The sequence below is a fragment of the Sorex araneus genome, chromosome 2, assembly GCF_027595985.1.
Source record: "Sorex araneus isolate mSorAra2 chromosome 2, mSorAra2.pri, whole genome shotgun sequence".
Taxonomy (NCBI): domain Eukaryota; kingdom Metazoa; phylum Chordata; class Mammalia; order Eulipotyphla; family Soricidae; genus Sorex; species Sorex araneus.
Window position 1 is genome coordinate 225,965,655 of NC_073303.1, and position 143,830 is coordinate 226,109,484.

Genomic DNA, 143,830 nt, shown 5'->3' on the forward strand with positions numbered 1-143,830 from the left:
TAAATCCTGTGAGTGATGAGAGTGCCCAACACAGTGTCCCTGGAACTTCCTGGGTGACGGGAACAGCTTTTGTTTTCATGAGGCAACTCTCGGATGGGAACTGTTCACCCTTGATCCAAAACTGTACCTTCTGGTCCATGCCTGTCCTCTGGAAGGGAGCAGGGCTAGAAATCGAGCTACAAACAGATTAGGCCTTGATGACGAGGCCGTCATGAACCCCCGGTGGGACAGAGAGTGCAGCAGGGGGCACTCGGGGGCTGGTGTGGCTCTTGCCACGGGCAGGGCTCGGCTCTGGGACACCGGACCCCTCCAGATCTCACCTTGTACACTGCATTATCAAGACTGTGCCCTGAGCGCGCCCTCCAAGCATTATTTATTTGGTGCTCCCTTCTCTATCTCAGCTTCCTTTTCCCCCAGCATGCAGCGGGGGATGGAGGGGGGTGGCGGGAGGGATACTGGGGACATTGGTGGTGGAGAATGGGCACTGGTGGAGGGATGGGTACTTGATCATTGTGTGACTGAAACGTAATCACGAAAGTTCCTTATGTCTGTAACTATTTCACAGTGATTCATTAAAATTTTTTAAATTATTTTAAAAAAAGATTTAAAAAATGAGATTGTGCTCTTTCGAAGTCTCTCTAAAAACCTGGTCACCACAGTAAATTGTTTCCTTGGGTTCCCTGAGTCCCTCCAGTAAGGTATCAAACCTGGAGTGTATCTTGGGAATTTTGGTGCTGCAGCCAGTTGGAACACAACTTTTGGATCACTTTGGACCACACCAATGCAGCTGGCACCTGGGATGTCTATCGGGGACCGTGAAAGCCCATGCATCTGGTGCGTGAGCAGAGCAATGAGGGAAAGCTCCCTGTTCCCCCGCAGGTGACCACCACAAGAACAAGCGTCTGTCCTCCGAGACTGGGACCACACAGTACCGCTCCACACAGAAGGGCCAAGTTGCTTTCCGACAAACTGCTGGTCGAGGGGACGGCTCCCCTGGGATGGGAGAGGAGAAATTTCTAGAATTTGGGCAGTTAAAATTGATTTTTTTTTTCAAATTGAGGGGACGGGGAGCTGGGAACCTCCAGCTTGGGAGCACAGTTCCCAACAACAAGGTCACCCCAACAATTCGAACCTGGTCATGCCGGCCTGCTGCTCTCGTGCAGGGAGTGCCAGGGCGATGGATGGCAGTGACCAGGGGACCACACAGTGGCGGGGAAAGTCAGGCTCTGCAGCGCACGCCCCGGGCGCTCTCCCCTTGAGCTATCTCCGGGGCACCTGGAATGTAGATTCTAAATTTAGAATATATATTTAGGTTCTGGGCTACCCGAGGATGCTCAGGGCTTACTCCTGGCTCTGCACTCAGGGATCACTCCTGGCTGGGCTTGGGGAACAATATGGGGTGCCGGGGTTTGAATCCAGTTGGGTCATGTGCAAGGCACATGACCTACCTGCTTTACAATTGCTCTGACCCCTAGAATTTATATTTTCTGTAACACTGTAGCGCTGTCGTCCCATTGTCCATCCATTTGCTCGAGCGGGCACCAGTAACGTCTCCATTGTGAGACTTGTTACTGTTTTTTTGGCATATTGAATATGCCACGGGGAGCTTGCCAGGCTCTGCCATGTGGGCGGGATACTCTCGGTAGCTTGCCAGGCTCTCCGAGAGAGGCGGAGGAATTGAACCCAGGTTGGCTGCATGCAAGGCAAATGCCCTGCCCTCTATTTTCTAAACTTCAGAATCTTTTATAAGTTCAGAATCTTTTTTGAGTTCTCATCTCTCATGAAGCACATTTTCCATTTTTCTATGCTGTGTTCAAACAGTAGGGCACCCACTCTTTCTTTTCTCAAGGTTGGGGTATCCAGAGGAGGCCTAGGCCAGCAGCAATCAGAATTTACAATATGGGTGGGGTGGGGGTAAGTGGTGCTTCTTCTTACCACAGGGAAGGGGGAGGGGAGGGACACGGGGACAGTGGTGGAGGGAAGCAGACTCTGGTAGAGGGTACCGGAATATTTCATGTATGAGACACTATCATGAATGGTCTTGTAAACCGTGGTGCCTGAAATAAAATTCAAATTTAATTTTTAAAAAAGAGGAAGAAACGCATGCTTCTTCATAAAGGTTCTGTTCAGGTCCTGGTGAGTGATGAATAATTCTCCTGTCCTAGTGTGAGGAAGGGGTGCAGCCCGGTGGGAGCCTGACTCAGAGCTGCCAGATCCTGCTCGGACATCTCCGCTGTCTCTACTCAGTTGGAGCCAACAGGCCCAGACCATGAGCCCCTTCCCGAGAGACATCTGCTCAGTGCTTTGAGGGCAGCGGAGTCCCTTGCATCATGAGCCTCCAAACTGCCATGGTCTTTGAGCCAATTATTTCTACTCTGAAATCTCTAAAGAAAATATATGGGTCTGGAATGAAAGAACAGCGGTAGGGTGACCCCTGGTCCCCCTTGTGGTTCCCTGTGTCCACAAGAACTGATCCCTGAGTGCAGAGCCAGGAGTAAGCCCTGAGCATTGCCTGGTACGGCTCCAAAACCAATAGATAGATACATGTGACAGGCTCGAGCAACTTTATGCCCAAAAGTATTTGTCATTTGACTGACAAAAGAGTAGGAACCACACTGATGTGGAACAGTAGGACATTAAATAAGTTGACATATAATATTCTCCGGCAGGATGGTTTCCAGTTGTTAAAGTTTGCAGTGGCAGAAGAAAAATCCAGATTGAAATTGTGCACACGATTTTGATAACAGCAGAGAAAGATGCTCAGGAGAACGGCTGAGCGTTTCCTATCCTAAGTGGTTGACACAAAGTTGTGTGTCGACTCCCCTCCGGGTCTCCTTTCCTGTGGACACCCACCGTGCTCTCACCGTGCATCCACACCCTCAGAGCCTTCCCTCTCCTGCAGAGCAGATGGGACCAGAGAGATGGAGGGGTGAGGGGTGACTGTGTGACCGCTGTGGTATGTAAAGTGATTTGAGATGGCTCAACATTAGCGCTAAGTGAATCAGAGGGAGGCGCTTCAGGTGGGTGGGGACTGAGGGAGGGAGCTGGTCCCTGGGGAGGCAGCCAAGTGGCGGGGCAGGTGGGGGGGGGGGCGGAGGATAGCAGCCAAGAGAGGCCGAGGGCTACAGTGGACAGACACAGGGAGTCACAGCTCTCCCAAAGATGCACAAGACTTTGGAAGGCGCCCAGAGCCTCTGGACACAGAAGGGCTGCAGAGCCCCAGACTGAGGCGAGGTCCCCACTCAAGCCTGCTGGGATCCCCACCCCCTGCGGACTATGAGCTCGAGAATGTGTGTGTGTGTGGTTTAAGTCACTGCGGGTGGATTAGTTCCTTCCACCACAACAGAAAACAACAGTGTTTCTCTATGTCCCTTCATGGTTTCCTGGACCTCCTATCCGGCACCACACTATCCAAGAGCAATTTCTGCAGCTAGAGAGACATCCGGCTCAGGACCATCCTGTCCACGGCCTTTGCAGCCCCGGTGCTGGGGCTGTGGAAGCGGCTGCTGAGAGGAACTGACTCTCCCCCTCCCCCACTGCTCTTGCAGGCGTCTGGGCGTGGAGTGGGCACACATGCTTGCCGGGACTCATGCTGCAGCGGGGCGCTCGTGTGCCCTGAGCTGGCAAATGAGGTGGCAAACAACAGAGCTGCCAGGACCAAGTGTGGCGCTGGTGGGTGGCACCAGGGGTGGTGCGGGCAGCTTCATGCCAGGCAGGCGCTCTGTGCCACTGAGCCGTCCCAGGCCCCCTGAGGAACTGAACTTCTTTTTTTTTGGGGGGGTGGGGGGTCACACCCAGTGATGCACAGGGGTTACTCCTGGCTCTGCACTCAGGAATTACTCCTGGCGGTGCTCAGGGGACCGTATGGGATGCTGGGAATCGAACCCGGGTTGGCCGCGTGCAAGGCAAACGCCCTACCCACTGTGCTATCGCTCCAATCCCAGAACTGAACTTCTTTAATTGCATTTTAATCCAGTTTAAATAGTCCAATGTGACTCGTAGAGACAATACCGGACAACACAATTCTATCATTTCCTTTGATGATAAATTCTTTAAACCTGATCCATGAAACAAATTGCAGACAAACATCTCCTTTGATTTTTGTTTTGCTTTGGGGCCACACCTGTGTTGGTCAGGGTGCGACTCTGAGCTCTGGCTCTGCACTCAGGAATTACTCCTGTTGGTGCTCAGGAGACCACATGCGATGCTGGGGATTGAACCCGGGTCGGTCGCTTGCCAGGCAAATGCCCTCCCCACTGTACTATAGCCCCCACATGTCTCCTTTGAAATGAAAATGACCCATCCTGGACATGAGGCAGTGAAGGGCCGCAGGAACAGTACAGACTCAGGCCACTTCCTGAGAGGCCCCGTTCCAGATTGGAATGCAGAGAAGCTCGTGGCATGAGGAAGGCCCCAGCCCCGCACTCCCCTAGCCGTTGGCTTGGTGGAAATGGAGGTGGGCTGCTTTCTGGGGACATGGGTGCTCTCTGACGCAACTGGCCCCGGGCTTCAGGGCCCAGAGGATGCTCCCAGGGGCTCTCATTGGATTTGGTCCCCGCTCTGCGTTGTCCCAAGCAGGTCACTTTTCTATCCAGATGTGCCTTTTCTGACTGAGAACAGGGGACCTATGGCCTTGTTCCAGGTAGAGTCAGACTCTTCGGAGGCCCCTGGGAGTTGGTGGAAGAGGTCAGAATCTCTTCCAAGCGGGTCAGAAAGGGCATGTTTAATATTAGGAAATGATCTATTTTGTGATGACCATCATCCCAAAGGATTTAAAAAGTCACCTCTGGGGCTAGGAGGACAGCTGAGGCAAGGCCCTGTGTTCCCTCGCTGGCACCGGGTGCCCTAGCCTGGCACTGCCAACCTGGCACTGCCACATGTCACTCTGTGGCTCAGTCCAAGCACTGAACTGTCAGTGCGTGACTCCTACTTAAAAGACAGGAAAAAGAACAAAACCAAAAAAAAAAAAAAAACAACCCAGCGTCCTCTGGAGCTTCCTGGGTCGATCAGTGTGGTGAAAAGAGGGAAGAGTTTTGGAGTCAAGTCTGCCACCTAATAGCCGTGATCTTGGGGGAAATGACTTCAGTCTCTTAGCCTCTGCTTCTGTCAATAGACTGGGAATAACTCTGACATTCCACGGAGGCATCTAGCTGGGGCCTCTAATCTGGACTCTCTGGAATATTCCCCAAAGGAAACCCCATCTATCAGCTAGCTACAGTCTCCCCTTTCTATTCCCCAACTCCCTTCCTAGTTCCTGATCTCCTGCCCTGTCTTTCCCCCAAACCGTTCTCTCCAGTTTCTAACTGTGTCTGCATTTCAGAGGGAGCGCCCCATCCTGGCCTCAAGAGAGTATCCGCCCGTGGCTTTGCCTTTGTTCTGAGTCTGGAAGAGAAAGTGCAAGCTCAGTCTGGGGCCCTGAGTGAAATAAATGCTGCTTCTAATGCTTTGTGGATGAGCTTTTGGTTTTCCCCAGTCAGGCTGGGTTGAAATCCAGCAACAATTAGATCTACCAGACAGAGCTGCGAAAGTTTTATTTGAGACCCTGTTAAGTTCAACAGCAGCCGTATGCCGCATTGAATTGCATTCTCGGGCGAGGCTGAGAAGAGTGGGAGCTGGGAAGGCGGGGGCAGGTGAGGGCCTTGACAGGCAGGTACTGGGCAGGGGGTCACAGTGAGCGGACCCCGAGAAACCTGGATCTGGGGGGCAGGGGAAGAACAAGACCCCACCAGGGTCCCTGAGCCTTGACAGCCCTTGGCCCTGTCCTGGGAGGCTGAGATGGGGAAACCAAGTCAGAGCAGCAGCGGGCAGGAAGGCAGCACTGGTGCAGAGGAGCTCGCCCTGCCTCCTTCCCAGGCAGCTGTGTGAGCCCAGCTGAGTCCTTGGCCTGAGGATGGGAAAGGTGCGCTGCAAGGCCGGCCGTTCCCTCCACGAGCTCCTCTCCCATCCTTCTGGCTGGGATGAAGATTCTGGGGATCTGGCCCATGAGGTGCCTGCATCACCTGGCTAAGGCTCTCGTGCACCAACAGGGCAACCTCCCCCGGGCAAGGCATTTCCATGGCTCTACAGCAGCCACCCAGAACCACGTCTACACTGGAGGTGACCGTGATCGACCAGCTGTCACTAACCACATCAACAGACCAGACGCAGGCAGCCACAAGTGGCCTTGAAGGCCTGACTGCCCCTCACAGATTTCCCAGGAGCCAAGTAACCGTGGTAGCCCTCTGGTACGGCAACCACACACTGGATTCCAGACCCCAGCTTGTTGAGACCCTCCTCGATGTCTTTGGTCCTTTAGGTAGGGCTCTTTGGACACCCACCCACCCTTCCACCCCGCCAAACCATGGAACTGGGCTGGTTCCACCTCTGGGCCTGGTGCTGATTGTGCCAAGCAATCTAAACCTGAGCCTCACGTCTAAGGATGAAGGAATGAGCTCAGAGAAGGAAGCTGAAGCCAGTAAAAAACACTGAGGACAAGAGCTGTGGCCCCCGACATCCTCTCTTCAGGTCATGGGGTAAGCGTGCTTTGGGGGGTAGTAGTAGCCATTTTCCAAAGGGCCTGTTGTGTGGATGAGACCAAGCTTCCAGCACCATGTGCTAATTAGGTGCCCTATTGGTAGATCTGAAATCCAGCGGGTGTGCTCACCGCTGCAGGGTTGAGGAGTGAAGGCGCTATGGTTATTTGCTGACTCAGCATGACCAACCCAACGCACTCACCCCTTGAGATGGCTGCTCTGAGAAGACTGGACACGCGGCGCTCTCGAACATGAATGAGCCTGGGATAGGGAGAGGTCTAGGCTTGGTCTACCTCTGTCATCTCTCCCTGCCCATCATCAGGCAAATTATAACGTCCCCTATTTCCAAACCCATAAACAAGGAAGAGCTTGTTTATATAATGCTTGCTAGAAAGTAAGCATTTAGAAAACTTGGTCCAAGTATTTTAACAAAGTTAAAAACTGGAGAGAACGGTCTGGGGGAAGGACCAGGCAGGAGATCAGAACTAGAAAGGGGATTGGGGGAGAGAAGGGGGAAGATTCTGTAGCTAGCTGATTGATAGGGGGGTGCTGTGGAATGTTCCAGAGAGTCCTGATTAGAGGCCCCAGCTAGATGCCTCAGTGAAATGTCTGAGCCCTGTCACAGTTATTCCCAATCTATAGACAGAAGCGGAGGCTGAGAGACTTGTCATTTCCCCTGAGATCACAGCTATTAGGTGGCAGATTTGACTCCAAATGGCTTCCTAGTATCTGTATTATAAACTATAATGCCCAAAAGGAGGGAGGGAGGGAGGGAGAGACAGAGACAGAGACAGACAGACAGACAGACACACACCACACACACACACACAGAGAGAGAGAGAGAGAGAGAGAGAGAGAGAGAGAGAGAGAGAGAGAGAGAGAGAGAGAGAGGTGCCTGCCATAGATGCAGGCTGGAAGGGGATGGGTGGCAGGAGGGATATGGAGGATTTTGGTGGTGGGAAAGCTATCCTGGTGGAGGGAGGGATGGGTGTTGGTACATTGTATGACTGAAACCTGATCACAAAAGCTTTGTAACTGTATCTCATGGAAATTCAATAAAAAAATAAAATAAAATAAAGTGATGTTGGGGTTGGAGCAATAGCACAGCGGGTAGGATGTTTGCCTTGCACGTGGCCGACCCAGGTTCGATTCCCAGCATCCCATATGGTCCCCTGAGCACCGCCAGGAGTAAATCCTGAGTGCAGAGCCAGGAATAACCCCTGTGCATTGCCAGGTGTGACCCAAAAAAGAGAAAAAAAATAAAGTGATGTTAAAAAAAAGCACTTGGTCCAGTGTCCGACATATGCTGAGCACACCGTGTGTCTCCTTCTCTATTAGAAATGCTGGCCTACCTGTATTCCTTCTAGAACTTTTATGGTCTGTGGGCACACTCCGTAACACTGGCGCCAGGTGATTGGACAGTGGGGGAATTCATACTAAAGATCAGCCTTCCCCGTGGGTCCCGGGACTGACAGACAACTGCCACCTTGCAGTGAGTTCTTCCTTCGGCCCCCTGGAGGCGCCGTGGAACTTCAGCTGTGGAAATCCACTGGCGAAGGGCGCCTAGGAGCAGGCAGGAAAGGCGAATGAGGGTGGGCTGGCGCTGGCCAATCCAAAGTGCACTGTCTGCGCGTGTCCGAGGTGGCGGGGGAGGTAAGGAGGACAGTGAGGCCGGGCCAGAGGCTCACGCGTTCCTCAGTTGACTCTTGAGGTGGAATTACCAAGCATGCGGGGAGCAGGGGAAAGGTAGCACAGGATCTTCTCGCGCAGCTCACTGGGACTTGCCGAGCTGCGGCCCTCGTCCTCCTGCCTGGCCTCGCAGCAGACAACCTCATCCCACTCGCGCTTCTGTCCCCGCACCACTTGCTCCCTCCACTCGACTCAGACATCTGTTCCCACCCACTCCTTCGTCACCGCCCGCCCCGCGCCCAGCCTCCCCCTCAGCTCTGCTGTCTGCTCGCAGCAGCCTCCCTGTCCCCGTCAGAGCCACAGGCCGCAAGTCCACACTCCCACACCTGCAGCTTCGCTGGCGGGCGGCCACCTCGCCGCCCAGGCACCCGTCCAGCACGGGGCACTCACTGGCTCCCGACGAAGCCGCTTCTGGTCACGGGCCGCTTTAGCTCCAAGTACCTGGAATGGAGCCCGAAGCTCCCTCCTTGGGGAAGGAGTCGGTCCCGGCTCCATCGTCCGGAGCTCTGGCAAACGTTTGCTCTTTATTTCACATGACCGCTTTGCTCAGACGGGGGACAGTGTGACTTCACGCCACCTGAGCTTCCTCAGTTGAGCTTTTTGCTGTCTTCTCTCTCGTCTGCTGTCATCACTGTGCTGGATGTGGTCCAGGGCATCCGTCCCCTGAGCCTGGCCCCCTCTCCCGTGCCCCACATGTCCTATGTTTCCTCATCACCACAAGATGAACTTCCCCAGACATCACAGCGCCTAGATCTCCTTTTCGATAGTAGCTTGCAGCCTCTAGGTCCCTGGTGTTGGAGGTTTCAAGTTGCACATACAACTGCTTTCTTACCTGCACGCAAAGCAAACTCACTGTGACTAGAACGTGTCAGCCCTGGGACCTGGCCTGTACATACCCTCAGCCTCTTCTTTCTCCCCTCGAATTCTGCTTATCCTGGAGGGCTCCCTGACCCGTGAGGTGCTGAGAGCATCTCCTGCTTCCACAGGGTCCCAACCTTCACCCTGTGCCTTGGGCATGCTTTGCACATGCCAGCCTGTCTTTCTTGCAGGAACTTCAAGGTTCCTGTAAAACTTTGGAAAATGCTTATTCCCCCACACCTTTCCTAGGCAGGCACTCAAAAAATGGTTTCACTTCTCCAGAGCTGGAGAACAAGAACACGTGTTCTACTACTGTGTCACATTGCCCCAGCCAGTCAAAACTGAGATTTGAGGACAATGAGACAAGTCGACCTGCCAGGACTCCTATGTTTCTGCCTTAAATTCTTTGACCCTCCATGGGCTGTACTTTGGGATTCTGTCTGCAGAGCTTCTGAAGGGCATGCAGTCCTCCCTGTGAGAGCTGACCTCTGTCAGATCCAGCCGAACATTGTTCCCCAGAGCCGGAGGCAAGGATAGGCTGTGGGCTCTGAAGAATCTGTTAACAATAATTACATTCCCCAAATATTTGATCAGTGTTTGAGTCCTTCACAATGTCTTAAGGTGTTTCTTCTGGAGAAAACTTAGCAGCAGTTAATACTTTCTTTAGCCCTTTGTTAAAATTAAAAATCCATGTACCAGGAAGATGGGTCAAAGAGGAGAGCACATGCCCTACATGTCAAGGCTCTGCTCTCCTCCAACCCTTGGACACATGGCTGGGAAGGTCCTTCTCAAAAAAAGGGGGAAAAAAGGCACCTAGTGTTGGAGAAATGTGGAGAAAAACGAACTCTGGGACAGTGCTGGTGGGGTGTTAACTGAACAGTCTCTAGACAACTGTGCAATTACCTTAAAAAATAGGTCCAGGAGATGGCTCCCAGGCCAGGGGAACAGGCTTTGCCTGTGGGAATACAAGGCTTCACCCCCAGCATCGCATGGTCCCCAAGCAATAAGCTGGGAGTAGACACTAAGCACTAGCGGGAATGGCCCCAACCCCCCCCCCCCAAAGGGAAATTTCATGTGACCAAGTGATACCCTTCCTGAGGCATTTATCTGAAGGGTACGAAAGCACTGATCCCAAAAGATATTTATTTCTATGTTCACAGAAGCATTTTTCAGTGGCCTAGAACATAGAGTTGGGACTGGAGCAATAGCACAGCAGGTAGGACATTTGCCTTGCATGCAGCTGACCTGGGTTCGATTCCCAGCATCCCATATGGTCCCCTGAGCACCGCCAGGAGTAATTCCTGAGTGCAGAGCCAGGAGTAACCCCTGTGCACCGCTGGGTGTGACCCAAAAAGCAAACAACAACAACAACAAAAACATAGACTTAACCTACATGCCCAGCAACAGATGAGTGGATAAGGAAGCTGTGGGTATATAATTTATTTATATGTACATATACACAAACCATGTGTTTATACTTAATGGAATATTATGATGCCATTAAAAGGTGAATTGTGCTTTTGGGGATATAACAGAGTGTGAGGTGATTATGCTAATTGAAATAAGGGAGTGAGAGACAATTATCAATGGTTTACTCTTGTGTGGAATATGAAATACAAAAGCGAACTGGCAGGAAGCAAAACTTGCTCTTGGTGAAAACTGGTGGTTACAGAAGGAAAAGGCGGGTGGGTGGGAAGAAAGAGCGGAGGGGTGTTCAGTGGAGGGTCGGGGGAACATGATGGGAGCGCGAACGGCTACACCCATGCAGTGGTGGGTAAGCTAACTCCCTGAAATCTCATTGTTGCAAATGAATAATGTTAATGGAAATGGATGCACCTAGCTGTTATTTTTATAAGTTCTCTCTGGAACGTGGGATTATTCATTTTCTCAACTTCCATTTATTTACAAGTAATGTGAATGGTAGGTTCTCTGAGTTCACCTTTCTCTAATGCTTTTATTTTTCGGTACATCCTTATGATTTTCTGGCTACAGCAAGGGGGAGTGCTGCAGAAGCAAAAATCATGGTTAGGAAACCCTGAGGAGACAGCACGGAGGGGACACTGCAGACATGGATCCCCAACATACAAACTGGAGCTGCCCACCCCCGCCCCGGGCTCTGTTGTGTCAAGAATTCCTTTCATCTTGGGCCTTACGTTCTATCAGTGGGATGAACAGTGTGCCCATTCTGTGTGCTGTGAAGATCAAAAGAACCATTTGCAAAGTGCTTAGTCAGGCTGGCAGATGCTGGCCACAGTGGCAGTGATTCTTCAGGAAGGGCTTCCGTCCGTCCTGCACGGTCGGTCATGAGGTCGGTCATGAGGGGGATAGTGATTAAAGTGGCAGAGGGCATAGCTGCCTTGCCTTGTCTAATTCCGTTAGCTCTGGTCATGTATCTAAGAAGCAGGCAGTGGAGAGGTGGAGATACTAGAGAGACCAAGTCCGTGTTCCTGTGAGCTCAGAGGAGCTATTAAATCACAACCCTGAAGGAACTTCCCTTGACTGTTTGTTTCCCTTTGATTTGTTTGGAGTTTTTGGTTTGGGGGCCATACCTCGTGGTGTCCCACGGCTACCTGTCATGCGCTTCCCGATGTCTCTCTTGTCTCCAGGGACCTTGGGGAGCAAAGCATGTGCTCCAGTCATATATATAAAATGTATAACATATGTAGAGTGAGTTCACTGTCCAGAGAACCTACTAGTCACATCACTTGCAAACAAACAGAAGTTGAGAAAAACAAATAATCCCATGTTCCAGATATATAAAATATATAAAATGTATTTTTAACCACTCCATCTCACTTCTTCCAGTAGCCCAGGGATGGCTCCAAACTCAAAAGTCCCAGGCTTTTGCATTCCCAGCCTGGTCAGTGACTTACATTGTGGCCTGATTTGAGACATTGCCAATCTGGGGGATTTACTTGTGAAAATAAAGATAATGGAGTTGTGAACAAGGGGGCTGAAGCCAAAATCCGAGTGTGCCAGGCAGAACAGTGCAGAGCTGCGGCAGGCAAAGGGGGAGCGTTACACAGTTGCTGTTCCACCCTCCGACACCTCAGAACATCTGGGGTGCTGCAGTAGCTGGGAGGGAGGTGGGGAGCCCCTGCCGGAAACCACCCCCATGCCGAGGGTGGTGACTCCAGGAGCTCTGCCCTTGGGGGTCTCCAGCATGTGCACAACAAAGTGTGCAGCCCCCAGCAAACACAGCAGCGGGTGGGATGTGACGGAGTTCTGGGCGTGGGGCTCCCTGAGAAATGCCTTCCCCATTCAGAAAGATGAGCTAAACGCCCCCTCCTGCTTCTGCACTGTTACACGGGTGGGAGATGTGACGCCTGGAGCTTCCAGAGACACTTCTGAGCACTGAGGGGGAGCCAAGAAAGCGGCAGGGCCTGCGATCAGCGCGCCAGGGTGGGTGCTGTGGGCCAGGCGAGCAAGGAACCGCTTACCTGCAGGTTTCTGTTCCTGAGCTCTGCTCCCCATGTGCCAGGCCCACTTGGAGCACTTCTTGGGGGGGAGCATATCGGTGGTGCTCAAAGACTGTGCTTGGCTCTGTGCTCAGGAGAGATCCCTGGCGGTGCCCAGGGTCTTGGGGCGGTGCTGGGGTGGGACTCAGCTGCATGTGAAGGCCAGTGCCTTAACCCCCGTACTATCAGGCCCATCTGAAGGTACTTTTTATCCATACTGGAATCTTAGCCCCGAGGCCAGTCCTCTGTGAGAACCACGAACACTGGCCAGTCCCCTCCCCCGCCTGGCCCCGTTGAAACTGGCTCTACTCCTAAAACTAGTAATGGCCCCATCGACCACCTGCTATTCAATGCAGTAATAATAGGGACTGGATAGGTCAAAGGGCTAAGTTGCTTTGCATGAGGGAGAATTCACCCTGACAACAATCCCCCCCCCCCCCCCGCCCCTCATGATAAAAAAAAAAAAACTAAGCAAACAAAATAACTAAAAGATAAAAGAGGCCCTTGGGTTTAGAGTTCTCAGTCTACAAACTGCAGACCCGACTCACTGGTCTGACTCAGTAACTGCAGACACTGTGTTGCAGGCTTCCCAGTCACTCCACAGAGCCGCTGTGATCTCTCTGCCCTTGCGCCCCGCCCTGTTCTTACTACTCACATTCCACCGCTCCTGCTCCTTTTGCCTCCAACCCTCCCACAATGAATGAGTCTCTCAGACCTGTTTGGGGACTGCGGGAGGGGCAGGCCCCTGTCACAGCACATGCAGTGGACAACACTCCCTCTTTCACTCATCTTCATAATTCAAAGCTCTTCTGCACAGATTCTGGAGTTGATCAGCATGCACCTGGAATCTCGGTTCAGGCTCAGAGACCACGAGAGATGTGAAGAGTTTACACAGATTTTATTTTTCACCCGCTGAGCACAGGAAGGTCTGTGCAGGCATCACAGTCACCTCACCTGGTTCACAGACACAGACCGGGGTGGGGAGGGGGTCCTATTCCTACCAGAGTGCTAAGGGATCATCACGACGACACATTTGTTCTCAGTTCTATTTACACAGTGGGGTGTGGAGAGGGTTTATTTCTTACACTAAAAATATATACTTTGGAATCTCTAAAACAAAAATACCTCTATCTCTACATGAGACTACTAGAAAGAACATAGAAAACGAGGGGAATGTACCAGCACCGCAAGCTGCTCCTTCCTTGTGGGGAGGCTGCCCTGCGCGCCACCTTGTCTTAGGAGAGCAACCAGATCCCACCAGACAGACAGACACGGAAAAACAAGAGGGAGGCGTATCGTCTTGGAGTGAGTGTGGGAGAAGGGAGTGGGGAGGAGGATTTTGGCCTCTTTTGCAAAAGGAGTAATTGCACATTCAGTGTGGTACTTCGGTTTCCAACATTATTGCAAATATGAGCAACCTGCATGTTGGAGGAGACAGCAAAACCTGCTAAGAGACGCCCAAACGCGGCTGATTCCTTTTCACTCGCTCTCATTCTTGCTCTCATTCTCACTCTCTCATCTTTTTTCTCTCTCCTCTCTCTCTGTCACTCTCTTTTTTTCTCTCTCTCTCACTCTCTTTCTCTCTGTGTGTCTGGAATATTAATACCATGAGCTAAAAGAAAATTTTTTGTATTCTCCAATGCTGAGAGCTAAGTTTAAGAAAAATGCTATATTCCTTTTCTTTTTAGAACCAGAAACCATTCTATTCCTTTTGCGCACAGAATATCCTAAGAGAATCAAGCCTAAGGGATGAATAATTCCAATTTCTGAATTTTTCTACAGAAGAAGAAATGCACAGAATACTTCTTTTCTTCCTTTTATGCTTCAAACAGGGATATGACTTCTTTACACACCTTTTGGTTATGAAAACTAGCCTTCTTTCTGGTTGAGTCAACTGCCCATTCCTTATAATAAATGTTAGAAAGACCAAGAATATCAAGAGTCATAAAGACCAAATTTTACAGAACCATTTCTATTTTGTTTTGTAATGTCTGTTTTTTTTTTACAGTGAAATATGGGTGAATTTGAGGGTTTGGTAATCCTTAGACCTCACCTTAAATAAAGAAAAAAAATAGTAAAGCTCTCTTTCTGAGACACTCCAGACTACCCAACCCTCTGCCTCTTTCACCACCCCAGTTTTCAGGAACTTGAAAGGCTTGACAGAAAGGAGCAGAAAGAGTGTTTGAAAAAGTCAATTCAGGAGCCAGAGTGATAGTACAGTGTGGAAGGCATCTGCCTTGCATGCAACTGACATCCCATGGGTTTGATCCCCGGCATCCCATACGGTTTCCTGAGCACCACCAGGAGTAATTGCTGAGTGCAGGGCCAGGAGTAACCCCTAAGTATCACCAAGTGCGACCCAAAAGAAAAAAAAGAAAAGTCAATCCAGTAAAGGCAGGAAGAATACAAGTAATGTATCATTTGTTAGCTGAATTCATAGAAAGAATTTTTACCTTAGGGGAGACCAGACAGCTACAATCAAAAGAAAATCAAGATAGCTGAGAACATGCAATAGCAGGGTTCCTGAATGCGCTACCAGGACGTGGCTTGGAAACCTAAGAATGTCTTACCCACTCTACTAGCTCTCTGGGCCCCGGAAGGTGATTTTAAGACTGTAACTACTGATCTAAAATTTTTCTGATTTAATATTACTTTTATAGTAAATATTATTCATTAAATGTAGTCATGTCATTTCTAATTTAAAAAAAGAAAATGAAGAAAGACTATCAAAGGAGAAATAGCAAAAGAAGAAATTTAGAGCTGTTGATAGCAGAGAAAACATAGAGAATCGAATTTATGACACTAATTACAAGGGAAGCTAGGGGTCCTTGGAGTCAAGCCCTCTCCGATGAAACTAAATGTTGAAATTGACAGACACTTTCTCAGGGGGAATTACTGATTCCTTTTTAAAGAGAAAAATCTTGAGAGCTGGGTGAGTAGTAGATGAAGTAGAATTGGTAACTCTCTTTTTTGGATGACCTGAAATCAGAAACGTCATGAAGGTCACTATTGTCACAGCCTGCGATGCAAAGCAAGCCTAAAACTGAAAGTATGTCAGATTATTATCAAACATTTATGACTAACTAAAAAGTCAGCCATATCCCAGACAAAGAATAATAGCAACTATGCACACCATTTTCAGAAATTAAAGATTCATTACCTCTTCCTCCTCACAGGCAAAGCTTCTTTTGGGTGCACACCCTCGATGTTCAGGGGTTACTCCTGATTTTGCACTCATGAATGCTGGGGATTGAACCTGATTGGCTACATGCAAGGCAAGTTCCCTACCTGCTGTTCTATAGCCCTGGTCCCCTCACAGGCAAATTTTTATTATTTGGGAGGGAGGGGCTTCAAAAAATACTCAAAAGGCCCAGGGAAGCAGTGCTGCTTGGGCCCTGCATGCTGGGGACAACCTGGGCAGATCTGGCAGTGCTGGGTCTCCAGGTCTTACCTGGTGGGGTTCAGGGACCCCCAGGGCCTCAATCCCTGGGGGCCGTGTGGTGGGCGAATCAAATTGGGGTCAGCTGCGTGTAAGACATGCACTTTAACTCCTGTACTCTCTCTGGCCCTGTGAAGTTTGTGACTAAGCAGACAGAACTGTATATGTAAAGCCCAGGTCACCTAAAGTTCTATTATCAGAAAATCTGAATCATATACAGTCACAAATCATAGTTATTTTATGCCAAACACGTTTGACAATTCCATAGCATATAATTCTGATGGTCTTTGTCTTCTCTTTAGACCAACCTTGCCCTAAAGTCACGGAATAGGAGGTGCCAACTCCATTTCTCCTTTCCCTTAGACCCAAGATGCCACGCTCTTCCTTCTCTTTCTTTCTTGCCTGCTTTCTTGCTGTCTCTCTTTCTTTCTTTCCAGTGGGGGGCATATTCAACAATGCTCGGTACTTACTCTTGGCTCTGTGCTCACTCCTGGCACTGACACAGAAGCTATCTGCAGTGCCAGGGATCAAACACGGGTCAGTCCATGCAAGGCAAGAACCTCAACCTCTCTGGTCTGGCCCCAACTCTCATTTTCTTCAATCCCCAGTTTTTCCACCCTTCTCCCCTATGCTACTGGTCCCCATCAGAGCACAAGTCTGCCAAAAGCCAAACAACTGCAGAAATCTCTCCCCATCATCCAAGAGATGAGCTCTGATGGCCCAGCTAGACTTAGGCATAGAAATCACCTAATGACCTGCCTTGCTTGCCACTCCTAAATCAGTTTCTCCTATGTGCTAAGCATTGCCCTTTTCAACGAACTAACCTATGTCTCTCCTCATGTTCAGGAAGTCTCTGAGGGGAACTCCTACATGCAGTGTATGTGGTAGTGTGTGCGGTGTGATGCTGGTGATAGAACCCGGGACTGCACATATGAATCATAAGCCAAACCACTGAGTCCCTTCCCTAGCTTCCTGACCATGTTTTCTGGATGTCCCCAAAACTAGATGCACACAGTTCACTATTTGATAGCAGCAATGACACTCTCTGGCCACACTCTCCTTGACAAATACACACACGTGCTGCTGCTGCTTCACCCATCCAGGGTTTCTACCCCAAACGCTTGACTTTATTTCTCTGGCCACCAATCACAGACCTGGGCAAGGAAGTACCCAGGACTGGAGTTGAGAAGTTGGTGGGACTTGAGGAAGCAGAGTACCACTGAGATGTCAGAGAAGTGAAGTTGCTTGAGAAAAAGGCAAATGGCTTAAGTAGCCAAGTACAACCTTCCAAAGTAGCGAATATTCCTACACGGTGCAATCTGGGAAGGCCTGGCGAGTGCACGATTGGTTCTGAAACTGCACAACACAGGACTAACAAAGGAGGCTCCCTCAGCTCACGGAGCCCGGCACGCCGGCCGAGGCTCGGGCACCAGTGTTCTAGGATAGAGACCTTTCTCTCACGCTCGACGGCCTAACAGCTGTGATTAGACAATAAACTGAAATCTCTATACAGAAGTGGCAGGAAAAGATGAGAAGGGAAAATAAGATGGAGGAAGAGAAAAGGAAATATGTTCTCAGGGAACTACGAAGATGAAAAAGGAGAAAAACTCAGGGGAGCAGCCAGAGAGACAGGAGGTCAGCAAGAAAGTTTTCCCCAATGACAGGCTGCCTTTTGATTTTTATAAATTAGGTAGGTATATGGGTATAGTTTTTATATTTACCCTAAAATGATATAAGTGAAGCTCTGGTTCACTAAGATGTTAATGCCCATTTAGTTCAAAGAAGCAGGTCCAATCCAATGTGTACCATAAGAAAAGATCCTAGACAATCTAGTGAGTAGAAGTCAGACAAACCAGGAACAAAATCCACAGGTCAAAGGTACATCAATAACTATGTGAAAGTAGCGCGACCTCAGCTAGCAGGCATGGACATGGTTTTCCATGCTGCCTGTTTAGAGGAATTATCCTTTCTGGTGACTGGGTCCATCTCATATCATTGAAAATCATTTGTGCACTAAAATAAATATGGCTCTGAGAGATGGTGGGGGGGAAGAGGGAGGAATGGAGGGAGGAAAGAAATGCAGGATCCCTTAAACATCAAAGGTCTTTAGAATAATTCTAGAACACACTAATATGTTTGAATAGCATAAGGAATGAAAAATTCAACAAAGTGATACGGCCAAATCTTTTACTTTTTATGATTGGAAAAGCCTGCCAGGGGAACACTACATGTACAAAGACTCTTTTTGGGTAAAAACCTAATATGACAGGATTCCCGGGCAAAGGCGTGCTTGGTAGTCACATTCTGTGCACAAAGGAAGAAAAGGTTTATACATACTAGAGCCTTGATACTCGATACCCTTGATGTTTAGTGTAACAGAAAAAACAATATACTTTTAAGCTAAATATTAAAACAAATTTCACCACTTACAGTTCACTTTCCAGTGTGGTATTTTACATCTGAGAGCCAGAATATTTATCAACCAAAAGAAACCCATGATGATGAAGAAACCACATGGCTGAAGGTAGTTTTGGTCCATTGCGTTGATGGTGGTTCACTACTAAGGCAACTAAGTAGACATTACATAAGCACTTGGATCGCTCCAGGAATGGAATTAGAATGTGTCCTCAAGAGACAGCAGCAAGACACGGATGCTTTCACCACATGGTCAATAAAAACACCTTATCTCCCTTTTCACTCACAAACAACAATTATCAAACTCCCCCTTTAGGGGAAGGAAGATATCAGGAAGGAAGTCCTTTCTGATATCTAAAGAAATCCTTTATGTAATAATTCAAGCTCATTCTCTCACTCTCACCTCGGTGAAACTAAGATGATGTTCATCCCCACTATCATTACCTAGTTTCCCCTGAGCCTTTTCTTGTCTATGCTACACAAGTCCAGTGTCCCTCTTGGCCCATTCATCATCCAAGTTCTCACAGAGTTACACTGGCTGCTGCCAGGAAGTGACGAAGATGCATCTGGGGCAAGAGGCATCTTCCCAGCCGCAGATGCAGGCACTACTGATGCCCAGAAAGCCGGTCCTCCTTGTAGCGGACAGCCTCTGGGTCTGACCAGCATCCCCCAGAGTAGAGCATCAAACCAAGGCCCGGACAAGGACTGCCTTGGAGCCTGCAAATTCTAAACACCTCAAGAGTCTTCCCTTTTCTCTCTGCTCTCCCACGACTCCTCCTCATCCCCCTAAATATCATCTAGGAAGGGGGACCTTAGTGAAGGAAACCTCAGTGGCAGCACGGATCCAGATGACTTAGCCGGCCATCAAGGAGTTTCAGAGAAATGTCCGGAAATGGGAAGCTGGGTCATCCAGAGTGGCTGAAGAGAAAGTGACGGAAGAGGAAGGGAAGTGCCAAGAGGAGATGGCTTCCTGCTTCCACGTTCCCATCTGATGACTGGTTGCCGGCGCGGGGAGGCTGCACGCCTTCCCAGCACACCATGAGGAACAGAATGCTTCGGCATGGCTTTGACGCGACCAAGGACAGGGCCAGGCTTGGTCTTGCTTCTTCTCTGAGAATCACCATCTTGTCTGTAACATAGCTTCCCTGAGGCATATCTTATGGCCCAAATCTTCCATCCCAGCAAAGGCTTTTAATTGAAGAGACTGAATAAAAGTGTTACAATTAGACAAAAAGAGAACACATGATTCATTCCTGCTTTTAACACAATACTTTGAAGATGTCACCACAATTTGGATCTGACTATATTTTAAGTTCATTTACAAGTAGACTAGTTCTCAACTAAAAATAACCATCTGCGTTATACACTTCGACAGCTGCCTGGATTTTCCTCTGAAGGAAACAAGATTCTATATTTCACTCACATACAGCACAGATTAATTTTTTTAACCCATTAGATGAAGAAATAACCCACACTACCACCCACTGGTGGCTGTGGTAAGAGCACTTTTGATTTCTCCTCGGTGTATTCCCATTTCACTGCTGGGTCAACTGAGTGCTAGAGATAGTGGCTTGCCTGTAGACATGGAATTAATTAGTTGGCAGACCATGTCTCTTGCTTCCTGGCCTTCTGCTTTTTCTTTCTTTCCTTTTTGTTTGTTTTTAATCCCTGAGCATACCCAGCTTGCTCAGGGCTAACTCCTGGAGGTACTGAGGAGACTGTGGTGCCAGAGACTGAAATGGGGTCAGCTGCATGCAAGGCCTTACCCCGTGCTCTCTTTCTGGCCCTGCATTTTCTTTCTTTTAGGCAGAAAAGTTACTTTTATTTATCAGATCTAAAAGGTTTTTCTTTCAATTATCTAACTAAACTTAAATATATTTGGAGTAAATTATTCGAGAACTTTCGGTGTCTGGCCTGCACCTTACTGTACTCAAAGATGTCTCATGTCCCTGTTTCCCTCAGGTTTGATTAAGGCTTAAATGCTACTGGAAATGATACACAAATTTTAGTTTCTAAAAAAACAAAACAGTTACAATATTTCAAAACCTTTACTTGGCAATCATTTTCATTATGAACAAGTTAGATGAAAGTCCATCTCAATACTATTTTGTTATTGATATTCAAACAATTTCCAACTTGTGTGGTGGCAGGAACCATAATAACTGTGAAATCAGAACTACAAAAGGAATTTAGGGAAATAAATAAATAGACAGAGCAAATTGAAAACCTGAAACAGCTCCATCCTGACTCTGAAACTGAGTAAACGACTCTGAATAGCATCTTTGTTAAATTAGAACACATTTTTAATTTTCATAGGCTTGTATCTATTCTATGTTAGTAGTAGTCCTGGTAGCTTTACTTATCAAATTAAGTTTTATAACCAAGATATATCTTACTTTCAACATGATTCCCATTTTAATTTATAAATAAAAATCAGCAATTATGATTTTTTTTTACCTCTTTTCCTTTGTATTTCCAGAATTCATACTGAGAGTTTTCCAGACTGTGGTTTTAGGCATTTCATCAGATATATTAATCTCAGAGGGATCACATCTGAAATCAACACTTAGGACAATAAATTTCAGACACAAAAATAAAAAACATATATCAGTCTATAATAACAATAACTGCACCAAATGGTAAGTAATTAGGTTTGAGGGAGACCTTAACTAATAGAAATAATGATTTGAATTCAGAGAAATTGATGAATTCAAAGAAATTCAGAGAAACCTAATTCACAGAATTCAGAGAAGCCCACGAGGAATTAATTACTAAGCATTGGGCTGCTATAGAAGCCCTGCCTCACAACTACTTCCCGTGACATGACCTCCACCACAAAGCCAGAACATTCAGAAAATAGCCAAAACAGGAATCTCCTTGGTGTTTTGGGAGTTTTACCTGAAACTGTTGTTTTTTCCAGGACTACTGAGTAACTTCCTGCTCTCTAAGGGAAACTTGTCTCCCCCGAGTTCTAACATTTTTTCAGCCTCCTAGAAAAAAAAGAAGACATCATTTTATCTTACACCAAATAAAACCATGTATCTACACCCACCCATTTTTCTACCACAATGTTTTTGTCTTAAACTTACTGTATAAAAGCGTATAATTGTGTTCTCTCAGAGATTTATGTATATATAATATATAAAATATACACATGTTTACATATCATATAATAGAAATCTTTTATATAGTATATTATTATATATATTTGTATATAATTATGTAGGTATTTATGTATATATTATATATATGCATATTTATATATAATATAATCTATGCACATATAAATATATATGTATGTGTATATATATATATATATTTTGGGGAGGAATCACTCAGGACTTACTCCTGGCTCTATGCTCAGAAATCAGTCCTGGGAGGGCTTGGAGGACCATGTATGGCACTGGGGATCAAACCTGGATTGGCCATGTGCAGGGCAAAAGCTTTATCTGCTGTACTATCATTCTACTACCTGGGATATTTTAAAAAGAAAATCTGAATCTGAATAAGATTCCAGATCTAAACAGCAATTTACTGAAAATACAGGGGATGAAGGACATGCTAAATGTCACCAAGGGAAACATTTAGCATTTAAATGGTGGATAACTCCACAGGTCACTGTCCCAGTTTCTTTAGCAAGAAGAAGACAACTGGGGAAATATAAGTACTGATAGCCCTTTCCTACTTCTGTATATATATTAAACATATTTATTATAGACATATAAAACCAAAAATGTCAGGCCAGAGAGACAGTACAGTGCATAGGGCACTTACATTGCACATGGCTGACATGGGTTCAATCCCTGGCACCCCATATGATCCCCCCAGCACCACCCTGAGCACAGAGTCAGGAGTAAGGCCCATCAGGTGTGGCCAAAAAACAAAACAAACAAAACCAAACTGTCAGAAATTTAAGTCGAAGAGAAAAAGAACTCAGAAAAATATGCCATACACAAAATTGTACAATTATCATAGCAACATAAAAAGTAAGCTAGGGATTTAAAGAGAATGCTGGATGAATACTGATGTCACATTCTGGTACAAAATCTTTCCTGATTAAAAACCTTTTCCCATCAGGGTGGGAGAGAGCTCAATATGCAGGAACCCCAGGTTATATTCTTGGCACTACATGGTTCCGGAGCACGAGCCAAGAATAATGCTTAAGTACTGTGGATGTGGCCCCAAACAACAAAAAGAAAAAATTATCTTTTATCATAATTAATCATTTGTGTTTCTTTTTAATTGAACTATATCTATTTTCATTTCAATATTATTCATAACCTGAAAATTATTTGAATATGAGTAACTCAGCAACTCAGTAACTCACAATTTGCCTATTATCTTAAAATTTTATTCACAGAGCTTCTGGGTATCTGCAAGTTTCACACTTTATGTACCATTTTGTGTGCGTGTGCTGTGTTGGACTTAACCAAGAGACTCACACATGCAAAGGTCTATCTCTCTTTAAAGTTTTCTTCCACTGCTTTTGTGCTATATTTATAGTTATTAAATCTTATTTAATAATAGAAACCAAGACATATAGACATACAGACATATAGACACAGTTCAGTGGAACAGAAGCAGGAGGCCAGAGATAATACCAATTTTGCACATATGGTAAACTGATATTTGACAAGGGAGCCAGCAATATGTAATAAAGAAAAGATATTCTAATAAATGGTGTTGGAATATTAGATATTCACGCAGAAAATAATGGAAAGGAGGAACTGGGGATATTGTTCAAAGGTTGAACTATGAGTGTTTGTTTCTCATGTCTGAGACTTGAGTTCAATCCTGACAACGTTCCCCAACCTTTCCCTACAAAAAAGAAACTGGATCTCTATTTTAAACCATTCACAAAGATTCAAATTGAATTAAAAATTTAAGATTAAGATTTTAAAACTATAAAGCCCCTAAAAGTAAGCAAGCATGACATTGTGTTGACATTCGTCTACACAAAGATTCTGTGAATATGACAAATAAAGCATAACTAGCCAGCCACAGAGATATTGTAGGAGTAGGGCTCTTCCCTTTCTGACCTGGTTTGATCCTGGCACTGCATATGGTTCCCCAAACAATACTAAGAGTGATCCCTGAGCACTGAGCCAAGAGTAAGCCCCGAGTATTGCTGGGTGTGCCTCCATAACCCCAAAAAGGGTACAACTAAAAAACCAGTGAATAAAACTCTATCAAACTATTCTGCACAGCAAAAGGAATAACCAACAAAATCAACTAAAAGATCACCTGTAACATGGAGAAAATATTTGCAAATCATATATCTGATCAGGCATTAATATCTTAAATATATTTTTAAAAGATATAAAAATACCAAAAATTCAATAATCAAATTTAAAGAGAGGCAAGGTATCTTCTAAAGAAGGTATGTCATGGTCTGGAGATACATAATAAGCTACTCAATATTACTAATCATAAGGGAAACGGGAACCCAAATCATTATAAGTTATCACCTGAAACCTACTGAAATAGATGTTATCAAATGGTGCCAACAAAGATGTGGAAAAAAGGGAAGCTTGGACTGGAGAGATAGTCCAGGGAATAAGGTACTTGCCTTACATGTGGCTGACTTTAGTTTGATCTCTAGCACCACATATGTTTCCCTAAGCATCACCAGGAATGATCCCTGAGTACTGAGCAGAGAGTAAGCCCTTAGCACTGCCAAGTGTGACCCAGCCCTCTGCCACACCCCATAATAAAGGGAAGCTTGTGCACTGTTGAAGGGTAAGGAAAGTGGTAAAAACCAATTGGGAAACCAATACGGAAGTTTCTTAACAAATTGACAATATAAGTACCATATGATCTAACAATCTCATTACTGGTTATGTAATAAAGGAATAAAATCATTATCTCAAAATGGTAACATCAACCTCATGTTCAATGCAACATGATTTATAATAGCCAAGATAAACAACTTATTAGTCCATCAACAGATGAATGGATAAATAAAAGTAGTATGAATAGATAAGCTTATCATTTACAACAAAATGGACTAATTTGGAGGGCATTAGGTTAAGTGAAATAATTCAAAGACAGTGGGGTTGAAGTGACAGTATAGCAGATAGGGCATTTGCCTTGCATGTGGTCTATGTGGATTCAATCCCTAGATCCCATATAGTCCCCCAAGCCCTACCAGGAGTGATCCCTGAGTGCAGAGCCAGGAGTAACCCCTGATTATCGCCAGGTGTAGTCTCCCCCACCCAAAAAAGAGGACAAATACTATATTACTTATCTATGGAAATGAAAAACAAGCCCACAGAGGATAGTGATTGCCAGGGACAGGGAAGAAAGTGGAGCAAATGGATGAAGGTAGTCAAAGGGAATAAATGCAATTAACAAGAGTTAACATTTGTGGACAGTAGATACAAGGGCCAGGAAGATTGCTCCATAGCTGGAAGCCTGCCTCATGATGGGGGAGGGGGAAAGGCAGCTGGAATAGAGAAGGGATCACTAAGAAAATAATGGTTGGAGGAATCGGTTGGGATGGGAGATGTGTGCTAAAAGTAGATAAAGGAGCAAGCATGAAAGCATGATAACCTCTCAGTATCTGCGTTGCAAACCATAATGCCCAAAAGTAGAGAGTATGGGGAATATTGTCTGCATTGCATTCGGGGGGAAGGTGGAAAAGTGGGGGTAAACTGGGGATATTGGTGGTGGGGAATGTGCACTGGTGGAGGGATGGGTGTTTGATCATTGTGTGATTATAACTCAAACGTGAAAGCTTGTAACAATATCTCACGGTGATTAAATAAAATTTTAAAAAAAATTTTTTTAAAAGTTCAAAGTTCTAAGAATTTGGTGCTTAGTGTGGTGACTATACTTAACATTGCTGTATATTAAAAAGTTGCTAATAAGGGCTGGGTGGTAGTATAACAGCAGTGCCAGGCACACACTTGACCTGATTTGATTCCTAGCACCACATGGCCTCCCTGAGCAACACTGGGGCAGCTCAGGAAGCCCCTAGCACTGCCAGGAGAGTCTGGGTATCCCGAGCACTGCAATGTATGCAATGTCATTGTCACTGTCACCGTCATCCCGTTGCTCATTGATTTGCTCGAGCAGGCACCAGTAACGTCTCCATTGTGAGACTTGTTACTGTTTCTGGCATATCGAATACGCCACGGTAGCTTGCCAGGCTATGAGCAGCAATGTATCCTTGGGCCCTTGCACCAAACTGAAGGCGCAGTTGGCTGGGAATAGCAAGGGGGGCCTCTAAATTTCCTGAGCACTGCTTAATAGTTACTCTTGCCCAAAAGTTGCTAAGAGAAACACATGTAGTAACTACTTTAGGTGATGGATATATCAACCCTACTGTAATTAATCATTTCTCTGTGTATACATAGGAAATCATTATGTTTATGCCTTAAGCTTACACAATGTTATATGTCAATGGTAGCTTAATAAATGAAAATTTAGAAATAATGTAACATTAAAACAACATGATATTTGGGCTGGAGAGGTAGAATAGGAGGTAAAGCACTAACCTTGCATGTAACTAGAGCAGCTACAACCTTGGTTCAAATCCCAGCCCCTCAGCATAAAAGGGGTTACTCCCGAGCAAAGCATTAGGAATCGCCCGAGCCCAGCAGAGTGGCCGCCCCAAACTATGTTGATTTCAATAAATAATTAAATAAATTGAAGATATCAGGGAGGAAATTTTGTTCGTTTGTTTTTGGGTCATGCCTGGTGATGCTCAGGGGTTACTCCTGGCTCTGCACTCAGGAATCAACGCCCTACCCTCTGTACTATCACTCTAGCCTGAGAAGAAATTTTCTTAAATGCATGTCAAGGGCCACTATTTGGGGTACTGCATTTAAAGACACTTTATGGCTCATTCATTTCTTGGTCTGATATTTTCATTTTCCCACACAATCATCCTTTGCACATATAGGCCACTAATTGAGGGTCCAATGTGGATGGCAGATGCTAAATGATGAAGGAAATTTGAGCAAGGACAGAAAGTCCTAGGCAAGTTGTTTTTCAGTAAGGCCAGCTACAATTAGGTACATACACTCTCAGAAAAATAATAGGTCTCATATACTTTCAAATAACAAGGGTCCATGGTCACATTCTCAGTGTGAACCTGGAAACTAGACTATAGACAAAGAGGTTGGGGGGAGGGTCATCAAATCTGAAAATGAAAGACAGACAGGGACAAGACATTTTCAGTCCTTTCTTAGCTGAGAACATCTTTGGGATAATCTTCCTGGCACCCCTTTGGGATTCCAGACATGCTAACTTTTCATAAGAACTCTTTTAATGTTCTATAATTTGAGACTGCCCCAAAATGTACAGCTGGTACAAGAACTATGACCTCTTCCTCCTTAGCCTTCTTCTTGGCATCGTCCAACTTCTTCTTTTTGCTCTCAGGCATGAGATCATCTAACCAGCTCAGCTCTCGCTTAGTGAAACAGAAATCCATGACTTTCCTGACGAAAACCAAGGCCAAAACCTGAAAAAAAATAAAGAAAGTGAATTAAAGGTAGAAATTTTCTTCCTGGAATTCACATAGCACATTAGGCCCTTGCAAATCTCTAAAATCAAACTCAATGATGATAAGAGGGGACAGAGAGAGAGCACAGGGGTTAAGGCACGTGGGAGACATGGATTCTATCAGTGGCACCAGAGAGTCTCCGAAGCACCACTGATATGACCCAAAATCATCCCTCCAAAATTAGTTAAATAAATTGCTCTTGTTTTTTAAAAAATAACTTTAATAGTTCTTTTTTTTTATAGAGGGCCCTCCTTGGCACAGATACTGAGATAATGTGCTTATTCACCCACCATTATTATAACCCTACAACTTGAAGCACAATTAATTTCCTCATTGACAAAAACAAACACTTTGGGGTCACTAGTGTTGGGGGTTATGCACTTCCCTTGCATTTAGCTGATCCAGGTTGATCTCTGGCACCACATGTGGTCCCTCAAACACCACCAGGAGGTCAATCCTGCATACAGAGCCAGGAGCAACCCTGAGCCACCAGGTGTAACCAAAACACCCTCTCACCAGGGCCCAGAGAGACAGCACATCGGGTAGGGTGCTGGCCTTGCGTGTTCAATCCCCAGCACCCCACCTGGTCTCCCAGCACCACGAGGAGTGCTTCCTGAGTACAGAAACAGGAGCAAATGTTAAGAACAACCAGATAGAACCCCTAAGCCCCCAAATAAAATAATTTAAAATTGTGCCCCTCAAAAACAAACAAGAGGGGCTAGAGTGATAGCACAGTAGGTAGGGCATTTGCCTTGCACTCGGCCAACCCAGGTTCGATTCCCAGCATCCCATATGGTCCCCTGAGCACCACCAGGAGTAATTCCTGAGTGCAGAGCCAGGAGTAACCCCTGTGCATCGCTGGGTGTGACCAAAAAGCAAAAAAAACAAAAAAACAAACAAAAAAAAACACCAAGAAACTTTATTAGCAGATGGCCCTCAGGAAGAGCTGCCACTCCCTGGGAAGGAGCTGGCAAGAAGGGCAACAGGCAGCATGGAGAGGGAGGTCTCCATAGGAGCATAGCCACAGGACGAATGAAAGTCACTGGAGGGGCCACCTGAGCTTCATCAGGCCCTGTGGCTATACATTTCTCCACTAAATGATTCAAGGAAACCAAATGCAATGCCAGGGATCAAACCATGGCCTGCAATGTACAAGGCAAACGCTTTAACCCCTATACTATATCTTTGGCCCCTCACCACTAAATTCCTGTTTTATACCAGTGGCATGCATCCTAGCGGCTTTTGTTCTGTCCTCTGGCCTTCCCAGATACCCATTTTATAAATAAGAAAACTGAGGCCCAGGAGATAAGTTCTGATCTAATATCTGATAACTACTTTCCTCAATAGAAACAGGTCAGGATGTCTCAGCTACTTCTGGAGAGCCATTTCAGCTAAGGGAAACACTAGAATTGCAGAGTGACCTGCTGAGATCGACTAGTGTTTACCAGCTACATACGGTGCATGGACAAAGAATGAGGCAAACCAAACTTATCAGAATTTCCCCCAACCTCAATGACAATTTCCTCAGTAAATTATAATTACTAGTATCCCTTATAGGATACTATTGCTACATTTAGCAATTTGCTACTTTTAAACCACCCAACCCCTGAACAAGCAACCAAACACAGAACGCTAAATACAATCTTAGAAAACTGGGAAACACTTCAATCTTAGAAAATTGGGAAACACTTCAATCTTAGAAAATTGGGAATGTACATAATTAGATTAGGGGAAAAGAACCCCACTCCACTCCCCCCGTTTCCTCACTTCTTAAATATTACTCTAGTGACTTAGGTCCAAAAAGGTACCTAGGATGGTTTGAAGGTACCTAGGATGGCTACAGTGGGACCCCTGGGCACAGAACCAGGAGTAAGCCCTGTGCATTGCCAAGTGTGCACTCCCCCTCAAAAAAAGTACCTATATACATATCAAACACTACCCTCACTGCTCGCTCACTCGCTCACTCTCTCTGTTTCTCTCTTTCTGTGTGTGTGTGTGTGTGTGTGTGTGTGTGTGTGGTTTTAGAATCACACCCAGTGATGCTCAGGGGTTATATCTGGGCTCTTCCCTCGGGAACTACTCCTGGGACCATATGGGATTCTGGGGATCGAACCTGGGTTGGCAGAGTGCAAGGCAAGCATTTTACCTGCTGTGCTATCTCTCCAGCTCCTGTCTTCTCTCTCTTGAGTCTAAAACTCAGATAACTTTCAAAGAACCCATTGATTTCTCAGTGTTCTTAGAACACACAATAAGTCAGAGAGAGAATGAAACAGTGGCAGGGTCAAGTGGCAAAAATTTCATCATTACCCTAGTTTTCTTATTTTACTCATTTACCTTTACTATTTTGACTGGAAAGGCCATTCTGAAGTAAACTGCTCAGTTCCTGAATGGCAAATTAATTATAATAACAGCCCAAGCAGGAGTTTTAAATTTACAAAATCAACAGAGATAAAGGGAAGTATCACTCTTGTCCCATTGTTCATAGATTTGCTCAAGCGGACACCAGTAAATGTCTTCATTGTGAGACTTCTTACTGTTTTTGGCATATCCAATACGCCACGGGTAGCTTGCCAGGCTCTGCCGTTCGGGTGGGATACTCTCGATAGTTTGCCGGGCTCTCCGAGAGGGGCGGGGGAAATCTCAGGGGAGTATCTCACAGAAATCTGGCATCTTCTTAAGAGTCACTTGGAGGGGCTACATAACCCACTTGGGTTCTACCCCACCTAACAAACCAAAAGGTGCGGAGTTAGGACCTAGAAGTCTGCTGTTAACAAGCTCCTCTAAGCAGTGTGTGTGGCGTTGGGGATGGAACTCAGGGCCTCACCTTTACCCCTGAGTCCCTGGCAAGCTCCTCTAATGAATCCAGGGTACTTGGAAATTTGAGATTTACTATTTGTTCGTGGAAAATACAATGACACAAATCCTGAAGGGCAATGTGTTAGTCAGAAGATATCATCAGAGGAAGGGCCTGGAAGGCTCTTTACCAACTTTGTGCCTACTCCTTTTTTCCCTGTTTTTTTTTGGTTTTTGGGCTACACACTTGGTGGTGCTCGGGGTCATTCCCAGTTCTGTGCTCTGAAGACACAAGGTGTGGGGGACTGTAGCCTGGGCTTCCGCTTGCAAAGCATGTGCTCTGGCCCTCTGAATTAACTCTCAGCCCTTGCACTTGTTTTTTTGTTTGTTTTTGTTTTGTGTCGCACTTGTTTTTGTGTAACAACTGTGCTCAGGGGTAACTCTTGGCTCTGCACTTAGGAATCACTCCTGGCAGGCTCAGGGGACCATATGGTATACTCTGGCCCCTGCACATAGTTTTTAGTCTGAGTGAAGAGGGCTCCTGAATGAGCCTACAGCTCAGTGCAGTCTGATAATCTTAAAAGTAGGGAAGGAGGGTGCTGGAACCATACTACAATGGATAGGGTACTTGCTTGCACGTGGCTGACCCAAGTTTAATCCCTGGCAACCCATATGGAAGGCAGGAGTAACCCATGAGCATTTCTGGGTGTGGCCCCTAAAACAAATAAACAAAAAAGGTGGGGAGGGGTAATCACTGAGCACTGCCAGAGCCCTCACCCCCTCCCTTAATTTTTTTCCTATTAATTTTTACTAAGACGCTGTGATTTACAAAGCTGTTCATAACAGAGTTGCTTCAGGCATACAATGTTCCAATACCGAGCCCACCACCAATATCCCCAGGTTGCCTCCCACCCCTCCATCCTGCCCCCTTGCCAGGCTTGTAACAAATTCACTTTATATTACTTTCTCCAACAAAACTTAAAGGAATGGCAAATGGAATTATCAGAAAATAAAACCAATACAAATCAATTTGTGATGATTGCTAAGTCATTTTAACCAATGTACATGAGATGTTAACTCACCATAAAAATGTATGAAACACCTTATCAAGATAGGAGTAAACATACCTTTCTTAATCTAGTAGAGGGCAACCATATGCACCACTAGTGAGTATATTTTGGCTTTGTTTGTTTTTGAGCCACACCCAGCTATGTGTTCAGAAATCACTCCTGCTTGTTACGTTTCACCATTCACAATTTAGCTTCCCTAGTTTTCTTTCCAAAGGCCTTTCTCAGTTAGAAAGGAGGTAAATATGTTCCACACATTTTCCATGTTAGATCAACCTTTTTTCCGTTCCCCAGCATCTCAGACTCTTTCAATTATAATACATTCTACAATGAAACTATACTGCTATGCAAATTACTGCAAAAACATGAAGAAGTCTCTCTACATCAGATTTATGAAAGGAAGGAAGGAAATGAGGGAATGCAGGAAGGAAGATGGCAAACTGCGGCACACACGCATCTGCACATCAAGGACCCCAAAGAATGCTGCTTCCGCAGAACCAACCAGGAGTAATTCATCAGAGTAACTCACACAGGATGGACATCTGGGAGACACAGAGAATATCTGAAACCAAATAATAATTGCATAGCAACTTTATTTGAATGGGTAAAAGAATCTGAATATGTATATATATATTTCTCCATAAAGATGTGGCCAATAGTTAACAGCCCAATATCACAAATTGTTGGGAGAAATTCAAATCAGAAGCACAACAAGGGACCAGGAGCTAGCAGTTAGGGGTGCATGCCTTGCAAACATCTACCTATCCAGATCCAGCTTCCAGAACCACATGGCCATCCCCTATCTCTTCTTCCTTCTCAGAATTGCCAGGTACATCTCTAGAGGCCCTTGAGCACTGCCAGAGGTCTGTGGCCCTAGAGGTCTCCATGATTATATGGTCCATGAACCTCCAGTACTGTGTGTCCTCAAGGATGCAACTCCACATCCTTTGACTCTGTCATCAAGTTCCGGGCAGGTTGGCCAGGAATCACCAGAGGGGTCTCTGAACCTCCTGAGCATAACCTGGGAGCCCCCCTCCCCTTATAGGTTGACTATTATACAAAACAAACTAAAAAAATCCTCAGAAAAATAATAAGTGTTGACAAGGATGTAGAGAAATCAGAACACTTTGTTGTTGACGAAAATAGAATGGTAGCTCCTAAAATCAGTTAAAAACGGAATTCCCCCAACCCCAACCAAAGGAGAGCCTATGTTCTTTCTCTCTTCTACTCCTCTAAACTATTTTACTTCACACACACAACACATACATACATACACACACACACAGAATTTCATCCAAGGTCTGACTGCTGGATTCACATCCAAAACAACTGACTGCAGGAACATTAACAGATATGTAGCCAACTTATGTTTATAGCAGCATTATTTGTAATAGTAAAAAGTGAAAGTAACACAAGTGTTTATTGATGAGTGAAAGGGTAAAAAATGTATCATGCACAAGCATTTGGAATATTATTCAGTCCTTTCTAGAGGAATTTTAACCATCTAAAACACAGATGAACCCCACAGACATCATACTGAGACAAGTTGTCATATACACACACAAAAAAAACTATGGCTTCCATCATATGCCACACATAGAATAGTCCCAGAGACAGAAAGCAGAGTGGTGGCTAAGAGAGGCTACAGGGAGGAGGAATGGGAATCCATTGAGGAGTACAGAGTTTCAGTTTTGCAAGAAGCAAAAAGCTCTGTATATAAATAAGATGATGGTAATGGTTGTGTAATAATGTGAGTATAGTTGATGCCACTCAACTACATACTTAAAAAATGCTTAAACTGGGGAAGAAATGACCAGGTGATGGGTCACAGCTAAACTGTCTTGCAAGTATAAATAGCTAAATTCCTGTCTTGTAAGTGTCCTGTTGAGCAAACTCTTGCAGTCTTGACCCTTGATGCCACTACTTGCACTCAGCATGATCCGGGCAGCTCTCCTGTCTGAGATCCTGGCACTGCAAGAGAATACCAGCTGCACCACAGCCGGGTATATACAAGCAGGGGAGCTAAAGGGCTCAACTCCCAGGAAGAACTGCGATAAAAAAAAGATGTGTGAGGGGCCAGAGAGATAGTACAGCAGGTAATACACTGGCCTTGCACATGGCTGACCTGGGTTCAATCCCCAGAACCCTAAGTAGGGTCCCTCAAGCCAGCCAAGAGTGATGCCAGAGAGCAGAGCCAAAAGTAAGTCACCAATAATAAATGTGTGGATACTACAGTGAAGAGCGCAACCATGGCCAATAGGTGTGTGAGCTCGCCAGGACATCCAGCAGGTATCATAATCAGAATGTGAGCAAGCACCACGACTAAGCAAGCCCACAAGTACTGAGTTTACATGTGCACACATGGGCACCACTAAGCTGAAAGTGTGGGCACTACAACAAAGCATGTATGTGATCCAGGGTCATTGCAACAGTAACATCAAAGTAGACCCTAATTTTTAAACAACTCACCATCATTGGAAAGACAATGGCAGCTGGGGAGGCCTTGATGACCCAGAGCAGGACAAGGCAGGTCAGCTGGATGAGTGTGAAGAGGTGCACTTTGCGCAGCGGCACGTGCCGAAGGTAGATGAAATCTGGCTGGTGCTTCGCAGGCATCCCAAAAAGCTTCAGGCGGTCAAAGAACTGAAAAGAGGAGGGAACTGGCATTATTTTAGGGAGGCTTCTCTGGGTCAAGTTCAGCCTTGTTAAGCCCATTCATGATTCCTATCTCCACTGTTTCCACTAGATAAAAATAGAAATGGAGTCTCAGAGCTGGTAATCTGACTAAGGCTGGTAAGTGAGAGTCCAACTTTGAACCCATCTTTTCTAATACTAGGGGCCAATTTCTTTCTCAGTCCATGCTGCAAAATATCTTTCTCAGGGAGAGCTGAAAACGAAATAACCCCATTGCATCTTTCTGCTTGTATAAAAAACAAAATATCTCGTTAATATTAGAAATTGAAGTTTTTAATTTATAACTTATATTAAAAAATATAAAATGAAACCTGAGATTTCTGCACAGAACCAACATGTTATCATAAAAGGAACATGAGGGGTAGGACTCAGTGGGCTGGAGCACATGCTGTGCAAGCAGGAAGCCTGGGTTTAAGCCTGCGTTTAATCCTGCAAGGTCTGCAGCCCCCCACATACTGTTGGTAGTGACCCCTGAGCATACAGACAAGAACAGTCCCTGAGTGCTGCTAGATGTAGCCCAAACAGAAAAACAGGGCGGGCGGGTGGGTGGGCGGGGAGACCACTGGACATTCAGTAAAAATAGAGACCAACAGCAGGTAGGAGACAGCCCGGGGCCAGGGCTCTTATCTTGCACGGAGCCCTATCACCACATACGGTCCCCTGAGCCCTGTAGCAGTGACTCTTAAGCACAGAGTCAGGAAGAAGCCCTGAGCACCTCTAGGTGTAGCCCCAAATCAAAAAATAATAAATAGGGACCAACCAGTCACCATTAGAAGTAGTTAAATTATCATACAATCTGGGTATCTAAGTGACAAACTGCTGATTTTCTTTGCTCAAAGGACTTAGAGGAAAGACAAAATATGACAGGAATTAGTATTTGCTTATATGGAATAGTTCTCACTACTCCCCATCTCTCCACCAATGTGCCTCATGTTAGCCTGACACTAAAACTAGTCCTTGCCTCCATGCAGAAGCCAGTTTGATTTTAACCTTTCAGAATAAGTAGACCAGCACCCAGCAAAGACCTCATATTTAATACCGGCTGAGTTATTATCTGTTGAGTAATTAACGCATTACTGCAACTAAGACATGGAGTTGGGCCACCCTGGAAGTCTCTGAAACTTCAAGCCAATAGGACTGTATTTTGCCTAATGTCTAAAGAAATGTCCAAAGTCACTTAAGTGGCAGGACTGGTTAACTCAAGAACTGGCTTATGCTTCTCTAGTGGAACTGTTCTTCCTTTGTCAGGACAAGTAAGCTCATGGTGAGACAACATTGCCTTAGCTAAATAATACAGTACCTGAATTCCCTGCAGCGAAGAAACTCCCATGTAGAGGAAAACTCCATAGAGCACGGGCATTGGAATAAACTGGGGACAAAAGAGCAGAAAGACCACAAATTAAAATTGTATCTATTAGAGCACATCAGGACTACAAATACAGACAGACAGACAGACAGACAGACAGACACACACACACACACACACACAGACACACATACACTTTTAAATTTCTAAGAAGAAAGCACAATCACAAAACCACTTCATACACATGTCATTGTCTGCCACCTTTAATGTGTCTTGTATTCAGAAACAAAACCAGAAGCTAATAATCACTGTATCACTGTCATCCCGTTGCTCATCGATTTGCTCGAGCGGGCACCAGTAATATCTCCATTGTGAGACTTGTTGTTACTGTTTTTGCCATATCTAATACGCCACGGGTAGCTTGCCAGGCTCTGCTGTGAGGGCGGGATACTCTCGGTTGCTTGCCGGGCTCTCCAAGAGGGACAGAGGAATTGACCCAGGATGGCCGTGTGGAAGGCAAATGCCCTACTGGCTGTGCTATCGCTCCAGTTCAGAAGCTAATAATACTTTAAATAATTTTGTTCTGAAATGAACTGATTACACATAAATGTAATCTGGTGCTGATTATTTTGTAGGCCTCACATTTTACCCTTATCCACTGTGTGGAAAGGAGCACACACACTCACATGCATAATACACACACATCCTTTTTTTAGAGTACTGGTATCTTTTGTTGTCACACAATCATTTCCTTGGGAATTTGGCATATTTTAACATGCACTAAAATGCTTGCTTTTTAATAACCAGAAACTTGAGGAAAGGAATGGAGTGGTCTCTTACCAGAGATAGAATGATTATATTCTTTTGAGTCCCAATTTTATATTTGTTTAGAATCCTCCCCTAGATTCTTTGCTCAGATACTTTCTATATATATGTCAGCCATAAATTCTTACCACAACCTTACTGCTCTCAAAATCACTTCCTGCTTCACACAAATTCTTATTTCTTTCTTTCTTTTTTAAATTAGGGCCACCACCGGTGGTGGGACTAGGTTCTGCATCCAGGGATGACTCCTGGCAGAGTTCTGGGTACTATATGAGATTCCAGCAGAGTTTGAATCTGAGTTGGCTGGTGCAAGGCAAGTGCCATATCCACTGTACTATTGTTCTGGCCCCCTCATACAATCTCTTAGTAAGGACCATCCATTCCCACACAGATAGTCAAGTCAAAAACATAGCAGAGGCATTTTAATTTTTTCAATTTTCCTCTCTCTATTCCACATCCAGTCATTCACCAAAACCTTTGGATCTTTTTAACAAGGCTCTCTCTTTTCTCCCCCTGCACAACTTTCAATCTCATCTCATTATGTTCTTGGCTTGACTCATGGTCCTGATATTTTCTAGAACATATCTTTTCCTACTTCAAGGCCTGAGTAGATCATTCTCCCATCCCCCATGCCCACTATTCATGGCAGGGCTATCTCCTTCTTGTCTTAAACACCATCTCCTTAGAGAAGATGAATTCGGTGTTCACACCAAGTAGAACACTTAATTCTCTATGGCACTGTACAACATTATATATTTCTTTAATCACTCATCATAATCTGTAATTATCATGTTTGTTTTCATTTTTGCACCATACTCAGCTAGACACAGAGCTTACTCCTGACTGCACAAGAGATCACTCCTGGTATTGCTCGAAGAACCATATGGGGTGTCAGAGTTTGTGGACAAAGCAAGTACCTTACCCACAGTACTGTCTCTCTGACCCCATCATTTTTAAAATAAAAAAAACTAACTATTAACTATGGATTATCTGTCTTACTCCAGTAAAATAAGTTCTTCTGGGTAGGTATTTGTATGCGTATCTGTTTTCATACCACTATATTTCCACAGCTAATGGCAGGGTTTCCAACACAAATAAGACATTATACATTTGCCTTACGAGTGCCTGTGTGCTTACCTTTAATACAGCCGTCATGAAAACTGAGCAGCCCATTAACACGAAGATCATAAGGCCTGTTACTCTTTGCTCTCGAATACCCAAGAACTTGGGCTGTTCTCCAGGAGCAGAGCACTCAGATTCCAACTTAAGACTGTTCACGTGTGTGATGGACAGGACAGTTGCAGCCACAAACCAAGGCAAGCCCATGATGGAGCAGACACCCAGCATGATGGCGACCATCAAGAGGTCCAGGTGGTAGCCACAGCCTTTCTGTAGGGAAACAGAATCTCCATCATCGCCAGCGGTGGGCTGTATGAGGCTAGAATAGCACGCCGAGAGTCTCGGGTCCAGACAGGAAGGGGCATCTTGGATGATCTAGGAGGATCCCAGGAGAGATCTAGGGGTCCCAGGTGGGTTTTCAAACTCCTCAATTTGGAAGAAATACAGAAAAAGGAAGAACACCATGGCCTGTCCTATACCTGCCGGTATTCATTTTTTTTTGGGGGGGGGTCACACCTGGCGATGCACAGGGGTTACTCCTGGCTCTGCACTCAGGAATTACTCCTGGCAGTGCTCAGGGGACCATATGGGATGCTGGGGATTGAACCCGGGTCGGCCGCGTGCAAGGCAAACGCCCTACCCACTGTGCTATCACTTCAGCCCCCGGTATTCATTTTTTAATCCAAATGTCTTCAGATAACAGCCTGAGTTCATTTTGATGACTCTAGGTTGTAGACACCACAGGAGCTAGAGAAACGTCCTCAGTGAACTACAAACATCCCAGCTCCTGTCAATGTGGGTGTTGCCTAGACTAAGTAAAAAAAATACGGGTATATAAGCACGAAGCCTCTCAAACAGGATCTGTGAGCTCCAGCTTCAATATGGAAACCCTAGAATAAACATCAGTGGCAGACTATCTAGGAAACAGTGTGTCAAGACCTGAACCCATAGGGAACCTAAGGGTGTGTGCCCACCTAGTTTCTCACAGGTTTGAGAGGAAATAAATGGAGGCTATGCCTTTTTCTACATCATATCATCCTCTTCCACTCTAGTTTCATCTCCAGTCAATCCCTGTCATTAGGTACAGGAAACCATGGGGATTCCTGTACAAACTTCCTGACCTAAAAGTTTTTACCCTAAAGAAAAGAATAAGAAAATACCGGGCAGGCTGTCTGCCATTAGTCCTTCTGGATCAGAACTTGTACCTTGAGCTTGTGTTCCTTCCTGTTGATGATGACAGCTGTGATCTGCTGGTCCATGAATATCAAGATGGTGCACAGAAGAGCTGGGATAACTGCTGCTATTACGGTCCACCAGGGATTGGGGCCGATCGGACTGATAATCCACCCCCTATCATCTCTTGTTGGCTGAAAGGAAAAAGCAAGGTTTTTATTCTGTATGTTTATTTAACTAAACATCACAGAAAAACATCAAACTGAATCACAATCACAACATACATGTTGTTTTTATATTCGACTTTTTTAGGGCCTCCCAAGCAGAGCTCAGTGGGCTACTTATGGCGATAACTGGCCAGCAATGCCTATCAGCTCAATGCTAAGGCCTGAAGATACAGGACTGCCCAGGCCCTCTGATGCCAGGGAACACCAGAGCTGCCCAGCAGTGCTTAGGGGCCACATCCAGTGATGATTGTGGGCCTCCAGGGCTATACTCAACTTTTCTTGGCAGGGCATGTGATGTCAGGGATCAAACTGGTATCCTACCCATGCCCTACCTTTTTATTCCTAAATGAGAATCCCTTTTATTTATTTTTTTGGGGTCACACCCAGCAATGCTCAGGGGTTACTCCTAGATCTGCACTCAGGAATTACTCCTACCAGTGCTGGGGAGATCATATGGGATGCCGGGGATCAAACTAGATCAGCACGTGCAAGGTTAGTGCCCTACTCACTGTACTATATCTCTCCAGCTCCAAAAATCCCTTTTAAAAACAACATAAAATACATCAACTCCTCAGAAAATATGATCTTATATCAAATCCCATTTGGAGTCACTATTCAATTACAAACTTCTTATGGAAAATTAATTAATTCTTCCTCATATTATCCAAACTACAGACAAAGCAGCTTTACTCAACATTATCCCAAGTTAAATATAACTAACAAAATCTGTTGTCAAAATCTGCTGTCAAGAGCCATCAAGAGAGAGTACAGCGGGTAAGGCACTTCCCTTGCAAGCTGCTGGCCTGGGTTTGATCCCTGTCCCTCTCTATGGCCCCCTGAGCTCTGCCAGAAGTGATCCCGGAATACAGAGTCAAGAATAAGCACAGACAGGTGTGGCCCAAAAATAAAAAACAAAAAACAAAATCAGCTTTCAAGAACTGACTTCCAAATACAAATGTAAGTAACTTTTTTTTAATCCTTTTCATTGCTCCCTTTCAGAAGCCACATAATGTCTGTCCACAGTACAACATAAAAGTAAGATAGAGCTAGTTGTGTGGAATAGTCTGAGTTTTGATCAGATTTGCCAGGTGCTTTCTCTCCTCAGCTATGAACCAGGGGTCCAAGTACCACACTTAAAAATATCATCCCAAACTGCTAAACTTGGGAGCCTGTTTAACACGAATCCCACTCCAATGTCTCATAAGCCTTGCTAATATTTTCATAAAATACCTGAACTCTCCTAGATACACAAATAACTCTACCCAAGTATTCCATAAAGAAAAGTTCACCTAGTTTGGTAAATAATGCTGGAGGACAAAAGATGAAGGATACAAACTTGTTCCAGAATTGGTCCCAAACTCAATAAGCAAAGACCATTATACCCAACGTATATGGTTCTATATTGACCGTGATTCAAGATTTTAAAATACCACCAAGATCCAAAATACCAATGGATCAGGTTCTGAAAGTCATAAACCCTGTTTCCTTAGTTAAGATGTTCTAGTTTAAATTTTCAGGCCCACCCCAAAATTGATTAAACTGTGGCTGATCTTTATCCACTAGTAATAAATAGTACTGGCCTTGGGGCTGGAGCAATAGCACAGCGGGTAGGGCGTTTGCCTTGCACATGGCCAACCCAAGTTCGATTCCCAGCATCCCATATGGTCCCCTGAGCACCGACAGGGGTGATTCCTGAGTGCAGAGCTAGGAGTGACCCCTGTGCATCGCCGGGTGTGACCCAATAAGAAAAAAAATAGTACTGGCCTTCAGACTGGGTTAGTGGGGGCCATGTATAATATAACGTAAAAAGGAAAAGGAAAGAATGAAATTTCATCTTTGCTTCCTAGAAGCAAGGCTACCAACAGCAACATTTCCTTTGACATTGTCCCCTTCCCTTTCCCTTTTCTCCCCCTCCTCCCAGAGGCTTTCTTCTCAGATATGCTGGAAAATTAGCGCCTCCTGGCTATCTTAAGCCTCCCCAGTAGGAAATCTTTCCAAGGACTGTCTCATGCTCTCAAAATGCTTATTTTTACACAAAATCCACCCTCCTGCAGTCCTGTCCGCAGCAAGATATTAGAGAGAAAGCTGATTGTGCTCACTCACTCCATGGGAGAATAACATTCTCAGAAGGATTTTAGTAAAAATACATCTCAGAAGTTTTTTAATCCATTAGCTTCTGATGATAGAATGCTGATTCTAAAAATCTTAAACCTCAGGAAATAAGGAAAAATATATTTTAACCATGGCTACATTAGGGAGAGAGACAGACAAAGGGAGTCTGAAAGCTGACTCTCTAAGGCTTTACCTTCCCCCCTACCTTCTACTCCTCCCCAGGCTCCCCAACCCCTCACTCTCCTCTCGCTTCCTGCTTCCTTCCATGCCACGGTGTGTGCCCAGGTCTTCCGCTCAGTCTGTGAGGGACCCATGGAACTGAATTTTTAAATCTTCTGTTTACTTAGTACCCACAAAATGAAGTAGATTTTGAGTCCTCATATACCGATCATTTGTTTTACCTTTTGTATAGATTTCTTTTTAAGTATTACAGATTGCATAGCATTAGTTACATAAGAAAGATGAAATAGTATTGAAGAGATGTTGACTGCTCTGGGGGGACACAAGACTCTTAGTGAGGCTCCCTGGTTAGCATCTCCTCACACTGCAAAATCCGGAGGAAAGGATCCAAGTCCTACATATACCTTGTTCCTTGAACAGTTGGTGCTGAAAGAAAGTACTATTAACCTGACGGGTCCTGTAACCCATGTTTCCACAGAGTCTGGTATGTAATGTATGTAAGTAAATGTGCACCTTTACATGAAAGGGATTTAAATATCAACCTTTTTCTTTTTTCTTTTCTTTTTTTTTTTTTGGCTTTTTGGGTCACACCCAGCGATGCTCAGGGGTTACTCCTGGCTTTGCACTCAGGAATTACTCCTGGCAGTGCTGGGGGGCTATATGGGATGCTGGGGGTCGAACCTGGGTCTGCCGAATGCAAGGCAAATGTCCTACCTGCTGTACTGTCACTCTGGCCCCTTAACCTATTTTTAAAAGTGCTAAGTGCCAGAGAGGTTGTGCTCAATGGGCTAGTGTGCATGCTTGCAGTGGGAGGTCTGGGTTCAATCCCCAGCACTTCCTGGTCTCCTGAACACAGCCAGAGGAAGCCCAGACCGCAGAGCAGGGAGTAGCCCCTAAGCACTCTTGGGTGTAGACCAAAAGTAAAACAACAACAACGAAGAAAATAAAAATACTAAGTGGTGTCAGTAATAATAAATAATACTTTCATTCATTAAACAGTATCAGTTTTCTATTCTCCTTTCTATCATGAACTCAGGCCTAAAGAGTTCGCTTTTTTGAGATAAGGCAGGAGAACAAGATTCAGATTTAGAAGGCTACAAAGTTCATGATTTTCATGATTAGAACACAGAAAAGCCTTTCAAAGGAACTCAGTACTAGATCCTCTAGCTCTGCATGAGAGTTCTTTACCTTAAATACACTGGGAACTTGGAGCTTTGGTGATGGAACTCCAATCAAAAAGTCAATAATCACCATTGTGAAGATAGTGAGGAAAACTGCAAAATCACTCACCATGGAACGCACCTACCATGAGAAAGGATTGGAAAAATATTTTGTTATGTCAAATATGGTAGAAAAGAAGGCATTATTATAGAAGTTAAATTCTTGAAAGGATATTTTGATAGTTACATTTACATAAGCATATTTAAACAACAGGAACATACTGCTCTACCTAAATTAATGCCCAGAAAGTACTCATATGATACAGGTGAATGAATCATCTGACAACTTCCAAATTACCAACTTGAGGCTCTGAAGAGCTCTTTAAACCATTCAGATTCAGGTGTAAGCAACCTCCATCAATGCAAGTCAGGATCCACAGTAACAGGATCAACTTCTCTTCCTCCCCTTACTCAGCATCTAATTCACTGAATGCAATACTGCTGGCTTCACCTTGAGGACAAATAAGACCCTGAGCACTTCTCTCCACCTCTGTTGCCTCAACCTAACTTGAAGTTGCTCTCAGCTTTCTCTGTGTGGAAGCAGCAGCCTCAAAGGCTTGTTTCCTTCCACCCTCCTTTAAAGCCAAATGACCACAGAAACACAGTAAGAGGGATTATTTCAATCTTCTACCCCAAAACCTGAAGTAGCACCTCATTTCACTGAGTATTTTAAAACCCAAATACCTGAGAGATAATACAGTGGGTAAGATGCTTGCCTTGCATGTGGCTGACCAGGGTTTGATCCTCAGCAGCCCATAATGGTCCCTGGAGCACTGCCAGGAGTGATTCCTGAGCACACTCAGGAGTAACCCCAGAGTATGGCCAGGTATGGCCCAAAACAAACAACAATCACAATAAAACCCAACACCTTCCAGGCCTACTGGCCTTACTGGGTCCCACACACCGGCTTCATTGTCTCTTCATCCCCAGCTCCCAATTTCTCCTACTTGCTCCTTCTGCTCTGCTCACATACACTTCCTAGTTCCTTAAACATGCTGGACTCATTCCCACCTCAGGGTTTGTACTTGCTCATCTTTCTACCTCAAACGCCATCCTTCAGGTAAATTCTTTCGTAAATTCTCATTCACCTTCTTTACATTCACTCAAAACTTCTCCATGAGATCCTCCTTTCTGATGATACCACATAAAATAGGCCATCTACCCTTCCTCTCGCATTCCTGTACTCTTTTCGTGCTCTTTCTCTATAGTACTTACCACCATTTTGTCCCTAGATGAGTATTCCCAATTCATAGTTTATAGTAAAATAAAACATCTTTCAAATGTTAAGTTCCTTCCTTAATCTGAACTTTTGCTAGAGATAAAATAAAACGCATCTTACACGATACTTTCTCTGTGTACTTGGCTTTCCTTTGAAACCTGACTTTTCTAGATTCCTCCTCTCTGGTTTTACAAATTTCCCCCTAAACATTGCATAAATTTTTTAATGGCATAGCTGCCCCCACTGAGACCCCCATCTTGTGGGTCAGCATTCTGGAACCCAGAGTATCTCTCTCCTCTGGCCTCCATGGGCTTACGCCCAGAGTGACATGCGAGCATTTACTATTGTCTCAGACAAACCTGAGTTTGTCTCTGACTGCTTGATGTTTCTTCTTCCTACTTCATTGTAGGATGACATTACTTTGTCCTCTCCCCCTTTGCCACGAGGAGCTTGTCCCGGTTTTTCCTGGAGTTTAGGCTTACCCCAGTCTCACCCATCAAGGTGTTCCCGAATCTCACCCATCCCTTTGTTTAGCTGTAATCACTTCTCTATGCTCTCTTTCCCAAAAACAGTTAATCAGCTTCTCCCCCTAATTTGACTCTGCTAATTTGTAAGGTCAGACCTTCCTAAGATACTAAACTTATAAGTTAATATTGCCTTTCTCCTCTCCTTATGCCTTTTGATTAATTTACTTTAAAGCAATGTCCTTTTTGTATAGACACAAGAAGACAATATTATGCTTTTGTAACTTGGGACTTAATTGGCTTTGAATATTATTCATTCCCGGGCATCTGCTTTCTCCACTTAAGCCTCAGTTGCTCTCAGTCACTAGCACCCCAAAAGCAGGGTCCTGACGAGGGACGGGATGGATCCAGGGCAAGCGGTGCTCGAATGGGCCTGGCCAAAGTGCCTAATTCTTAACTATAAGTTAGGAGTTTGATCATAGACAAATGCTGTCATGAGCCAAAAGTAATGACGAGACTAGGACCCTGCTAGGGATAGGAAAGACTGATCCGGCCTGAGCACTGCAGTCTGAGATCGAGATGGCCCCAGGAGAGCAATTCTATAAGCTTTAATGCATTTCTTATTGTGTCCATACAAAATGATTAATATTATGAATGCTTATATGTTTGCTGGATGAGGAGAGGAGAAACACACTCATGGGACTCCGCCTTTGGGTGGATCCTCCTGCTGAAAGAGAATCAGTCCTAGGAGAAGCATCCCCTGAGGGAAAGGAACCTTACCCTATTGATGGTGACCACACCTATGTGTACGCCCCAACCCCCTCATGCTAGGGGATTTAACTAGGCTGTAAGAGTGGGTTGGGGGGCCAGATCCAGAGATCCTGAGAGAGATCGAGAGCCGGGAGAGAAGCAGAGAGAAGGAAATAAACTGATCGAGCAGCCAGTATGGCCTTCTTCCTTCCGTCGCCTGCCCTTGACTGACAGCACACACAATGGTTCCAGAGCACCAAACATGGGCTGTGAGACAGAGCCGCTCAGAGAGCCCTCGAGTGCACACGCCCGTCAGTGTGCTTTAGTTTTTTACAGCTAGCGTCCCTACACTTCATGTCAGAGAACATGTCTTAAACGTTTTTTGCATACCTCATAGCACTTACCCAGAATCCAGCAAGCAGTCAATACCAAACAGCCACTTGGTACTTGTCTGTCCAACCAAAACCAGTATTAGAACTTATTACTAAGTGCCTCCATTAATTACTATGTATATTCATTGAAGTAATGTTGCAAGGACAGCAAATGTTTAATCAACTAAGTCACTACCCATTTATACATCTTGTTCTGCAAACATGCCTGCTTGAAACCTTACTTACAGTAAAACAAACAAACAAAAAACCCCTAAACATTTCTTTTTCAGTCAGGATTATTTTTCAAAGCATTAAAAAAAGGTCTTTCTCTACTTAGTTTCTAACTTTTGACCTGCCAAAACCAGTCACAATACAAACAACACCATCAGAAAAAGGCTGCTGAGACTTCAGCTGTGTAAACCATGTTATGATATTCTGGCTGCTGCAGTAAATGTGACTAGTGATTTCAGAAGCTATTACAAGAATGGTATCATAAGACTTTTGCTTTTCCTATCTATCCAAGTGATCACCCCAATATTCAGGATGCAGCCCCCCCAACTGCAGGCTACATGTCCCAGTATCTATAAACAAAACAAAATAGCTTTTAGAGAACACTGCAACTACCTTAAACTCTGGCACCTTTAAATTAAAAAATAAAACCCTTTAAAATATTTACTTCTCAATAAGCATTAATTCCTCATTCATGAATGAAGCTGGCAGACACTAGAAGGAGAAAATGTCAGTGTGGTATTTATCAGAACTTTTGAGGGCTCTCCACCTGCCAATCTACTTAACAAACATGGCGGCTAAGAACAAATGCCGACTGTTAGAATTTTAACTCAAAGGAAATGCACGTGCATGCTACCTACTCTGGTCGGGAAATAGCGGCTTGTCTTAAATGTCTTTAAGGTACTGGAGAGTATGAAGGTGGTGAAGAAGAGAATGCAGGACCAAAAGAGCACATCAGGAGTATAGGGCCCATGATGGCCACACGCAGATCCCACGAACTCTCCATGCATCTCCTGGCATTCCTGGAGGAACAAATGTTCTGGTTGATCAAAGGCAGCACCAGGGAACACACATCTCCTTTCCTCTCAGCTCGCTGCTGGCTGCAGCAGGGCAGACATTCATCTCAGTCCTTGCAATTGTGGATCTCTCAATTGCACGGCCCCTCTGAGACACTGTGACGATTTAAAATCCCAACTAAGATACTTTGCAAAATGAAACCAGAACTGTCCCTAGCTAATATCAGAGTCTGGGAAGGTCCTAACCATATATATTGTTTTTCTCACAGATGACTTCCAAACATAAATGCTCTTCATACCCTACACAACCTGGATCTGCTCCCCTGCCCTCTGACTACATCCCCATATACCCAAAACCTCAGCCACTGGGTAAGATACATATACTCATTTTCTTTTCCCTTTATGAACAAGAGAACCTTTAAGGGGGAAATGAAACAAGAAGCTATTTTTTAAAAACTTCATTTTATAAACATCAGCATTTGCTGAAGGGGCCATCTTACTTCTCCCAGAAGATGCCAGGGTGTTGGCAGCCCAGACTTACGCTAACGGTCAGGTTAGCCCAGTGGACTTCTGCTGTAACGATGTTGTGGTCCTTCCAGTACTGCAGGGTGTGGTTGTTCGGGTTCTCTGGGAGAGTACATCTGCAGCTGAGAAGAGGAAAAAGAACGATTCCTGAGGGAAGTAGTCAAATATTCAATCAGATAATTTTAGCACCTGTCAGCTAAAGATTGTTACAGTCTCTTTTGATTTCCTTCTGCCCACTTTAGAACCTGAGGTTTGTTCTGTGGATTGAGGCCTATCTCTAGGCCTAAAGACATCCTAGTTTTAAATCAGTTATTATTAAAGATTGATTTCAATCAGAATATGGGACTTGGATGAATTATATTGACAACAAAATTTGAGATGTGATGTGCCCAAAGTAAGTCCTGGAAGTTACCTTGTTTAATTTCTGTATCTTGGACTCTGACAAGTTTCGAAATCCAATCTATGCAACAAGAAGGAGTGGATATCCATTTCGATTTCAGTGCCTTCCTCCAAAGTCTGAGTACCCTGCTCCCTATCACATTACTGCTCTAAATTCTGGTTATTTTTGAATTTGTAGTGGGAGTAAGTACATCCTGATATTACATTCTTCCCAATACTATTTCACTACCTTGATCATTCTCTGGTTTCCCCAAACCCACTCCTCATCTCAACTAGATCAGATCAGACCTGTCTCATTGGCCATCATATTAATTTCCAGTCTAGCACGCCTCATGCTTGAACTGGTTTCCAGTACCCTAAACTGACACAGCCATCCCCACTAGCCTCATCTGTTAATTTGCTGCTTCTGTTTGGGGACCATATTCAATTGTGTTTAGAGCTTACTCCTAGCTCTGCACCCCGGGATCACTTCTGGAAGGCCTGAGAGACCATACTTGGTACCAAGGATTGAATCTGGGTCAACCCCTACAAGGTAAGCACCTTACCCACTATACTATCTCTCTGCTTCTTAGTCTATGAATTTAATGAGTATAAAGGGAGGATATAATAGAATTTAAAATTTTATTAAAAAATAGAGATAAATCAACAAAATGAAAAGTAATAGGGGCCAGGGAGATGGCTCAAAAGGCTAGAGTGTATGCCTGGCATTACATGACGCCTCATTACATGACACTGCTGGGTGTAGTCGCACAGGTCCCCAAGTATTGCTGGATATTGTAGGATTACATAGCTTTAGGTAGTTTAGGTTTATTGGGTTACTCCCGTCACAGTGCTCCCATTCCTCTGTGTTTATTTGTAGCTTCTTTCTTAGTGTACTGTTGACTTGTAAATAATGTCTTTCTCTTCTCCTTGAGTCCTTTGCATAGCTTATTCAGAGCAAGTCCTTTTTGTATGGACAAAGAAAGACATTTATTAATATGCCTTTGCAATTGGGATTTAATTGGCTTTGAATATTATTAATTCCCGGGCATCTACTTTCTTGACTGTAGCCTTGGTTTCCCTCAGTTCCTAGACCTCTAAAAGGCAGGGTCCCAACGGGGGACGAGAAGGACCCAGGGCAAGCGGTAAGTTATGTGCTACCCTGGCATCGAGATGGGCCTGGCCAAAGTGCCTCATTCTTAACTATAAGTTAAGAGTCTGATCATGGACAAGTGCTGTCATGATCTTAAAGTAATGTCGAGACTAGGACCCTGCTAGGGATAATCTGGCCTGAGCACTGTAGTCTGAGCTTGAGATGGCCCCAGGAGAGCAATTCTAAAAGCTTAATGCATCTCTTGCTATGCCCATACAAAACGATTAATATTATGAATGCTTATATGTTTGTTGGACAAGGAGAGGAGAAACACAACCATGGGATTTCATCATTGATGGGTCCTGCTGAAAGAGTATCTGTCCTAGAGAATAGGTGTTCTGCTATTGATATTGAACCTTTTAAGCTTGAATTGTTACATTGTAGATTCCAGGCTCTGGCCCAGCCTAGTCTTTGGGATGTAGATTTCAGGTGCTGCCTAGTTTGTAATTGACAATGTAGATTTCATGTGGCAGCCCAGCCCAGTCTTTGGACTGTAAATCCCAGTGCTTTTCAGCCCAAGGAAGGCTTCGGTTTTGGTTTTGTATCTTCTTTCCGGAGGCCTAGATTACTGGCCTGCAGATACAAGAGAATAATGTTGCCTCAATGTTCTTCCTGTAAGATCTTTTGGTGCCTTTGGTGACGTCAATGTATTGAGCCATGAGCATAAAGGGGTTCTGAGAGAGAGACATGGGGAAGGAGAGCCTAGAGAAGCAGTGGAGTAGATCCAGAGAAAGGCCGGAGCTGGGAGTGCGGGAGTAACCCAATAAACCTAAACTACCTGAAGCTATGTAATCCTACAGGATATGGTCACTAAGCACTATTGGAGTGACCGTGCTGGGTATCAGCTGTGCTGTGCCCAAGCAGCATTGCAAACCTGATCCTAGCTAGCACTGAACTCTCAGGTCTGCACCGCTGGACCAACTATCACCAGAAGCAATCCTTGGGCCCTAAGCACTATTTGAGAGGTTCCCTTCCCCCCGCACCTCCCAAAAATCTAGCCTTTAGGGAAAACAGAATGGTTGTTCCCAAAATAATAAAAAAAAAGTCTACCATATGACATAGCAGTTTCATTTCTAGGCATGTCTGAATAACATGAAAACACTTAAGTCAAAGAATATATATGTACTCCTATATTCATTGAAGCAATATTTACAAGAGCAAAAATATGAAAAGTCCTAAATGCTCAATGACAGATGATTGAGCAAAGATGTTCAGGATCCAAGAAGATAGCTCAAAGTGTTGCAGTACATGTTTTGCCAATGAAAGGCCAGAGGCACTGCCAGTGTATGACCCCCAAAATTTAGAAAAGAAAGAAAGATGTGATATAAGATTCACAGTTATAAAAAGATAAATTCATGCCTAAATCTATAAGGACAGAACTGGAAGGCATTAGGCTAAGTGAAACATGAAGAAGCAAAGCAAAGGAACTGATAAAAACCAGTCTAAACTGAATCTTTTGATTCTGATTGCAAAATTGAGGCTACCAGAAGGGAGAAAAGGAGCACAGGGCACAAGGGGTCCCAAGGATTGTGGTGGAGGGTTACTGGTACTTTGGTAATAAGCGTGGTGTGGTAACATACATTTGAAGAAGTGTGAGCCTTCACACTTCTTTCAAATATTGTAAACAGTTTTGTAAACCGGCATAACCCAAATCTAAAAAAGTAATGAAAAGATGTCCAAGAAAAATACTAAAGTAAAGCTGGTAAGGGACTTGTCAACTAACATGTACCTTCTATGTTAACAGACATTTCTGTATTCCTTGACAATTTTGGCCAATCCCAGAATCTCTTTAAGATTGTCTTTCCCAAGCCTTTATCAAAAATAAGATGCTCCATTATCAAAATGAAATACAAGCAGATTTATTCAAGTCCTCTTTATAACCCATTTTTCCATACACTTTGTATAACAACAGACATTTATTCCAGTGTTATTGATATATTAAAAAATAAGTATATCTCAAATGCCATATTATACAAGTTTTTTCTGGAGAAATTTTGGTGAATATAGAAAACCACTCCTAGCTGATAACAAATTAAACAGAAAAATGCAAAACATGGCACAGACATATATTTCAAAGACTTCATTATGACTCACACTCATTTAGAGTTGGTCTTACTACCTTCTTTCCTACTTCATCCTATATCCACCACAGCACAATCACTCAATATCTATGATTCTTCCAACTCTTTTTTTTTAACTGAATCACAGTGATACACATTTACAAAGTAGTCCATGATTAGATTTCAGCCATAGAATGTTCTAACACCTGCCCCTTCACAGTGTACTTTCCCTACCACCAACGGTCCCAGTTTCCCTCCTGCACCCCACACCCCAGCCTGCCATGGGAGGCACTTTTCTTTCTCTTTCTTTCTCTATTTCTCTCTCTCTCTCGTTCATTCCTTTATTTCTCTTCCTTCCTTCCTTCCTTCCTTCCTTCCTTCCTTCCTTCCTTCCTTCCTTCCTTCCTTCCTTCCTTCCTTCCTTCCTTCCTTCTTCCCTCCCTCTCTTCCTTCCTTCCTTCCTTCCTTCCTTCCTTCCTTCCTTCCTTCCTTCCTTCCTTCCTTCCTTCCTTCCTTCCTTCCTTCCTTCCTTCTTTCCTCCCTCCCTCCCTCTCCCCCTCATCTCTCTCATGCCCTGGTTTGAGATTAGCATCATATGAACCAAATAGGAAAAAATATTGTTCAATGAATAAACAATTAAAAGACTCAAAGAAGGACCTTATTCCAATACCAAACGGTAATCTATAAGACTTCAAAGATGATACTATTCAACAGTTTTTACTTTGTAATAAAAAAAATTTTTAAAGATTTTAATACTTTTTATAAACTTATTTCTGAACATTTAGTGAGTGGACAACAAGAATGTATTGAAGGGTCTCTGTGGCAGTTGAACAGATGCCTGCAGGCAGCATGCTCTCTCTGCCCAGCCTGCTTCATGCTGTTGGCTTTATAACCAGGCCCCTCATATCACAGCTGTACATCTTAATATTCAAAGACAAAGGATGAGGTTCTTTGGTCACAATTTAAAGAATATCATGCTAGAGAGAAATGATTTATTGGACTAAACTCCCAAGTGTCTGAACACATAACCAAATACTATGTTTCTTTTCTAGACGGTCCAAACTATATTGAGCACATGAAAAAATGATTCTTAGTTACCATCTAGAGTTAAAATTTCATTTAATAAATAGATTTCTAGATTTTTAGAATTCAGAGAAGACTCATGAACCCAAAACTATTAATAATTTTCAAATAATAATTCCTAGGAATATATACTGAATACACTTCCAGAGTATTCTGGAGCGATAGCACAGCAGGTAAGGCATTTGCCTTGCACTCAGCCAACCTGGGTTCGATTCTTCCGTCCCTCTCGGAGAGCCCCGCAAACTACCAAGAGTATCCCACCCGCACGGCAGAGCCTGGCAAGCTACCTGCGGCATATCCGATATGCCAAAAACAGTAACAAGTCTCACAATGGAGATGTTACTGGTGCCCGCTCGAGCAAATTGATGAACGACAGGATGACAGTGCTACACTTCCAGAGAAAGAGAATTTACTCTCTCACATGGTTTCATAGTCCTTTCAAAAGTTCTTCCTATTATTTAATTAGAATTCACACACACACACACACACACACACACACACACACACACACACACACACACACACTATGTTTGCAGCCTAATTTTATCCCAATGCCAGCAACTAAAAAATGCTCCAAAAGTATCTGTCAAGTCCCCTCTGAGGTTTACTCTTAGCCCATCTTCTCCATCTTCATTTCTGTTTCCTAGCAAACCTCTACGATTTGAATCTGAGCTCTTTTTATCCCAGAAAGCCAGCATGTTCCTTACCAGAAGCTACAAGCACTGCCTGGTTGGCTGTATCCACCACCAGACTCAGGGACTTGGTTTGATTTTGAAAAAACCAAAAGGCATACTTACTAATACAGGCTAAGGTGGTCCAGCTGGCTATGCATGTGGATAGGGTAAGTCTCTGCCAGGTGAATCAGCTTTTCTATTGCTTCGTAGATAAAAATAATACAAATCAGAGAGGCAAATGCTTCTTCAGTGAAGCGGGTAATGTAGCAGACAAGAGAACTGGCATCAGTCGCAACAAGGACGATACACAGGAAGGCGGTCCACAGTCCGATACAAGCTCGCAGTGACAGGTATGAAAGAGCATAGTCTCTGAAACAACAGGAAGGCATCAAAAGGCATGGATGGATGGCAGCAATGAAGGGACAAAGGGTGTGAAATGTGGTTAGTCCGTTTCATAGAACCCATCCCAGTCCCATGACCCAGTTAATCTCTAGATCACTTCATGTCTGCATGCTGCCATGAGACAGCTGTGATAAAGATTTGCTTCACAGGAGGTATTTTTCCAGAACAGAAATGTGAAAAGTGGGGCTAGAGAGATAGGACATGTTGGTTGCATGCAGCCAACCTGGGTTTGAGTCCTTGCACTCTACAGGGACCCCCCAAGCCTTCCAGAAGTGATCCCTGAATGCAGAGCCAGGAGTATGCCCTGAGTTCTGCTGGGTGTAGTACAAAAAAAAACAAACCAAAAAAAAGGTGGAAAGTGGGAAAAGGAATTGTGCCACACATATTTCTATCATCATTATCCAATGTACCTAAGACATATTATTTAGTTAAGAATAGGGGACTGGCCATGGCTTGGAAGCCGGCCTCACATGCTGGGGGAAAAGACAGCTCAGATAGAGAAGGGAACACTGAGTATAGGGTATTTGGAGGACCTGCTCGGGTTGGGAGATGCATGCTGAATGCAGACTATAGATCAAACACAGTGGCCACTCAATGCCTCTATTGCAAACCACAACACCCAAAAGGAGAGCGAGAACTAAAGGGAATGCCCTGCCACAGAGGCGGGGTGGGGTGGGGTGGGGGCGTGGAGTGGGGGGTGGAAGGGATACTGGGATCATTGGTGGTGGAAAATGGACACTGGTGGAAGGATGGGTACTCGGTCATTGTATGACTGAAATGCAAACATGAAAGTTTGTAACTATACCCCACATTAATTCACTAATGAAAAAAAAGAATAGGGGACTTAATCAATTTACTTCTAATAGAAAAATAGAAAAAGTATTTCTAAATATTTTTTATTTTTTATTTTTTTAAAATTTTTTATTGAGTCACCATGTGGAAAGTTACAAAGGTTTCAGGTTTAAATCTCAGTTATACAATGCTCGAATACCCATCCTTTCACCAGTGCTCATATTCCACCACCAAGAATCCCAGTATAGCTCCACCCCGCCCCCCCACACCCCTAACCCCCCACGCCCCTAGCCCCCCCACCCTTAGCCCCCCGCCTGTGTAACTAATAAATTTCACTTTACTTTCACTTTGATTGCATACAATATCTAAATATTTTTTAAACAAGTATAAAACAGTGCTTAGATTCTACTACCTCTAGAAACTAGAATATTGAGGGTAAAAATATTTAAGCAAAATTAAAAATGGACTTGAAATAGAATAGTTTGAATTGTTTAGGAAAGCACTTTTTAAAATGTGGATTCACTGTATTGATCATTTCACAATATATACAAATATCAGCTCATTATGCTGTACAGCTGTAACTGATAAATGTATATTTTATATAAATTATATAATAAAATATATAGGGGCCGGAGCGATAGCACAGCGGGTAGGGCGTTTGCCTTGCACGCGGCCGACCTGGGTTCGATCCCCGGCATCCCATATGGTCCCCCAAGCACTGCCAGGAGCAATTCCTGAGTGCAAAGCCAGGAGTAACCCCTGAGCATCGCTGGGTGTGACCCAAAAAGCAAAAAAAAAAAAAAAAAAAAAAAAAATTAAAAATAAATAAATAAATAAATAAAATATATAATACTTCAATAAATAAATAAAAGAAAATGGAGAAGGGACTTCAGTAATAAATGAGGGATATTAACAAGGCTCTTTAAGAGTAAAATAGGATATCTTCTATGTTAGGTATGGTACTACCTGGGTTCAGGACAACAGACCAAATAACAATCTTCCTTCAGGTTTTTGTTTTGTCTTTATTCCTGGCTCTGAGCTCAGGGGCAGGCATCTGGAGCGCTTCGGGGAACACAGGGGACGCTGGGGATCAAACCCAGGTTGGCTGTGTGCCAGGTAAGAAAGAGTCCTACTCTCTGTACTATCACTCCAGACCCCTTCCTGCACATTTTTTATAGTTCAGAACAATTCCTGCCTGCCTATATTCATTAGTATTCAGTTCTAAGAGAATAATAACCATTCCCAGCTAAGAGTATTCAGAAAATATCTTACTTGCAGAATTTGAACAAAATCTTTTCAAACACCAGCACTGGCCCAGTACTTCCCAGGATGGTGAGAGCCTGTCCCGCAAACAAGGAATATGCAATCCCAGTCATGGAGGCTCCAAACAAGGATTCAATTGCACTCTGAGAGAGAGAGAGAGAGACAGAGATAGAGTCAGAGACGAGACAGAGAGACACACAGACAGACACACACATAGCGAGAGCGAGAGCACGCGCGAGAGAGAAAATCATTTGTTCATAGGTCATCTATCTATATGGAGCGATAGCACAGCGGTAGGGTATTCGCCTTTCACGCAGCCGACCCGTGTTCGATTCCTCCGCCCCTCTTGGAGAGCCCAGCAAGCTACCGAGAGTATCGCCCGCATGGCAGAGCCTGGCAAGCTACCCGTGGCGTATTGGATATGCCAAAAACAGCAACAATAAGTCTCACAATGAGAGACGTTACTGGTGCCCGCTCGAACAAATCGATGAGCAACGGGATGACAGTGACAGTGACAGGTCATCTATCTATAACAAATAACATGGGCTTAATTGCATTTCTGTCTTAGCTCTTAACCTCCTGATAAATTGTATTTCATCTTACAGTGATGCATATAAACTGTTGAGTGCTTCTAAAAATAAAAACAAATATTACTTTCACAAATTCATCTACATAAATTCCTCAACAAAGTCCTGTTCTACAATGACTTAATACAAAAAGCAGCTAGAAACCACAATGGTACCATTTCTACTACAAACTATCATTTGGAATCATCTTAAATCTTATTTCCAAATGGTACCAACATGTCATTTTCCATCCTTGATATGATTTTCAGTGGTCAATCAGCTACAGAAGTGGATATTCGAGCAGAAAAGAGTCTGTTTTAAAGGGCGGAGTATATGGCTGTCGCAGAGTGAATCAGAAGACTACAGAAATTTACACCATATAACTCACTCAGTTCAGACATGTGGAAGCATAATGCTCTCCGTGCCCCCAACCCCCACAACGCCACTCTCTGCAGCAGACTAAGCAGACTAATATTTTAGTTTTGCTGGGACCATAAGAAGTAGTTAAAATTTCTTACTATGCGTCCCTCTGTAGCTTCTCCGAGCAATCCTCCAAAGGTGATGACAGGTGACATGCAGGCACAATACAGGAACAGAAAGGAAGCCAAACACTGTAGGCTGAGTGCATCCCGGTAGTCACTCCAGTACCAAGGGGCCTTTCGCTTGATGTCCAGCACCAAGCCCCCAAACAGCCTGTGAAAATATGGCAGATAAGCCTCTAACACAGTCCCTCTTTCAAACAAAACCATATGAACTGTACACATTTGAAAACATCTCAGATGTGCTCCTGTCATCAGATACAGGAGATCTCGCTGATATCAGCAAAGATTTTATTTGCAATCAAGAACAATACATCATCATTATTATTAAGTAGTAAAATAATTTATTTGGGTATCCATTTTATCCAGTCAATGAAAAATTCAAAAAGGTAACATGCAATTAAATATTAGCTCCAAACTTCAAATCTGAGCTGTGGGGGAAGAAATGTGCAAATTAATTCAAGGTATTAAAATTGTTAGTTATATTATGTTTTCTAGATAAAAGGTCGCATGCAATTTCCTACTCTTAAGACATTAGCATAATAATTCATTCATGCGGTTGACAAGTAGTAGCAGATACTTGGTGCTATGCCAGGTATTGGAGATGCAGCAGTGAGCAAGAAAAACACAGCCCGCCTCTCCAGAACAACATTCTAATGGAGGAGACAGGCAGTGCTGCCTACGGGGGAGACAGCAGCATAGAACAGGAAGGGGCCTTTGACAGGGATTCAGAGAATGAACCAGGAGTTAGTCACAAGAAACGAAGGAGCTGGTATGAGTAACACTTATGGGCGGGGGGTAGGGGGTACATAGAAGGTTTAAGGTGTTCAAAGAAAATGGCAGGAGGAGGGTGATAGCTTAAAGGGCTGGAGTGCATGCCTTGCATTAAAGAGGTCCTGAGTTCAATCCCTCCCAGCACTGCTGGGTATAGCCCGAGAGGCACCCAACAGCAGTAGGCCTGAGCATTAGAGCAGGGGTGATAGCTCAAAGGGCTGGAGTGCATGCCTTACCTGAAGAGAGGCCCTGAGTCCAATCCCTGGCACTGCCTGGGCCCTCTCGGCAATGCTGGGGATAGCCCATGAGGCCCCAGCATCAGTAGGTCCTACCACTAAACTATCTGGCTAGTTGGCCAAATATCACTAGGGCCACTGCCCCTAGGCTCCATGAGGATTTCTGGGGACCCTGCATATCCTGCCTACCCCACCCCTGCCCTGCCCTTCCACCTCCACCCAAAAAGTGAAGGCTGGATAAAACAAAAGGGTGTGGCACGGGCAAATATCAATAGATAAGGCTAGAGAATCTTGGTCACAAAGGCTTTAAACTGCTTTAAAAAGCTAGACGTTTATCTAATGTCAAATCACTAAAGGTTTGTAGGCATTCCAGCTGGAAGCATCACTGTGCCAGGAATGTAAATGGACCATAGATTCAGACTGGACTGGAGTGATAGCATAGTGGGTAGGGTGCTTGTCTCGCATGAGGCTGACCCAGGCTCGATTCCTCCATCTCTCTTTGAAACCCCAGCAAGCTACCAAGAGTATTCTGTCCGCATGGCAGAGCCTGGCAAGCTACCCGTGGCATATTTGATATGCCAAAAACAGTAACAAGTCTCACAATGGGGACGTTACTGGTGCCCGCTCAAGCAAATCGATGAACAACGGGACAACAGTGCTACAGTGCAGTGCTACATACTCAGACTAGGAGAAGTAAACTGGGATGAGAGGTTGATGAATCTTAAGGATAAAGATGGCAGAAACAATAGTACTTAGAGGCAGGACTTCAGTAGCCCTTCTCTACTTCCCAAGGGGAAGACAGATCAACAGCACGACATCCCATATCAAGGAAGAGTAGTATTCTCAATCTGAGCCACATTTTTCTAAGAGTAGAGTGACTGCAACAGGGTGGAAGTTGTGAGGTAAGTAACAACAACAACAACAACATCAAGAAGCCACTTAACATTCTACAAGAAAATTACCTCGTTTCTTTTATAGTCAATAACAGAAAAAAGGAAGCAGGACGAAAACATAATAATGAAATGAAAATTTTTGTAGTATTCTATATTAAAACAAATGAACTTTAAAAAGACTCGCAAAATATTGAGACTACTAAACAGTGTGGGGTGAGGAGAATAGACTAGAAGTGACATAAAGACAGTGGTGGGGCAAGAGGGGACGAGCCTCACCAAGAGGGGATGAACCTCACTTAAGAGTGGACCAGCAGAAAAACCCAGGTATGCATGAACCCATGACTGAGATCTCCAAGCCTGCTCTGATTGAGACTGGACCTCCTCCCCTGAGTTTCCCAGGTTTCCAGTAGCTGGACAGTCACACCCACAAACTGTTCCCAGTGCCAAGTAATCTCATCAGTGGCCAAGACCCAGAGACTATAAACTAAAGCTCCCAGAAAAGAACAACATGGAATTTCCTAGAGCACATGGCCGCATTTGCGGCTGCAACCTCTTACACACTATCTCACTTACTTATTAAAAGTAGCTCACATTTGTTTGCTTTTAACATACTTGCTTGTATTCTCTTATCTACAGATTTAAATGGTTCCAGAATGAAATACAACAACCTTCACACATTTCCCTTTTACTGTGGTGGGAAGGCACTCGATGGTGGGATTGGTGTTTAAAAATTATCTGTAATCAACTATTGTGAACTACTTTTTTTCTTTACAGTTTATAATATTTTATTTGAGTCTTATAACATACATATTAATTTAATAAATACTTAAGTAAATTGAAAGATTATTAAAATTGTATTACCAATTAAAAAATTTATTAGTAAATAACTGTGGGGTACAGTTACAAACTTATGAACTTTCATGTTTGTATTTGGTTTACATCCCTCCACCAGTGCCCATTCTCCTCCACCAATTTTCCCAGTATCCCTCCCACCACTCCCACCCCATCTCCCACCATCCCACCCTGCCTCTGTGGCAGGGCACTCTCCTGTTGGATGTTGTAGTTTGCAATAGAGGTATTGAGTGGCCATCATGTTCTTGTGAACTACTTTTAAGAAAATAAAATGTAAAAAAAAAAGACAATGGTGGTTCTTGGGGACTTTGATGGTAGTGGGGTACAGTAATTATGCACATCAAAATCATAAAGGTTAACTATTGTAACCATGTTATTTAACCTATATATATTATATATGTATATATACACATAAGTATATATATATTTTTTTGCTTTGCTTTTTGGGTCACATGTGGCGATGCGAAGGGGTTACTCCTGGCTTTACACTCAGGAATTACTCCTGGTGGTACTTAAGGGACCATATGGGATGCTGGGAATCAAACCCTGGTCGGCCGCGTGCAAGGCAAATGCCCTACCCACTGTATTATTGTTCCAGCCACATTAACTAATAATTTTTTAACAACTAAGAAAGTCACAAAAAGTTGAATGTGGAACAAACATCAGACAATTAAAAGTTATTGTTAATGGTGTTATATTTCAAAATGGCAAAACTATTTTTTAAATGTCCTTAGCAGATACATACTGAAGTAGTTACAGGTAAAATGACATGCTAATGGTGATTTGGTTTAAAACAATCTAGAAAAGATAAAAAAAAATTAAGTGGAGAGAAATAGATGAAACAAAAACTGGCCAGTGTAGATAACTATTGATGTGCATATGAGAGTTATACTATTCTTCCTTTCTGTGTTGGAGATTTTTTTGCAATGAAAGTCATAAAAAAGTAATAAGCTACTCTCTCTTTTTTTTTCTTTTACTTTTTGGGTAACACCTGGGGATGCACAGGGGTTACTCCTGGCTCTGCACTCAGGAATCTCTCCTGGCGGTGCTCAGGGGACCATATGGGATGCTGGGAATCGAACCCGGGTTGGCTGCGTGCAAGGCAAACACCCTACCCGTTGGGCTATCGTTCCAGCCCCAAACTACTCTCTTGTAAAAAGATCTGGTCAACTTTTCTTCCTCTCTACCTAGCATCCTGGAGCAGTTCCACAAAGTGTTGGACCTGTATGCAAAGGGAGAAGACCTATATGCAGAGGATGCCAGGTGGATCCCCAACATATTCCTCCCCCAACATCCTCACAACTCTCTCCTCCCCAACCATCAAGACCTTCTTCTGAAGGATATTATTCTGGGAGAAGAATCTCTTTCTGTAATATAATACTCATTCCACTGAGGCAACCTAAGAAACGGCAATGGCTGCTCAGCTCTTGAACACCCCTCTTTCTCCTTGTCAGCGCGTCCTCTTCTAACAATAGGTAAGAAGGTGAACGCAGTGAGGACACTGTTCTATCGGGCCCACTTGCTCTTTGGTTAGGGATTCACCTTTCCTCAACTTCCAATTGTAACATCCCTCTAGGTCCAGGCTTAGGAGATAGAAGCTGTCACTCTTGTGGCCTCTGTAAGTCTTGTTTTGCTTTTGTTTGGGGGGTATCCCAAACAATGCTCAGAAGGCCCAGGGCCATTCCCGATGATACCTGGTCAACCAACTGGACCTCATGGTTCAATATTTGAGTTATAGCACTCTTCAAGTAGTATAGTACTAGGGACCACCAGGGCTGTGTGTACTGGGACCACCAGGGCTGTGTGTATGAGGGACTACGAGGCATGGCTGGGGATGGGGGTGTCTCCAGTGCCACACTCAACAGTGCTTGGGGACCTCCAGGGCTAACTCCAGCAGTGAGGGGGCAGAAAAGAGTGGAAGCGAATGTTGTGCTATATGGTGCCAGAATTCAAACTCAGGTCCTGGTGTATGTCTGGCAAACCTAATTTAGGTAAAGAGCTATCAACAGGGTAGAGTTCTTCAAGCACAAAAATTCTACCTCAGGTCTCAGAATGAGAAACCAAGGCCCCAGCTTATAATAAAATCATTGTCATGCTTCCTCCTCTGGTTAAACAGCCCTTTGAGGACTTTTGGGAGGCTGCAATTTTTCTAGGACAAGATTAAAATACTTCTGTATCCTTAGCCGATATATCATTTGAGTATTAATATCAAGTGAATATTATCTCTTAATTCCAAATGAGACTTGGAATGGTAGTACAGGAGTTAAGGCCTTGCATACGATGAACGCATCTGATCCCCAGCACCACAAATGGCTCCCCAAGGTCCTGACAGGAATGACCCCTGAACTCTGAGACATGACCCTGAGCATCACCAGGTATGGCCCAAACACCACCCTCCTCCTCCACACACATAAATCACCAATGAGCTTCTTCTGAAGAGGATCGTTCTGGGAGGAGAGTCTCTTCCTGTAGTAATAATGCTCACCCCACTGAGGAAACCTGAGAAGCTGCAATAATTGGGCCCCAGTAAGTTGCTGATTGCCATACACTATTGGCCTAGGGCTGAGTATCACCGGGTGCTGGAGAGGGCCCCCCAAATAATTTGGCTTAGAAGGGTAGATTGCCTATTTAAGGCATATTCACATCCCTGAAACAATATATTTTCCTACTCTAATGATTCTTGTTTGTTTGGGGGCCACACTCAGCTGTGCTCAGGGATTACTCCTAGTGGGCTCGGGGAACCATATGGGGTGCCAGGGATCAATCCTGGGTCTGCCACGTGCAAAAGTTAGTATAGCTATACCCATTGCACTATCTGTCTAGCCCCTCTAAGGACATTTTTTTTTTTTTTTTTTTTTGCTTTTTGGGTCACACCTGGCGATGCACAGGGGTTACTCCTGGCTCTGCACTCAGGAATTACCCCTGGCGGTGCTCAGGGGACCATATGGGATGCTGGGATTCGAACCCGGGTCGGCCGCGTGCAAGGCAAACACCCTACCCGCTGTGCTATCTCTCCAGCCCCTCTAAGGACATTTTTAACCCAGAATAATATTTATTTCATAACTGGACTGTTTTCCAGCACTATTCACTGCCTTGGGTACTAGGAATATAATGAAATTCCTGACCTTATAAAGCTAACAAACTAGCACAAAGAATCACTAATAAAGTATGATTAAGGCTGTAATGGGAGCTTGAGTAGTGTGTCTATAGGAAGGCAACAAGCAAGCAAGGCACAAAACTCAAAACTGTGACACCATTGAGCAAGAATGCCTAGCCTCATCTACAGAGAGTCCTGGAAGTCTTTCCAAAGGACATGACACCTAAAGCTGAGACAAAGGATAAAGTAGCCATTAGCCAGGAGATGAAGACGGGAACAGTGTTCAAATCAGTGGAACAATGTATGGGAAGGACTGGTGGTGAGATAGACTATGGTAGGTGCTTGCAAAATTTGAATAATACAATAGTGGATCTTTGTAGAACAGTTAGTGCTTCCATTTGAAAAGTCTTCCCCAGCAATAAAGACAGTACAGGAAAGACTGAAAACAAACAGGATGACTCATTCCTCTACATAACTTCTGCCCACTAAGCAGTCTTAGCTATGAAACACCCCAGGACTTACCGCCCAGTGCGCTGAAGTTCTGGCCCACTGTGGCCGCCATGTGGTTCCTGTTCTATGTGGCAAATATTTCCATTGGGAACTCCAGGCATTTTCCTTTTCTCCTATTAACAGAGGATCTCAAAATTAGTGTGGTCAGCCCCTACTCCCCTGCTAATGGGATAATAATGGTGAAACAAAGTGAAAGCTGCCAAAAATAGTCAGTGTTTATAGCTTTCAATTACATTTACTGATTTGAGGCAGTTGGTTGATTTTCTTGGGGTAAAAAAAATACAATTTCTCCTCCTAATACCTAATTCTGCTGTGCCCAGAAAAAGAAAGATAAAAACCCTTAGCATCCATCAGACATGACCTAAATTAGTTTCAAATCTGCCTTCATGTTATTGTACTTTTAACTTAAAATTTAGAAGAAAACTTTGTATCAAATTGTATTCCTCATAAAACAAGGGATAACAATACAGCAGATATTAAAATAAAGTATTATCACTTAAAGTAATTTAGTTATCTTTTTAAAAATATTTACTTATTTATTTGAATCACAGTGAGATACACAGTTGTTCATGATTGAATTTCAGTCATATTATGTTCCAACACCCATCCCTTCACCAGTATACATTTAAATACTGGTAAAGAAAATGTATACTGGTAAAGAAAAGAGAAAATCCTAGCCCACATTGAATGAAACATTATTCAAGGACCTGGTTTCCATCTGTGGCATTTCATTTAACATTTGATTTCTAGTATATATACATATGTAACATGTGACAATGTGTGAGAACTCATTATATCTATTTTGGGATGTTGCCGAGAAGACTGAATTAATATATGTAAAGTGCCTGACTGGTCTAGTGTTTATTATACAATAGACGTTCTCTTCTTTTTTTTTTTTTCTTTTTGGGTCACACCCGGAGATGCTCAGGGGTTATTCCTGGCTCTGCACTTAGGAACTACTCCTGGCGGTGCTCAGGGGACCATATAGGATGCCAGGTCAGTCACAGGAAAGACAAGTGCCCTACCTGCTGTACTAGTACCCTAGCCCCTCTTCTCATTTTTTTTAAATTAAAAAAATATTTTTTTTTTTTTTTTGCTTTTTGGGCCACACCCAGCGATACACAGGGGTTACTCCTGGCTCTGCACTCAGGAATTACCGCTGGCGGTGCTCAGGGGACCACATGGGATCCTGGGAATCAAAACCCATGTCGACCGCGTGCAAAGCAAACGCCCTATCTGCTGTGCTATCACTCCAGCCCCGCCCCTCTTCTCATTTTTAACCTCCAAAAAGTATGAAGAACTCTTATCTGTTTTCTTCACACAACTTGCTTTTTTTATTTAGTAATTCTGTTCACTATTATGTACTATACTCCTGAGAAATGTTCTCTCTTTTCCTCTTTGCTCTTCAACATTAATCCTGGCTTAAAACTGATTTAAAATTTGGAGTCAGGGGGCTGGAGCGGTAGCATAGTGGGTAGGGTGTTTGCCTTGCACACAGCCGACCGGGTTCGATTCCCAGCATCCCATGTGGTCACCCACGCACCACCAGGAGTAATCCTGAGTGCTTGGAGTAACCAGGAGAAACCTCTGAGCAACACTGGGTGTGACTCAAAAAGGAAAAAAAAAATCGGAGTCAGATACTACAGAGGAGAGGACAGAGTGCTTACTCTCTGGCACTCCATATGGTTTCTTAAACACTTTAGGAGCAGAGAGCCAGGAGCAAGCCCTGAGCACCAATGGGTGTGACCCCCAAACAAACAAAAAATTGATTTAAAATTCAATCAAGGATAATCCAATCCTGACTGACCTCATCACACCTGAGACAATATGTAACTGCATATTCATTTTTATTAGTGTTATTAACACTATTGGTATTATAATATAATATATATATTCATACATGGTCTTGTTTGGACCGTGTATGAATATATTTAGCATATACCCACATTATCTTTGCTCTACCCACAGTGGACAATCAGTGAGTATGACTAAGCTATCAATTGTATACGTTACCTGGGAAGGAACATACTTGGGTGGTTCAATTCTAATGGAGGGGTCCCACTCCCCTGGAGGGAGCACGGTCACCTGGTCTAGGAACTCATCAATCCCTGCCAGGAGATCATCTCGATCTTTTGCCTTATATGCCACATCATGAAAAATCTATGGAGAAGAAAAAAATCCTCAAGAAATCCAAACATTTACTTAGAATAAAGTAAAGCTTTACTTAGAATAATCACCAATGAGGGACTGGAGCAACAGTACAGTGGGTAGGACGTTTACCTGGCACTTGGCGAACCCAGATTCTATTCCCAACACTTCAAGTGGTCCCTGGAGCCTGCCAGGAGTAACCCCTGAGTGCAGAACAAGGAGTAATCCCTGAGCACCATTGGGTGTGCCCCCCCATGAATAACCAATGGATATATGGTGAAGGATTGATACAATCTCTTTGGTATTTTTTCCTTTTTATCTGCAAGGACAAGCCAGGCGGGAGAATTCTACCAGGAATAAACACTTAGAACCTCACCCTAGCTAACATATCATCCCCAGCTCAAACCCACGGCCCTCTTGCTCTCAGAGATGCATCCAAATGTCTTATCTAGGTACTTAGGGTGAACAATCATCAATCTCTTGAGTTTTTTTTTTTTTTTTTTTGCTTTTTGGGTCACACCTGGCGATGCACAGGGGTTACTCCTGGTTTATGCACTCAGGAATTACCCCTGGCTGTGCTCAGGGGACCATATGGGATGCTGGGATTTGAACCCGGGTTGGCCGCTTGCAAGGCAAACGCCCTACCCGCTGTGCTATCTCTCCAGCCCCTCTTGGGTTTTTTTTTAATCTTTGAAAAGATATTTAAAATGTAGAAGTTTTAGGGGCTGGGGCAATGGTAGAACAAGTAAGGTGCTTTGCATGTGGCCAGCCAGGGTTTGATTCCCAGAACCACATATGGTTCCCTGAGTCCACCAGGAATGAATGATCCCTGAGTGCAGAAGCCCAGAGTACTACTGCCGAGTGTAACTCAAAAACAAACAAATAAAATGTAGAAATTTTTTTAAAAAGAATAAACAAATATAATATAATATACATTAAAATACAAAAGGATAAAATTGAAAAACTGAAGTTAACAAAAGATACATATTATTCTATTCATATACTAATATAAAATAGCAAGATGGAGCTGGAGAGATTGCCTAGAAGTCAGGGACATCTTTGCATGCAGGAGACTCCAGTTTAACCCCTGGCACCACTCTCCCTCTTCCAGCAACACTGGATAGAGGGATGAAGGTGTCCTCAAGCACTTCTGGAGTAGTCCTAGTGGTCCTCATGCCACATCCTCAGGTCCTAGTACTGAACTATCTGGACTGGTTGTCAAAATATTGTCAAAAGTAGGTTCTGGGCCCCCTAAACACTTCTGCAGAGACCTCTACAAAGGGAGCGTAAGTCATAAATCTAAACTTGAATAATCCTGTTATCTCCTTCAAAGAATAAAAAATAATTAAGATGCAAGGGGGAATTTTTTTGATCATAGTGATTGTAAAAACTAGATGGAATTAAGGAAGGTACTCCATGGAGTAAGTCTGCTAATCAAAGAGATCTCATAAAACACAGTCTGCTAAAAGTGACTTGAAAGCCTTGCTTTAGGATGTGCAGTGAAGGGTTAGTGCCAAAGCAGCCAAAATGTCTGCTTTTCTCATAATTCACATTACAGTGCCTGAGTTCAACCCCTGACCCTTATACAAACTGATCTCTTTTATTGGAATGGGAATAAAATGAGTTTATTCTCTGTATAGACCATTTGGATGCATTTAACTAAACACTCTCTGTGGAAAATTAGGTCAGCTTTAATATTTTCCTCTTGAGGTTCTGTACTTGGCAATAACAATTTTTCCTTAAATTTTTTTTGCTATATTTCTGATTATTCAAAAGGAAAAAACCTAACACTGGAAGAATAAGGCTTCTTCAGACCGGAACACCATTCTAGTGCTCCCAGAATAGGTTATTAGAGAGATGATCTCTTTCTCAGCAAACTTTTCAATAATTTTCATACTCAATAGCTAGCACAGTGTCTAGGCACAGACATAAACTCAATATTCATGAGATGAATGTATGAAAAGCAAAAACAACACATACTTCATCTGTCATGATGGTGGCCATGGATCTGCCAATCTCGTGGTACTGCTGACCTTTTCCTACTGGTCCCAATAGGATAAATAAAAATCTGGCAACACATACAGAATTGAAATTATATAAGTAAACATAAAGAAATAGCATTTTACTGCTCTCTAAAATGTTTAACATTTCTTTCTCCTACTAAACATTTTAGCATGGTACCTTCAACAAAAGGAGGAAGATTAATGATGGAGAAATATGTATTTCCTTCACCCACAGCTCCATTGTGGGCTTTGAAAACTATTTTTATGAATCCATTCAGTAATATGGTTATAATTATTGGGGTTTCCATAGACACCGTTCTTTACTATAGAAAGAATGCTTTTCAAAACAAGGCACTGAGTTATAAGTTCAAGGTAAATAAATCTCATTCATTGCTCTAATAAGAAAATTATGGGCAGAGGAAAAAGAGAAGAAAGCTGAAATAAACAAATCCTATAAAAGAGTCTGATTATGTTCTGGACATCTGAATACTCAGTAATTAATGGGGCTCTGAATCACCTGGATCACCACTTTCAGATGTATGAGTAGGCTATTAACAAATGTGGACATATTTGCAAACCATACAAATCCTGCCAGAACCATGGAAAGTGAGTTTCAGAACCTTTGTTAAGAGACACTTTCCTGAGATGTGACTATAGAGCAGGGAGAGTAGACAGTCTGCCATCATAACAAATGACTAATCTTTTGAATGTTTCAGTATTCCCTGCCCAAGGCTGTAGATACAGTGCAGCAATTGTTGTAAAAGTCTTATGATTCTTATGCACAGAGACTAGTCAAACATATTTTTATGTTTTTCTAATATTTTAATATTGTTTTCTAATATTGTTGCTAAAACTTAGACATTATCATTTCCAACACTAATTAATTCTAAGCTTGGATAGCAGCTGGTTTCTTCCATCAGAGCATTACTTCAAGCAGACTGTACTGCCTCTTGCTGCTTCTGTCTTTACCTTGTTGGGATGGGTACTTCTGTCAGGCCTGAGAGAAGGACAGCTGGAGACAGTCTCACAAAGGCAACAATGGGGCGGTCCAGAGTATCCACCTCTCCAACAAGGACGTTTGAGGCCTCTGCTCCAGAAGGGATTTTTTTCATGAAATGAAGGTCTACCTAAATGTCAAAAGAACCCTCTAATGATTTGGGAACCACCACCTAGAACATCAATCCCCTTCACCTTCTTCATACCTTATATTTATTTATTTATTTAATTTTATTGAATCACCGTGAGATAGTTAGAAGCTTTCATGTTTGGTTTACAATCACACAATGATCAAACACCCATCCCTCCACCAGTGCACATTCCCCACCACCAATATCCCAGGTATACCCCCCCTCTCCCACCCTTCCCTGCCTCCATGGCAGACAATATTCCCCATAGTCTCTCTCTACTTTGGGGCATTATGGCTTGCAACACAGACACTGAGAGGTCACCATGTAAACAAATGCTATTTCAAATTTTAAAAAAGGGAGAGTTCAGGGTGGAGCTCTGCAGACAGTGCCTGCCTTGCACGTGCACATGTGAGACTGAGTTTGGCTCCCAGCACTGCCAAAAAAAAAAAAAGTACAATACTTGATCACTTTGTCAGCAGTTTCGGCTTTTCTAAATAAAATACAGCGCCTTTCTAAGGAAAACATGAGCTAAGAAAGCAATCTGTGTCTTACTACCTATAACACGACCTACATTTAAAAAAGGCAGTGATCAGAATAGACCAGAGCACGCACAGGCTAGGGACAGGTAAATCAAGGCTCGAAGCTAAACCTGTGGTGAGGCTGCTACAATGACAGGCTTCAGAGACCAAAGTCACTGTCCCCAGGAGTTTCAGGACACTATCTTAGAAACAATGTACAGATACCAAAGTCACTATCCCCAACAGAGTTTGAGTCAAGAGTTTCAGGAGACTGTCACAGAAACAAAATTTTGAAAAACCCTGAAGATAAGGAGGGACAAATGGAGAGTAGGTACCAAAAGTGACCCTGCAGACTCGGGAGATGGGTGTCAGAGAATTTCAGCAGCTGGGCTGGGTGCAGCCAGCGGAGCTGGAGCACACTCTGGGCCAGCCCTGCCAGCCTTGGCAGGGGGCCTCCTTTCATGCAGAAGACACTGCTGCTGGAGAAAGTCTTAAAACACCAAAATCCTACCCAACTTTGAAGCTGAATCTCCGGATTTCACTGAAGGGCCCATAACCAACTGCAGTCTCTGTGCTCACCTTATAATCCACGGGGCTGTGTTCACAATTCATCCCATTTTTGACTTCAAGGTTTGTAGTGGGAACAGACTGAGGAGACACAGTTTGGCCTATTTAAAGAAAAGTAAACATAATTTTCTGCCCTTTAATTTCAATCAGCAACTGAAATTCACTGACTATAACTCACTTTGCACCTAGCTAAGGTTTTATGTGGACAAATTAAAGCCTCTCATGAAACATAAGGAGTGGATATTACTATTATTCTTACTTTTAACATATGAGGAAAGATACTTAAAGGCACTTAGTTTTCTTAAACCTCTTGCCTTTGCAAGTGGAGAAGTGAGAATATTGAAAAGTCTGATTCAGAGTCTACACTAGTGTATTTGACTCCCTAATCTAGGAAATATGTTCATTTCTAAAAATCTCCAGTTGATCTCCTGTGGCCCCAAATTACCCACAATGTGGGTAACACAGGAACTAAAGTCCCTGAGGAGGGAAGGAAAAGGAAAGAAAGAGGAGAAGAGGGAGGGAAAAAGAAGAACCAAACAAGAGAATATGAGAGTGAGAGAGAGAGAGAGAGCGCATGCACAGTCCTGGTCATTCATCTTTCCAATCACCAAAACGTACTGGGTGCACAAGCTCAGAAAATAATTCAGGCCTTTGCGGCCCCGCGCGAGATCGACCCCGGAGGCAACTGAACCACTTTGGACACGAGCGGCGCCCCCAAAATGCCTCCAAACTGTGTGCTGGGAGCTTCTGGCCCAGGCGCTGCCGGCAGGGTATGCTCTTTTCTCTCTCAACTCTTTCTGTTTGAACGCAGCGAGGCTATAGCCGGTTTTTAGACTCTACAGGAAGTCCGGGATAGCCGATGGGCGGGACTCCCGGATCCGCCCTGTGCCGGCCGACATTTAAGCAGAGAGCCATGTGGGGACGCTCCTTTGCGGCCCCGCGCGAGATCGACCCCGGAGGCAACTGAACCACTTTGGACACGAGCGGCGCCCCCAAAATGCCTCCAAACTGTGTGCTGGGAACTTCTGGCCCAGGCGTTGCCAGCGAGTGATGCAATTACCAAAAGAATCTTCCTTGGACTTCATATAGAAATCCAAAACCGCGCGGCTGCGATAGCAGCCGCGCGACCTAATATCTTTTGATTGTTTCATTGTCAGCAACGTGTAAATGTTCCTTTTTGGCAGGGCTTAACGTGGGGGGAAACTCCAAACAATAGTACTAAGTTTTTTGTTAAAGGGTAAAAGATTGTAGCGATAGAATTTTAGGCAGAATTTTCCCTGGACTTTAACGGGTCGGACTTTGGTGGGAAATCCTAACAAGAATAGTAAGTCTTTTGCTGAAATATTGAAGGCCACCAAAGTGGTAGCCATCTCTATAGACTGAACTAAGCCATATCCCCACGCCGGCTGAGAAGAAATATCCTTCTTTCGCGGGAAAAAACGCGGCGTGGCGTTAACCATAGTATGATGTCCATTAAGCTGACATGGACCTGGTGGCGTGGGAATGGGATGCAAGGGAATAAATTATTATGTACATGGAACAGCGGGACGCTGGTGGAACCTTGAGCCGGGGCCGATACCAGCGTATTACTTTTGGTTCCAGAAACTGCTTGCAGACATTGTACCAGACTATCAACTAAGCTAGAGCCCCACGCCGGCTGATGACGAGAAATAACCATCTCTTTTGGTTTGTTTCCCTTTGTCAGGCAGCGTGGTGATTACTAAACAGGCGTGATCTCGGTGGCGCGGGACGAGGGGGGAAAAAATAGAATAGTTATGTAACAAACAGCGGGACTTAATATCTCTACATTCTCAGCAATGGAGAGCCATCAAATGCTTCCTTGACAGTGGGACTGTCTTCTCTTTTTTGGGGGGAAGCCCTAGCAACAATAGTGAACTATGTGTTGAAACATGGACTGTAACCAAGATAAAGCGTAAACGAAGTGAAACTTATCACTTACAAGGGCGGGGACTGGGGGGGTGGGAGGGGGCGGGAGGTATAATGGGGTGGTTGGTGATGGAATATGGGCACGGGTGAAAGGAAGGGTGTTTGAGTACTGTATAACTGACATAATCATGAGAACTTTGTAACCCTCCACATGGTGATTCAATAAAATTTAAATTTAAAAAAAAAAAAAAAAAAAAAGAAGTTGGAAAAAAAAAAAAAAAAACTCAACTATGAATAACTTTGTAAATCATGGTTGTTTTTTTTTTTTTTTTTGCTTTTTGGGTCACACCCGGCAATGCACAGGGCTTACTCCTGGCTCATGCACTCAGGAATTACTCCTGGCGGTGCTCAGGGAACCATATGGGATGCTGGGATTTGAACCCGAGTCAGCCGCATGCAAGGCAAACGCCCTACCCGCTGTACTATCGCTCCAGCCCCAAATCACTGTGTCTTGATAAAAAAATAATAATAAATTTTAAAAAATAAAAAAAAAAAAAAAAAAAAAAGAAAATAATTCAGTAGTTAGAGTGCTTGCCCAAAAAGCAGAAAGCTGTGCGTTCAAACCTTTGTATTGCTCACATGTGCTAAGGCAAGCCTAACAGCTCTGCTGTTTGGGATTCAAGATGAAAAAGGACTTGAAAGATGGCTCGGTGGCTTAAAAAGTGCTGAGGGGAAGTCCTGGTGTATACACTGATGTATTCTTGACCGTCCCACTGTCTAAGGATTTCCAGCAAGAAGAAACAAAAAACCAAATCAATCCCTGAGTCTGACTGAGCACTGCTTCCTAAATGTCTTATTAATAAAGAGAAAAAAAAATAGTCACTCCTAATAATCTCACCATTTTTATCCATTGAATGTGGATCAGACTGTTTCTTGCCAACTTCCGCAAAGGAGCGAACAATAGGAATGAGATTATTTCTCTTCTTTTCATTCTGGTGATGATGCTTTTTGAGCAGAGTTTCCCGTACTTTAATCCTCATGCTGTCATTCAGGTCACTGGACAGTTCTTGCTGATCGAGGATCAGGTCTAGAAAGTAGGTGCTAACATGAAAACTCAAACTAAGAGCTAATGAACCCCAGGAGGTCAATCAATACCAGCCTGGTGAGGGGAAGGGGCAAGGATTAGGGATCACCAAGGTATAAAATCCATGTTAGGGTCTGGAAGAATGCTTTGACATGTTATTCACAGAACAAATCATTACTATTAAGTACAGAACACTTAATACATGCCAGAAACTGTATAATGAACTTTGCATACAGTATCTAATCTAATTCTTGTAAAACCTCTTGAGAAGTAGGTGGTATCATAACAATTTTTTTGTATCATAACAATTTTTACAGAAAAAGAAACCAAGGTCCAACCATAAGAAAATCCCTGGTCACATGTCTAGTAAGTTGCAGAGTCAGGACTCAAATCCAGGAATGATTTGAAAGTCACAGTATCATCCATTTTTTCCTGGTCAATTGTGAAATTTCCTCAAGGATCATTTTTATTTTGGGTTTGTTTGGGGGCCATATCTGGCAGTGCACAGGGCTTATTTCTGGCTCAGTACTCAGTGTTCCATCCCCATGTTGTTCAATACTGAGGATTAAACCCGGACCAGCCGCCACATAAGGCAAGTGCTGCATTGGCTTCACTATGTCTTCAACCAGCACCTCAGGGATTTTTAACATTTCTGTGTTTCTAAAGAAGAACTATGACATAAGGGGGTGGGGGAGGGAGGAAGAGGTGGGCTAGAGATGACACATAATAACAGAGGTCAGGGGCACCCCAGTGGTGGTGACAATACACTAACTGGTCCATCAAAACTATGACAGTTAATATCTGTTGTAACCATGATGCTAAAGTATAATTTTGAAAAGAGATAAGCTATAACTGAGAACTCAAAAATTATTATTTAAAAAAAATAACTCATAAGGATAATTAAGCACCCAGACAATTAACACGAAGGATTATCTTTTTTTTTTTTTTTTGGCTTTTTGGGTCACACCTGGCGATGCACAGGTGTTATTCCTGGCTCTGCACTCAGGAATTACCCCTGGCTCAGAGGACCATATGGGATGCTGGGAATCGAACCTGGGTCGGCTGCATGCAAGGCAAATGCCCTACCCGCTGTGCTATTGCTCCAGCCCCGAAGGATCATCTTTAATGTGTGAAGCAGAGCAGAGGTAAGGAGATCAAAAACCCCAGTGCCCGCCACTGAGAGATGGTCAGCACAGCTGTCAGCAGTCCAGGCTGCAGAGGCAGGAGAGGCAGCACAGCAGGGAAGGCAATGCCATGCATACAGCTGACTTGATTTCTTGATTTCTAGTGCCACACGGTTCCCTAGCACCATGAGGAGTTACCCTGGAGCACAGAGCTGGGAGTAGCCCCTAAGTACTGCCCAGTGTGTCACAAACCTCAGCACTCCCCCACAATAAAGAAATAAACAAACAGTACAGGTTATAGAAATAAAGGCCTACATTCTATTCTGATTTTCTCTGTGTGTACTTTTGGGCAAGTTACATAATCTCTCAGTATCTCAATTTCCCATTTGTAATATGAAACTGATACCACATACCACCCACCTTAGAAGGTTGTTAAGGAAAATTAGGTGATAATATATATAAAGTGCTGATTCAGAGTCAAGATTTGATATAGCTAAATATGACAGATAGCTAACAGATAAACCACAGCAGTTTTACTTCAATCCTACATACCTAATTCCCAAGATTTCCCAAGGTTTCAGCTCCATGACTAATACTTGCTAGAAGCAATAAACAAATTCTATTTCAAATATTCAAGCTGTGGGGCTGGAGGGATAGCACAGCACGTAAGGTGCTTGCCTTGCACACAGCTGACCCAGTTCAACCCCAGCATCCCTTACAGTGTCCTGAGCAGCACCAGGACTAATTCTTGAGTGTAGCGCCAGGAGAGAACAACTAAGCATCTCTGGGTGTGGCCCAATGCCAAATATATTATATAAATAATATACATACAAATAATATATATATGAATGAGTTGCATATACATATAAAACCCATAATAATAAACTAAGCACCCAGTCAATACACATGTGTGTATATGCATATATGTATATTTGTATATAAAATATATATATTATTCAAGCTGCACCCAGGTTTATCTTTAATCCTTATATTGTTTAGTTCCTTATGTATATAGAAACATGTTTCAAGCCCTTTCAAGACCTTCTTTGCCTGCTCTCTTCTCTCCATTATATATACTATATATTTTTTTCTCACTCTCTTATCACTTAAAGTTTGCAAAAGAAAACTTCCTCAGGGGTGGGAAATCAAAGGGCTACAGCATGTCCTTATCAGGAGAACATCCGAGTTTGGTCCCTAGTGCTGTGTGGTCCTGCAAGCACTGCCAGGATGCAGGATGTCAGTATGCCCCCTTGAGTACCAGGCCTGGGAGTCACTCCAGTACCTCTGGGTATGGCCCCCAAACAAAAACAATCACAAAACAAAAAGTCCTTTCAAAATTATCCTAGATTGGGGCCAAATGATAGTACAGGGGTTAGGGCGCTTGCCTTGAAAACAGCTGACCTGGATTCATTTCCCAGCATTCCATATAGTCCCCCACACACACCCCGTCCCAAGCCCCGCCAGATGTAATTCCTGAGTGCAGAGCCAGAGTAAGCCCTGAGCATCCTCCAAAATAAAGACCAAATATATCCTGAATTATTGTGCTGAGTCCTCAATCCAATGGCAAACATCCTCTGAGAGACACGATGAGGTCACATGGAAGACAGAAGCATTTCTAAGTTAGGTGGTCACAGGCTCACACACACCTGGAGTGGGCTGGAGAGAGAACTCTGAGGGCTGGAGATTGCATGCATTACTTCCTGGAGCCCCAGATTCAGTCCTTATCACCACACGGTACCCATACAGTGAGTCAGGAGTAGTCCCTGAGAACACCAGGTGTAGCCCCCAAACAAAAACATACCAAGAGCCATTAGAAGCTGGTGGGAAGCTGGCAGAAGCAATAAATAGCAGCCTCCTATTATCTGAGGACCCCCTTAAACTATATCCTATCTGTCTCGTAAGCTGTAGATCAAAGTCCCAATTTCCCTTTAGACTTCTCTATCCTGATGCCCCACAAACCCTAGAAATTAACATTTACAAAACAAAATTTTTTTCTCTTTCCCACAAGACCTGCTAGTTGTCTAGTCACCCTGCCACCTAAGTCAGAAGCATCAACTCTAATTCATTCTCCCCAACCAATCTGCCAAACTCAAATAACTATATATATTTTATCATTTTACCTTCAGAATCTCACTAGCAATTGTGCCCTTCCCCTCTCCTTCCCTCTCCTACTGCCAATGCCTGTAGTTTAAGTGCTGTCTTACCTGGACTACTGCAACACAACAGCCAGACCAACAGGTCCCTTTAGTTCATCCTCTATATATATTGCTATCATCATTATCTTTCTAAAGGGCAAAATTTGGTCACCAACAAAGTTTCTACAAAGAGCAATAAATGCCTTGGTTTCTGTACCGCCCCACCTCCCCTAATCCCAAGAGCCCTTCCGATTAGCCCAAACTTCTCAAGGGACCCTCATAGGATTTCAGACACAGAGCCAAAGTTAACATAACAGAGATGACACCAATGATCACCCAATGGTCACCACTAGAGTTCTATTTTACTGAGCCAATCAGGACAGTAATTCTGGGGCATTTCTTTGAATCCTCACATGGCCCAGAACTACCTGGGGAAATACTTAATTAGACCATCCAGAGAGAGAGTCAAGCTAAGTGGAAAATCCTCACATGCAGCCAAATGTTTCCATTGCCAAAACTTACACCATGCTATTCATCCAAACAAGAAGACTCCATCAGGCATCCCTATATCGTGCTGAAGAAGTGAGGGTAAACTGGCTCAATTTTCTCTGTCTTCCCTCGCTGTCATGTAAAAAAACTTTAATTCTTTTCTACACAATGCCCAGTTGCCTCTTTTGCTAATTATCATAACCTATGTACTGTTGCTTATAAAACATTTATTAATTGCTATTTCTATAGCTATTTTTCCCACTAGAAGGTGAGCTCATTGAGAGTGAAAATTTTACCTTATTTTTAATTTCCTTGCAAGCAACACAATTATCAAACATACAGTAAATATCTGCTGAATAAATACGCAAATAAAGACTAAACACCACATTGTCAGTATGCCAGTTGTCAGTATATTGGTACTATTGCTTAAAAAATAATAAAAATAAATTTTCTGATTAGTCTCAAATATTTTTAAATTTTAAATGAATGGTTTGTACATAGCAGGAATGAATATGAAGTATATTTTCACCCACACATGAAAGACTAAACACCATGCCTTCTGAAACCCATAATGGGTTTGTGAACTAAATGCAGAAGTTCCTTAGTTTCGAAGCCATCCCACAACTATGGACATTGACATTAGAAGGGTTAAGTGACTTTCACGAATTATTTTCTCTATACCACACTTCTTAATTTATAGAACAGTTCCTATTTCCTTCACCAACCCTTACCTGAAATTTCTTCTATGCTATTTGCTCGCATGTCTAGAAGGACTGTTCCATTAATAAGACAGCTTCTTAGTTCAAACAGACTGTGCAATGAAAGTGTTGCCACATAAGGCTTGCTCCAACGCTCTCCCCCATCCTCTACATCTTCTTCAAACTTCAGCCACCTGAAAACATTGCAAATGACTAGATGCCAGATATGGAAAACAAGGACTTCTCAAGAAGAAATTGCTAATGCAATCCACAAAGAAAAAATCTGAATAATAATACTGAACACTGTAATCTAATACAACCTATATTTCAGGCTACTCTGCTAAATAGGTTATATAACACTGTAAACTTGCATATAGTTTGATTTTATATTCATTTTATAAAAATTTAATAATATAAACAGAAGCATATGACACCAAATGTTATATTCCTCATTATCCTGAGATAGTAGAATTATAAATAATTTTTATTAGCTATTTTATATTTATTTTCTCATCTTCTATAATTATACAATTTAAAAATAAATATAATTATGGGGTGGGGATGTGGTTCATCAGTACAGTGCATGCCTTGCATGCATAAGGCTATGAATTCACTCCCTGAACTCCAAAAATAAAAATCTAATTTATATTGTTTGGATACAGTTATTGAGTCACTTCATATTGCTTTTTTAAAAAAATAAAAGACTATGACCTTTAAATGTTTATAAAGACAGAATGAATAGACTAATTGCCTTTTCGGTAGCATAAAGGCGACTGGCTTTTTTAGTCATCTCTATCCAAAAAATGTCCATGGATAGAGCAGGCATTCAGGAAGAGCTATTCCAATGAGAAATGGAGCTGCTGTTTGCTAATTACCCACTTGACTCCTTTATCAGGGCTCCAGCATGCCACCTTTGCATCCACAAAACTCACTAGTGAGTTATTAGAACCCTAGACATTGCCTGATTAATCTGAGGGTGTATCTGGGAGGAGGCCACACCTGGTGGTGCTTAAGGCTTACTTCTGGCTCTGTGCTCAGGGATCATTCCTGGCAGCACTGAGGGAACCATATGGGGTTCCAGGAATCAAACCTAGGTTGGCCTGATGCAAGGCAAGTGCCTTTCCTGCTACAGCATCACACCTGCCCCTTATCTGAGGGGTTTGAACCTCCACAAGCAAAGCCATTTCATCAGAAAGCCTACTATCAAGCTGGCTATAATTCAAAGGGTCTCTGTGACGTTGGATTCTCCCTCAGGAAACCCTTGAAATTTCTGGTACTTCTAGCAAATTAAAGCCTAAAGCGCTCAATATTCACTTGCAAGAGAAGTCTAGACATATGCTATGTCTGCTGACCCAGATCTAGGCCTCTTCTAAGTCAGGCTTACAGCAGCAGGGCAGCTCGTGAACTACTCTCAGCTCCAAACAAATGAAGACATGGCCTTCTGCAAGTTCCATGTGTCGCCCACAGTGCCAGGCTCAAAGTCAACTGGCATAGATGTGACTAGAACCAAGTCTCCCTCTAGAGGACTGTGGAATGGCAGTCCCTATTTCAGTAATCACTGCTCCTATGGAGACATGAAAGGCTGATGGGACTGTCACTTGCTGAAAGGTACACATTTGCAACCCAAGCAAATCTAAACACAGGTTATCTGAGCGCCTCACCTGGCTGTCTCTTTCCATTCTGCATCTTCTCCCTCTTTCATACAGATCTCATCTAGCTCTGTGAAAAGCTCATGTGGCACATGTTCTTCATCCTCTTCGGTGCCAAGAATGAACTGAACACGCTGAGATGGAGTGTCTGAAAAATCAACCAGAGAGAAAGGTCTGCTCTCAGCCTCAACTTAGAACAGAAATAGCATTCTAACACCCTTAGCACATCTAGGATGCCTTATAACTTCAAGAACAAACAGAAGACAAATCCTGAATGCAGATCAAAATGATTTCTTCCCAGAAAAAGTTCTTTTTTAGGAAGCAGTTTTATGAGGGGAAAAAAATTACCTAAGTCCATTTGAGGAAAATGGCGAGAAATTAGAAATCTAATTAATATGGCCAAAAGTAATAACTAATTCCCTAGCAAATGATTTCATCTACTAATAACTAATTCCCTAGCAAATTATTTCACGGTACTGTTTTTGGAAATTTAAAATACAAAATTTTCAAGAAGATACTTTTTGTTTGTTGTTTTGGGGGGCACATTTGGGGCTAACTCCTGGCTCGGTGCTTGGGGGCCACGTCTGGTGGTATTTGGAACCATGTGGTATCAAGAACTGAACCCAAAACTCCCACATGCAAAGTATGAGACCCAGTTCTCTGAGCTATCTCCCCAAGCCCTCGATGACAATGTTTATTCGTACGGGCATTTCTTCTTGGAAGCAAGTTCTGCAAACTCTACAGAAGGACTAGTGAATGCAGAGCACCTGCCTAATGTCCACCCTGCATTCCCTCTGCCCCACCAAGGCCCCCAGCCACAGATCCCACCCTCTCTCCTGAGGGCGCTACCATGGGCCAGAGCCTCTGGGCCTTCCTCTCCTTGGCTGGCTCCTTTGCCCCGTGCTCGTCTCCGGTGCTTCTGGCCATGGCTTCGATGGTGCCGATGGCTCTGCCGGCCCAGCGGCATCCGAACTCCCACATACAAAGTTCTATGACCTGGAAAAAGGAAAAAAAAAAAAGAGTGGTGATAAAAACTTCTTTACTAAAACAGACTTAGCAAATTTGAGAGGAGAAAAAAAGAATACAGTTCTTCAGCTTAGGTAAAACTCTAGAACAACAAAATTTCAAGGATTTAAGTAATAGAGACTTTTACCTTACACATAACTGCAAACCTCAGAGGAGGATTGTAAAGATTCAAGGAAATAAGTGTGTGAACATAATCTACAAACGTTAAAAATCAATAGAGATGTTACTTGTTGCAATTAAATTTTGATTTTTTTAAGTTCCTAAGCAACTGGAAAAAATTGTTCTATGACAATCAAAACAAGTCATGACAGAGAGACTAGAAAAAGTGGTTAATATGACTCAGTCATGCTAACCATGTGCCTAAAGCAAATGATCTTTTTGTGGCTGTCCTTAAAAAATAATACTAATATTGAGATCCTGGTTTCAATCCCTGGAGCTGCAAAATAAAGAATAAAAAGGAAGACTACATGCTAGAGTGATAGTACAGTAGATAGGACACTTGCCTTGCACATGACCCACCATGGACCAGGACCCCATATGTTCCCATAAGCCACATCAGGAGTAATTCCTAAGTGCTCAGTCAGGAGTAAGCTCTGAGCACCTGAGGACTGCAAAAAACTTAAGCAAGCAAAATTAATATTAATTTTTATTTAAATTAAGAAAATATAAAAAGATAAGGGAAAGAAAATAACTATTTAGCAACTTAAACATATATATGTATATATACATATACATATACATATATGTGCACAGACATATTCTAGATTCAGTTTCCATTGTTTGTGGTCTTGTTTGCTTTTCAGTGGTGCTGGGGATTGAACCGAGAGCCTAACACGTGCAAGGAAGGTGCTTAACTTTGGAGCTACATCCTGGATTTAATTACAGAACATACAATCTAGAATATTATGAGATTGGTTGAAAATCATAAGGAAAGTGAGGGAGAAGTTTTAAATAAAATCATAAGGAAAGTGAGAGAGAAGTATTGCAGGCTTTTAAGGAGGCTATAGTGAGGGATATTAAATGTTGTAAGGAATAAATGATCCATAGCTTTCCTTTCTAATTTTTCCTTTCCTATAAAAAATTACAAAGGTGGCGCGCGCAGGAGGGGGAGACACAATGATGTGTTGTGTTGTTCTGTTGTCTGCGGGCACTCAGGGCAGTTCTCTCACACGCACCGCTCGAGTTCAGTGTTCTCGAACTGCTGTGTAAGGACCGGATCGGGATGGCTTCTCCTTGTCCTCTGCTTCTGTGTGTGCCACTGTGCTCTGTTCTGTCTGTCTCTCTGTCTCTGTCTCTGCAGTCTCTCCTCTCGTCTCTTCTGACCTCTGTCTCTGCTTCTGTGTCTTCTTCTGTCTGTGTTGTCTCCTTCGCTTCTGTGTCTTCCCGTGTGTCTTCTTCTCTGTCTCTTCTGTCTTCTTCTTCTGTCTTCCCTGTCTTCTTCTGTCTCTCCGTCTTCCCCACAGTCTCAGTTTATATAGCAAATTACATAGGGTGGTGACACAAAGGTGGGTTGAACATTAACAAATCAACAAAGAAGGGTAAGACCACTTCTCAGGAGATTAACAAAATCTCATCTAAGGAGATTACTAGGAGATCTGCTCAAGGGTGGGGTCCAAACAAGGGTGTGTCAGGGTGTGAGCTAGTAATCTGCTTAAATAGTTATAGTAAATTTACTTCTAATATTTCTAGCAAAGTCATTCTATATGAGCACAGTAAGAGATATATCAGACTTAAAGTTTGGTTCTTCCTGAGGACATTCACTATATATTCCAGACCACAGTCCAGTCCTCAGGCCAGGTTAGTCTTCCTAACCCCAGCAGGGTCCTAATCTCGTCGTTACTTTTGGATCATGACAGCATTTGTCTATGACCATGCTCTCAACTTATAGTTGAGTATTGTGGTGCTTTGGCCTAGCTCATTTCGAGGCCAGGGTAGCTCACAGCTTGCCCTGGGTCCATTCTGTCCCTTGTCAGGACACTGCTTTTGGGGTGCTAGGAACTAAGGGCAACTGAGTGGAGAAAGCAGATGCCCAGGAGTAAATATTATTGGAGTCAATCAGCTCCCAAGTTACAAAGCATAATATTAACTGTCTTCCTGTGTCCATACAGAAAGGACATTGCTTTAAGGTAAACTAAATTCCCTGTGGCAAGGCCAAAAGGACAAACCCCACGTTATCCTATACTTTCCTATTTCTTCATTGCTTCTGAAGACTTTCTTCCAGTTTTGTTGTTGTTTTGTTTTATTGGAGTTTTTTTTTGAGACTTTTACACATGTCTCACCTGACTTCACTGGCATTCACTTACCAAGACTGAGTCCAGAATCCTTAGCTTTAGGAATCCTACCATCACCAACACAAAGAGCCTTGACTGTCCCACACTTAATCCCAGATACTCGGTACTCAGTCTCGTTCTGACTCCCCACATCTTTCACCACAAAAAGATGTTTCAATCTTTAGTCATTTTCTTCATGCCCATAAGCCTATACACATTTCCTCCCCCTAAGCAGGTCATCTCACTTTCAAGTTTACTGAAAACACAGGCTCTCTTGTGTGAACTCATTCCACCTCACCTGCTCGCTTCTCCCTGGCTCTGCTTCCATGAAAGAGTGTCACCTGCTATGGCTCGAGGATCATACTCCATCAGTTATCCCCAGCCTCTTGCCTCCACCTAGCCCTGTCTCAGCTTTCTCTTCTACAACCATCTTGAGACTCAAGTATTCGGAAAAGAAACTGCCAGTACAGTCCTATTCTCCCAAATTTCTACCTTCTCCTCTACCCTTCTCCACCAAACCACTTTCAGCAACTTCTACCAACCTAGTTCCCTTTTCTCACTTTTCTTTTCTATAACCTCTGCCTGTAGCCACTAAAACTGCCCTTGTTCAGGACACCAAAGACCACTTACTCTTCACATCTCTATCATCTTACATTTCTCTCCATTTAGCTCAAAACCTTTCTCGAGCATCCGTGATGTGCCTGATGGAATAATCCTTTGTCCACTGCTTCCTCCTGGTGCTCCGGTACCACTGTCCTCCCTGGCTCATTTGGCCTTTCTCTGATTATGCTTATCTATCCCATTCACAATCTACATCATCAAAGAAAGTTCCTGGAGTTTGGTCCCTTTTTTCCTCCTTAGTAATATCCACTCTACTGATTTCAAAGTTAATCTCTAGAAATGACCCTGAAAATCTTATTGCGATTTAGCTCACTATTAGCAAATCTACCACCCTCCATCTCAAATCAGGATCATACACATTTCTTCTGTTTCCAATCATCATCATCATCATCATCATCATCATCATCATCATCATCATCCCATTGATCGCTGATTTTCTTGAGTGGTCTCAGTAACATCTCCATTCATCCTAGTCCTGCGATCTTTAGATTTTACCAACAACTTGCTGGTTATTTTTTCTCTGCATCTTATGTATATAAAATGTACATGTATTCATATGTAAGGTATATAACAATGCTTATTTCACCTATCCAGCTATATCAATCTACAGATCTACAAAATGTCTTTTTCACTTAATGCTTTACAGTTTTTCAGTGCGTACATGTAGTGCTGCTTCATTTTAATAGCTGCATAGTGTAGAATTTATGAATAGTATTTTTGTGAGTGTGTAGTTATGAAAGAATTTCAGTATTTCAGCAGAAGGAAACTGCTAAATTATCAGGAATGTGTGTATATATATATATATATATATATATATATATATATATATACATTTGGTAGGTTGCATGCCATATCTGGAAGGCTCGGGAACTATTCTTGGCTCTGTACTTGGGAGTGACCCCTGCTGATGCTCTGGGGACCATATATGGTACCAGGGATTGAACCAGGGTCTGCCACATGCATGGCGGAGCCTTACCTCTTAAACTATTTATCCATCCCTAGGCGTATATATTTAAAATATTTTGAGGAACCAGAAAAGTAGTGTCTTTATGATAAACATATATATAATAGGATATATGAAAAATTTCAAGTTCTTTAATTAATTTTGTGTGATGAATTTTCTTCATCATAATTTTAACAAAAATATGTGTTTAAAATTGACATAACTTAGAAAGCATTATAATGAATCCCTGAATTTAAATCATGAAAAATACTTTTTTATGTGGACTCAAACACATGCTTTAAAGACTATAATTTTTCTTTATGTTGAACATAGTCATCAGTAACAATTTTCTAACTTGCACCTTTTTCTTCAAATAATTAGTAGTATTCTTAAGTGGAAAATGTCCTTTCCGTTCATAGTATCCCTATTTTTTTCCACTTTCCAGGCTTGACGGTTCAGTTACCTTAGATTCCCTTTGTCCCTCAGTGTAACAACCTACAGATTATGGATGTCGAACTTTATCTCTTGTTTTGACAATACCAAGGACCTCCTTCCTATAGTACACACCAAATTAATCCTCCTGAAGTACTATTCTGATCACAGCTATATCCTACAGTCAGGATTATTTCATGCTCCCAAAATTTCAGGCCACAAACTCCTCTCTAATCTTTTCTTCCTCTGGGATAAATAATACATTCCACAGGGAGGAAAGAGGAAAGGCTTCTTAAAGACTATGCAAGCAGCTGAAAGCAATAAATGTAGAAATCAAATATGCACTCAAATTGAACAAACATTATAGGAGATAGAGATCTAGGGATATATATATATATATATATATTCTCCTTTTACACCAGCAATATAATGGCCTAACTTTCACTGTCTCCTCCTCATAGCCTTGGCTGCTGTGCCCACTATTATCTCAAACTCTTTTTCTCTGTCTAAGCCAAAATCCTATTCCACAAATGTGTCAATGCTTTTTGGACAGTAACTTGACTCACTCCTTCAAGATTCAGGGCAATGCCTTCCTTCTTGCTATTATTTCTACTTCCTCAATCAAATGTGCCTTGTCCTTCCTCTAAATCCCCAGAATCCCTAGCTAACAATTTCGTATGCACTTGCTGTATCCTGCCCATCTTGCTTCCCACTATTCATCAGCAGGTTCCAGTTATCTTGCAACTTCAAAAACATAGAATCAAAAACATAGAATGAGCAAGGTGTGATTGCTAAGATGTGGGATTCCAGATGCCTGATATCATCAGTGAACACTATGAAGTATGAAAATAATTAAACTGAATGCCATCTTAATAAGATACCATCTGTTAACAAATAATGTTCCACCATACTATGTTAATATGGTTCTTATAATATGTTACTGAAATCCACTGACTTATTTGTTAAGGTTATCATGCTTTGAGCACACATAACTAGCAAGTTTGGAAGTTTGAGCAACATTTGACAGAATTTCAGAACATGCCACATACAAATTCCACATATACCATAGCTAACTGCCAGGGGTCACAGCAAAACCAAGCTTTGAGTTCTTATTGTAATAATTTCCTTTTTTTTTTCTGTTTCTGTTGCACATTCTGAAATATCACATTTTCCCCCTTATTTCTTCTAAATTTGAAGCAGGAGTACTTGAATTCCTTCCTTGTCATCACTACTTTCTTCTATTATTCTTACTTACAAAAAAATGTTAAAAGGGGGCTGGAGTGATAGTACAGCAGGTAGGGTATTTGCACACAGCCAACCCAGGTTCAATCCCCAGCATCCCAAGCAAGTACCCCCAATAGTGTTCGCTGTGTGCAGAGCCAGAAGCAAGCCCTGAGCACTACCAGGTGTGACCCCAAAACAACAACAAAGTTAAAGGGTTCTGCTATTTGACTTCTTTTGTCTCCATTATGTAATGTTTCAACCTTTTCAGTGCAATGCAATAACTTACTTTCTAAAATACCCACAACACAGTACTAGCCAATAATACATGGTAAATTTAAGAATGTTCAGGGATGACAAAGTGTACTGCTTGTGACTAAGATTATGTTGTTGACAAGTGACTCAGCACATTCAGGCAAAAACAATGTACATAGAACCAGGGAGACAGTTGAACTTACTAGAGGGCATGCACTGCATACAGGAGCCTTGGCTTAGATTCCCAGCACTGTATGGTCTCTCAATACTTCCAAGAATGACCTTTGGGGCACCCCAGAGGGGGAGGTGGATGAGAGCCCTCCCTGCCCCAAGGGACCCAGCCCCGGCAGCCAATCACCACCACATTCAAGGCCGCTCCCCACACGCTGGTGCTGAAACTCACATATGAGTGAACATATTCCTGGACCGCAGGACCACAAAAGCCACGAAAGCAGCCACTCGACATATCACAAGACACTCCCTACCCATTCTCCATAATTACCACACCATATGGGTAACCCACATCTGATGGGGTTCAGACAGTAGACAACAAATCATTTTCAGATATATGTACCAAAGCTCACATCACCCAAACTTTAACAATATGTTAGTGATATCCTATAGAACGTATCAATGGCTCCTACCAAAATAGAACAATCTTCACACTGTTTCCTATATGAACACTTATTTGTAAGCATGTTCAGCAGTTCTTCATAACAGACAATACAAAATATATTCTTTTAGTTATGTTTTGGGACAGGGATTGGGGCTTGGGATGGAAACATCCCGAATTTGGTGGTAGAAAAGTGTAATGGTGGTGGGACTGGTGTTTGAATATTAAATGTAATCAAATATTGTGAACTTATAAAATAAAAAAAATTTTTTTAAAAAAAAAGAATGACCCTTGGGCTGTGAGCTTTGAGCCAGAAATAAGCTCCAGCACTGTTGTGGCCCAGAAACCATAAATAGAGGATGTACTATACATACTACCACTTATACAGAGCATCATGGGCAGTGCTGACCTGCTCCATCCTGCTACTTGATCCAGGCATGCCAAGTGTTCAGCAGAAGTAACCTTCCCACAGGCAGAGAATTTCTGTACACCAACATTAGTCTGTGAAAACCACTGCCCTAGATGGTTCTGCTCTGCACTAGGCAGGCCTGAGGTTCCCGTTGATGGCTCTACAGAAAGTAAAGTGTGGTGTGATGGCTCCTTCTCTGAAAAAAATGATTTGGGTTCAATTAGTTTCCACAAACATAAGCCAACTACAGTGCCTTTGAAACAACTACTTTTTTGAAACACCAGAAATAGGAAGAAATGAAAAGAAACCCCAGTTGGGGTCAGTCAGAGCTAAAAATGACCAAGTGACTGTTAGAAAACCAGGCATAAGTTTCTAGGCAGGAACTGAAGCAAGGACTTATATTTTCTCAGTCAGCAGAAAAGATAAGATACAAATCAACACTAGGAAATGGCAGCACCAGTAAAATGTATTTTCCTCTAACTACCCTCTGGGAATTTGATTGTTTCACTAAACTAATCCTTAAATGACTTTGCTGACCATTTAAATACTCTTCCATTGACACAATTTTTGTCCCTCTGATCTAACAAACCAAATCTCCCAGACTTCACCTTCCTCCACAATTAATTTATTCTTTGTTCTAGTCATTGTGAAACCTACTCGTTGGTTGCTGTGTATAAAGCAAAAATTCACTTAGTAAAATTTCAGAAAGGATGTAATTTTAAAGTAAGTAGCACTGTAGCACTGTGCACTGTCGTCCTATTGTTCATCGATTTGCTCGAGCAGACACCAGTAACGTCTCCATTATGAGACTTGTTGTTGCTGTTTTTGGCATATTGAATACACCACGGGGAGCTTGCCAGGCTCTGCCGTGTTGGCAGGATACTCTCAGTAGCTTGCCTACCTCTCCAAGAGGGACGGAGGAATCGAACCCAGGTCAGCCGCATGCAAGGCAAACACCCTACCCGCTGTGCTATCACTCCAGTCCTTTAAAGAAAATACGTGGTAGAGACTGGCCCACATCCCAAAAAACAAAAGCAACCGGTGTTGGCGTGGATGTGGGGAGAAAGGGACTCTCCTTCACTGCTGGTGGGAATGCTGACTGGTCCAGCCCTTTTGGAAAACAATATGGACGATTCTCAAAAAGTTAGAAATTGAGCTTCCATTTGACCCAGCAATACCACTCCTGGGAATATATCCCAGAGAGGCAAAAAGGTATAGCAGAGATGACATCTGCATTTCTATGTTCACTGCAACACTGTTTACAATAGCCACAATCTGGAAAAAAACCAGAGTGCCCAAAAACAGATGACTGGTTAAAGAAACTCTGATACATCTACACAATGTAATACTATGTAGCTGTCAGAAAACATGAAGTCATGAAATTTGCATATAAGTGGATCAACATGGAAAGTATCATGCTGAGTGAAATGAGTCAGAAAGAAAGAGACAGACATAGAAAGAATGCACTCATATGTGGAATATAAAGTAGCTGAGAGGTACAAGCTTACAATGTTGCGATTTCTGGCAGATATTTCTTCGGACTTAGTTACTTAAATACTAAAATACAGAAATCCAAAACCTTGTGGCTGTTAGTGCAGCCACTCGACCTCATATCTCTTCATTCTCAGCAATGGAAAACAAATGATCAAATGCTTCCTTTTCAGCAGGTCCGACTTTGAGGGGGAGAAACTCCAAACAATAATAGTGAGTTTTTTGTTGAAATATTAAATGTAATCAAAGTAAAGTGAAAGTAAAGTGAAATTTATCAGTTACACAGGCGGGGTGGGGGGCTGTGGAGGTGGGGGGAAGGTATACTGTGATTCTTGGTGGTGGAATATGTACACTGGTGAAGGGATGAGTATTCGAGCATTGTATGACTGAGACTTAAACCTGAAAGCTTTGTAACTTTCCACATGGTGATTCAATAAAATAATAAATTAATTTAAAAAATAAATAAAGAAAGAAAATACATGGGGGCTGGAGAGATAGTACATCGGGTAGGGCATTTGCCTTGCATGCGGCTGACCCGGGTTCAATTCCCAACATCCCATATGGTCCCCTGAGCACCGCCAGGAGTAATTCCTGAGTGCAGAGCCAGAAGGAACCCCTGTGCAATGCCAGGTGTGACCCAAAAAGCAAAAAAAAAAAAAACTAAAGTAAACACACGTATACAAATACAAAGAGAATTTTTCATGAACTAGGGCTGAATTTTATGAAGCAGGACAGAAAGCACAGGTATGAGAGAAACTGTTGCTGGGGGCTGGGCCTGTCATTAAAGAGTCTTTCCCATGCACCACTGACCCAGCAGACACAGAACTGATAAGCGCATGCAAAAGGGCATTCCACTCCCTCAGACTGCAGATGGACTCAAAGTCAAAAATGACAAGGAGAAATGAATCAATCATGTGGAGCAAATACAAGCCATTTTTATGACCAAGTGACTCATTCTGTTTAAAGCTTATTAGAAGGCACTAAACTTACTTTGGGTTTCAAAATAATCTAGCATTAATCAAAAATAATGATCTTCCAAATTTAAAAAATTCTGAAAAATAAATCACTGCTCTAATTAAAGTAACTGCTCCCTGTTCCTCTGGGCCTAGGAGAGTCTACTGAGGCATATCATGGACTATTAATTGATCTTTGTGAATTTATGTTTAGAAATCTGTTCTAATGTTCACTTTTGACTTTTCCATTTATACAAAAAAGAAAAGAGCAATGTCATTGTTTAATGCATCTTATCTACTGCTGGAATTAATTTGTGCAAACAGATCTACATATACAAAAGTCTCAAAGAATGTCGGGAGGCTAAATCCCAGAAGTGGTTCTGAAAAAGGATGGGGGGATGGTTTAATCATGCAGAATAAATGGTGCAGTGAAGGTGAAGGAAAAGCCAGAGACGTATCTGTAGGCACAGTGCCTACAGGCATACACATGCAATCAGAATACAAGGTACTTATCCTTCTATCAAAGCAATACTGATTTTATTTCATGTTTTCAAAAGATTAAGTCACCCTGAGTGCAGTCTCACGAAATGCCAGGGCTGCCTTCAGAGCAAGTCAGCAACCCAGTCATGGGCATGCCTAGCACATGCACCCTCCCAGTTCGATTCCTGGTACCAGAGTCTCACCATCATCATCAGGTACAGTCCTGGAGGACCCTGAGCACTGAAGAAATGGTCTGCAATCCCCAGGACTACAGGCAGCACAGCATCCTCTGACCTTTGCACCCAACAGCTGGCCTGACTAGCAAAATATCACCAGTGGGGTCCTGGGGCCTCCTGAACACCACTTGGGTGACCCTTTCCCTCAGTCCCTGATAAAAAGCAATCCCAAAGATGAGCTGAGAGATAGCATAGAGGTTATAGCACTTTCCTTGCATATGCAACTGGTTCTGGTTCTCATGTGGTACCCCAAGCACCACCAGGAGTGACCCCTGAGCACAGAACCAAAAGTACATCCTGAGCAGTGCTGTGTATGGCCTATACTCCACCCCAATCCACCCTACCACCATAAAAAAATAAAGTCGTAAGTCAGAGTGGAACCCACAATAAGGCTAACACCACAGTAATTCCCAATTCCTCTTCCACTCTGCAGATCTGCTCTAACACCACATGAGGCCTGAAATGGAGGTACCTATCGCCCTATTTGCCTGTAATGCTTTAAAAACAAAACAAAACCAAAGCAATACTAATAGGAGCCAGCAAGTGAGCTCCAAAGGCTACATCACATGCTTTGCATATATGAGGCTCCAAATTCAATTTCCAGCATCAAACATCCATCTGTCTACCACCATCAGGTATGGGACTGGTGGTCTCAATCACTGCTGGGTGACCCTGGGTGGTCTTCGGCACTACTGGGACTCAGTAGTATCATATCACCAGACCAAGTATTCAACTATTGAATATTCAACTATCAGCCCTGTAGGCTGAGCTTTGCTTAGGAACCCTGAATAGTACTTAAAAGCTGCCACCTACCATATGCTAACATAAATTCTCATTTTCAAAGGTTACACATAAAAGACACAAAAAAATCAATATAGTATACCCTAGCAATGCATTACTGTAAGTGACATTCTTCTGTGGCAAAAGAAGTACATGACATCAACCTGAGAAGGCGTCCCTACTGTAAATTACTCAGCTGAGCTCTGGATGGAACGCAGTCCTCATGAGCCAACCAAGAGAGTATGCTAGGCTTATTATTCTACTTGCAGGTAGAATGTTCCTAAATGGTTACTAATTGTGAGGGCAAAGATCCAATGAGCCAAGACAACCAAATTGAAAGCAACAGTGCCCTCACAGTGGAATGAGAGGGAAGAGAGACAACAGATCAGGGCAGAAGAAAGCATGAAGCCTCCGTATAAAAAATGTTTATATGATGAAGACAGTGTTGAGACTGAGTGGTCAGTGTCTCCCTTGTAAGAAGTGTGGGAAAGTGGAGAGAGCAGAATTCCATCACGGTCCTACTCCACTTTCTATTAGGTAAGATGAGCAGTTTCCCCACATAGAAAAGAAGGATGACACCTAACTAACAGCCTGGACTGCATGAAAACAAAAAGACCCACTGTACAAAATGACTGATCAAATGCCAAACAACTGTCAGTCTCCCATTTCCAAAACCTTTCCTTCTCGTACTTGCTGAAACCAACACTGGTCCTTTCTTCTGTCTGACCAACATAAGAAAACTTGACCTTGATATATCTGACTCCACTGACCTATACAGAACCACCCACACAAGTTCTCATGCTTACAGACCCAGAGGCTGAGTCAGCCAGTAAGCTTTTGCTTTTCTCATTCAAAGGACAAGTTTTCTCTGGGGATTGTTCAACTTTGATGAAAAAAAAAGTCATAGGAACAAGCAGTACAGAGAGAACATTTCACATGCTGTCTCAGTCATTAGAAACTTGCTGTATCATAGCCTTCAACATCATAGGGAAAGCTGCAACGAATTCACAGAGCCTTTTGAGCCAAATGTGGGTTCTCATTAAAACTCCATTGGAGAGAGCTGTGCTACAGTGGGCAGGGCAGTTGCCTTGCAGACAGCTGATTCAGGTTCAATTCCTGGTACCCCATATGGTCCCGAGCACCACCAGGACTGAGCACAGAACCAGGAGTAAGGCCTGAGCACCCCTGGGTATGGCCATCAAACAAAAACAAAATAAACAGTAACAAAAACTCCGCTGGACATGAACCATTCTCGAATAACACTGAGAATCACCACATAACAGAAGACTAGAATCCATGAGAAAAAGAGGAACAATAGGGGAGCACGCACTGGACCTCTGAGAAGCTGAAAGGGGGAAGAGGGGAGAAAGGAGAGCATACTGAGTCAGGGAAGGTAGACAGATCAGCAAAAACATCTCCCCCTTCCTGTTCACTTCAGGGAGGTATTTTTTTGTTTTGTTTTGGGCTTGGGGCCACATCTGGAGACACTCATAGGCTAATCCCTGCTCAGTGCTCAGGTCACCCTCTGAGGTCCATGCGGTGCTGGGGATCAAACCCAGACTTCCCACAACTATCTCTCTGGCCCTCCCAGAAGATTTTATTCAGCTCTGTCTAATAACTCTTAAGGAACATGATACAGGTATATCTTTCCCCTTTCCTTGTTCAGATGAAAACACTAGGTAGAAAATAATGGGAATGGGATAAAAACAGCATTTTTTTAAAAAATTAAGGGGCTATTACCAGTGAAACTCTGCCAAGTGGTGCAGGCCTGAAGGTTTAGTACTCAAGCCCAGCAGTACTTGGAGACCTGGTGGCGTGGAGGAGGAGGGCTATGATTCCTGGGCCAGGTGAATGCCAAGCGTGTGTTCTGTCCCTCTACGTCATATGTGTACCATATTGTGTATTTTAATATTATTTTCTAATAAATTGCTTTTATAATCTTAAAAAATAAAACTAGGGGCTGGAGCGATAGCACAGCGGGTAGGGTGTTTGCCTTGCACACGGTCGACCTGGGTTCGATCCCTGGCATCCCATATGATCCCCCAAGCACTGCCAGGAGTAATTCCTGAGTGCAAAACCAGGAGTAATCCCTGAGCATCGCTGGGTGTGACCCAAAAAGGAAAAATAAAAAATAAATAAAAAAATAAAACTAATGGGGGAAGGTGTTAGGCCAATTCCAGCAGTGCTCAGGGACTACTGCTTGTTTTATTATTTGTTTTGAGGGGGCATGGATGGTGTCATACCTGGCTATGCTCTGGGCTTAATCCTGGACCCTCACTCAGGGATCAGTCCTGGTGGTGCTTGGGGAACTATATGGGTGGTAGAGATCAAGCCAAGGCAAATGCTCTACCTGGTAGACTACTGCTCCGCCCCCGGACTACTCCAGCTCAGTGCCTAGCAACCATTTCTGAAAGTGCTGGCAGGACCAAGTGCAGTACTGGAAACAAAACAGGGTCAGTCATGCATAAGCTGACCCCTATAACTATTGCTCCAGTTCTAAAGAATATTTTTAAAGTATTATATTTGGGGCTGGAATTTATATCAAAATTAAAAACAACTGCCTTGTCTGTGTGAGGTGCTGGGTTTGCTTCCTGGTATACTAACCCCACCAAAAAAGTATCATATTTTCTTTTTTTAACTTTATTTATATAGATCTGGGGAGATGGTACAGTGGGTAGAATGCTTGCCCTGAATGCAGCTGATCTGGGTTCAATCCCTGGCAACCCATTTGGTCCTTGAGCCTACCAGGAGTGATCTCGTAGCACAGAGCCTGGAGTATGCCCGGAGCACAGGCGGGTGTGGCCCCAGGCCCAAAAACAATGAAAATCCCCCCCCCAACTTTTATTAGTATTTCCAGGAAATTGTCAAAAATAAAATAAACTGATCTGAGTACTTCACATTTTCAATAGAACATTAAAAAAATCGGGAGGTCAGAGGATGAGCCATACCCGGCAGTGCTCAGCAGACATTCCTCGTCCTGTGCTCTGGATGCACTAGTAGGGCCTCAAGCAGGGTAAGCCCTATGCAAGGCCATGTGACCTGCCTTCATTTAAAAATATTTTAAATACTTTAAATACTGACTGTCCGATGGCCACCATCTTCCAGAGCCCATTGGACAGTCAGGTACAGGCCAGCAGTGACGAGACTTGGGGCCTCACGGGATAGGGGTGGAGCCGCTCCTTCTCCTGTGCCCCTAAGAGACCCAAGATGCCGCCTACGGACAGCCCCTCTGGCTGCTTCTTAAGCTCCTTAACAGTCATGATCTCAGAGACACACAAACTAATCTTGGAACCCAGCGGCTTTGTGCAGAAATCTCTCCAGACTTAATTATTAAAATTTCAGAATTCCAAGATCTGGAATATCTATGATAGACATCATTTGCTATTTATAGTTGGCAACAGAAAACAAATTGTCTAATGTTGCCTTTTTGGCAGGTCTGAGCTTTGGGGGAAAATTCCAAATAATAATGGTGGGACCAGTGTTGAAATATTGAATGTAATCAAAGTAGAGAGAGAGTAATGTGGAAATTATCTCCATACAGGTTGGGGAGGGGGTGGGATAGGGGGTATACTGGGGTTTTTGGTGGTGGAAAATGTGCACTGGTGAAGGGATGAATGTTTGATCATTGTATGACCAAGACTTAAACCCTAAAGCTTTGTAACTATTCTCATGGTGATTCAATAAATAAATTTATAAAAAAAAAATTAAATAGGCTTTATGGTTTTCAAAGCAGTATCTCATATGCTATTTATTAGATTGTAAGATATGAAACAAGTATTATTAAACTTATTTTTCTTTTACAAATGAATTCATTCATGTTAAGGGAATTAAGGAATTTTTTTCCCTGGGTCTTAACTGCCAGTAAGAAAGAAACAGGTCTCAAAGATAGGTCTAATGACATCCAACTGCCTCTTGTCAATTACCCTAGTAGGATAACAATTTTTCTATGAAGCAAGGTAGCTTTTATTCAACATATCTTGCTTAGAAAGATGTGAGAGGTAAAAAGAGAGGAAACACGTGTTCATGAGAGAACCAGGGCTTCTTCAGAGTGCAAAAAGCAGGCAAAGAACTTAGAGACAAGTGAGTGAGACACATACTCAAGAAAGAACACCAACGTGAAAAGCAAGCCCAGAATAGCAATTCTTACCTTCCAATTCCTCTTTCTCATAGTGAATGTTGAGAATTGTACTGGTCCCACCCTGATCCACCACAGCTTCTTCATCTGGTCTCTAGAGAAACATAAAATAGTCACAATAGTATGTAGACACTCATTAAATAATCCATTTTAAGTACCTGGTATATATCACACTGATAGTAACAGGAGAGAAAAATAAAATGGTTTGCTTGGTTATCAACTTAATATTTGAATCTCACAATAACTCTGAGACACAAGTGGAGCAACCTTTCTTTCTTGTTTTATAAATGAGCAGTCTAGGAAGCTCAGGCCTTCTCGGTAACCTCTCCACATCTTCCAGGGCTTTGGGAAGGCCCAGCAGTCACACCCAGGCCCACCCCCACCCCTATGTAAGAACAACCAGCCTTGTTCCAGACACTCATAAGTAAATCTTGAAAGAGATCAACTAGCCACAAAAAGTTCCCAGATACCTATTCGCAGCTGAGAGCTATGGGGCTATCTTTGGAGGGGTGTGGGCGGGTTCCTGCCCTACCAAAGCCCCTGCAGCCACTCAAGCACCCTGAAAGCACCCCCATGCCTTTACCCAGACTGCCCAATTAAACACTTTGGATTTTCTGGAGCATACAGTCCTGCAACATCTTCAAACTCTGCAACACTGACAATCCAATAGGAGCACACCAGATTGGATGGGATGTAACCTAGAAGCCAACTAATCTCGACTAACAAGAACATTAATGTAGAAGGCTTGACTTGCAACAAGTTTAGTAATCCCTCAGACAAGGACTTAATATCCCCTCGATGAGATACAAAAATTTTCACAATTTTTTTCTATTAAAACTTTTTATCATCCCACTAGCCATTTAGTGGTCACAAATAATATAAAATAAATTATTGTGGGCCTGCTACGGGGGCAGGCTTGATGGGTGGTTGGGAAAATGGAGACAGTGGTGGAGGGAAGGTGCTAGCGGTGGTCGGATTGGTGTTGGAATAGTGAATGCCTGTAACAAATCACCATGAACAACTTTGTAAGCCTTGGTGTTTAAATAAAATGAGGGGAGGAATAAATGAGCAGTCTAAAATAAAAGATACACAAAACATTAATATTGCCCAAAGTCACAAACATAAAAGGCATATCTTTTCATTTCAGATGCCCCACTTTTTCCACCTCACCTATACAATTGTAGAACATGTCGGCATTTTCAACTGGCATCAACCATGTTATCTCATTTGGTACAAACTGTGCTACTTGACCTCTCTTCAGCAGTTGAGCCATTTTTTCCCCTCTGCCTCTTGAAAGTCTCCATTCTACTCCGACCTCTCTGATCACATCTCCTCCTAAGATTTATCTTCCTCTAATCACTGCTCCCAAGGAAAAGCACTCTGCTTTTTGTTTCCTTCTCTTGAGTCCTAAAATTTTTGAGGTAGATTGGACTGTGTGGCTCAGCATTTGACAAACCACTGGAATGGCGCACCTCTAAATCTTTGTGTCTAAAACCAAAGTACTCTTCCTTCCAAAACAGAAACCTAAACCTTTTCTTTTCTTTTTTGCTTTTTGTGTCACACCCAGTAATGCACAGGGATTACTCCTGGCTCTGCATTCAGAAATTACTCCTGGTGGTGCTCAGGGGACCATATGGGGTGCTGGGAATCAAATCCGTGCTGGCCGCATGCAAGGCAAATGTCTACCCACTGTGCATTTGTCTCGCTTCAGCCCCAGAAACCTAAACTTCTTTATTTACTCCTTAGTCCCATTTGAAATTTCATATTTATGTATTCACTTCTACAAGAGGAATGGAGTGTGTCTTATATGCCTTCAACAAAACAATGTCCCATTCCCTTTTGAAGTCCTAGCTTGTAATATTATTTGAATTAACTCTAATTACTCACCCACTCTCTCTTTTTTGTGTGGGAGGGGGATTGCTGAGTCACACCTGGTAGTGCTCATGACTATTTCTGACTCTCAGCATCGGGGTAACACTCAGTAGTGCTCAGGGGACCATGGAGTGCCAGGGATTGAACTCAGGTCTCCTGTATGCTAGGTGGTGCTAAGTGAGTTGAATTCTCTCAGCCCCTCTTTTTTTTTTTTTTTTTGCTTTTTTTGGGTCACACCCAGCGATGCTCAGGGGTTACTTCTGGCTTTGCACTCAGGAATTACTCCTGGCGGTGCTTGGGGGACCATATGGGATGCCGGGGATCAAACCCAGGTCAGCCGCATGCAAGGCAAACGCCCTACCCGCTGTGCTATCTCTCCGGCCCTCTCTCAGCCCCTCTTATCCCCAACTCTTCAGCCCTCTCAGTGATACCAGACATTATTCCTATTATGGAATCTCTCATTTTATTTCCTGAGTACTGCACCAACTCCCTGCTAGCCTCACTCCCACCAGCAGCCAGAACTTACTGAGATTGCATAGATTTCCGTTTAAACATGCTTGAAAGTCTAGAAGTCAGTGGCAGACTCCCTAACACTACCTTTCTTCTGAGTTATGCTAAGTTCCCCAACTATACGCCCTCATGACACTGTAGCACTGTAGCACTGTCTTTCCTTTGTTCATTGATTTGCTCAAGCAGGCACCAGTAACGTCTCCACTGTGAGACTTGTTGTTACTGTTTTTGGCATATCAAATACACCACGGGTAGCTCGCCAGGCTCTGCCATGCAGGCAGGATACTCTCAGTAGCTTGCTGGGCTCTCCGAGAGGGACAGAGGAATTGAACCCGGGTCAGCCTCATGCAAGGCAAACGCCCTACCCGCTATGCTATCGCTCCACTCCATGGACTGGAGCCCTCATAGCTCACTCTACTTTTCATTAGCAATGAAATCTCTCTGCTCACTATGGGAAGAACTATATCTGTCTTTCCCACTGTTTCCCCAGCACCCTACACAGACTTTTCATGTAGTGGGTTCTCAATAAATCTTTGATAAAAGAATGTATATAATGGCACTCAGACTCTCAGAGACTGAATTGTTTTTTAAAATCTGAGAGTATTTCATAACTAACTTATTTTTCTTTTCATATATCCAGCTCCAATCAGGTTCACTGATCCCACATATACTTACTCACATGTCTGATCATTTAACAACTCCATCTCAACTTTTCAGCACACTTCCAGAACCTGCTCAAATTTCTAGCTTACCACTCCAATTTTATTACTTTATAAATACCATCTTTTTTGTTTGGTTTGGTTTTTTGTTTGGGGGCTACCCCCAGGGGTGCTCGGGGATCCCTCTTCACAGAGTTCAGGGACTCATACAAAGTGCCGGGGATGAAGCAGGTTGCCCATATCTAAGGCAAGTGCCTGCCCGCTGTAGGCCTCATAGATACCACCTATGCTCCCAAATAGAGCAGCCTGGACATAAGGCAAGCTGTTTTCTCAATGAGAAGAGTTTTCTTTAAGGCAAATTGAGTAAACAAATTTTAAGGAAAGTAGAAAAAGTATCTACTTACAGTATTTTATTCTTTTAATCAGATTTATAGGGGGCCAGAGCAACAGTACAGCAGTTGGGGTACTTGTCTTGCATGCAGCTGACCAGGGATCAATTCACAGCACCCATACGGTCCCCCGAGCCTACCAGGAATGATTACTGAGTGTAAAGTCAGGAGTAACCCCTGAGCACCCCCAGGTGTGCGTCCCCTCAAAAACAATGATTTGTCACTCATTGCTGAAAGATATCACTGTATCACTGTCATCCCGTTGCTCATAGATTTGTTCAAGCGGGCACCAGTAACGTCTCTCATTGAGAGACTTTGTTACTGTTTTTGGCATATCCAATACACACACGGGTAGCTTGCCAGGCTCTGCCACTCGGGCTCGATACTCTCGGTAGCTTGCAGGGCTCTCCGAGAGGGGCAGAGGAATCGAACTCGGGTCGGCCACATGAAAGGCGAAAGCCCAACCGCTATACTATGGCCACAGCCCGCTGAAAGATAATGTTAACAAATTAACTCAGTTATCTAAAAAAACGGCAAAAACTCATCCTGGTTTTTAAAAAAAATTACCACTGGCTTGTAAACAGCATAGTATATCCTGGCTTTTCTATATGAATTAAACCACAGAGTGGTACTACTGAGACGATAAGAGAAAGCCTCTTTTTATAGAAAAATAAAAGTAAAAAGAATGTTCAAAGCTGGAGAGATAATATACATGGGTTAGGCATGTCTTACAAGTGCTATGACCTGGGTTTAATCCTCAGCACCACATATGGTCCCCCAAGCCCCAATCGGAGTGATCCCTAGCACAGAACCAGGAGCACCACTGGGTGTGACCCCAAAACCAAAACTGAACAACAACAACAACAAAAGTTAGATTATCAACAATTGAGGGGCTGGAGTAATAGCACAGCGGGTAGGGCGTCTGCCTTGCACACGGCTGACCTGGGTTCAATTCCCAACATCCCACATGGTCCCCCAGCACTGCCAGGAGTAATTCCTGAGTGCTGAGCCAGGAGTAACTCCTGAGCATTGACAGGTGTGACCCAAAAAGAAAAAATATACTTATCAACAATTGAAAATCCTACTGAATTGCATTGATTTTTCAACAGCTACTAACAACACAAGAAACAGTTAAACATGATATGAGAGAATATATCATCATCCATAAAATAAGCCTTCCAGATAAATGTCCCTAAATCTGATCAAGCTTCTAACCCAAATGCCAATTTATTTTAAAAAAGCAGTGAAACAGAGTTCCTTAAAATCAACACCAAAGGAATATAATCAGCAAAATTCAGATTGTGGTAAATGTGACAGAACAAATTGTTGATCCCTCACCACTATTTCTTTTTTAATTATTGCAAGAACAGAAACACAGAGATAGGGACAACTAGAGAAGATTAAAGTGATTCATCATATTTTGTGACTGAGAACTCTGGGTTCAATGGGACCAGGAACGGGATCCTCTACCCGCATCCCCTGTCTCCAACAAGTCAACAGTCACGCCCATAAGCCACCTCAGGCTATCGACAATCTCGTCATCAACCATAATACAGAGTGACATGTCCTTCTCTCCCAGAAGGGAGCATAACATGACACTCACCATCACCATGCCACCAGACCCTGCACCAGGCTGTTTTATTCGGTGTGCCCCGGGGGGGGGGGGGTGAGATCCACTTCCCGTCCCAAGGGATCCAGCCCCGGCAGCCGAAAACCTCCAGAACTCAACCACTGCCATGCTCTCGGCCTCTCTCCACATTCTTGGGCCAAGTCTCAGCCACAAGTGAACCCATTCCTGGACTGCACAGCCACATTTGCAGCTGCTCGACACTTCATACCATACACCCCACCCTACCCATACTCCAAGAGTGCCACACCACATTTGATGGGGTTCAAAGTAGGAGGCAAATGATCTTAGAGGGAAATTTTTTTACAGATATATATATTTATATATATAAGAAGCACACAAGGCTCAACCTTACAGAAGGGCTTAATGGTCTCTGAAATACAACAATCTTCACACTCTTTCCTCTAAAGAAACTTTTCTGTAACATTTTTCCGCAGTTTTTCATAACAAACAATACAAAATATATTATTTCTGTTCTGCTTTGGGGCAGGGGATGGGGTTCAGGATGGAAGCATCTGAAATATGGTGGTGGGAAGGTATAATGGTGGTGAGATTGGTGCTTGAATATTAAATGTAATCAAATATTGTGAATTACTTTATAAAATAAAAGATTTAAAAACTAAAAATTAAAAAATAAAGTGACCCATCATAATGTGTGGACATCTTAATGTGTGAATCCTTTTTCAAACAAAATAACTAAAAATATTTTTAAAAATTAATTTTAAGTTATGACACTGGGAAAACTAGAAGTTTGAATATTGAACTAGATCTCTTCTAGAATTTTTTTCCTTTATGTAGTATATGTAAGAAAGAAGTGTTTATTTTTTCAGTGGCCACTCAACACCTTTAATGCAAACCACAACAGCTAATTAGAGAGGGAGAACAGAAGGGAATGCCCTGCCACAGTGGCAGGGTGGGGTGGGGGGAGATGGGATTGGGGAGGGTAGAAGGGATGCTGGGTTTACTGGTGGTGGAGAATGGGCACTGGTGAAGGGATGGGTTCTCGAACTTTGTATGAGGGAAACATGAGCACAAAAATGTAAAAATCTGTAACTGTACCCTCACGGTGATTCACTAATTAAAAATAAATAAATTTTTAAAAAAAGAAAGAAGTGTTTATTTTTCATAAATACTTTGGTAACACATACTTAAATTTTTAGAAATGAAACTGAAAATTGCATAATGAAAATAATGTATTAATTTAAGATTATATTTTATTGGGACTGGAGCAATAGTACAATGGGTAGGGTGTTTGCCTTACACACAGCCAACCCAGGTTCGATTCCCAGCATTCCATATGGTCTCCTGAGCACCACCAGGAGTATTCCTGAGTGCAGAACCAGGAGTAACCCCTGTGCATCACTGGGTGTGACCCAAAAAGCAAAAAAAAATAAATAAAGATAAGATTATATTTTGTCATATTTTATAAAATAGTTAATTATAATGTCAGTAACTTCTCATAACTATAGGCACCTTGAGTCAATTTTCAGAACATATCCATGTACTGCCATTTATATTGAAAAGATTCTCTGATAAAGTTCTTCTTTTTCTCTTTTCTTTTCCTTTTTTCTCATTTTTGGGTCACACCCAGCAGTGCTCAGGGGTCACTGCTGGCAGTGCTTGGTGAATCATATACATGCTAGAAATAAAGCCAGGTCACCCAGGTGCAAGACAAGCATCTTACTCACTGCACAATTTCTCCAGTCCCTGGGGTGGAGAGATAGTACAGCAGCCTTGCACGTGATGGATCTGGGTTAGATCCTCATACCACATATGGTCCCCTGAGCCTGCCAAGAATGATCCCTGAGCACACACTCAGATGTAAGCCCTGAGTGCTGCCAGGTATGCGCCCCCTTTCCAAAAAAAACCTCCCCAGTCCCATCTGATGTAGTGAAGTTCTTACTGAATAAATCTTAGATGGGGTGTGGGGAAGGAGGGATTTGCCTTTTAGGCTTGTTATTTGCTTACCCAGCTTAGCTTTTAGATCACAGCTTCCTCTTTCTTTCCCACAGCCTGGTACAGTAGGCTAGCACTGTGCATAGCTCACACTCCTACAGTTCCAGAACAGTGGGGACTGTGTCCTAGCCTCTCCAATAGCACTGATACTCACCTGACGGTACAGTCTCCAGCATGTGCAAACACCCAATACATCTTGCTAATTAAAGATTTATTAGTGTTCTGAATTTTTCATCATACGATCAGGTATTTTCTATAAGGCCTCATATATATTCATATTAAAAGCACTTTCTATAAATCGATTATATAACAACCACAGGTTTGTAATACCCAGAGGACCGGGAGCATTCATTATAATACTCAGTACTGTCCATGGATACCTGCCACGGCATAGGTCACAGCAGAAATCTGGCGGAAGGAAGGAGGGAGAGGATGACTGATCGTTTGATTCTAAGACTATAAAGGCAAAACATGAAGATAAGGTCAGTCATCTAGAAAGTGCAGGCTGAAAATTTGACATTTTTCCTTAGGGTTGGTTAACCATATCCTAAATTCACTAAACAAATGTTCAGCCACCTCTTTTGTCTTGCCAAAGAAAACAGATACAGTCAAACACCATTAGCCAAAGCATTTGAAAAGTTCATGTTTGAATGTGAAAGTGTGGACCTTGATTGGATTCCAATTCAAATATACCAACTATCAAAAAAAATTTACAAGACACAGAAATTTAAACTGAGTATTTGATCAAAGGAAACATCTTTAATTTTAAGTAAAATATCCATAGGGTTACTGTTACTGTTTTTGGCACATCGAATATGCCACAGGTGGCTTGCCAGGCTCTGCCATGTGGGCAAGATACTCTCGGTAGCTTGCCGGGCTCTCCGAGAGGGACAGAAGAATCAAACCCGGGCCGGCTGCGTGCAAGACAAATGTTACTGGTGCTCACTTGAGCAAATCGATGAGCAAGGAGATGACAGTGATACAGTGAATCAGGGGATGACAGTGATGCAGTGAATCATAGGGTAATGTGGTGACTATATTATTTTTAAAAGGCCTGGAATGTGGCTGGGATGTGATTCAGTGGCAGAACATTTGTCTTGCATGTTGGCCTCGGCTGGATACCTGACACCACAAAAAAACAAAACAAGACAAATATATAAAGCTATAGCTGAGAGTGTGGCTCAGTGGACAGCACTTGCCCTGCATATGGTAGGCTCTGGATCCCATTCGAGTCACCACAAAAATACAGAGAACCATTAGTTAGGTTTTTACTGATGAAATGATAAGATACCTGGGATTTAAAGAATAAATGGGGACATAAATGAAACAAGATAGGTTTTGTGTTCACAGTTGAAGTTAGGTCACATATAGGTGTCACTGATTTTACAAGTCTCTCAACTTTAGTACAGACCTGAAATATATTGAACATATAAAAAGCTAAGTTAAAATTACTTTAAAATGAAAATAATTACTAAGTTCCCTTGGTCTGCACTTTTATTAGACACATCATTCTTGGCTATTTTCTATGATACCATCATTACTTATGGAAGAGACGAGGGTATTTGTTTGTTTGGTTTTGAGCCACACCCAGCTGTTCTAGGGGCTTACTCCTGGCTCTGTACTCAGGGATTACTCCTGGGGGTGCTAGGGATCAAACGGGTCAGCTACCTGTAAGGCAAGTGCCCAGCCCACTATACCATCACTCTGGCTATAGCAGAGAGGATGTGTTTTTAACCAGGAATTTCTAGGCTTCCTATTTTTCTTGGGAGAGGGTTCATAATTTTCATCAGATTCTCGAGTGGCTTGCTCTTCAAGTTCTGTTCTCTCTGGAACATGTATCTTGCTTATCTCTAGGTCTCTTTGCTTGCTGCTCTTTCAAACTCGTTTGAATACTCTTAAACGCAACTTCCTTTCCTTCTCTCCACTTATATCTAAACAAATTTCCTTCAATAAAAACTATCTCGCTTTGAGAAGGAATCACTAAGTAAATGATGCTTGGAGGACTCGCTCAGGACAAGAGATGTGAGCTCAAAGTAGACTATGGACAGAGCGTGATGACCACTTAGTACCCATATTGCAAACCATAACACCCAAAAGGAGAGAAAGAGTAAAAGGGAATGTGCTTGCCACATAGGCGGGGGAGCAGGAGGGATATTGGGAACATTGGTGGTGAATGGGCACTGGTGGAGCGATGGGTACTCAATCATTATATGACTGAAACGTAATCACGAAAGTTTGTAAATCTGTAACTGTACCTCACAGTGATTCGTTAAAAAGAAAAATTTTTAAAAAAATGAAAAAAATCTTGCCTGAGTTAAAAAAAAATTCTCAAGAGAGCTTTTGTCTCAGAAAAGATTCAACTCATGATAATACATTATATAAACTTAAAGAGAAAAAGGAAAGAAGGGAGGGCATGGGGAGAAAAAAAACAGGTGAATTTGAGAAGTTTCTAGTCTATAAAAAAAAGTCTTATTTTTAAGTTTCTAACTTATCTTAGTTCAGACACAATGATCCACTACATAAATGCTGACTGTCTTGGGTGGCAGCCTCTAGGACTAAATAAGATAAAGAGAACTAAGGGAATAAATAACACAGTAAAAACGCTGAAATTGCAAGGCACATCTTATGAGAGAAAACATTGTTATACGCCTTAAAATGAATAAATTATAGCTGAGTAATATCAGATTCTCAAGGCTAGTGGACAAAGGAAAAGGCAGAGGAGGGAGACTCCCACCTTATGTTCTAGATCATGGAGGTTGTCACATGGCCTCAGGGGAGAGGTGAAGGCGCACACTGCAGGCCACCTACTCACACCCCTCCCTATTTCTCCACTCTGGACTCTGGGAGGTGGGCCTGTCTACAGGTACTCGGTAATTCACCTCCTTTCCTGAAAGCAGGGAATCTCAGGCTTTTCACCTCCATAGACTCCTTTTTCATCTTTTCTCCTAAATTACAGAGTTTTCAGAAATTATAAATCCTCTCACCCCACCCTCAATCCAAACCAAAAAATGTTTTTGCATGTCTGAAATTTTGATACATTTAACCTCTTTTTTGCCAAATTTTTGTTTTCAGACCATACCCTGGAGAGCGCAGAAGCTACTCCTGGCTTTGTGTTTAGGGTGGTCAGTAGGGGTCTTGGGGGGGACCCTACGGTGCTGGAGACCAAACCTGGGGCTCCTATGCATAAAGCATGATCTCTAGTCCATTGAGCTATCTTTCCAGTCCCAATATATAACCTTTTTTAAATCAATAAAAAGGGGCCAGAGCAATATATATTACAGCAGGCAGGGTGCTCGCCTTGCATGCTGCTAACCTGAATTCAATCCCCGGGATCCCATATGGTTCCCTGAGACCACTAGGAGTGATCCCTGGGCAAAGAGCCAGAAGTAAGCCCTGAGTACTACCAAGTATGGCCCCTAAATAAAAAGAGTATTTATTGGGGCCGGAGCAATAATATAGCGGTTAGGGCATTTGCTTTGCACGCGGTCAATCTGGGTTCAATCTCTGGTGTCCCATATGGTCCCCCAAGCACCACCAGGATTAATTCCTGAGTGCAGAGGCAGGAGTAACCCCTGAGCATCACTGGCTGTGACCCGAAAAGGAAAAAAAAAAGGATTTATTGAGGAGGCCAGAGCCAGGAGTAAGTGCTAAGCATGGCCAGGTGTAGGCGACAGCTCCAATAAAACTATTGAGCACTTACAATATTACCTCACTGAATGTCCCCAAGTCCTAAATCAAAGCTTAAAAAAAAGATCTATGAACTAACTGGAATAAGAAGATTCCAACTTGGCACCCAGAGCAGCTTCTTACAGAAATGCATCTAGACTTTGAACTGAGCTAAAATATCAGAAATCCAAAACCATGCGGCTGCAACAGCGGCCACACAAACTCATAGTCTTCATTCTCAGCAATGGAAAACAAATTATTAAATGATGCCTTTTCAGCAGGCTTGATTACTGGGGGGAATTCCAAATAATAATAGTAAGTTCTCTATTGAAACATTGAATGTATTCAAAGTATAGGGAGAATAAAGTGAAGATCATTAGCCACTCATGTGTGGGAGGGTGGGAGGGGGGTATATTGGGGTTCTTGGTGGTGGAATATGTGCACTGGTGAAGGGATGGGGGTTTAATATTTATATGACTGAGACTTAAACCTGAAAGCTTTCTATTTTTTTTCATGGTGATTCAATAAAAAAAAGAAGATTTCAACTCAAGTGTCTCTGATTTCCTTGTATTAACATTATCAGCTAACATTGAAAAAACAAAGAACCTCATCATTTTAGAGACTCACATCATTTAATCATGATTAATGTCCAAAGTAAGGACAGCTTAATATATATATATTATTACTTCTTAAATCCTCTGAGCTGTAGAACCTTGCACTTCAAATTTCTACTACCAGATTTTCAGCAGTACTCCATCCCTTCCTCACTTCCATCTTCCTCCTCATTCCAAATCCTGTTCCTGAATCTGACCCACAATCCCCAGCTCTACAATGCCCTCAACTTGACTTCCTCACAACCCATCACTAGAAAAAAAGGTTCCATGAGGACTTGTGCAGTCACTGGACAAAAATGGGGTTTGAGAGTTGCTACAATGGCTGCTGGTTTGGAGACAGAGCAAAGCACTATGAACTAAGGAACAGTGAGCAATCTCTAGAAACTGAAGACATTCAGAAAATAAACTTTCTCCTAGAGCTCTAGAAAGATACAAAGCCCCATGATCCTTTTGGTCTTAGTCCAGTGAGACTTGTGTTGGACTTCTGAGCTACTGAACCATAAAATAATCAATTGGGGTTATTTTAAGTCACCAACTCTGAGATAACATTATGGCAATGATAGACACTAAAGTATACATAGTGACTTCCTAACAACCAAGACCAGCAAAAACTTGCTAAGCACCTATGTGAAATAACCAACCTCTCTATTATCTAACATTTGTTATTGTAGCCTAGCAGCAGACTTAGAATAAACACACTTGCTATTTTGTGCGATTACTACTCAGACAGGCTTGACTGAGAGCCCCTTTTACCCTGCCAAGACAAACCACTATCTGTAAGTTCCAAAGGAAGTAAACGTGGAGCCTGAATTGTTCAACCAGCTGCTCCGTTTCTATGCTTAATAGGACAGTCACACCTCTCCACTGAAGCTCCCAGCAGAGCTGGTAAAGCCAGGTAAGGAGAACTCTCACAGGTTCCTCAAGTCTCACATAGGGCAAGAATAACTTGTATGTGTTGGGAGAGGGGAGAGAATAGCTTGTACACTACACTGCATTGAAGGGAAAAACTGCTATGGTTGAAACTTTCATTCAAAATCATCCAGCAAATATTTATTAACTACTTATCATAAACTAACCATGACCCTCAGAAAAGTTGACCATTCTCTACAGAGCCATTCACTCACCTTCGCAGCAAATATTTACTGTGCTTCAGCATGTGCCAGAGTCACTGGGCACTAAGCATTACAGTCTCCTTCAACAACTCTTGGGATTTTTTCAGGCCCACCGGAAGACACAGTGTGATTTCCTTCCAATTATCACCCATTTACCTTCATCTGTTATTCTGAAGACTCCTGTAAAATTTTTCCATTCTGATCAGGCCTGGTTCACATAAAAAGCCTTAATAACTGCCCAAATGCACTTGCTTCACACCTCTAACACTTCTTTCTGCCTTGAACCTCCCTACAGTTCCCAAAACAACTTGGACTCAAATGCTGATAATTTCAACTTCTTTGGTCTTTTCTCCTAGAAACTGTCTGCTCAGTTTGCTGTTTGTAATTCTTAAGAATTAAGTTAGAGTCAAGTGTTACAAGTAACCCTCAAGATTAAGAGAGAATTCAATGAGATAAAGCATGAAAGCACTTTGCATATGCCTAGAATATGGCAAATACCCAGTATAACTTAACTTACGTAAGCAACAACAACAAAGAGAACCAACAGGTAAGGAGCAGAGATGAATGTGAATATCCTACAGAAGAAGTGGAAGAATCATCTACTAGATATTGTGACCAGAAAAGACTGAGTGATTGTCAGAATAAGGTGGAGCTAGACCTTGGATAGATAGAATGGAAGGCAAGAGTTCAGCTGAACACCTAATGAAGGCGAGGGAGACCTTTTGTGTCACTAAGCAATGGTTGTCTCTTGCTCTGCGATAATCCTGAACTACTTTTGTTGAGGAAATGGGGGACTCTGAAGAAGTGTTCAGGGCACAGGAGCCACTCCCAGCTGGGAGTCCAAGGCTACACTCACAGATCCTGCAGGGGCAAGGGCATGTGGTTCTGGAATCAAACCAGGGTTGGGCACATGTGCCCTAACCCCTGTTCTATTTCTACAGCCCCCTTCATAAGCTTCTTATGGTGAGACACCTTAACTATGGAATTGGAAGTCATTCATTTACTCATACAGTTGAGTACCTAAATCAGAGCAGACACTGTGCTAGATGGCAAGGATTTCTACTGGTGCCTGCCACAATAAATCTTCTATCTGAAAAGATAAATAAGAACACTGTAGTAAATTATATATGCTATTAAGAAAATAAATCAGAACCTTATGAAATGGTGACGAGTGGTGAAGGTCAAGGAAACCCACTCTAAGGAGGGATTCTGTGAGTTGAATCAACAGCAGGGTAAAAGGCTATCCGGCAGAAGAGATGACAACAAAGTCTGAAGCATGAAGGATCTTCCCAAACTGAAAAAGCAGAGAGATCAGTTCAGAGGTACTTGGGAGAGAAGAAGGAGAGCAATCAGGAAAATGGGCAAGTCTCTTTTTAAAGCTTGGTCAGCCACAATAAAGAATGTGGATGTTATTCTAAAATGTACTAGGAAGCCACTGAAGAGTTTCAAGATAGGTTATGACATAATCTGATTCATGTTAATAAATGCTTCTGGATTCTGTGGAAGAGCAAGCTGGAGAACAGAGAGAACAGCTAGGAGTCAGTGCAATCATCCAAACTAGAGGAAACGGCACAGATGTGCCACCTAGATGTGATGCCTGCCATATATTTGTATCAAGTGACACTATCAGCTCACTATTCGAGCTGAAGGCCCCCTTCCTTGGCACAGAGGAGACAACTAATCATTTTCAATTGGTTAAATCTGTCCCCCCAAACTCACCAGCATTTCCATTCCTTTTTCTACCCTTATTTCTTTTCCTCTCTATATCTCATTTTTCTATTACCCAACCTCAAGCTTCATGAAGTCCTCCTGCTCATTCTTTTTCTTTTCCTCACCTCAGCATCCATAAGTTTCATGGAATACATGTAAATTAAAAAAAAACTATTTTCCATTCTACTCCAAAAACTATCTCCTCATATCTCCCCAAAAACTATCTCCCCAAAACCCTGTTTCTGTCTGTTCTTCCAACTGAAGCTAGAGAAAGCTCTTCAGTTGGAAAACTTGATTATGAACTATCTCTAGCTTCTGTCCTTTTCCCTCTTTTCCCTTTCCTTTCTTCCTCTCTCCAACCCTCCCTTCCATCCTCACTTCCTTCTCCCATTCAGCCTCTTTTTATTATTATTATTATTATTATTATTATTATTTTCCATCCAGCCTCTCTTTCTTTATTCCCTGCATAAGCCCCATCAGTGGCTTCCCCCTATTCCTCAGTAAATACAACTTCTGGGCCTGGGAGATAGCTCAAAGAGTTGGAGGGCACGCTTTGCAAGAGGGAGCTCTCAGTTTGATCTCCAAGGTCCCAAGGTCTCCTAAAAGGCCATCAGGTATGACCAAACAAGAAAGCAGGGCTTGAGAGATAGTGCAGCTGATAAGGTGCTCCTGCGCTACTTACCTGGATTCAATCCCTGGCACTAACACTACATATGGTCCAACAAATGAGTGCAGAAAGGAACACTGTCAGATGTGAACCACCGCCCCCCCCACCCCCGGCCCTCTCCAAAAAGCAGCAACTTCCTCAACAAGGGCCATAAAGCTATGTCTTGAGAATTAAGACCCCAGAATCACCTCATTTCCATCACTGCTCTCTGTGGTTCCAGCCACACAGTATGTACTTCAGAAATTCTAATCAGGTGTACCCCACTTTCTGCCACAGGACTTGTGCGTGTGTCCTTCTGTTTGTCTCCAGTGCCATTTGTTCTCCTCCTTCCCTCAGCTGACATTATTCTTTAGATCTTCGCACAAATATTCTGAGAGCAAGGCTAGACCACTGTTAGACACGCCCACAGCACTGCCTGTCTGTCTTCGGAAGCATCTGTCATAGTTGATAATGTATCTGTGTGATGACTAGACTTGAAATAATTGGATGGGACGCTCCAGTAGGGCAAAAGACATTGCCTATTTTTGTCCATCACTGTTTCCTGCACATAGATTGATGACACTTAGTAGGCCTCGGGGGACTGGAGATGGAAAGAGTTTCCAAATTCTTAGACACGGTTCCTTTTTAATGGACCAAGCAAAGGAGGAATCGCGGATCTTCTAGGAGTAAGCACCAGGGACGCAGACTCTGTATCGATACTCATTTGGTACAGACTCAGGACAATCTTCCCTGCCTCCTTAGAGGAACTGTCCCTGCCATCAATGTGGCCCTTGCTTACAGGACCCCTCATCCTTTCTGAGAAGGGTTTCTTCAGACACACACACACACACACACACACACACACACACACACACACACACACACACACACACACACACACACACACACACACACACACACACACACACACACACACACACACACACACACACACCCTCTCCTTCGGACTCCGTTTCCAGAACAGCGATGACTTACAGCCCGACTGCACGGGACGGGGCTGAGAACTCAGGGAGGCACCCACAGGTACCGTTGTTGTTCCACGAAACAAGCATCATGCCACAAAGCCCGCTGGCGAACTGCTCCTCCCTCGAGGGCCCACCACTCGGCCCGGCGCTCACAAAGCAGCCAGTGCCGTGCCCATTTCGGAGAGGGGGAACACCGAGGCTCCGCGGAGCCCGGGACTCGCTCAAGGTCACGAAGCCTGTGTGCGCCAGGTGAAGGATGGAGGAGCCGCGGACGCGGGACATCCGGCCGGGCGCTCGCCATCACCCCCGGCAGAGTCGGGTTATTTCCAACCCGGTTTCGTCACTCCCCCGGCCCCTCACCACTCCCATCCCACTTCCGCTTCCCCACCCGGACCCCGTCGGCCGTGGGTGCGAGCGTGGAGGCGGGAGCCCCCCGACCCCCCGAGCCCCCGCCCCGGCCGCTCGCGGGCTGCAGTGTCCGGCTCTGCCTCGGCGAACCAGGCACAAAACCGCGGCGGCGGGGCCCGGGGCGCCCCCACCCCCACCCCGGGCGCCCGAGACCCGGGCCCGGGCGGGGACGGCGGCGCCCACCCGGGATGCGGCGGAGCGCGGCGGGCCCCAAGGTCAAGCCCGCGCCGCCCGGCCCGCTCCCCTCCCCTCCCCTCCCCGCGGGCCCCGAGCGCCCCCTGGCGCCCCGGGCCGGCCTCCCCCGCCCTCGGGGAGCGGCCCGGGAGCGGGGCCGGGGGCCGACGCGGGCGGGGGCCCGGGCTGAGGAGGCTGCGCCCGGGGAGGGGCGGGAGGCGGGGCCCTACCTGGTAGCTGAGGACGCCGTCCGGCTCGTTACTCCCGCCCGGCATTTTGGGACTCGGGGCTTCCTCCTCGCGCGCCAGGCCCAGCGCCCCGGAACCCGCGCGCCCCGCTCGGGGCTGAGGAAAGAGCGCGAGCGGCGACCCCCGCGCAGGAGCCGACGGTCAACCATCTACCGCCGCCGACTCCATAGCCACCGGCCGCGAGGCAGCGCCGCAGCCAATCAGCGCGCGCCCGGGACAGCCAATCAGGACGCGGAGCACGGGAGGACGCTGTCCGGCGGTACCCTGGGCTACCGCGGGGAGGGGGCGGGGGCCCCGGAGCCAACAGCTCCTGGGCCCGGTTGCCGTGGCAACCGCCTCCCTCCCTTCAGGAGCCTCTGGGCCTGAAGGTCCTTCCCACTGCTTTGCGAGAGAGAAACTGAAAATCCCCGGCTTCTCTTTGCGACTGCATCGAACCCTTGAAAGGAGTGGGGGTGGGGGCGGCGGGCTTGCTGTGATCTTACTCTTGAAGTGAGAAAAAGTTTAATCTGCGGAAATCCAGTGAGATTTGCGGAAGGGAAAAAAAAATTGTGGGTGAGGGCAAAGAGCCTCTAAAACTATTTGGTAGGCCAGAGGAATAGTACCGCTGGTAGGGCACTTGCCTTGCACTCGAGGGACCCGGGTTTGGCCCCTGGCACCACCTGTGGTCTCCTGACACCCTGCTAGTAGTGATCCCTGAGCACAGAGCCAGGAGCAAGGCCTCAACAACGCTGGGTGTGGCAAAAATAAATTAAAACTACTTGTAAATCTCAGAGGTCTAAATCCGGTTCAGAAAACGCATCATGATTAATTCATTCAATTTTATTTGGGTTTTTAAAAGAGCAGCTAATCAATCTTAAGCAACCCTGTGAGTATTCCTGAAGGGATTAAGGGGCCCTCAGCTTTATGTACACTATCAGAGGGCTGGGTTTGTGGTTCAGAGACATGCCTCACATGTGGAGTCAGTCTCCGGCACGAATGTAGAGGATGTAAACGAATAGGGGAGTGGAGGGAAAACATTGAAATTATTTTCAGTGTCCACAGAAACTGCACTCCAGGAGTTGGATGCATGTTAAAATTTCAACACTTGCATTTTACTTTTACCTTAATTTGACCAGTCCTGAAATTGCTTGTTAGTTCCCTGAGGCAGAACTATTGTGTCTGATCTCTTGCTTAAGCCAAGGTTCTGTTTCTGAGTCTTACAATTCATTGACACAATCTCTATTGATGTCTTCACTGATTCTACCCCTTGAAACTGGAATTCATCCCATTTTGCACACCAAAATCAAGTATCTTCCAAAGTGAGCTTCCAAAATTCATTTCTTTCAAGAAGCCTTTCTTTATTCCACTCTCCCAACTCCCCAAAGAGACACATTTCCTTCCTCCTTATCCATGTAGCATTTCATATAATTTTGTTTGTTTGTTTCCTTGAGGGCCACACTCAAGATTTACTCCTGGCTCTGCACTCAGGAATTACTCCTGGTGGTGATCAGGGGACCATATGGGATGCTGAGGATCAAAGCCTGGGTCTATCACATGCAAGGCAGGTGCCTTACCCACTGTACTACCTCTCCAGCTTAGCACTTCATACATTTCTAAAGTAGCTACTGTGGTTTTCTGAGTTCTTTAATTATATGTTGAATTTAGGTTACTACAGACATGTAAGTTTCAGGAAGCCATTAATTTTCTCATGCCCTTCTGCATATTCCACAGAGGCACAAAGAATGCTGAGCACATAGAAAGTAGTTCACAAATATGGGCCAGAAAGATAGCACAAGGGTTAAGGCTTTTACCTTACAGACCCCTGACTCTGGTTCAATTCCAGCAGCCTAAGTACTGCCAGGAGCGATCCCTGAATGCAGAGCTAGGATTAACCTCTGGGAATGGCATGTGTAGGCAAACGAAAGAAAAATATTAGTTTTTTTTTCTTTTTTGGTCACACCCAGTGATGCTCGAGGGTTACTCCTGACTCTGCACTCAGGAATTACTCCTGATGGTGCTTGGGGGACCATATGGAATGCCGGGGATCGAACCCAGGTCAGGCACATGCAAGGCAAGTGCCCTACCCGCTATACTATCACTCCAGCCCCAGAAAGAAAAATATTAGTAAATTAGTAACTATATGTGCTTTTAATTCAATATAATCAAAAACATGTTGAACCCCTCCTGTGCACTGGCCCAAATGATACTGAAGATGAAGAAAAATATAAAGCAGGGAATCTAAAGTGGGATATGGTAAATGTGAACATAGTTACAAAATAATAGAACATAAATAAGATCCATTTATACAGAAATATTACAAAAATTCAAAGTGAATAGCATCTTATTACTTGGGGTACTTGAGAAATCTCCAGAAACATGACACAAAGATCACAAAGTTGAGCTAAATCTGAAAAGCTGAGCCAGGCTAAGGAAGAAGAAACAGCTCAATTCCTAAGCAAAGGTTCAAACATGAACACATGCAGCTTGATCAGGATTGCCATGATTTGGGTTGAAGCACAAAGTTATAGAGCAAAGGAGTGGTAAAAAAACAACAACAACAACTTGGTAAAGAGGCCAGAGGAATAGTGTAGTAAGTAGGGCACTTGTCTTGCACGCGAGTGACCCAGGTTTGCTCCCCATCAAATCCCATATTGCCCTGGAGCCCCTCCAAGGGTGATTTCTAAGTGCAAAGAGGAGTAAGATCTTAGCACTGCTGGGTGTGGGCCGGGGGCGGGGGAGGGGGGTAGGAGAGGGGCCGGAAACTGTGGTAAAGAAAGATCCAGAACCTCATGTCCCCAACAGAGCTAGGAATAGTTCACGAGCACAGCTGAGTATGGTCCCCAAACAAAATAGACAATGAAAGACATGGTCAAACAATGAAAAACTGGCTAATTGTTCAGATTTAATTTTTCTCATACAATGAAAAGTATACTACTGAAGATTTTAGTTTTGTATTTGAAGGCCACACACAGCAGTGCTCAGAGATTACTCCTTGTAGAACTTGGGAGACCGTATCTGATGGTGGGGATGGAACAAGGCAAGCTCTTTACCTGCTGTGATATATATTCTCTGCTCCCCCCCACATGGCCCAGACTTAGTGGTGTAAATGCACTGTGCCATATATTATTAATAGCTCAGACAGACAGACAGACAGACATTTGTTTTTTTAGACACCATGATTTCTAATACTGTTAATTATAGGTCTCATGCATATTATGAACATTTCCATTATTTGGTCATTTCACTGTTAAGGAAACTGAGGTTTGGAGATATTTAGTGTATCTCTTAAGTTCATTAAGAAGAGGTTTAGTCATTCATTTATTCAAAACATACATATTGGAATCCTATACATTTTATTCTGTGTTGGGTGCTAGAGAAACAGCAATATACCAACAGGGCCTTACAGTTCAGTGGAGAAATGGTAAACGAATGAATAGCATTGTGGCTATGAGTAAGTTATGTAATACAGCTTAGGAGAAAACTTAATTTGTTTTGGGGGGACACACCCAATTGTTTTCAGGGCTCTGAGCTCAGGGATTAATCTTGGCTGGTCTTGGGGCATCATATGTGGTACAGGGAACCACACCAGGGTAGGGCGTGTGCAAACTAAGCACCTTACCTGCTGTACTCTCTGGCCCCTGAGAAAAGCTACTATTTCCCCCCTGGTTTTTGTTTGTTTGGGGTGAGAGCCTTCCCCACCCCAAGGGAACCAGCCCCAGCAGCCAACCTCCACTACCCAACTGCTGCCATGCTCCAGGCCACCTTCCACATGCTCAGACCAAGCCTCATGCATGAGCAAAGTCCCATGGAACCCTGGAAATGCGGAACTTTGTGATCTTGGACTCTGGGCTCAACAGGACCCGGGAGCAGAGATCCTCTGCCTGCTTCCCCCAATCTCCAGTGACCCAGGGGTCACACCCATAAGCCGCCTCTTGCTGGCGGCGCCCAGATAATCTCCTCATCAGCCACCCTCCAGAACTCATGGCTGCTTCTCCCTTGAAGGGAGCATAAAATGAGGCTCCCATAACCATGCCACCAGACTCCATGCCAGGCTGTCTCCGCTCGGGATGCCCCAAAGGGGGGCGGGTGAGAGCCCTCCCTGCCCTAAGGGACCCAGCCCCAGCAGCCAACCTCCAGTACCCAACCACCACCACACTCCAGGCTTAGGCTTATTTTCACATGCTCAGGCCTCAGGCATGAGTGAACATATTCCTGGACACATCATAAGACACTCCCTACCCATTTCACACACACACACATATTTATATATGCATATATATATGCCTCTCAGAGAGTCCAACAAGCTACCGAGTATATCCCACCTGCACGACAGAGCCTGGCAAGCTCCCCGTGGCGTATTTGATATGCCAAATACAGTAACAATAACAAGTATCATTCCCCTGACCCTGAAAGAGCCTCCAATCATTGGGAAAGACAAGGAGAGGCTGCTAAAATCTCAGGGCTGGGACAAATGGAGGCGTTACTGGGACCCGCTCGAGTTACTAGATGAACAAAGGTATGACAGTGATACAGTTGGTTTGGTTTTGGAGCCACACCTGGTGGCACTCAGGGCTTACTCCTTTCTCTGCACTCAGGGTGAACTTGGGGAACTATATGAGATACCAGGGATCAAACCTAGGGTGGCTGCATACAAGTACAAGATACGATCTCTACCCATTGTACTATCACTTCAGCCCCAGAAAAGCTACTTTAGATGGAAAGTAAGTATGGTCTCCCCTCGTGTCTAAAATCAGATTCAAGCAGGAGTTTGATTCTAGAGTTCTTTTTTTTTTTTTTTGGATCATACCTGGCAATGATGCTCAGGGGTTACTCCTGGCTCTGCACTCAGGAATTACTCCTGGCGGTGCTCGGGGGACCATATGGGATGCTGGGAATCGAACCCAGGTCAGCCACATGCAAGGCAAACACCCTACCACTGTGCTATTGCTCCAGTTCCTCTAGAGTTCTTGACCACCATGCAATGCTGTCTTATACGAATGATATCATTGCCAGAATTTTCTATTCTATTGCCAGAATCAGGACTCCCCTGATACAATGAATCAAGTTAGGCTGATTCTGCATTATGTTAATTAAAGAGGGCCCAAGGATGGTGACTGAATGAAAGATGTTGCCCAAATCCCCTACCCCTAAAGATGGCTCCCGATTGTGGGAGTGGGTAGAGTAGGAAGGAGGAAAGAGGACAATTACAGTGAGCTTGGGTAGGTCTCATTTTCTTCAAATTCAAAAGTGGAAAACGGCTGGGCCTCCCCCGGCCCTTGACTGCAGGGTCGAAGAGCCCCATCTTCTGGTCTCCTGTGCAAATTACAAAGAAACTAGGCCGTGAAGGCAGCCTGTGCGGTGGCTTCTATGTGGGGCGCTGCTGGAAACAGGCTCTCTCCTCCCAGGACTAATTTGGTCTCTCCTTCCCGAAGAAGACCGCCTCCCTTGGCTCCACAACCTGGGTTCCTAGCGTCATTGCTCCCTACATTGCTTGGGTATGTGCAAATATTCTGCTCTCCGTCTGGCAGGGAAGCAGATGCTGGAAGAGCTAGAAGCATATTTAGCCAAGAACACCACTTCTCACTGATTATTTATCTAATAAATATAGAAGAAGGAAAAAAACAGTGAAACATTAACTCAGCCTCCAGAGGCCTGCACAAGATGCTTGGCTTAGAAGGAGGCCTGAAATGCCTAGGGACGTGTGAACTACATGGAGAGACAACATTCTACACACACGTGCACCGGAAAACCAGGGTCATGCTACTCAGATCACCTCAATCCTTGCAACAGTTTAGGTTTTGTTTGGGGGTCACACTCAGTGGTGCTCAGGGCTTATTCCTGGCTCTGGACTCAAGAATCACACGTGGCAGTCTTATAAGATGCGGATATTGAACCAGGACAGCTGCATGCAAGGCCCATAAACACTGTCCTACCTCTCCAACCGAACTTTGCAAGTTCTTTGTGATAGGTTCCATCATTCCATTTTGTAGATGAGAAAACTGAAGACTGAGGCTTCGAGGTGTGACCACCCACAGCTCACACAACCCCTAGAGTTAATGACACTGTGAATTGGAGACTTCGAGTTGTGAGTTCAAATGTGTGTCCGTGCCTGTGTCTATGTGTTTCCCAGACTTAACTACTTCCACCTCTCAGGGGGCTGCATGGGGCCTCTGCTGTTCTCTCTTATAGACTCTACATCCTCACTGGTTTCCAAATGTGGTCATTCTTTAAAAAAAAAAAAAAGTATCTCTATCTAAACTCTTCTCTAATACCAGTAGTTTTTAAGCTTTGGAGGGATAAGTGAAGGTTTTTCACCCCTTGGGTTGAGATTTGTCTTTATCTGTGGGACTCTTTCCAGGTAAGTACACAAAATCCAACATCCCACACATAGTTGAAAGTATGTGTTACAGTCCTCCCAGGCAAGCTCTGGTACCTTACTACCCTCTCCTAATATTGGCTACAAAACACTGACATTCTCTTATGTTGGGCACTTGAAAACATAAGAAACTTTACATAATCTGAAAAAATGTTCTGTAATTGCAACCAATTTTTTTTCGTCAAAGGGATCTTAATTCCTTGATCATTTTACCATTTCTTTGGGCTAGTTAAGTGGTCAAGGGAGCACAAGTCATTTTTTAGTTTATTTTTGGGCCACATCCAGTAGTGCTTGGATCTTACCCCCTGACTCTGTACTCAGGGATCATTCCTGGCAGGTTCGGGTAACCATAAGGGATGCTGGCAATCAATCCTGGGTCACCCACATGCAAAGCAAGTGCCCCCCTTTCTGTACTCTTGGTCTGGCCCAAGACTCACCAGTCTTTACTTACCATTAGGTCACTCCCAAATCTCAGTAGCGTCTTATTTCAGTTGCTCTCTCTCCCTTCCTCTAAGCATCTAAGCCCGAGGAAAGTGGGGAAGGGGGGAGAAGCAACAGTGAGATCTGAAGAAAGATTTAATCGGGGCTTGTTTGTGCTGCTGTCTAGGAGCGGTTCCTATGGAAGGTAGGTGCAAGGTGAGGACTGGGGACAGAATCCAGTCTTTCTTTGTCAAACAGAAAAGGCTGTGCAGGTGCATGGTTGGTTCCTGGTCCTTGCCAAGTCCCGGCACACCTAAAGAGATGGCAGAATATGGTGTTCTTAGTTCACAGCGTGCTGCCAGCCCGAAACACCAGACACCACAGGGCAAACAATAAGACACAAGCCTCCATCGCCACTGCCACCCAGAGCAACTCCTCAGACTGAACTTATTTGCACCTCGCTCCAGACTAAAGAAGTGCCTGGCACAGAAAGGTCTCACTCAGGCCTTCCCCTCACCCTGATGGGACACAGAGATGACGCCACATCTGCCCTTTCCTTAAGCTCCATCTACTTAAGCTCCCACGTGGCCACAATCCAGAGACACACAGAAATCTAGGACCTGAGCAATTTGCGGCAGGGTTGGCCCAGGACTTTGCAGTAGGCCTTCTCCACTGGGCCCCTCCAGACAGGGGCAGGTGCCATCCCACCACCTGCCCTCTAAGAGCTCCAGTGGTCACCATTTTCTAGAAGCCAGCAAGAAGCACCAGCTCCCACGTGGCCACGATCCAGAGACACATGCAGGAATCTCGGACACAAGCAACCTGTGGAGTAATTTATTCAGACCCTAATTATTAAAATCCTAGAATTCCTAAAGCATGTGGCCACTCTTGTGGCCATGCAACTTTATATTATATCCATAACAAGCAATACAAAACACATTGTCTAGCAACTGTATTTTTGGCAGGTATTAGGAGAGGTAGAACTGGTCTCAAAATATCGTAGGTAACTAAAGTAGAGAAAGAATACCTTGCAAATTGTCTGCCACACAAGCAGGGGGGAAGTATGGAATGGGGTGAGGGGAATACTGGGGATTTTGGTGTTGGAAAATGTGCACTGGTGAAGGGATGGGTGTTGGAGGACCATATGATCAAAGTTCAAACAAAATTTTTGTTACTGTATCTCACGGTGAATTAATAAAAAATAAAAAATTAAAATAATAAATAAAAATAAAAAGAATAAGGATAAAGTAAAAAAAGAGCTTTATATTTTATATTCAATGAAAACAATAATTGTTAAAAGTGATATTTCTATAATAATAACATAGTTGAGTACGGCAAGTATGAAAAAGAACATAGAAAAATCTTGATAATATGCACTGAAAATAATGCAATTCACTTCACTTAATTAAAATTTTTAAGAGAAAAAAAATGGTCTCGGGGCTGGAGTGATAGCACAGCGGGTAGGGCGTTTGCCTTGCATGCGGCTGACCCAGGTTCGAATCCCAGCATCCCATATGGTCCAAGCACCCCCAGGAGTAATTCCTGAGTGCATGAGCCAGGAGTGACCCCTGTGCATCACCGGGTGTGACCCAAAACGCAAAAAAAAAATGGTCTCACTCAGATATAGGATACAAGGAAGCATATGGGAGTAACTAATCCCAAAGGCAACGGAAATGAAGAGCTGCAGAACTGGTCCTTAGTAGGGAGCTCGCCATGGCTGGGGCGCTGGGGGAGGTGGGGGCGACATGAGGGGGATAGGTCAGGGAAGGGACCACTATAATAGCGATGGAAGTAGTCACTTGGAATGGTCACTCTGGATGGAGACTGAGTGCTGAAAGGAGGTGAAATGCTATGGGTATGTGTGATACCCTATCAGAATCAGCCTTGTAAACCACAGTGCCTAAAAGTAGGGCACTCAAGGGATGGAAGGATGGTTTAGGAGCGATAATACAGTGGGTAAGGCTCCGCCCCAAGTGCATAGCCAGGAGTAACCCCTGAGCATTGCCAGATGTGGCCCCAAAACCCAAAGAAAAAGGGAAAAAAGGGGAGAAAAGTATAGGCTACGGGGGTGCGGGGAAGAAACAGGATATTGGTGGAGGGAGAGGACATTGGTGAAGGAATTGGTGTTGGAACATTGTAAGCTTGAAACTCAATTATGAGTAATTTTGTGTTTCACGATGATTCAGTAAAAAAAAATTTAAGTCTGGTAGATGGAATGCACATGAAGTGACAAAAAAAATGAAATGCGCTCTTCCTCCTCTGAATCACAATTGAAGTACTTGACAGGAGCAGTGGTAGAGGAAAGGACCTACAGAGGGAGTGGAACTGAATGTGGAAAGCAAATCTCTGAGGAGAGGAGGAGAGGAGCTCAGGGAAAGCCAAAAAGAAGTTTGGGGAGAGCAGGTATTAACTGAGAAACACTTGCCAAGTTCTTGATAGCAGATTTTAAATTTACTATATTTATATTTACACATTTTATATTTACCAAATGCATTTATCTTTAGTTATTTTTAACTAAATCAGAAATCAGGTCTGTTCACATAAAATGATGTTCACAGACATCATTTTATCTACTTAGGGATAAGATCTATTGGCTTGTTATATTAAGCAAGAAAGGTCTGGTTTCACTGCCAATCCTTATTGTCAACAAATTTAATACCTCATATTTACATAAATTTATACACCAAATTTATTTGCTTGTTTGTTTTTGAGGCTATACCAAATCGGGCTCAAGGGTTACTCTGCACTAGGAATTACTCCTGGCAGACTTGGGGGACCATATGGGATGCCAGGGATCAAACCCAGGTCAGCTGCATGCAAGGCAAATACCCTACCTGCTGCACTATATCTCTACATCCTGATATAAATCAAAATTTTAAAACACCATGTTTCATTTCTCTTCATTAATTCTACAAATGTATATAGGACATTTCAGAGGCTAATCTGAAATGTAACTAGGACTTGCCCAGGCCAGTTAGTTAGCAGAGCTGGGTCAGTGGCCAGAGCTTTTCAATGGAATCACTGTGAGATACAGTTATAAAGTTGTTCGTGACAGGTTTCAGTCTTACAATGTTTCAACACTGGTCCCTCCACCCGTGTCCATTTCCCACCACCAATGTCACCAGTTTTTCTCCCTGAGTGGTGTTTTCTAGTGGTGTTTTCTGCTTCATTGTGTGGCTTCCTGAAATATTCCATCCAGCCACTTCCTGTATAAAGTTGAATTGGCATCAGTAGAACAGCAAGCTGTCCCTTGAAATTGACAGTAGCTGTCTCAAACAACAGCCCAAGTTTCTCTGTTAGTCTTTCTTTCAATGGCAGTCTCTGTAACTTCCACTTGAAAAGCTTGTCAGGAAGACCCATTTATTAGTGCACTGAAAAAATTTCATGAAGTTCTGACAATAACTATCACTGACTTTTTATCTTTGGTAGTTTTATCTTTGGTAGTATATTATCTGGGAGATGTAAATCCCATCCAAGCTCGAAGTCCCAATAGAAGACCTTTGAGGCCTTTTACTTTTCAGTTAATAAGATTCATTCAGATGTTTGAGCTGAATAGACAAAGAATTTGAAATTTCTTTATGGATTTATTTTTTTCTAATATATTTAGAAAAAAAATTTTAGAAAAAAAATGCTTAATCTTTTGCTGGATAGAAAGGCCTATCCCACAGAGTGGGGAAAGGTAGCCCCTCCCCCACCCCCACTCTTCTGGAAGCTCCTACAGCCACAGCCACATCCCACAGCCACTGCCATGCAAGCTCATCCATTGAGCTTGAGATTCACAATTAAATCTCAGAAGAGATCAACTAGCCACAAAAACTCACAGGTACCTCAGTCTCTTGGATGAAAATTCTGGGATACCCTTGGGAGGGGGAGGGCTGAGTCCCTGCCATGCTGAAAACTCAGCAGCCACCTCATACCCCTACAGCTGCCACCATGCCAACGACCTTGCTCCCCTGCCTCTCAACTGAGCTGTGAAGGAATGCCAAAGTGCCCAAAATTCCACATACCGGCACTGAAAATTTTCAGTCTTCAGGCTGTGAATTCTGGGGTCTTCTCAGAGTCTGCGTGGGCAGCCTCCCTCCACTTCACCCCGCCACCCGCTCTGTACTTCCGGAATCCTTGTCAGCCACACCCACAACTCAAAACCACTGCTCTGTAAACTCACAGCCCAGTTAAGTATTCTGGAGCATGCAACCACATTGTGGCCACACAACACTTCCAGATTTTATAATACTGACATCTCAGTAAACATACACCAAATTAAATGGGAACTAGAAGTCAACTAAACTCAAGACACAAAATCATTAACACAGAAGACCCAACTAGCAGCAGCAACTTAGTAAACCCTCAAGCAATGTCCCCATATTAAGATCTACCAATCAATTTTGACAAATTTTCTTTTACTGAAGCATTTTTTAATAATTCCATTAGCCACTTAGTTATTTTTTAATGCAGGAGTACTGGTATTTATTCCACCATTGATAGTCACTTAGTTGTAACAAACAATATAAAATAAGCTATTTTGTGCTGTTAAGAAGGCAAGCTTGGGGGGCTGGAGAGATAGCACAGCGGGTAGGGCGTTTGCCTTGCACGCGGCCGACCCGGGTTCAAATCCCAGCATCCCATATGGTCCCCTGAGCACGGCCAGGGGTGATTCCTGAGTGCAGAGCCAGGAGTGGCCACTGTGCATCGCCAGGTGTGACCCAAAAAGCAAAAAAAAAAAAAAAAAAAAAAAAGGCAAGCTTGGGGATGCTTGGGAAAATGGGTACAATGGTGGAGGGAAGGTGGGATTAGTATTGGGATATTTAATGTCTGTAACAAATGCATCATGAACAACTGCAAACCACAGTGTTAAACGGGGGGGGGGGGGTAAGGGAGGAAAAAATGACCTGTCCCTTCTTTAAATAAACTATACTTTCTTGTAAACTATACGAAAAGTATATTTATAAAGTCGATATAAAGTATATCGACAACAATCAGGGGTTCTAACAGATAGTCATTAATAATGAAAGATAGGAGGGGAAAATCAGCCTTAAAACAGATTCAGAAATAGTTTATTTTGAGGAAAAAGAATGAGGGTCATTACAATTAACATATACTCTGTTTATCTTTTTGGGTCTCTTACCTTGTTCCTGTCTCCTAAGAATTGTTCTAAAAGTCCTATAGATCAGGGCCAATCTAAATTAAATTTTTTCACTTGAAACCCTTTTCATCCGAGAAGTGCAACTCAATATATCTTCAGACAATGACTTTATTAACACAGTTATGAGTGTAACAATTTTCTCAAATTGTCTTTTATTGAAGTATGATTTGTTAACTCCATTAGCCATTTAGTTGAAACAAGCAATATAATATATATATATATAATATAATATAATTTTGTGCCTGCTAAGGGGGCAAACTTGGGTGGGAGTGTTGGTGGGAAATGGAGACAATGGAGAAAGGAAGCTTACACTAGTGATGGAACTGGTGTTGGAATATTGATTGTATGTAATAAATGCATCATGAACAACTTTGTAAACAATGGTGTTTACAGTTATTCAATACAAAATAAAAATACTTAAAAGCCATTGGTGTTTAAATAAATGGGGGGAAAAGAAAGGTGAGAGGGAGAAAGGAAGGCAAAGAAGAAAGGGAGGGAGGGGGTAAGAAAGAAAGGAATAAAAAGAAAGGAAGGAAGGGAAGATAGGGAGGGAAGGAAGGAAGGAAAGAAGGAAAAAGGGAAGGGAAGAGGAAAGGAGGGTTAGAGAGATAGTAAAGGGGTAAGGCACCTGCTTTCATGCAGGCAGTCTGATGCCCAGAACTACATAATGCCCCCCTAAGCAAGAGAGAGAGTGTGTTGGGGAGCGGGGAGGGAGTACCTGTTGTAAAGGCAGATTGGGCAAGGTTGGGGTGAGGGGGCCAGGAGGGGAACTGGGACATTGGTGGTGGGAAATGTACACTGGTGAAGGGGCAGGAGTTGTAACATTGTATGACTGAAACCCAATCGTGAACAACTTTGGAACTATTTATCTCAAGGTTATTTAATAAGTAAATAAAAGAAAAAAGGAAAAGGAAAGAAAGTGGTGCAAGTTCAGGAAGAGATGAGATCAGGTACGCAGGATCAAAGAATCCAGGCTCCAGCCCCAGGCTCCTCTCACCCTTTATTCTCTTTCTTCTCACTGCAGGCTTCATACTGACTCATTCCCTCTGTGAGAACTAAGATGCCGCTCATCAGCCTAAACTTCCCTCACCCTCTCAGCCAGTGGCTCCATCAGTGCTCATATGCTGGTGGAAATTCAGGTGGGCTGGGTGGTCATCTTTTTGGTTTGGGGCGCACACCCAGCAGTACCCAGAGCCTACTCCTGGCTCTGCACTCAGGAAGCATGCCCTCAGTGCTCAGGAGACTATATGTGATGCCAGGGATTAAACCCAGGTAAGCCATGTGCAAGACAAGTGGCCTACATGCTGTAATATCTTTCCAGGGGAGGTCACCATTTTTGGCCAGTTCCAGGAAATGTCTCAGAGACAATTCTGAGTGGCTTGACTCGGTTAATGTCCGTGACCCTAAACTATTCCTGTGGCCAATATCCCACCCACGCTGCGGGGGCTTTGGTGACACTCCTCGAAGCTTCCTGGATTAAGCACGGAGGAAAGGGTGTCCCCAACAAAAGTTAGAGTAGAAAAAGGCTCTTCGCCCTCGGCTGGCCTGCTCCCACTGTCTCTCCTGGCACGGAGTCAGGCACCCCAGTGTCCCCTGCATTGAGTCAGCGAGGGGTACGGCTGTGCTCCCTGAACTGAGTCAGCAGACTGGGGGAGTATCTGTGCTCCCTCCCGTGACTCCTGTTCTCTGATTCGTGTGTAGCAAGTAGCCAGATTCCCCAAGAGTGCCCAGAGTCCAGTATCCCTGCGGGGAAGCCCACTTCTCTCGCTGACCCGGAGGCATGGGTCATGGGGGACAGGCCCGGGCATCAGGGGGCACTCTCAGGTCCTGCAGCTGGAGGCCAGAACATGCGCACTCCCAGCGTGCAGGGTTCCAAAGCGAGTCTGCAGCTGCCTGGAGGAGAGGGGGCTGCCAACAATCCACAAAGCTCCCAGGAAAAATCCACATGCCTCCAGCACAGCTCCCGGGAAGGGGTGAGGGCTCCAAGGATGACACAGGGAATTTCTAGGCTTCCAACTGCCCACCTGAGCTCCTTCCATCCCGGCAGCAGTGCAGCCAGACTCTGGATGGGTTGTTTCATCAAGCGCCCATCACACCCCACCTCATTTCCATGCTTGGCTCGGGTTTGAGCTGCTTGGGACATCACCCCAAGTGGAAGCACTATGAGCAGGATCCTGGTGATCCTTCTGGCCCACCCATCCCTGCCAGTCTTCGTGGGTCACTCAAAACTCAAACTCTGAAAGCAGCGGTAAAGATTTCGGGTTGGGCTGGGTGATAGTCCCAACAGTGCACGCCAGGCTCACCTTCACATTTGGGGGTCCCTGCCTATTGTGGAGAAAGCTACCCACTGTCTGCATGGCTGCTGCAGCACCAGAAACTTGTGTGAGTGTGAGTAGTCCAAATAAAGATTTACACCCATGATCTCATCCAAATTTTCTAACAGACCTATAGCAACCTGCGTTCAATCCCTGGCACCCTTAGCACTGGAGTGATGCCTGTATACCCCAAGAGCTAGGAGTAATGCTGAGGATTATTGGGTGTGTCCCCCCAACAAAAAGAGAAAACAGGGGGGCTCTTGCTTTAAGAGATGCCTCCTATAATCTGGGGGCTTCCCTGCCTTGCTTTCCCCTACTTTGCCTTTCCCTGTAGTCTTTTACTGAATTTTTTTTTTAAGAAAGAGAGAAAACCAGGAGCCGGAGCAATAGGACAGTGTGTAGGGCACTTGCTGTGCGTGAGGCTGACCCAGGTTTGAGCCTCAGAACCTCATATGGTCACCTGGCACCTGAATACAGTGTCAGTAAGCCCTGAGTGGAAAGAGACAGACAGACAGACAGACAGACAGACAGACAGACAGACAGACGGACAGACAGACAGATAGACAGACAGACCAGATTCAGCAACCTGCCCATGATCACAGAACTGCCTGGCAAGTTCACAGCTGTAGTCACTCCTCCCCCAGGCTGGTTTGGTACCAGCCTCAGAGGTCCATGGGGGTGGGGCTGGGGGCTGGGAATATGCTTTCCCCAGAGCATCTGCCCTGCAGTAACCCTGTGGAGAAAGAGGCAAGAGCAGCGACCCCTCCTGAATATTCATCAGGTGACAGCTCTCTGGTTCCAGATCGGTTCCAGGACATCCGTCCTCTCGGCCTCTCAGAGCCACCGCACTCGTGAGTGCAGGCAGGGCTTTCCCGGCATCTGGAGTGAAAAGTCCATTTGTCTCTGGGGGTCTCTGGTCCACGCTTGGGATGGCTTCCACAGACTCAGGGCAATATATCAATGCCCTTGGAGGAAATAGGAATCCTAGTCTGTATTCGGCCCGCATCACCCTTCCCCCACATGACCTCCAACCACATTTTACTTTGTGGTCCCTTCCCTGAGTTACCCAGAATGTTGGGTTTACTGGTGGCACTGGTGAAGGGATGGGTTATCGAACTTTGTATGGGGGAAATATGAGCACAAAGATGTATGGATCTGTAACTGTACCCTCACGATGACTCTCTAATTAAAAATAAACTAATAAAAAAAAAAAGAAATAGGAATCCTTTTGAGCTGTTGCTCCCTTCTTCTCTTCTTTGGCTTCACCATTCAGTCTAGAACATTCCATCAAGTTATTTCACCTCATAAATAATCAGTAACATTTCAAAGAGTTTTTCAAAATCCCTGACAGAGACAACAAAATCTACTTTAATCTGTTCTCAGCAAACATACTCCTCATTCCAGCCATGGAGAAAAGGAAGGTTGTGTAGCACTTCCTTTTCAGTCTCCTTGATCTCTGGGAGTCTAGAAATCCCTGAGATCAAAGAACCCGCAGGGCCAAGCAAGACCAACCCAGAGATGTCCAGGGGCCTGGATGGCTTCTGACCATTCTCCCTTCAGGTGAGACCCTCTGGACTACACACCTGCGTGGGAGTGCCAGTGTTTCTTAAAATCACTCAGCCAGGACCTGAGCCCAAAGGGCAGAGCACCAGTAGGAGTGAGCATTGCTGTACAGGACTTCAAAACTATAATAATACGAGGACTATAACAGCAGTACTAGTAATGATTAATAGCAATAATAATCATTAAAGTATAAACTAAAATAAAATTAACTCAGCCAATAATTGGAGAGCCAGGATTCAAGATCCTGGGGAGAATGAAGTCTCACTCCAAAACTGTTTGCACTTTGCCAAAAAATCACTTGCTGTTAATATGTCTGTCTTCCTAGAAAAGCCAAGAGAATTCATTGGAAATTTACAGAGCCCCAAAGAGAGCCCAGTAAATTTATATATTGCTTTTGAAAGAGCCACAATCATGTCAAATAATATGTAATGATAAAAAATTACTCTTACAGGCCAAAGAGACAGCACAAGAGTGAGGCCTTGTATACTGCAAACCTGGTTTCAGTCCCCAACATCGAAGAGAGTCCTCTGCACACCTCCAGAAGTGATTCCTGAGCACAGCACACAGCAGGTATATCCCTCCAACCACCCCCCCGTCCCCCGCCATATCACTCCCTAATTAAAGTTACCTTTTTTGTTTTTTTTTCTTTTTGGGTCAAACCCGGCCATGCTCAGGGATTACTCTGGCTCTGCATTCAGAATTACTCTTGACAGTGCTTAGGGAACCATATGGGGTGCCAGGGATTCAACCCGGGTCTGCTGCATGCAAGACAAGCACCCTCCCCACTGTACTATCACTCTGGACCCTTAAAGTTACTTCTTAAAGTACTTCCTGGCATCAGTTACTCCTTCCCTAGGCTATGTTTCTAAAAAAGAATCAAGAGAAACTGGGGGACAGAAGACATAGCTCAAGTGGTTTGATTCTTAGTCCTTAGTAGCTCTGATACGGCCCCACATAATTCCAGGTCAGGCCTGAGTTTTGAACCTTCAGACCCATGTTTGACCAAGAATAGCCCTTCTCTATTAAAAAAAATAGTTGGACACAGACCAGAGGGATAATATAGTGGACAGCGCAGTTGCCTTGCATGTGACTTTCTAGGGCTTGACCCTCAGCACCCTAAGGCCCCCTGAGAACTGCCAAGGGTCACTCCTTAGCACAGAGTCAAATTCCCTCTCCCCCAAAAGGAAATAGACTAGAATCAAAGGTCCCTCTTGGAAAGCTAGGTGACTCAATATTGGGAGCAGAAGGGAACTGGCGTTTCATCGCACTTATCAGCTTTGGTTATTATGACTTCTATGAGCCTTACTGACAATAAAAACTGAATATTCCACGGAAATTTATAAGAGGTGAGGCAGAAATCTCAGCCCACTCAAGGCTGTGGATACTGAATTTAGCTTCATGGCAGGACCCACACTTGGGTGAAACCATTGGCTCCTGTTCCATTACTGCAAAAGTCAAACAGACACAATTAAAATTCAGATATTAAACATTAGGACATTAGAATTGCTCTTAAGTTATTCTCTTCCTCTCCTTTACTTTCAATCTGAAGCAATGTTAAATATTAAGATGCTATCAGATAGACTTTAACATTCTAATGAAACGTATCAATTTTCAAATGTCAAAACATACGAAACGACTCTTATATTTAGGAAGAGATAACATAATTTATTGTTAGCTGGGAGAGAGTTCTTATTACTCCTCTCTAGGCAAAATGATTGTCAACTTATTACAACTGCCTCAGGCCAGAGCAATGGTACAGTGGGTAGGGGTGCTTGCTCTGAACGTGGTCAACATGAGTTCAATCCCCAGCACCTCATATGGTCCCCTGAGACCTGCCAGGGGTAATTCCTGAGTGCAGAGCCAGGAGTAAGCCCTGATCAAAGCCATATATGAACTCCCTCCTCCAAAAAAGGCAGCCAGCCATCTCTCTACTCCAGAACATTTGGTGTGTGCCACTCTCTTTTTTTAAGACAGCTGTGAAATGACATATAATTTGGGAAGCTGGAGTGACAGTACAGCGGGTTGGTGCTTGCCTTCCATGCACCAATCAGGGCACCAACCAGGGTTTGATTCCCCAGAATCTCATGTGGTGTCCTGAGACCTGCCAGGAGTGATCCCTGAACATAGAGACGGGAGTTAGCTATGAGCACTGCCAGGTGTGGCTTCCAAACAAACACAAAACAAAATAGATGGGGTTGGAGGGATAGTACAGCAGGTAGGGTGCTTGCCTTGCACATGGCTTGAACTAGGTTTGATCCTCGGCATCCCTCTTGGTTTCCTAAGTACCACCAGGAGTGATCCCTTAACATCACCAGGTGTGGCCCCAAAACAAAACAAAACAAAATTTGATTTGTGAGTGTAAATAGTTCTCAGGTATTTTCTTCTTTGTAATTATTAGATTTCTCCTTTACAAAATGTACACATGCCGAGTGCTTGTACGGAAAATATCTTGCATGTGATTTCAGAAGAAAAGCCCATAATCATTATCAGTCAGGCGCACGTGTTTCCCCAGAGAAGAAAATTTGTTGGTTATATAATATAAGGAAACCTCAGTTATTTTTAAAAAAATTTGACTTAAGAATCTCCTGGAGGGAAAAGGTCTTTCTCTCTCGGCCTTTTTTCCATTTTCAGGGAAAGATGGGGTGGCATCCACCATCTTATAAGAACCATTAAGGAGATACGAACTTGGAGGCGCAGGAAGGAAAAAAAAAAAGAGGTACGAACTTGCAACAACTGGACATGCAGGTGATCTTGGGACGGGGGCGATACCGGCGCTCTCCACCGAGATGCAATCCAGATGCGGCTGCTCCGTTGCTGTTCAACCACGATCCGGAGGCCAGCTAGACTACTTTTGGTATCAGCAGCTTCTTGCAGCAATGTCTCTAGACTGTGAACTAAGCCATAGCCCCATGCTACCCCAGGAAGGGAAATGATGCAATTTCTGACATGAATCTCCCTGGACTTAGTTACTAAAATACAGAAATCCCAAACCATACGGCCGTGATAGACTTCATGTCTCTTTATTCTCAGCAATGGAAAACTAATTATCAAATGCTTCCTTTTCAGCAGGGCTGCTTTTTTGGGGGGAATCTTCAACAACAATAGTGAGTTTTGTGTTGAAATATGAAATGTAATCAAGGTAAAGAGAAAGTGAAGTGAAATTTATCAGCTACGCAGGCGGGGGTGGGGGTGGGTGGGAGACATACTGGGGTTTTTGGTGGTGGAATATGTGCACTGCTGAAGGGACGGGTGTTCAAGCATTGTATAACTGAGACATAAACCTAAAAGCTTTGTAACTTTCCACATGGTGATTCAATTAAAAAATTAATTAAGGGCTGGAGCAATAGCACAGCGGGTAAGGCGTTTGCCTTGCACGCAGCCGACCTGGGTTTGATTCCCAGCATCCCATAGGGTCCCCTGAGCACCACCAGGGGTAATTCCTGAGTGCAGAGACAGGAGCAATCCCTGTGCATCGCCAGGTGTGACCCAAAAAGCAAAAAAAAAAAAAAAATTAAATTAAAAAAAAATCTCCTGGAGCTCTTCCACAGCTGCCACCAAGGTGCTTGGTCCTTCCAAGGAAGCTAAGGCTGTGTTGGGGTGACCCTCACTTCATCCAGAGACTAGCACCGCACTGTGGCCTCTGTCTCGGAGCTTGCCTGTATCTACTCGGTGCTCATCCTGCACAACGACGAGGTCACCATGACAGAGGACAAGATCAACGCACTCATCAAGGCCACAGGTGTCAACTTGGAGCCCTTCTGACCCGGCCTCTTCACCAAGGCCCTGGCCAATGTCAACATCAGGAGTCTTATCTGCAACGTAGGGGCTGGTGGGCCTGACCCTGCAGTAGGGACTGCCCTTACAGGTGGTTCAACCCCCCCACCCCCCGCCGCTGCTGCACCAGCTGAGGAGAAGAAAGTGGAAGCAAAGAAAGAAGAATCTGAGGAATCTAACAAGGACTTGGGTTTTAGTCTTTTTTGTTTGTTTGTTTGTTTGTTTGTTTGTTTGTTTTTGGGTCACACCCGATGATACACAGGGGTTAGTCCTGGCTCTTCACTCAGGAATTACCCCTGGCGGTGCTCAGGGGACCATATAGGATGCTGGGATTAGAACCCGGGGTCGGCCGCGTGCAAGGCAAACGCCCTATCCGCTGTGCTATCGCTCCAGCCCCTGGTTTTGGTCTTTTTGACTAGACCTTTTGTAATATGCTCAATAAAAAGTTGAACTTTTATGAAATGTACACATGCTGAGTGCTTATACAGAAAATATCTTGCATGTGATTTCAGAAGAAAAACCCATAATCATCATCGGCCAGGCTGATGTTAAAAAAAAATCTCATGGAGGGGGTGGAGCGATAACACAGCGGATAGGGTGTTTGCCTTGCATGCAGCCGACCTGGGTTCGATTCCCAGCATCCCATAGGGTCCCCTGAGCACCACCAGGAGTAATTCCTGAGTGCAAAGCCAGGAGTAACCCCTGTGCATCGCCAGGTATGACCCAAAAAGAAAAAAAAAGATTAATCCCTGAGTACTGTCAGGTATGGCCTAAGAATCTCCTGGAATAGCTAATATTTACAACAGCAAAACAGCAACCAACCATTAAAATAAAATTCTATTTTAATTTTGAGGGCCACACCCAAGTGTACTCATAGCTTACTCCTGGCTTTGTGCTCAGGGCTCACCCCTGACAGCTTTGGGGAGAATTAGGGGGTTCCAGGGAAAAAATCCAGTTCAGTCACATGAAAAGCAAGTGCCCTATCCACTGTACTATCTCCAGCCCCATTTTTAAAAGGGATTCATTACTTAATAAATAATTTTTTGGGGGGGATCACACCTGGTGATGCTCAGGGGTTACTCCTGGCTCTGAACTCTGCACCAGGAATTACTCCTGGTGGTTCTCAGGGAACCAAAGAAGTTGCCAGGAATTTAACCTGGCTGGGCCACTGTACTATCACTCTGCCCACAACCCCCCAGCCCAAACTTTAATGAACTATAGACTGTTGAAGGAGGATCTCAGAAAACTCTTCTGATTATCATATAATATGATCGTTAGTAAATGATGGGACTTGCAGAAAGTAAGTAGTGGCAAAACTCTCAGACCCGAAATCTAAGGGAGCATCTGAGATATAAATTGCTCCTTGTGAAAAATACTCCAAGCATACACCATGGTGCAGAGCGCAAGAGAGATCTCTCCTTCCTAGAGAAGAGGCTGTTACTTGGGATGATGTCTGTGTATCCCTAGTTTCACTGAGATAAATGGGGCAGAGGCTTGGTGAGTTGGGTCTGAACTAGGACAAGCTGTATTGTCTCGTGTGGTCTCCAGTTGGAACATTTGCTCAATTCTCAGTTTGTTTTATCTCATGGATGGCTGCTACTGAGTACAGCAGTATTCTCTAGAACTGCAGACTCCAGGCTGGAGCGATAGTACAGCAGTAGGGCATTTGCCTTGCACACAGCTGACCCAGGTATGAGCCTCAGCATCCCATATAGTCCCCTAAGCATCACCATGAGTAATTCCTGAGGGCAGAGCCAGGAGTAACCCCTGTGCATCACATGGTGTGACCTAAAAAGCCAAAAATAAATAAATTAATTAATGAAAAGAAATGCAGATTCCATGAGCTATAAAGAAAATGTGTTTGCTTTTGAGCCCATCCCAGCTGTGTGCCCCATGCTCTGGGGTTGCTCCTGGCAGTGTTTAGGGAACCATGCGGTGCCAGGGATCAAACTTGGAGCTCCCGCAAGCAAAGCATGGGCTCCCACTCTTGGAGTTATCTCAGTGGTCTGAAAGAGATTCACTTGACAGAACCAGCCGATGCAAGAGTGGGGACCGACAAGTCTGAAATGTGCAGGACAGAGTAGTAATCTAGAAGCAGGCAGTTCTTTGTTTGGGCCACCCCTGGCGGTGTTCAGGGCTTAGTCCGGGTTCTGACTGAGCTCCGGGATCAATCCACAGGGGTCACTGGGGACCATATGTGGCACAGGGGATGAACTCAGGTGGGCCACATGCAAGGACCCACTGGGCCCTCTCGCTTGGCCCCTGAGATAGGTTTCCGATGTTGCAGTTCTGAGGCAGAATCTATCCGCTCAGGAAAGTTCAGTCTTCTTTCTCTTGAGGTCCTTCCACTGACTGGGTGAAGCCACTCACTCCATGGAGGGTCCTCATCAGAATCAAATGCTAATCTCAGTCACATCGCCTACACAACAAAGCTTAGATTAAGGTGAGATCGACACCTGGGCAGCACCACATCCTCAGGCCTCACACTGAACCTTGGGCTTCGTTAGCTAAAAATTGCCAGGATCAGCCCCTGGTGCCCTGAGTACTTTGTAGGATATTCTCCCTAAATAAAGGCTTTAATAAAGGGGGTGAGGTCCAGGGAATAGCTTGTGGTATTAATAGCACGTGCCATCTGGGCATCTCTGCTATCTGGGACTCCGGGGGCCATAAGTATTTTCCAGCCACATAACAGCCAGGTATGCACAACTGAAGTGTATGACTGCTAAAATATGTGAACACCACAAGTAAAGAAGCACAGTCCTTGTTGAATCTCGTGACTGCATGCATGAGCACTGTAGCCTGAGGTGCAAGCCTGCAGCATGGCAACTAAAATGTGTGAGTAAATGTGTGTGTGTGTGTGTGTGTGTGTGTATGTCAGGGTGGGGAGAAGATTCAGGAGCAATTCCCGTCATCACACTACAACACAAAGAAGAGAAGGGAAAAAGGAAAACATAAATAAAATTTGTAAGAAAAAAATAATAAGGGAGCTGGCAAGAAAGCTCAACAGGCTGAGCAGATGATTTGCTTGCAGGAGGCCGAGCACTAAATGCGTCGATTCCTCTGCACTTAACAGTCCCCTGAGAACCACCTGAATGACTTCTGAACACAGAGCAAGATAGTCCTCCCAAATAAAAATATAACTAAATACAAATATCTATTATTTACTTATACAGAGAGGTGGTACAGTGAGTGAGGCACTTGCCTTGCATGTGGCTGACAGGGTCTTTATGCCATGAGTGTGCCTTAAGCAGGGCAAGAGCAAGCCCTGAGCAAAGCCAGGTGTGGTTCAGAAAAATGAAAAGTTTTAAAGGCTATGTATGACACAATAGACCACAGTGCAGTGATAAATGATTTGTTCATCACTTTGAAAAGTATTTTATAATATACTAAGAGGAAAACAGCAGGTCACAAAATGGTATATTTAATATGATCTCATTCTTGTATATAAATGCATATAGTAATTGCATGCATGTAATTTCATCCATCTCTTTCATATATGTAATCTCATATCATTATATAGATAGCAGTCTAACATAGATTATAAGATAAATCGTTACCTTATAAGATCTTACAAGTGAAATAACACTATCAATTAAGCTATGACTTATCCATTTCAGAGATATTCCAGCTTCAGGACCAGAGCTATAGTACAGCTGGTAAAGTGCTTGCCTTGTATGAGTCCAGCCCTGACTTGAATCTCCAGGTCTAGGTTTGGTCCTCTGAGAGATAGCAGGGCTCACTCTTGAGCCCAGAGCCAGGAATAGCTCCAGAGTATCCCCAGGAGTGTGTGACCTCAACCCACCCCCAAAACAAAACAAAACAAAACAAAACAAAAAGATACATACGAATTTCAGAAATGTGCAAAAGCGAAGATACAGAAATCTTGTTTTTGTTGTTAATGGCAGCTTCATTGTCTTGCTAGTGTAAGAAATAAAAATAAAATTTTAAAAAACATAGTTATATGATGCATTTCTCCCTAAAATTTCAATGGGTATACATAATTATAAAGGTCACAACTTTGCTATTTTGTAATATTTAAAGCAAAATTATTTTGACAAGTATGTCAAGAGGATATAGATTCCTTAGGTGGGGGTAGGGGGCGTGCTCTGGGGCCACAGCCAATGGTGCTGAGACGCTATTCCTGGCTCTCTGCTCAGGTGTGATTCCTGGCAGTACTCAGGGAACCATATGTAGTTCTGGGATTTGAGCGAATGTCATGGCTAAAACTGCCACGTGCAAGGCAAGTGCCTTAGTTCCTGAACTACTTGTCTAGTTCTAAATGAATGGCTGACTCCGAAGAAGCATAATATAGCTTCTGTTTTGACCCTCATGCTTTAAACTTCTTACACAGGCATCCAAGCTCTAAGTCACTGAAAATTCATCAATTCTTGCAAAAATCTAACTCTTTCCTTAGGTTATTTCCATTTGAGAGATTGGTGTGTTTGGCGCTTAACCTGAATAAGCAATGATCTCAAATTGTAAGTAACTTAAACTGGAATAAAATAATAATAAACTCTCCATGATGCCAAACCCAATTTGCACCTTAGCCACAGTGCTGGTTAGCCAGGTCCAGACAGGATGACAGGGAGCAGGGCACCCCTGGTGTCCTTCCCAATGCCAATGATACACAGCAGGACAGCATGGCCAGCATATTCATGGCTGGGTGTTGATGGTCATCTGCTCATGATTTGCCTTGAAACTCCCAGGGCAGCAGCATGGGGTGTTCCTCAGGATCACATAGTAGGTGGTGCAAATTGTCTCCCCTATAAACATGACTGAGGGTTATACCAAATTCAAGTGCATACTTCAGAGTTATGTTATTTTTAAGCTTGGCTCTGTGCCTGGTGTCACCCTATCCTTTGCACATCCTGAGAGGAGACATGGGTTTTATTCACCTTTGTGTCTCTTCATCCTACCTGATGCTAGATACAGAGGATAGCATATAGCAGCTTCAATGTGGCTTTATTAAAGATTGGAAGGGAAGAAAGAGAATAGCTCAGGATAATGACTAACATTGTAAGATGTGTAAATCCAGGTTGCAGGATTAAACATCATACTTATTTCAGTCTGACATGGCAATAATAAAAATATTCTACCCATTTTTAGATGAAGTGGAAGCAGACAGAGGTGAATTGATTGTTACAAGTCATGGTAGCACCTGCAATAATTATGCCTGGTTTCCTCAATCATTTCTTGGTTCAATTGTGTTTCTTCTGGTCACTGTACTAAGATGCAAGCAATGGAAAAATAGATTGAATAAAAGATTCAAACTGAGCTTCTAGGTCCCAGGTATCTTTAGCTCCACTTTATAGATAAGAAACTAAGATGTAATAAGGTTAAAGTAATTTTGTTCCTTCTACCCATTCACTTCACATAGCAGATAGGATGGGAGTGTAGTTATGTGTCAGATGGATGGCTGGAAAGAAGGTCGTCCAGCCTCCCTCCAAACTTCCTGGCAAGTCCTGGATAATTCCTCTGCAAATTTTCCTGAGAAGTGGAGCCAGCACCTCCCCATTCTGGGGAAGCCTCACTCCCTTCTTCACCCGGGAATGAATATCCCTTTAGCATGTGAAAGGAAGAGACTTGACCGGGGTCCAAAATGATGTCAACATCCTCATAGAGTTGTCCTGGTTTCACTTGCTTTAACTGATCTGACCTCATCATATTTCATGCCTGATGGGGGGGGGAAGCTTTGAATCACACTCAAGTGTCAAGTGAAAATCAGAATACCCCAAATCAGAATCTAAAATGGCCAAGAAATAAAAATAGAATTGTGAGAAGAAAATGAAATTCACAGTGTCCCAGCTGTAGAGCTGTCTGGATTGCGTATGATCTTATAGTGACAAGAAACTTACTTTTATGTGAAAGTGGAAGTTTTAAGGGAAGAGCTTATGACAATACATAAGGTCTCAGATGGTGACAGAAAGCAGATTGTGGTTCTCAACATAATGGAGGAATGCGACTATAATGGGCCCTGGTCTTGAACAATGGGGCAGTTTTTTCCTCATCCCAGGATGATAGAACAGTAGAAAGTGGAGTGCCCACAAAGCTAAGAGAACCTTAAATAGCCATAACTATAAGCCAAACTAGACCAACTGAGGAGAAAGAACTCAACAACTCACTGAAAGGTTGAATGGGAGGTCTGACCAGCCAAGTCAGGGACTTCATGAGGTGCAATAACGTAAATCAATAGTTCAGAGCAATATTTTTTATTGAATCACTGTGAGATAGATCCATACAAAGCTGTTCATGATTAGATTTCAGTCATACAGTATTCCAACACCCATCCCTCCACCAGTGAATATTTCCCAGCACCAATGTCCCCAGGTTCCCTCCCATCACCCCCACCCCCCATTCCCTGCCTGCCTCTATGACAGGTGCTTTTCTTCTACAAAGCAATATTTAAAGGGATGAAGAGTCATAAAGTATTGGTACTCAACCAGAACAATCAAAAAAAAAAAAAAGAAAGAGGAACTTGAGGTGTCTGAACAACATTCCACATCATAAACGAGACACAGAATTCACCTGGACAGGCTCACAAACTGTGGAGAGAGGTACCTATTCTTTCAGTGCCCTGAAATAGAAAGGCAGGCATTGCAATTTTAAAAGGGCACTGAAGAGAACAGGTACTTGGAAGGGAGAGACCAACAGATGCAAAGGAGTGGAGGGTTTCTCTGAAAGAAAGGGGACAATAAAGAAGTTCATATTGTAGGCATTCAAATGCACGCCAAACTTGGGGAATTCTATTAGCCTCATATCCGGATACACATGGGAATGGATATGTGACCCCAGAAGATTTTTTTGCGATTTTTATGTATTTTATTTTCATAAAGTAGTTCACAATATTTCACTACAGATAATATTCAAACACCCCCCCACACACACACCAGTAAGTATCTTCCCACCACAATAAGAGGGAAATGTGTGAAGCTTGTTGTATTTCATTCTGGAGCCATTTAAGCCTGTATATAAGAGATACAAGCAAGTTAAAGCCAAACAAATGTGTGCTACTTTAGGTACATGAGTGGGCTAGAGTATAAGAGGTTGCGCTGCCGCATGCTCCAGGAAATACTGCATTGCTCTCTTCCGAGAGCTTTGTTTTATAGTCTGTGGATCTTGGACATTGATGAAATCACCTGGTGGGGGCAGTTTGTGGGTATGACTGCCAAAATACTGGAAAAGTGGGGAACTGGGGGAGGAGACACAGTCCCAATCTGAGAAGGCTTGGAGATCTCAGCCACGGGTCCAGCATACCTGGTTCCTCTGCTGGTTCCATCATGGGTGTGGCTCATCCCAGCATGTGGCCTTGAGCATGGCTGCTGCTGAGTTCTGGAGGTTTTTGGCTGCCAGGGTTCTGCTTCGGGCCAGGAGGGAAACTCAACCCGCCCCCCTCCAAGGTGCCCGGTGAAGACAGCCTGACGCTGGGGACCCCAGAAGATTAATCACAAGCCATATCCTCCAGGTCCATTGATACAAGTGTGGGGAAGTAGCATCTATTCCATGTTATCTTAGAGTTTGTGCCTCCTGGCTGGCTGGTCAAAGATATGTTGTAGCAGATCTGACTAGCTTCAAATTCTTGTGGATGGTGTATAAGAATAACACATGACTATAAGATGTCTCCATTGTCATAGCCCTTTCCTTTAAGCATGTTGTAGGTGAATCAGTAGCAGCCAGGGTGGGTTTATCAGTAATTTTCTAACAACTGCAACCACCTTAACAGCGACAACCACCACACATATCCCTACGCAGTGACCTGAGCTTGTGTGTATGCCTATATTCCTACTCCTTGGCTATTTCTGCTGATTGTTTGTGCCCTCTGTAAGTCAGGGTTTGTGGAACTGACCGATCAGATTCCATATACCTCATATAAATAAGGATTTTTGATATTGGTCAATCAGTCTTGTATGTAAGTAAGGGACAGTGGAAAGTCTAAATTATCTGTCCCTTCCCTCCTCACTTCCTGCCTAGCAACGGGACTTCCTGAGGAGCAGATAATTCAGCCATGACTGCATAAGAGGTTGGGATATGAGTGTGTATATATTTCAGGAGTAAAGGACTGAATTTCTAAGAAGGCGGGGAGGTAGCTTGCATCTTTCACGTATGACTTGTCATAGTGCTTGGATTGTTCAAACCATGTGAGTAACTTTTCAAATGCAAGGAAGTAAGATATTCAGGTCACCTGCCAGCAGGTCCGGGCTAGGGCTGGAGTTCACTTTTGGCAGTGCCCCTTCTCCAGGCCTTCCCAGAACAATATGCCTGAACAGTGCTTCCTGCTGGGAGAGAGTAGCTAGCTCAGTGCATGACACATTTCAGGGATGTCACACAGACTTCAAGCACCTCCAAATTAGGCAGCTACTTTTCTGGAGACTATAAGTCATATTTAAAATTAGAATTAGCTGCAGTTAATTGAGATGTGTACATTGCTCCTTGCACAACGAGTGTCACTTCCTTGGAAAATGGGCCCCACTCCCTTAGCACTCCACGTGGACATTAGAGGACAGGGTGTGTGTCTGTCCTAGCCCATGGCCTTCTGATCAGACTGAGTCCTGACCAGAGCTCAAGGTCAGGTCAGCCTCACACAACCGCTGCAGGTTACAGCGCAGCTAGAGGGAGTTGCATAAAGATGGGGGTCAGACTCATGCAGGAGGACCCCACCCCCAGAAAGTGAAAAATGAAGTCCAGCATCCTATAAACTTCTATAAGCAATTCTAGGAAAAATAGCTGCTAATTAAGGCAAAAGACAATAATGGTGGCAGGTGGAGCAGGGCGATTTAGAGTGGCCCTGAAGCCTTATAAAATGGCAAATGGATGATCACTTTAAGCTGTCAAATGTCTCGCTTCAGGAGTTTCAGCGTGAGACTCTCTAGCATGAAAGAAAGGAAGTCGGGAGGTGGGTGGGGAGGAGGATTCATAGTTACTTGAAATTAAGATTGACAGGTCACCATTTCAAGAGTGAATGACTACTTCCCTTCCTATTTCTTCAAGAACATTCTCCCTTCACTGTCACCTTGATTGAGTGTATGTCTTGATTCCCAGGGCACCAGAAAACCAAACACTGTCACACCAGGTTTTGCAAGAAAGAAAAAGACTTCACTTCAGTGGAGTTCAAAGTGAAGTGAAGGCAGGAGCAATGCACAGATCTACATGTCTATCACTTGGCTTCAGGAATTATCTGTGCAGGTAGGGAAAACTTGAAACTTCTGTCTTACCTACATCTTGAAAAACGGGAGTTGGGTTTGGCGACAAACAGGATGTTGGTGTCGGAAAAAGAGGAGGAGGCAGCTCTCAAGATAAACAAGACTGACACTTTGAGATCATCACATCATCTGGCTCCTACTGGAGCTTTCTGTGTGCATCCTCCTAAGTCATAACTTATAGACTTTTTGGCTGTTTTGAAGGTAAAAGACAGTCAGGAACAAGAGGGAGAGGACAGGGTATTTTTGCTTACTGTTTGTTCTGACAAGGACTATGAGGAGCGAGAGGAATAATACAGGAGGTAAGGCACTTGCCTCACAAGTGGCTGACCTTAGTTGAATTCCCAGACAGCACATATGGTTTCCCCAACACTGCCAGGAAAACCAGAAATAGTCCCTGGGCATCTCTGGGTGTTGTCCCTCCTCAATAGAATATGAGTTATTACTCAGGGCTGGGGGAAGGTGCTGGAGGTAGGACTCGGGGCCTCATACATGCGAGGCATGAGTCTCCAGGATTACACCCAAAAGTGTCCCTCAGGGGTTACTCCTGACTCTGCACTCAGGAATCACTCCTGGCATTGCTCAGGGGACCATACAGAATGTTCTCCGTGTGAATGCTTAACTTTTCACTTGACACCTTTCTTCTTTTTTAATATAGATATCTTCTTCCCCAAAGCACTTTTTGAATCAATCCATGACTCTTTTGTTTTGTTTGTTTTGTTTTTAGGCCACACCTGGCAGCTCAGGGATTTTTCTAAAACTCTGGGGACCATATGGGATGCCAAGAATTGAACCTGGTCACTTTATGCAAAGTAAATGCCCTACCTGTTGTACTATCTCACCGGCCCCGAGACGCATTCTAGAAGTTAAAAAATTCTATAAAGTTTGATAGATTGTGTTTTCATTTTCACTCCATTCAAAGTGTTTTGTTTATTTGTTTGTTTGTTTGTTTTAGTTTTGGGGCCACACCCAGCAACGCTCAGGTGTTACTTCTGGCTGTGCACACAGGAATTACTCCAGGTGATGCTCAGGGACCATATGAAATGTGGGGAAATCAAACCCAGGTCAACTGCATGTAAGGCAAGTGTCTTACCCATTGTCTCTCTGACCACACCAGTTCAAAATATTTTAAATTTCCTTGGTGATATCACCTTTGCATTATGGACTTTTTTGAAGGTTGCTTAATGTCCTTAACTTAGATGTTTCTCAAATTTCTTTTCTATTGTTAGATTCTGGTTCATTTTCACTGTGGGCCAGAGAACATTTTTTTTTAGTAATTTGAGTGATTGAATGGTATGATTTCTTTTAAATTTTGTTTAGTATTCACTTCATATCTTAACATATGCAGAATTTTTCACAGAATACCAATATGGTATCTAGGAACCAGGGGGATAAATCAAAGGACTGGAGAGTAGATGAGGCCCCAAGTTTGCTCCCTGGCACTATGCTTCTGAGTACCACCAGGTGCAGTACCCCAGGAAGGCCTGGAGAGTAACAATGCATCTCTAGTCCCAGCATTGAGCCGACCAACATAGTAGATTGACTATCACCAGAGTGATCCCCAGGCCTCCTGAGCAAAACTAAGGTGTGTGCATGGGGGACAGGGGCAGGGGGATAGGAGTAGGGACAATGGTGTCTATTCAGCCAGTTGAAGCTCTATAGAGCCAGTCAAGTTGGCTGATGCTATAGTTCATGTCTTCTACATCCTTGCTATTTTTTCCCTCTGTCCTTATTTAGAGACGAGTGTTGAACTCTCCAACTGTTATTCTTGAGTGTGGAAATCTATTGAAAAATGTATACATGCTTATACTTATTTTGAGATGGCTCTCCGAGCAGTGCTTAAAAGGGCCAGGGGCCTCTGCTGACTATACTCAGACGATTGAGCCAATGATGGAGGCTCCCAGTACACGCGGGGATGCTTGGGAACCTCCAGGGCTAAACCCAGCAGGGGGCCATGCTGTTCTCGGGTTCTTCAGCATTGATAGCCTGTGCCCCGACCCCTGAACTATTCCCTAGTCCCTATAATAATTACAGCCTCTTGATAAGCTTATCTTTATATTGTTATTAAATGTTTCTCATGGTACCAGGGACATGACTCAGAGGTAAAGCACTTGCCTCACATATGTGAGGCCCTGGATCCAATCTCCATGAAAAAATGCACTGTAGCACTGTCATCCCTTTGCTCATCAATTTGCTTGAGCAGGCACCAGTAACATCTCCACTATGAGACTTGTTATTGTTTTTGGCATATCAAATACGCCACAGGTAGCTTGCCAAGCCCTGCCGTGCAGGCGGGATACTCTTGGTAGCTTGCCGGGCTGTTCGAGAGGGGTGGAGGAATCGAACCTGGCTCGGTCGCATGTAAGGCAAACGCCCTACCACTGTGCTATCCCTCCAGCCCAAGTGGAATAAATAAATAAATAAATAAATAAATAAACAAACAAACAAACCACAAAACTAAATGTGTCTATGTGTCTCTAAGACTTTTTTGGTCTTAATTCTGTTTTGTCTGATATGGTTATGATAACTAAGCTCTCTTAGTTATTAGGCCATATTAATAATTAAGGACCATGGGGCTGGAGCGATAGCACAGCGGGTAGGGCGTTTGCCTTGCACGCGGCTCTACCCGGGTTCGATTCCCAGCATCCCATATGGTCCCCTGAGCACTGCCAGGAGTAATTCCTGAATGCAGAGCCAGGAGTAACCCCTGTGCATCGCCGGGTGTGACCCAAAAAAGCAAAAAAAAAAAAAAAAAACCACAAAAAACAACAATAACTAAGGACCAATAACTAAGGTCCTCACCTGGCTGTACTCAGCCAACCACTTACCACATTGATGTAAGGACCCAAAGAGGTGGTGCTGCTCAGGCCCTGCAGTGCTCTAAGGCTCCAGGGCTGCATCTTGTAATGCCAGAACAGCCATTTGTTGGGGTATTTTTTGGGATTTGGAGGTATACCCAGAGGTGCTCAGGGATTACTCCTAGCTCTGTGGTCAGGCATCACTCCCGGTGGGGTTCTGGGGACCATATGGGATGCCAGAGATCAAACCCAGGTCAGCTGCATGCAAGGCGAGAAACTCACCTGCTGGACTATCTATCTGTCCCCCATGTGCGTGCTTTTGGTGCTGGAGATCAAATCGAGGTTGACAGCATATAGCTGTCAACTATATGTAGTTGAACTGTATCTCTGGCCCAAAGAAATTTATTTTAAAATAACATTTAGAGCAGGTAGGAAATTTGCCTTGCACATTGCAGAACTGCGTTCGCCCCTCAAAACCCTGAGCCCATCAATAGTGATCCCTGAGCATAGGTAAGCCCTGAGTACTGCCAAGTGTGACCCCCAAAAAACAAAAAAATCTTTTATATTTAAAAATAAAATTTAAAGATTTTTCACAACTCTGCCCATATTCAGTTTCCCACGGTTTAAAGGTTAGGAATTATATATATAAATTATATATAGTATATTAATATATTATATTATATATAATAGTATATCATCACTATCACTGTCACTGTCATCCTGTTGCTCATCGATTTGCTCGAGCAGGCACCAGTAACATCTCTCATTGTGAGACTTATTGTTACTATTTTTGGCATATCCAATATGTCACGGGTAGCTTGCCAGGCTCTGCTGTGAGGGCTCGATACTCTCGGTAGCTTGCCGAGCTCTCCGAGAGGGGCGGAAGAATCGAACACGGGTCGGCCGCATGAAAGGTGAACACCCTACCACTGTGCTCCAGCCCCAGTATATCATAATATAATATATAATATAATAATATACAATATATTATATGATGTAATATTACATATTGCTTTTGGGGTCATACACAGTGATGCACAGGGGTTACTCCTGGCTCTTCACTTAGGAATTACTCTTGGCAGTGCTCAGGGGACCAAATGGGATGCTGGGAATAGAACCTGGGTTGGCTGCATGCAAGGCAATTGCCCTACCAGCTGTGCTATCACTCCAGCCCCATATATATATTTAATACTTATATATTTGTATTTTTTTAGGAAGTTTCTATTTGTTTCTTCTCCCCATTTTTGATGGGGTTGGAAGTTTTTTTCTTGTACACTTCTACTAAGGTCTTGTATATCCTGGATGTATATCTGGCCACACGACCTCTTATAGTGTAGCCCACTGATGTGCTTAAAGCAGCACACATGTGTTTGGTTTTAACATACTTGCTTGTATTCTCTGATATACATTCTCCGTACCTCTCAGAGAGCCCAGCAAGCTACCGAGAGTATCCCACCCACATGGCAGAGCCTCCAACTGTTGGGAAAGACAAGTGAAGAGAGGCTGCTAAAGTCTCAGGGCTGGGACAAATGTAGACATTACTGGCGCCTGCTTGAGCAAATCAATGAACAATGGGATGACAGTGATACAGTGATATATATATATATACATATATATGTAAACTCTCATTTGATATGTGTGTGCATTATACCCTCTGGGAATTGATTCCTGCACTCCAGAGGATCTAAAATCCACAAATTCTCAAGTACCAGATATAAAATGATACAGTATTTGATATGATGCACACACATCCTCCTGTGCACTTTAAACAATCTGTAGACTATAATGCCCAATATAATGTAAATGCAATGTAAATAGTTGTTACACTACCTTACTTAGGAATTTATGGCAAGGAAAAGAAGTCTGTACATATTCAGTACAGAGAAGACCATCAGAGGCATTTTTTTCAATTTGAGATTTAGTTGAATCCATAGATACAGAAGCTACATATATGAAGAACCAGCTGTATATGTCATATATCTTTATGTTAGTAATTAATTTCAGGGGCTGGAGCGATAGCACAGTGGGTAGGGCTTTTGCCTTGCAGGCGGCTGACCCGGGTTCGATTCCCAGCATCCCATATGGTCCCCTGAGCACAGCCAGGGGTAATTCTTGAGCATCGCCGGGTGTGACCCAAAAGGCAAAAAAAAAATTAATTTCATTACATGATATTATTGCTAAATATAACTAAGCGTAAAAAATCCAGTAAATATAATTAAAAAGTATTTGGGGGGTGGGGGAAATTGGAGGGAACCTGGGACACTGGTACTGGGAAATGTACTCTGGTAGCAGGATGGGTGTTGGAATACTGTATAACTGAAATTCAATCATGAATAGCTTTGTAAGGGTCTATTCACAGTGCTTCAATTAAAAAGTTTTTTTTTTTTTTTTTTTTTTTTGCTTTTTGGGTCACACCTGGCGATGCACAGGGGTTACTCCTGGCTCTGCACTCAGGAATTACTCCTGGCGGTGCTCAGGGGACCATATGGGATGCTGGGATTTGAACCCGGGTCGGCCGAGTGCAAGGCAAACGCCCTACCCGCTGTGCTAAAAAGTTTTAAAAATGCAGAGAGTCTCTTGCCCGCATGCCTGGCTATCTTCCCCGGGGCCCCTTGGAGGGGATGGGCTCCAGCTTCCTTCCCCACCCCGAGAAGAGCTCCCGGCGGCTGAAGACCACCGGAACCTAGCTACAGCCATGCCTGAGGCCCCTCTCCACACATTCGGACAGGCCTCACACATGAAGTTAGCGGCAGAGGAACCCAGGTGTGTGTAATCCCATCAACGGCCAATATCCAGACTTAAAAGCAAGATCCCAGAAGTGCGCGGCCGCCATGCCGCAGCGAGATATCTTTTAGCCTACTTCTCCCTCTGAAAGAAACTGGCAAGTTTCTGAGAGTTTCCTGCCCACATGGGACAGCCTTGCAAGCTTCTCATGGTGTATCCATATGCTAAAGCCAGTAACAAACTGGATCTCATTCCCCTGACCCTGAGTCTCCAATGCGACATCTTTGGGAGGACCGAGTCGAGAGAGACTTCTAAGATCTCAGGGAAAGGACGAATTGAGAGGTTACTGAGCCCGCTCGAGAAATCGATGATTAACGGGGATTTTGTGATTCATGAAAAAATGTATAGGGGCTGGAGAGATAATATAGTGTTGCACACCACCAACATGGGT

The 143,830-nt window shown here is 43.8% G+C and overlaps 1 protein-coding gene across 2 annotated transcripts; it reads right to left on the bottom strand.

Annotated features, from left to right (window-relative positions):
- Nucleotides 1-13,396: 13,396 nt before the first annotated feature.
- Nucleotides 13,397-109,322, bottom strand: SLC4A8 (solute carrier family 4 member 8). Of its 2 annotated transcripts, none has more exons than XM_055124967.1 (25): nucleotides 109,076-109,322; nucleotides 92,529-92,610; nucleotides 77,501-77,647; nucleotides 76,664-76,799; nucleotides 75,036-75,196; nucleotides 70,371-70,559; nucleotides 67,598-67,686; nucleotides 66,343-66,500; nucleotides 65,351-65,438; nucleotides 63,236-63,382; nucleotides 61,235-61,335; nucleotides 54,840-55,014; nucleotides 53,765-53,898; nucleotides 51,422-51,667; nucleotides 45,967-46,072; nucleotides 45,270-45,431; nucleotides 41,565-41,678; nucleotides 37,890-38,051; nucleotides 36,703-36,954; nucleotides 34,735-34,803; nucleotides 33,210-33,383; nucleotides 26,701-26,838; nucleotides 21,270-21,361; nucleotides 20,829-20,936; nucleotides 13,397-19,575 (listed from the first exon to the last, which is right to left on the bottom strand). In XM_055124967.1, the coding sequence occupies exons 1-25, from the start codon at nucleotides 109,118-109,120 to the stop codon at nucleotides 19,563-19,565; spliced, it is 3,288 nt and encodes a 1,095-aa protein (XP_054980942.1). In that variant the 5' UTR covers nucleotides 109,121-109,322; the 3' UTR covers nucleotides 13,397-19,562. The 2 variants fall into 2 exon arrangements, with proteins under 2 accessions (XP_054980942.1, XP_054980943.1); XM_055124968.1 differs by having other exon boundaries at nucleotides 20,829-20,924; nucleotides 109,076-109,317.
- Nucleotides 109,323-143,830: the final 34,508 nt, after the last annotated feature.

Excerpts from the sequence above, each read along its gene's own strand:
- SLC4A8 (XM_055124967.1), bottom strand. The coding sequence starts at position 109,120 with ATGCCGGGCGGGAGTAACGAGCCGGACGGCGTCCTCAGCTACCAG. Across the intron at positions 51,668-53,764 it reads ATTTTGTTCAAATTCTGCAA|AGACTATGCTCTTTCATACC; the intron begins GTAAGATATTTT and ends CTGTTGTTTCAG. Across the intron at positions 46,073-51,421 it reads GACCACCTTAGCCTGTATTA|CTGCAGATGTACTCTCCCAG; the intron begins GTAAGTATGCCT and ends TCCTCTTCTCAG.